The following is a 144179-nucleotide window of genomic DNA, read 5'->3' as shown; positions in this document are numbered from 1 at the left end:
GGGCAAGGAGGCTGAATAAAGCCAGCAGGCTGAGGAGTGAGATACAGGAAGGCAGGTAAGTGAGAGCCAAAAAACCATATCCAGCATCATGGTAAAGGTTCAAAACCAGATTCCTCCCTGGGGGACCTCCATGCATAGCCCAAGGACTCAGCTGCTCACTTCTGCCCCTTGGGAGCATGGCTAGAAATAAAGGAAGTGCCATTTTTTAAGAAGCTGATCTGGCTATTGAGTGGAACTTAGAAGATTTCATTATGTTTTGTCCCAGTAACTATGAAGTATCTGTCTGTATTTATGAGAGCTGCCAAATGTCTGTCTTCTACATTTGTGCTGAAAATCTGTGTGGCCAGACAGACACTGTAGTATGAGCCTGAATAGAGAGTAATAAAAATTTAGAAAAGGATAGTCTTTGGGAATAGAAAATAATCAAAATGGTTTTGGTTTTGTTTTCTAGTAGAGAAAAGACCATTGCTTCTGTTTAGTTGTCCTTGGAAGTCTGCATACATGAGGGTTGCAGATCTTAACATAACTACCAAAGTTATCTGAAGCTTACAGCGTTGAATTTTATAGGTTGGTATATATAATACAAAATCTATCCACTGCTAACCACAGTAACAATTTACATGCATCGATACAGAGGGGTGAAGTACATTTTGTATAAACGCATAGAAATGGTCACCTGGGACCTCTGAGACAGAATAGTTTTTTGTCGCAGTGCTTCTACCAGAGCCATCAACAATCTTGACGGTTCTAATTTCCCACTGAAATTGAAACGTTTCGTGGGAATAGATTAATTACTGCTAATAATCTTGACAGACTGCTGTCAAAATAACTTGTTTTGTTTTATATGGAATATAGAATGCAAGTCAAAACGAATCACTGGTGCTTGAAACAACGTACTTTAGAGTCTTAAATTGAATGCTCTCAATTCTTCACTAAAATGTGTTCTTAGCAAAAAGCCTGGAATTTCTCACACGGAAAATGGTTCCCAATCCATTCCAGCTCATAGTTTTCTTTCCTCTTTAGCTTATATTTTAACCAAATATATCCAAAGTATATACAAGAAAACTTAAAGTGGTGATTATTGATGTTTGTAAAATCCCTATATGAATGTACTATTGGCTCTAGATTTAAAGCTTTAAAATATATTGGGTATTTTAATTAATGCTGAGGATCAATATAATACGTTTGTTGCATTTTGGGGAAAAAGAACTTCATCCTTTTCTTGGAGGCCCTACCTAGAAATGTGCTATGCCTAAGATGCTGAGAAAGGCTTTAATTCTGCTTATCAGATACATCGAATTCTAACCCCGTCATTTTTCTCTAGGAAACGATACTATGACAGACCTTCTTAAATGTGTTACTGACTACTTTATCAGGAAAATGTAACCTGTTGTGTCACAGGACCCCAGCACAGCTGTAGCTCCCTGCTGTATTGCAAGAGGATTCATGGGATCTGAAAGCAAAACAAATGAGGTCTCCTTTTTTTGTGCAGTGTCATGTTTATTTCATAACAATATAGGTGCAGGGGAGTGGTGCAACTAATACGGGAAGAGGAGAGGAAGAATGGTAAAATCTAATAATGGATGGGAATGTGTGTGTAACATGCTGTAAAACAGCTCAAGACCTACATCCACAGTCACGCTGTGTCTAGGTCTTCTCGGGCAAATGCTGGCAGTTCGATGCACAGGCATGTCTGGGCAGCACTGGCTTGCAAATCCAGCTTTTAAAAGTTTGGTTGAAGTGAAATGCTGATGAATGCTGGTTCATGCTCACTTCACTGTTTTAGAAATTTCCTCTCCTGTTAGACTCTTGGGATAAATATTCCCCTGGACTGAGCAGCCCTGCTCAGTGCTAAATTTCAGTAAAGACCTGGAAGTGTAATATGGGGGTCTGTCTGTCGGAATCTCCTATGCTTTACATTAAAAGGTATTTCACATTTTGCAACAGTGCATGTGCTATACAGACATGAACAAATACTGGATTTTTTTAAAGAGAGAAAGTGAAAAACAAATGCTTTGGTTCATTGAATTGAGTCAAAGTCCATAGAAGAACATTGTTTATTCCCCTGGGCTGAGGACGAGGCATTTTGTGATGATTTGCCTTAGGCTTCTGAACAAGAACTGTAGAAACACCTGGCTCTTACTTTTTTTTTAATCTCCATGAGAAATAAGAATTATTTATGGCAGTATTTAATTGTAACTATAAACAAGATTTATTCAGCACCTTTACAGCCATTTGCCTTTTTTAGACGTGCTTTATATGCTATCTTTGCATCTGTAAATATCCCAATCTGTTTCTGTGAACAGTGTAGCTCACATAGCGCAAGACTTCTCATAAGGGCAGCCAAAGAAGCCAAGCTAGTATCTGTGCAAATATATTTAAAATATCACTGTGGCTCATACAGGAGATGGACAATCATGACAGAGCAGGTGTTTTATCAACATCTTGCCTGATATTTAGCATGCAGGCAAATGCATCCAAACTGGCTTTCCTGCTGGCATTAAATGGCTGAAGGAGCTATTTTGGACCACTTTTACAAACACTCTGAAACTCTATGTACTGTACTAAGGATTACTAGGGCTAGTTGTTGTAATCATAGAAGCCATTATTTACATTGATTTTACCAGTTTCACGTCATTGCTTTACAGCTTTATTAGCTTCCTACTTTTCTGTGTTGTTTTCTATAGATGTAATGAGCATTGTGGTTTTCTTGGTTAGTGCGAGTTTAAATTATTCTAGCAGAAAACTTCATATGTAAAGAAAAATTAAGTGTAGGAGCATAATTTGTGGGATGTAGCCTGTCAACTAAGTCAAGTTACAAGGTGAGATGTAAGGAATTTGCTGCATGTGAAGTGCAAGGAGGAAATGTTCTAAAATCCACCCTTCAAGGCAACTATCATGTGTGTTTTCTGCACATACATATTGTAAGACAGTATTTTAGAGACCAATGTAACAGGGAATGTAATCAACATTCCCTGCAAAATTAAGATGTGAACACCTCTATTAACAGGGGAGAAAACATGGTGCCAATTTTCTGTTTGAGGACTAGAGATGCCGTATTGAAATATATCAAATAATTAATATCTGTATTTTTAATCTCCTGATGTCTCCAAGTCCTCCTATAGCACTCCAACTTAAAGCAGAAAAACTCATTTATTTTTCTAATTGAAATAAACAGCACTTGTCATTATAGACAGAATGTGCTGCCAGAAAGTTTTTAGCTGGAGCATTTGCTACTCTTTCAAGCAAACTTTAGTTTCATGATGCAGTCAGGAGGTAGTTGAAGGTGCCAGGCAGCTAAGTGATTACAAGCTTATGGCAGACCTATCTGTAAAGCCCATTGAACTGAAAAACACACTTCTGGTGGGGAGGGAGGAAGAGGAGAAGGAAGGAAGGAAGGAAAAAAGTGCTGTGGGGTCAAGAAGTGGCACTCTTCCTGTCAGCTGCAGTAAATCCATATCTTGGCACTTGGAAGGGGTGTAAGGGGCTGCTCGTTTTATTTGGGAATCTCAGCAATTGTTCTGAACAGCAAAAAAACTCTGTGTCTGAGGCTGCTGAAAGCAACAGTTTGTCCAACCTTCAGTTCAAGTAATTGAAGGGGGATTTTTCCCCTCAGTCTTTTCCCTTGGTATTTTAAGAAAACATAATGTCACTCCAGTCTTCAAAAAAGGCAAGAAGGAAGATCCAGCAAACTACAGACCAGTCAGCCTCACCTCCATCCCTGGAAAAATGATGGAGCGGCTCATTCTGGAGGTCATCTCTAAGCACATGGAAGAGAAGAATGTTATCAGGAGTAGTCAGCATGGATTTACCAAGGGGAAATCATGCTTGACTAACCTGATAGTGTTCTATGATGTCGTGACTGAATGGGTAGATGCAGGGAGACCAGTGGGTGTAGTCTACCTTGACCTTAGCAAGGCGTTTGACACAGTTCCCCATGACATCCTCGTGAGCAAACTCAGGAAGTGTGAGGTAGAAGAACAGACAGTGAGATGGATTAAGAACTGGCTACACAATAGAGCCCAAAGAGTGGTAATCAATGGTGCCAAGTCCAGCTGGAGACCTGTAACTAGTGGAGTCCCCCAAGGATCAGCGCTGGGTCCAGTCCAGCCTTGATGAAGGGACAGAATGTCTTCTCAGCAAGTTTGCTGATGATACGAAGCTGGGAGGTTTGGCCAATACACCTGAAGGCTGTGCGGCCGTTCAGCGTAATTTGGACAGACTGGAGAGGTGGGCAAAGAGGAACCTAATGAGGTTCAACAAGAATAAGTGCAGAGTCCTGCACCTGGGAAGGAGTAATAAAATGCACCAGTACAGGTTAGGAGGCAATCTGCTAGAGATCAGCTCCGTGGAGAAGGACCTTGGAGTCCTGGCGGACAACAAGTTATCCATGGGACAGCAATGTGCCCTTGTGGCCAAGAAGGCCAATGGTATCCTGGGGTGCATTAAGAAGAGTGTGTCCAGCAGATCGAGGGAGGTCCTCCTCCCCCTCTGCTCTACCCTGGTGAGACCTCACCTGGAGTATTGCATTCAGTTCTGGGCTCCCCAGTTCAAGAGGGACAGAGATCTACTGGAGAGAGACCAACGGAGGGCTACAAGGATGATTAAGGGACTGGAATACCTGCCTTATGAGAAAAGGTTGAGAGACCTGGGGCTTTTTAGTTTGGAGAAGAGAAGACTGAGAGGGGATCTGATTAATGTGTATAAATATATGAGGGCTGGGTGTCAAGAGGAAAGGGGCAACCTCTTTTCACTTGTGCCCTGCGATAGGACAAGGGGCAATGGATGCAAGCTAGAGCACAGGAAGTTCAACCTCAACATGAGGAAGAGCTTCTTTACCGTAAAGGTTACAGAGCACTGGAACAGGCTCCCCAGAGAGGTTGTGGAGTCTCCTTCTCTGGAGACTTTCAAGACCCGTCTGGATGCATTCCTGTGTAACCTGCCCTACATTAGTCCTGCTCTGGCAGGGGGGTTGGACTCGATGATCTCCAGAGGTCCCTTCCAGCCCCTAACATTCTATGATTCTATGATAATATTTGTACATAAATGCTTTCAAAGGATTTGGGGAGTTTGCCAAGATCTGCTTTCCTTTCTTATTTGGTAAAAAAATAGAACCCTAGATATGATGAGCTTTCCTCCCATTTTTAGCACGTCCTTAAGCCTCAAACTATTTTCTAGTACAAGAACTAGAAGCCAGCAAATGAAGCCTGTGGGAGATGCGATTAAAACAAGGAAAAGGAAGTAGTTTTTCGCACAGCAGGCGACAGACATGTAGCTGCTTGCCAAAGCAAGCTGTGGATGCAAAAGTTTTTTATATGGATTCAGGAGATTTGACTCAGGAAATGCCCTGAACTGAAAATACTTGAAGGCTGGAAAAGGAAATAACCTTTTTTTTTTAAGGCACGTACTTGCCTTTTTTGTTCTTTTCTCTGGTTATTCACATATTGCTTCTGCTGCAGACAGGATCCTGAGCTAGGCAGCCCCTGGGTCTGAGCCTGCACAACTCTTCTGCTGTTCTCACTGGATTTCACACTTCGCACTGTTAGTGTTTCCATGGCTTTTATGGAAACAGAATAACACCCCAGAGGTAGCTGCATATCAGCATTTGCTGATGTAATCCCTGTGAGACGAAAGGAGCTCTATAAGTAAAGTCGTGTTCTAACCTAGTACTTTTGATGAGACAGTGAAATGATTTAGAGACCAACAAATGTGAGTAACTCTCAGTTAGCAGTTTTCTTGCAGCTATCCACACTTCAGGCAAACAAGTGTGGTTCTCTATAGCTAATAAAATTCCCACTGAAGTAATAATTGAAACTGATGACTCTTACCTGGAAAGCTCTGTGTGGACAAGAAAAGGTGTTCATTCTCCAGACACAAACAAAGAGCCATTAAACCTGGCAGAGTTGGGGAAGAAACACAAACAGTTTGGACAGAGAGGGATTCTGCAGTGCTGGGTAATGCATCTCCTTTCTAACTCCTTGGCAGTATTTTAAGTGCCTCCATGTGCTCCTTCACTCCCAACTGATTCTTCCAGTGTCAGCAAGTACTGGTCATGAGGTGGAGGCAGAACCTGCTGTCCCAGAGAAGGAAAGACACTTTACTTTTTCTCCCCCTTTGACTTGCAGCCTGGCTTCATACCAGGAAGGCACTCACTCTGTTGTTCAGGACAATTCCAGAGGAATTTGACAGCCCTATAAGGAATTACAACACTGCTCGCAGCCCAGCAGGACCAAGTCTGCAATACTATGCTCCCATCTGTGGTTGTTTCCCACTCATGCAAACAGGTGTCAAAGAAGTATTTTTGTCTTAAATCTCTTTGATTAATTGCATGTGCCATATACAGATAAAATGAGTTAATGATTAAATGTAGCCTGGCCTTGCTTTCCTGTCTTTTGCGTATAAATAGGGAGGAATGCAAGCAAACAAAAAAATAGGAGTTGTTCCATCATCTTGAGGGTACATTGTGGCCAAAAAGTACCTGGGCTCCCCTTTGACCACCATCTGCTCTGGACTTGAGTTCTCGGTGATATTTAATCAACGAGTGTGTTTGTCTGTCAGAGAACTAGCAAACTTTCTGCATAAACTGCTTTTCCATGAAGCAGCATACGCACTATGTTGCCCCTGCCAGTGGAAGCCACACAGAGCGTAACAGAAAAAACCAGGGGAATACATCATGGTGTGGGTGGACAGGCAGGAGGGTTGCTTGTTTTTATCATCTGTCTCTCTTAAAGCACTGGTCATGGAGGAGGACCAAATCCTGCTCTCTCCAAAGGAGGAGGTGGGACTTATGGCCTGTCCCTGTTGCTTCCCTGGCATGGAAGGATGCACCCTGAGGAGATATTGGGATCTCCAATGTTAATCACTAGCTAAAAGGTTGAATACTGTGCATTAAAATAGAAAGCAGAATAGAGATATATTTAAAACAGTGCACAGAAAGAGTATGAGTGCTGGAAGAGAAGCAGTTCAAAAAGGAAATAACACTTGGAAACTCTTCTGGAGACTGATGCATGGGGAATATCTCACTTAATGCATCACAGGAAAGCTCTAACACAGGAGGAGGGGTGGGAACCCATCCCCAAACCAGCAAAAAGGTGAATTGTCTTGCTCTGTGTTTAAACGCTAAGAGGAAATTAGTATAATGTTTCCCCATCTGTTCCGCTGGGATTGGACTTCTTCAAAATGCTTCTCTTGCTTAGTGGGCAGAAAAATGCCAGGAAACATTTAATATTAACAAGTCTGCTGTACCAAACTGTTCTTAGCCTAGACATAGATGCATTACTTTTAACAGTGCTCTTACCTATGCTTTTGTTATTTAACACTTTTAATTCTTGCAGAAATCTCAGCTGTGGGAAAGACAGGCCAGTAAGGAGAGGTGGTGGAGTTGCTCTTTATGTGAGTGAGCAACTAGAATGTATTGAGTTCTATCCAGGGGCGGATCAGGAGTGAGTTGAGAGTTTGTGGGTGCGAATTAAGGGGCAGGCTGGCAGGGGTGATACTGTTGTGGGTGTCTATTACAGGCCACCGGATTAGGACGAGGAGGTTGATGAGGCCAACTAGGAGAGGAGCGTTGCTGGATCTTATTCTCACTAACAAGGAGGGTCTGGTTGAAGCTGTGAAGGTTGAGGGCAGCCTTGGTTGTAGTGACCATGAGATGGTAGACTTCAGGATCTCATGTGGCAGGAACAGAATAGCTAGCAGAATCACAACCCTGGACTTCAGGAGGGCCAACTTTGGCCTTTTCAAGCAATTGCTAGGGGAAATCCCATGGGACAGGGTACTAGAAGGTAAGGGGGCCCAAGATAGTTGGTTAGCATTCAAGGACTGCTTCTTCCGAGCTCAAGATCAGAGCATCCCAACAGGTGGTAGGAAGTCAAGAAAGGGTACCAGGAGACCTGCATGGTTAAACAGGGAACTGCTGGGCAAACTCAAGTGGAAGAAGAGGGTGTACAGATCATGGAAGGAGGGGCTGGCCACTTGGGAGGAATATGAGTCTGTTGTCAGAGGATGTAGGGAGGCAACTAGGAAAGCTAAGGCCTCCATGGAATTAAACCTTGCAAGAGAGGTCAAGGACAACAGAAAGGGCTTCTTCAAATACATTGCAGGTAAAACCAACACTAGAGGCAATGTAGGCCCACTGATGAATGAGGTGGGTACCCTGGAGACAGAGGATAAAAAGAAGGCGGAGTTACTGAATGCCTTCTTTGCCTCTGTGTATACTGTTGGAGGCTGTCCTGAGGAGCCCCAGACCCCTGAGGCCCCAGAGGAAGTCAGGATAGAGGAGGAATCTGTCTTGGTTGATGAGGGCTGGGTCAGGGGCCAATTAAGCAATCTGGATGTCCATAAATCCATGGGCCCTGATGGGATGCACCCGCAGGTGCTGAGGGAGCTGGCAGAAGTCATTGCTAGGCCACTCTCCATCATCTTTGCTAAGTCGTGGGCAACGGGAGAGGTGCCTGAGGATTGAAGGAAAGCAAATGTCACTCCAATCTTCAAAAAGGGCAAGAAGGAGGACCCGGGTAACTATAGACCAGTCAGTCTCACGTCCATCCCCAGAAAACTAATGGAACAACTTGTCCTTAGTTCTGTCTTTAGGCATATCAAGGATAAGAGGATCATTAGGGGCAGTCAACATGGCTTCACCAAGGGGAAGTCATGCTTAACCAACTTGATAGCCTTTTATGAGGACATAACCCGGTGGATAGATGATGGTAAAGCTGTGGATGTGGTCTATCTTGATTTCAGTAAAGCGTTTGACACAGTCTCCCACAGCATCCTCGCAGCTAAACTGAGGAAGTGTGGTCTGGATGATCGGGTAGTGAGGTGGATTGTGAACTGGCTGAAGGAAAGAAGCCAGAGAGTGGTGGTCAATGGGGCAGAGTCCAGTTGGAGGCCTGTATCTAGTGGAGTCCCTCAAGGGTCGGTACTGGGACCAGTACTATTCAATATATTCATTAATGACTTGGATGAGGGAATAGAGTGCACTGTCAGCAAGTTCGCTGATGACACAAAACAGGGAGGAATGGCTGACACACCAGAAGGCTGTGCTGCCATTCAGAGAGACCTGGACAGGCTGGAGAGTTGGGCGGGAAGAAATTTAATGAAATATAACAAGGGCAAGTGTAGAGTCCTGCATCTGGGCAAGAACAACCCCATGTACCAGTATAAGTTGGGGATGGACCTGCTGGAGAGCAGCGTAGGGGAAAGGGACCTGGGGGTCCTAGTGGACAGCAGGATGACCATGAGCCAGCAATGTGCCCTTGTGGCCAAGAAGGCCAATGGCATCCTGGGGTGTATTAGAAGGGGTGTGGTCAGCAGGTCAAGAGAGGTTCTCCTCCCCCTCTACTCTGCCCTGGTGAGGCCGCATCTGGAGTATTGTGTCCAGTTCTGGGCCCCTCAGTTCAAGAAGGACAGGGAACTGCTAGAGAGAGTTCAGCACAGAGCCATGAAGATGATTAAGGGAGTGGAACATCTCCCTTATGAGGAGAGGCTGAGGGAGCTGGGTCTCTTTTCTTGGAGAAGACTGAGGGCTGACCTCATTAATGTTTATAAATATGTAAAGGGCAAGTGTCATGAGAATGGAGCCAGGCTCTTCTCAGTGACATCCCTTGACAGGACAAGGGGCAACAGGTGCAAGCTGGAACACAGGAGGTTCCACTTAAATATGAGGAAAAACTTCTTTACGGTGAGGGTGACCGAACACTGGAACAGGCTGCCCAGAGAGGTTGTGGAGTCTCCTTCTCTGGAGACATTCAAAACCCGCCTGGACGCGTTCCTGTGTGACATGATCTAGGTAATCCTGCTCCGGCAGGGGGATTGGACTAGATGATCTTTCGAGGTCCCTTCCAATCCCTAACGTTCTGTGATTATGTGATTCTGTGATTGGATTCTGTTGCCCTTCACGCTGTAGGAACAGCCACACCAAAAGATTTCTGTAACAGATCTGTGGTCTGGAGAGAGGGACAGAAAATAAGAATTGCAAAGTCATAAGAGCACAGATTGTGTATGGGCATGTTCTGATGACTTTATGGGAATACGAGAAAAATATCTGTGTTTTCTTATTTTGTCAGGGTCATGACACAGCCCTTTAATCAGGGACTAGCAAATTAATGAACTGCTGAATCTTGGCCCATATGTCTTTCGTTTCTTGTCTCTGATACAAGGAGGCAGAAATCTTGATCCAACAATGTGAATATGCTCTTCAGCATGTGCTACAGCTGTTGCAGGAGAGGCTACTTCCTACCGGTGAGCAGTGGTATGTCCTCCTGTTGTTGCAGAATCTCTGCCAGAAATTAGCTCGTTAGCTCATATGTCTCTCTCAGGAATAATAAGAAACAAAAGCTGTGGGGCCAGTAGGAATGTGGGTCAAGAAATCCTGCCTTCTTTAGTACGTGAGGGCAATTTCGTACTTGCTGTTAGGCTGACTAAATGCAAAAGGCTAGTTTTTGGAAGGCCACCCAGTCATGTAAAGTTGTCTGATTTTGCTTTTATATTTCAACACTAGTTTTTCTTTGGTAAGGGTTCATTTGCTGTTTTCAAACAGTACCTATACTTCAAATGCATCAGTGATTTGAGTAACTTACTTGAAAAATACCATAACATTTATCAAATTCATGATATATTAGTGTTGCAATTTGATGCATTCAGTTATGGCTGGGAAGAAATTGAATACCTCCTATGTTATTAGTTGTAATAGCCTAGACTCTTGGCATAAAAAGAAAAATTAAGTTCCAAACCGTCTTTACATGCTTCACCAGTTGGTCCGCCTTTGATACTGTTACTGATTTTATTCCTAGAGGCTTGATTGTTTTTTCCTTAAGACTCAGGGAGGGGGATTTGTTATCTGTAACTGTTTTTGAAGTTAAAATGTTGGACAGACCTCATTACATCAGCAGAAAGAGATGAGAGTTATTTTAAAGGGTACACCAAAAATTATGCTTTTTTAATTGAGTGATGTAGTTATGTATGTATGTTCTCAGGGAAGTGGTCATCCACTGTCTTGGTGCCATCCAATGAAACTTGATGTAAAATTCAGGCTCAGTTCTCAGCTACCTTAGAGCAAAGCGCCGATTCTCATGTGTTTTAAGTCCTGCCTAGGCCTGGCAGCTGAGAGCACTGCACTCAGTGAGCAGACAGGGGAGACTGGGAAGGCTCTTCCATCTTAGTGGGAACCAGTGAAGTATATGGGTTCTCACAAAAAGATGTGATAAAATGCAATGTGTCCATAACGGCGAAGTGGGGAGGTACCCAGGACCAGCACATCCCAAGAACACCTGTGGGCATGGACACAGTTGTGAGCAAAGAGGACTGGTTCCTGAACAGCCGTCCCTGCTTCTTGTCTGACGGTAGTATGCCTTTGTGTCTAGCAGTGTTTAGCTCAAATAACTACCCCTATTACCATGAGGATTTGTATGCTTGAACTCTGTCAGCTCTGCAAGCTTAAATACTTCAACATGTTCAGGGTTAGAGCAATACTCTGCTGTGCTCTGTTAGTGACAGGGCAGTGTTTGTTTACCAGTGGGTTGTTGGTTACTGTCTATCATCAGTGAAATTTAACGCATTTTCTCCATACAGCAACTTTTGTGTGCTGCTTCGTTTGCATTAAGCATTGCAGACAGCCATGAAATGACCTTTTTTAATTGAAAAGGAGCCATTTGCTAGTCAAGTTCAATAAACCTAAGCTGGCACAAACATCTGCTCTGATGATAGTAATGAGAATTTTACAAATTCAACAGTAAAGTTATCCCAGTGCTTTTTTCCTCTTGGTTATAAAACACATGCATTCAGGCATTTGCTAGCAGAGAGAAGCATGAGGAGCTGGAGCAGATCTGTTCGTGCTCAAACTGGGGCATCAAAACAGAGACAACAATTTCTGAAATACAGCTGGTGTCACCAGGCAGGTGATTGAAATTGGCTTCAGTGTTGTAGCAAGTAAAGATGTACGCCCAGCTCACCACAGCAATCATAGGTGTTTCTGACCTGGTAGACCTTAAAGCATGTGATTTAGGGTGTTCCTAAATTAGCATCAAAAGACTTTAAATGCCCAAATACTATTGATCTTGATTAAGCAAACAACAATTAGATTTCCAGTATGTTTCAGCCCTGATTTCAATGTTTTCTAGACAAATGGCAATATATAGCAGCTGAGTATCTGTCTCTTCATATTGTTCTGCAGTAACACAGATGTTTATTGCAGGGCTATTCTGCAATCAAATGCTCTTAGAGCTGACCATGCTTTATAATGCTATTTAAATTAATTACAGCTGAACTGGTCAAGGCCAATATTATTTCTTGGGAAGTAGCTGACTCATTGAGTCTTTCTTTAGATGAAGAGGAGGAAAAAAATACAAATCTGCTCTGCAAGTAAACATTTATTTGAGCTTGAATGTTGGGGTATAAGTCTTGTGTATGGGTTATGTCATAAACACAGTGACTTTGTATCACTGATCAGATAGGCATGGGTACTTACCAAGTAAAACTTCTTCAGGTGAGAAATGCTCCTGTGAGGGGGATCGGCTGTAAGGATGAATAGCTTGTATATAAAAACAGACTTTCAATACAGCTGGACTGTTTGGCTCTATCCTACTTCAGAAATTGTGTGCAGTCTCCTAGGGAGCACAAACCCAAGAAATATTATCCTACACCATACCATTCTTTGGAAAAATTGTTGGAGGAAACATGATTTTGCCAGACAAGGTATTTCTGTACTTAAATGTTCTAGGTTTTCATGGACTTACTGCTTATGACTTTTAGGAATTTATTTATCTAAAGAAGCTTTCTCCCCTTTATCTTGACTTAATTGTGTGATATAAACTCAGTGAAGAGAAGCTCTCTCTGTTTTACCATGAAATAAACTTACTCAGTTCAGTTCTATATTTTTATCAAAGACTGGAATTGGTAAACAAATGTAGGCAGCTTCCAAGCATTTTCTATTTCTGATTATCTAACAGGTAATAATTAACTGAGGTGGAAAAACACCACTAAGAGGGAGATACTTTAGGCCATGAAGATATGTCCTTATAACAAGTAGTGCTGGCACAGATGTAAAAGAGTATTTGGAGTTTATATCGGAGATCTGGTCATTTCTGCTGTGTATATTTCAGTACTTTCTATTTGTTGAAGCTGCACAAAGTATGGAAAAATACTCTAGCTGTTGATTATTGCAATGTTGATGCTTATGAATCAGCAGTATATTTTTGTGCTGTGAGCTCACGTGGCAAAAAGACTGCCTGTAGTGAGCTCTGCAAGAGCTGAATTTGTGCTTCGTGGCTCTTGCAACTTGGTCGGGAATGTGGATGGAATTACAAAAGCGCGGTAATGCTGCACGCAGATGCTTTAGTGTGGAGATCTGGTTGTTAGAAGCCCGTGTAAGAAACAGCATTTTCTTGTCTAATATTGACTGGAAACACTGGAAAAGCAGCCCTTACCAGGAAGGTGAGGAATGTGCATACATCCTGTAGAGTGATGCTTTGCATCCCTGAGGCAGGAGAGAATTTTCAGGAAAAGCTGGCATGTCTTTATTTTTTGAAAAAAATGTACTTTCTTAAATTATATGACTTGGAAAACTCCAGTTATGAATATATGCAACACTTCAATGTGTATTTATAATTGCTTATCAGAGAAACATCTGTCTTTTAAGACATTCTCATTTTTCTATCTGTGGACATTATTAAGTGGCACCTTACAGAGTCTGATGGTGACTCCAGAAGCTTGCTTTGAATGCCCTCACAGTCAGGGCTCTTGCAGGTTTCAACCTTCTGTTACCTCCCCACCAGTGTGGGAGGATCAAGAAGAATTTGTCCTCACTGCACCTGGTGGTGCAGAAATACAGACTGGAGGTGGCTTTTGCCTTGTGCAGGTTGCTAGTTGAATAGAGAGGATAGATGCAGGGCAAGAAGACGAAGGAGAATGTATAGCCAACTGGTGAGAAAATGAGAATGGGTATTTGGTATCTGTGTGAGATTTTCTGGCACTTGAGTTACAGTGGGCTACACAGAAGGATGGGGCAGGAATGGGAGTAAAGAAAACAGGAAGAGGAGGATGATAAATAGCTGAAGACAGGCAAGAAGGCTGACTTGAGGGAGGGTGAAACAGATTTGGAGAGGCTGGAACAAACAGGGAGAGGTTCAGTCAAAACTACTTTCTTACAGGTATTCTCGGATATCTTCCTGGTTATGTTTTTTTGTGCAGAAGGTGAGTTGGCTTTGCTCCCTGTTTGGTCGATGGTGTCTCATGCTCCCATGCATCCCCAGGTGCAGACCCTGTCCTGTCCCTTCTCCAGTGTAGCAGCACTTGTTTAACTGCCCGTTGTAGTGACACAACTGGTTACACTTTCTAGCTGCAAAATTGTAACTGCGAATTAAGGTCCCATTTAAAAAAAAAAAGGTATATGAGAGTCTGTCACTTTAATACATTTAAGTGTTACTTAAAATTCTCATCACAAATTAATCCATTGCAGGAGATGTTCAAAAAAGCCTTCAGCTCTGTATATCTTCTGTAGCTTGATTTTTTGTTTTGTTTTAATAGTCAGTCTGCAGTGAAAACCTGCCCAATCCAGATAGCCATTCTTTGGCTATCTTCTTAGGAATAGATCCTTATAAACATAGGTTTTTTTGCCGAAGTTTTCTGATTTCTTCATTTAAAAATCCAAATTGACTAATTATTTCCTCAGCTATCAGAGCGAAATTTCAGCATTAAATGTTGACTTTGTTGGAGCTTAACCCAATATTACTAGCTCAAGAAATAAGTTATTCATTTATCTTTGCAGTTTCATTTGGGATATAAATGTAAAATAGGTTGTCAGGTTTTGGGTTTTTTTTGATTGTAAAATATTTGTCTCTGATGAATCAAAAATACACTTTTGTAATACTGTACTTGTCTCAAAGGGTTTGAAATTATACACTGAGGTCAGATTTCAGTACTTAGCAAAACTTCCATTTCATAATCTGTGAACATCAGTGGTGTTTCTCTTTGAACAGAGCTGCAACTTAAACATACTTAGTCATTTGCCTTCTAGTCCTTTTATGCCAAATAGGGTAACTGAAATTCTTCCTTTCTTCTTTAGTCTGAAAATATTTTCATTAAAACAAATGTCTGCTCTGTTGAGGTTTTTGTTATCGCAAACATATTTGGAGGTACTGATTTGATGATGATAAGCATCGCCAATTACAATCTTAATCTTACAATCTAATGTCCTTAATAAGCATAAGTAGTGTTATCTGTGTTGATGTTTAGGAGACTCTATTTCCTCCCTGTGAGAGGATAAATTTTTTTTTTCCAAATTCAGATGTGGTTGGAAAGAGAATGTGAGCACGGAGCTATGTGGGGCCCTACAAGTTGTTTTGATACATAGCATCCTTGTCCCTGACTTATTCCCCTTTTCTTTTTGGCCTAATTGCCTTACACTTTGCGTAACTAAATGGCATTTAGATTCTGACCTGTTTCTCAGGGTCTTCACAATGGTCTAAGTCATTGCAGAAGGTAAGAAACCATAGAAATAACATCTTACGGTTCACAGTCATTTTCTGCATGAAGTTTCTGTGTGAACTACTCAGTCAACAAGAAGGAGAATGCTCTACCAAACACACGGGGAAGCCACTTCATCCAAAATACATGTGCACACACATAAAGGAAGCCAAGCATACATGTGGGAGGAAAACAAACTTTATCCCTGGTGGAAACAACAGATGAAATGTTTTTGTAGGCAAATGGGACTTAGGATGGCCATGTACTTTTTAACTACCTCAGAAGGACCTTGGGAGCTTTAATGCCTGGAAAGAAACAGAAAGGTGTGATATATAAAATGTTAATGACAAAAGGGGAGCAGGTGTTTTTTCTCTCTTGGTAATTCATAATTAATGTTTTCAAGGCTGAAGTAGGTAGGGGGTTTTGCTTGGTTTTTTTCTCTCTTTATAACTTGGGGAATTTTAGACCATGGTAAACCATGGGTTTTCCATTCCAGTGAACAAGCTGTTCTGGGCTCTCAAGCTGTAGCTTTTAGCCCATTAGATTGAATCCTGCTGGAGTGACGGATGCTGCAGCCACCACTCAGTGTTGGCAGTCTGGTGTGTCTCCATGCTTAATTAGTCAGTGAAATCAGCTTGAAAGGCAGCAGTTGCCTTCACAGAAGCACTGAGAGAGGTTAGTAGTCATGTGTTGGGTTTTTTTATGCAGTAAATGTTTGGCTCCCAGGGGATGACACTTGGCTGGAGCCTGAAGCAAAGGAGGTGGAAGAAAGAGTGAGCATTAAGCCAAGAGGTGTGGGAAATGCCTTGCAGTAAAGAGCAAACAGGATCTGATTCTGTTGGCACAAGCCTACTAACCATAGGGCAGTATTTCAAGAGCATATAGGAGCTGGGCAAATTGAACTCTGGCCTTGTTTTCTGAGCAGCTGAGTGCCTGCCTTTCCTCAGCATACAAAGTAGCTATGGGATAGCAGTGTAATTACATAAGATAACAATTTAAAATATTCTCAGTACAGCTCCTGGGCCAGACACCAACTCTTGCTGGTGGTTGGGCTACATGGGGAATGGATTCAAATCATGCACCATTTAGAGTAGGCTGTATCCCATGCCCACCTAGTTCTTGGCTGTTTTTCAGGAAAGACTGGTCTGTCCCAGTCTCTGTAAGCTGAATATCAGCTCTGATGACGAGAAGCTATGGGAACAGTTTGCTCTCTTTGCAGATAAGGCAAACTGTGTTCTGGGCTGCATTAGAAGGAACATACCCAAGCAGACCAGGGGAGGTGTTTATCCCCACCTACCTGGCACTGGTGAGACAGCACCCGCAGTGCTGGATCCCATTCTAAAGGAGGTGATTCCTCACTAGATGCCTCTGGCTGTGACTGCAGGCTCTCTGCTTTGCAGTGGGCATTGTTGCTTGCACTGGGCTGGAGAAACATGAGATTGTTTTGCAGGTTATGTAAAGGGCTCTGTTTCCTGGCTAGCTGTTGTTTTTTTGATCTTCCTTCCTTACCTGTTTTCATTTCAAGTGTTCCATACAGACTTTCAGCTAGATCCCCAGGGCTCAAGCTCAGATGGTGCAAACTGTTGCACTTTTGTTTTGTCTAAAAAATAATTTAAAAAAAAGACTTCCTGGGTCCAGACCCTGTGTGGCATCATTGCTGGTAGATACTATGTGGCAGAAGGCACATCTTAAGCGTAAGCATGGCAACAGATATAACAAATGCACTAATTAAAGCAACTCTTCAGTGATGTCTCTCTAAATTGCACTCTCGGGTAACTGACTCTTTATTGTTGTTATACTTTCTCCATAGCGTCTCCTCAAATAGAGGACTTCATTCTGCATACGTTTTTCAAGAAGAATGGTTCTTTTGTGGATTGGCAGACATTAAATTAGAAACAGTTTTGGTCCGTGTTCTAATAGAAAATCACCTATTACTAACAGTCCACTAAGGTGCCTGGAGTTTATAAACCCACTGGGCAGGGAGAAACATTTGGGAAGCAGCAAATGGAAGGGAAGGCAGTTACAGTTTCCTAAATGAAAGGACTTAAGAGATGCCTACAAGGAGAGTGGGAGAAGCACTGGATGATGCAAGGAGATGAGCATTACTAGCTGGACATCCTCTACTCAGCAGAAATGCCTGCTACCCATGTCTGAACACATCGCTCCTTTTCTTTCATTCCGCGTTGTCCTAGGTGTGCATTCTGTTCTGTTGGATATGAAAACACCGTATCCGATATTTTTGTGCTGCTGTATTTTGGGTTTTGTTGTCTCTCTCTTTTTCTTTTTTTTCTTTTTTTTTTTTTTTAAGCTTAATGATATCTAAAGGTGTTTAAACTGGGTTTAAACTTGATATGAGTCTGAATTGGTAGCAGTAAGAGTCAAACCAAGAGTATAAAGCTCAGGAACCAGGAAACTCAGGAGCTATTCTTATTTTGGTAAAGTTCAGGTCTAATTGTAGTGATTCAGGTGATATAATTACCTCCAGTACCATGACCAGATCCATAGTGGAACATCTAAGAAGTAGTACTGAGTGCCTATAGACTAAATGACTGCTTAGCATTGGGATGTTTTCCTTTTCAGAAAGACTTTTGTCTCTTATTTTCCATGGGCTTATGCTGGTGAGGTGAGGAGCATCCTCAGTCTTCATTGACCTCACCAGGAGTTTGGGATGCTTAGCAGCTGTTGGACTGGTCTCCAACTGTGACAGACTATCTTCATCAACCAGACCTTGACTACTTTGTATGGTAGTTCTGGAGCAGTCAGTAACTTACACTGCAGTTAGGCTTGAGAAGCTTTGGAGATTGAGAAACACATATGCTCAAGTCCAGGTCTGTCCTTATGTAAGTGAGAAAAGCAGTTGCCTTCAGCTTCATGTGTAGTTATGAGAGATGTATAGCTCAAGGGCCAACACAATCCACCTAAGAACTATCCGCCAACTCAGATCCCTTGAGCTACATAAACATAGGCGGGAGGAATCCAGGTTGAGGCTAATAATCCTGAAGCAGCACTGTTGTGTTTATTGACCTACCATCTGTATCTTCCTACTGCTATTATACAAATATCGACTGTGTGAAGTAGGGATTACTGCTTTCCTTCTGATATCCCATAGCCCAACTCACTGGCAACATCACCCGAGTGAAGCTTGCCTGTATGCCGTTGTGAGGGGCTCTGAAGAGACAAGTGGATTATGACAGAACTAACAAAGCTTCTGTCTCTTGGTTTCTTTATCTTGATCCTGTCAGGTATTTTATCAGGTCCTTAAACCAGCTAAGTATTCCTGACATGGTGCTAGTCCCAACTGTCCTTTTCCAACAGGGTTTTGCTACATTGCAAGCATACTTCAGCTGCTTGCTTTCTTCAAACAGTTAACAGTCATGTTATTAAGAACAAGGTGCTGAAACATTAAGCAAAAAACCTCTTTAGCTAAGGCAAGCTCCTAAATCTCTTCAGGACTTGAAGGCAATTTTACTAATTTATACTAGAAACATTCAAGTGAAGACAGACAACCTAACACCTTATGCCAGAAAGTATCTGAATAACACACATACGTGAAAGCACCTGAAAGCCTGTATAGTACAGCACACTGTTTTAAAACAAGAAAGATGGCTTGTGGCAATGCTAGACTTGAGCTAAGAAAAGCTGTGAAACTGGTGCAGACAACAAAAGATGATCAGGCAGTAGACTTCCTTGAACATGTGCCTCATAAGGGCAACTGGAAATGACAGCTATAAAGCCATGCTGTTCTGTGGCAGGCTTGAGTAAATTTTGTTTGCTTCTAATGCAAAAGATGGCCTTCTCATGGTTATAAAGGTTAACACAGGCACTACACATTGAATCAAGAAGACAACTGCTAACAGAGAAACAGCAAAATTATCCAGAGGAACAAGGGGGGACAACAATTCCTTTAGAGGATATTTGATAGCGTGAGCCCTTGTACAGGGAACAGGGACAGCCTGCAGACAAACACCAGGTTTACAAACAGACCTTGGAGACTGCAAAATTGTAAGTTTCCAGCACTTGAGTTCTAGCTGAATGAGCTCCTGGAGAAAACTAGTCCGTATCTCATATGCCCAAAACTAGCTGTGTAACGTTCATTGCTCCCAGTAGGAGCTGCCTGAAAGTAAGGCTTTGCACTAAAACTAGCTCTTTCATATCTCTTGCACAAATTTGACTCATAATCTTATGGTTTGTACATGGACGTTAGAGACCACAGCCTGTCAGTGTTGTCACCCTTTGTCAGTGCTAACCTTTTAAGCACAAATAAAAATCCTCAATGTAAAGAACTTGTCTTTCCTGCAAAACTCTTCAGGCCTGGCTTGCCTGTGTCTTGGAGGGGTTCACAGGAACAGTTCTCTCCTCCCTCAGATCTAATAATAATTTTCTCAATATACAATGATTTTTTCAAACCTGTGTGTTATAGTATTCTTTAGTTTTGTTCTGTGAGTCATTTTCAGGATGATAAACAAAAGCCTACCGGTGAAATTGGGAAAAAAAAAAAAAAAAAAAAGCTTGGCTTTTGGATTTCAGATTATGAAGAGAAAACAAACACAAAGCTCTCAATAATTGGAAATAATATGATTTCCTAGTTGGAGTTCACGTTTCTTTTACTGTAAGGTGTAGTTAAGAACCATAAGAACGTTTAACGGGGGAGGATGCAGAAATTTCTGGGGGGCAGCTACACCTTAGTGTGCTCAAAGATAAAAAAATTCCACTTTGTTGCCTTCAGAATGACGGACAATTCTTCAGTAACACCAGCTGTCAGAACGGCCTCTAAAAGGGGACAAATATCGCCATCTTGAGGTTACTGTTCTGTATGGTGACTGAGACAAGGTAATACGAGAAGTATTCAGCTACAACTAATTAAGAATAAAATATCTTAAGTTCTGCTTGAAAGGCTCTGATGGAACACAAAAATAAAGTTACGGCGATAGAGAAAACTTGATTTTTTCCTTAGCTGTAGCCTTTTCTTCTAAAGAAAAAAACATTGATGCATAGCATTTGTCAGGCTCTCAGAATCCTATTAAAATAGTAACTGTTCTTTTGTTAAATAAAAGGAAAAAAGTCCAAGTGATATTTTAAACATATTTCTCTATTTTAAGACAGCCTAACTACCGTTTGTGCCTTCATATAAAAATTCTGCATTCGTTTTTACAGGTATAACACCACAGTAGATTCAAGCTCTTAGTAATTGTTAACGTTTAATTGTGTTTTGACTGTACAAGTTGATTCTCTTTTGAGAATTGTACCTGTGTGTAAATTCTACCATGCTAAGAGCCACAAACAAAAAAGACTTGTTACGATTCTACTTTTTATCACTCTGACACTGATCTATTATATATGTAGGGATTGTTTGCTGAAGGTGTAAGCTGAGGGGACAGAGGAATGTAACCTGAAATGTATACCTATTCCTAATTCTTAAGGTTATTGAATTAAATGATCAAAGTTCTAGCTGGACAAATTGAAAACAAATGTTGAATTTTAGCCCTTAAAATGCTTATAATTTCAGCACGACGTATGTGGGGGTTGAAGTCCAACAGAATTTCACAATGCTTCAAAGGCAGACTTTTAGTCCTTACTTCCAGACAAAAAGAAATTATCATCTGGGAGCAATTTTATAACTCTTTCTTACATTCTTGACCTGGTCACTGGCTTTCTGATTAACTTTGAACCCGTTGCTGAGTGCCCGTGTTCTCGCTTCTTTTCCCATAAAAGAGATGATTTGCTACCTGAACTGCATAAATGCAATCAAATCCACAGATAACGCTGAATACTCTCAGAAAATTGCTTTGCTGTGTAGATACCGATAAGGGTAACTGGCAGGACGTTCAGAGCAGTTGGGGAAGGCAGGTGTATTATGTTGCTCTGTGCTGGTTCTCTGAGAGGCTTCGCTGCAGGTCTCTGAATGAGGAATAAGTGACGACCACACACCTCACACTGCTGTGCTAGCGAGTGCTGCTTGTGTTAGTTACACCATGGTATCTTACTTTTAGAGGAATTCTCTATTTCTGTAGTTATGGCTGTGTGCATACTTCGTACTGTGTTTACGGTTTTCTTTTTTATGGGCTAAACTACAAAAATAGTATCTTGGCTTTGAGACAGAGTCTATGGGAAAGAATTTGTGGAAATATGGAAACTGTAGTGGATTTTACAATGAAAATTTTACAAGAAAAATGGCTTTTCTCCTTCCCTCTGTTCTGTATCCCTCAGACTTGTACATGTTAACTACAGTGATTTTATTTATTTTTTAATGGGGAATGGATTTCTTCAATATCTCATTTAGTACCTCCATTTCTGTTTAAAAGAACAAAAATATAGGGCAAAGGTAGTGCTCAAACAGAAGCTTCTATTTAGAAGCTGATTTCTAAATTTCAGGAGTCCTGATTTCTAAAGGTTTAGGGTTGTTTCAGGTCACGGTAGAGGTCTGACGAGTCCACTAATTTTTCTGACAGCAGGCAGTAGAAGATGCAAAGGGAACAGTGTGAGAAACAGCCAAGAATATTTCACCATCCATTTTTTCACTCAGATTATCAAGGCTGATATTAAAAGAGCAATGTGGACATATTCATCTATTTATCTATATTCACATACACAGGACTTTGTTGTGGGGTTAAAGAAATAACTCGGCCATGCCAAGAATCAACCTTCTGGCATGTAATTCAAAGAAAAACAGTTTTTACTGGATAGAGGCATTAGCACAAACGGCTGCTATCAGATATGCTAGTGAAGGGTAGAAAATACGCATCCTCGTTACTGGAACCGTGACAAACCAAGGGGAGGAGGTAATAACCCTTTAAAATGGGATCAAGCCTAACATGAGAAAGAGGCAAACCATTTATCTGACACCTTTCCTCTGCCACTGCTGGACATGTGCTAGCCCTGGCCCCCAGAATGTACTGAATGGCAGGTGACCATAAATGTGAATATCCATCTTCCAAAAGAGCAGTGCTGGCTGTGCTGTGGCACGGAGTGGTTCTGGAGTGCACTGGAAATTGCCCATGGTCCATGGTGGAGCTGTTGTTATTTCAAAGTATATGATGTGAGTGCCTGGAAACAGAACGGAGCCACTTCTGAGTGAGAGATATGTCTTTTGAGCTTGTTACTCCAGATATGATGAAGACACTGTGACTATTTGTCTTAGAAGACACACAGCTAAGATTAGAGCCACATCTGTGCAGATGGGACTCAGTTTTCCCTTCTAGTCCGCCCTTTTGCTCCTAGAAATCAGATTGAAGCAGAACTGGTCATGGGAATGAAATAACAGAAATCTCTTGTCATTTGTAAAAAAATAAACTAAATGGATCTAGCCCTTTGGTTACTCCCATGTTCCTGCTTTCTTTCCTGTCAGGGGGAATTGTGAGCCCATAACTGTTCTTGGACTGTGCTCTCTAGATGGCAAATACTGTGATTTAGTGTTACACAGCAGTATTGGCGGGTCTGAGAATTTACACATTGACAGTAAGGATTTTCAAAAAAACTGAGTTTAAAAATTAGTTTAGATACTTTATTTTGTTCCAAGACTTTGAACATTTCAGAGGTCACAGTTTTCAAGCTTTCCTCCATGAAAGGCAGAATGCCTTTATAGGAAAGTGTATCTTCTCAACCAGAAGCCCTTCTTTAAGAAAAAATTTTAAGTAACCTAAGAATCTGGATAAATATGTTGTTGTCCATACTTGTGGCTTTTATGAGCTTCCTCTTTACCCTTTAAAGGAAATGACGCATACTCCTCACTAATCAGACCAACACTGCTCTAGTTAAAGCTGACTCTGCTCTTGGATGTGTTTCCATGTTCTTGGTTCCCCTGGTCAGCATGAAGACTGTGGGATCTTAAGGGACTGCACCGAGGATCAGAGGTTTGGCTTAAGTCTGCAGTCTGTGTCAGACTTCCTTGGCCAAGTCCTTTAAACGCTTTGTCTGGGCTCAGTGGGGAACAACGATGATGCACTAATGGTGCCCTGAGCAAAACTTCATTAAAGGCTAATGAGGTTTTTCTATACTGTGGTAGCAGAAGGCATGTTAGTACCTCAGCTGCTTCTGCCTTGGTCTGAGACTCGTGTTCCTGACTTCTCGTAAAGCAGGTAGTGCTAAGCTCTACCTTTGTATTTGAAAAGATTTCTAGTGTGAGGGCATTTTCCTCCTGATGGAAGATAGATGGAAATACAGCTTGCTTACAAAAGCGGGAAACTGTCCTCATGAGAGCATCGGCTGTGCAACAAGGGTAGGAGGGGAGGAAGAGAGCCGAGTGTGCGGTGCTCATTGATACTCATTCCAAGACACTGGTTTTGCATTTTTTCTTTTTCTTGCCAAATTATAGATCAAAGTACAGGCCTGAATGTGCATGTTAGCAAAAAGCACTCAGATAACTTCTACTTAATTATGTTACAGCCCGTTATTGCATTAAGACATAATTGTCGATTTCATTAGAGTTAATTGTTGCAATTTTAATGTCACTATCAAAGTGAAGTATCCTAGCTATAAGAAGCAGCACATCATCTTCTATTGTGTAATGGCCCACGTGTTGCTACATGCCCGAGATCAAGACTTGGCTGTCTTTCTGAAAGACAGATTTGATTTTAACAACAAACGGTTGGGTTTGGCGCAGCAATGATGGGGTGATACTCCGAGTCTCTTTAGGCAGGAGATCAGAATGGCTCTCCAGGGCTAACATCACTGATTGTGGCAAAGCTTAGATACCTGTGGTTCTTTTTTTACTGCATTTTTGAGGGAAGCCACTTAGCTGCACTAATGTGGTATTAAGCAGTTATGCAAGCAGCTCCTAGATCTTTTCATGGATATTGAATTTCCTTGGTTTTGTGTTCCCAGAGGATGCATTGGGGCCACTTTGCTTTTGGATGGTACTTCATGTGAGCGGGAGGTAGACTCTCTGAAGTAAATGTCTTACACCAACAGCAGTCTCTGGCTCATTGTGTGGAATATGCAGTGGTTTGCTGCTTTGGGTCAGCATGGGGTTTTGAACCGTTAAAAAAACCCCAACATAGTAGAAATGAATGCATGTGTAATTTAGGCAGGTCAGTTTATTTTATTATATTGTATAATCTTATAATTATTTTTAGCATTGTTGACTCTCCACAAAAGACAGAATAACCTAGATGCTATCTTTGTTAGTCTAATGTACTACTACTTTAGCTTCTTTACTGGGAGGGGAAAAGATGATAAATATGATTTAGGAGGTACTTAAAATTGTATAGCAAAGCTGCTCTTAGGGAAGGCTGTGATAAGACAGTCACTTAAGGCTAAAATCAGCTTTTATCTCAATAAAGGCCAGGGTTTGCTCTTATAATGGCTTTTAGTGTCCATTTCCTTCTCAACTAGGCAGAGAGGGAATAGAGAGCAACTGGAAAATCCTTTTCTGAATTGAAAGAATTAGCAGATGTTACTGGGAAGATGTAACTCGTTTTGTGGCTGATTATTTCTTTCCTTTTTGACTGCTTTGGGCACTCATTGCTAAGGTGTTTGCACTTCAGTGAGGCAGAGCTTCTGTGAGAGGGAGGGGAGCGCGCTGCATGGTGGCATCCCATAATGGAGGAGCTCACAGGCTTTAACGGGCACCAAGCCAGTGAGTTCTCCTGCAACGCGATTTGTTTCTCTAGGAATTTCAGTTCTTACACTCTATTGAAGCCTGTAGGGCCCGCGGGTGGCACTGAACCGGTGCTCGCTGCTGCGGAGAACGACTGCGCGGGCACCTCAGTGAAGCGGCGGCCGCTGAGAGCGGGCTCCGGGGCTGCCCCGGCTGGAAGGCACCGCCGCGGGGCCCGGCTCCAGCGCCAGCCGCGGCTCGTACCCCGCGGCCCCGGCAGCAGTACGGCGGGTACCGGCAGCAGCGGGAGCGGCCGCCCGCGCGCCGCGTTGCCACGGGAACGCCGCGCCGCCGCGCTGTTGCCATGGGAACGGGAAGCTGCAGCGCCCCCGGGCGGCGCGGCCCGGCCTCGCCATACGGGCCCGGGGTCCCCCCGCGGGCCGGCCGGGGCGAGGGGGCTCCCTGGGAGCGGGGCTGGGCCGGCGGAGGGCTGCTGCGGGGCGGGGGTGCCCGGCCGGGCACTGCCCGCCTCCCCGCGGGTTTGTGGCAGACGCGGCCGCCCCCTGCCGCCCCTCCGGTGCCGTGCGCACCCCGCCGGCAGCTCCCTCCTTCACGGCGGGGGAAAAGCAGCTGATAAAACGTGAAGTGAGCTCTGTCTGGCTTCCTCCGGCCGGCTTAGCCAGGAGGGAGAGGGAAGAACAGGCACCGTGAACTAGTCGGCTTTGAAGCGGGCGGGCACCAGCTGTGCCATGGTGTCACCCCCCCATAACGCTTTAGATGCACGGTGGGCGTGAGGGGTTTGTGTTCAGAGGCAGCAGCAGCACAGCAAGGCTCGCCTCACGCTCACCCACCGCTGCTCCCCGGGGCAGCTTCGAGTAACGCAGTGAACGGATCTCACAGATCCGAGGCTTGGTTCACACGGTGCTCCTCGTTCAAAGTGTTTCTGGCTGTAACTCAACCAAAGGTCAAGCTGCTGTCTCTGGTCAGTGCCAGCTCTGCTTGCTCTTCGCGAGTGGCATCTACAGGCTTGAGAGCTGGGCCTGTGCGAACCGCATGAAGTTCAACAAGGCCAAGTGCAAGGTCCTGCACATGGGTTGGGGCAATCCCAAGCACAAATACAGGCCGGTCGGAGAATGGATTGAGAGCAGCTCTCAGGAGAAGGACTTGGGGGTGATGGTTGATGAGAAGCTCAACATGAGTTGACAGTGTGCGCTTGCACCCCAGAAAGCCAACCGTATCCTGGGCTGCGTCAAAAACAGCATGGCCAGCAGGTCAAGAGAGGTGATTCTGCCCATCTGCTCCACTCTCATGAGACCCCACCTGGAGTACTGCATCCAGCTCTGGGACCCCAGCATAAGAAGGATATGGAGCTGTTGGAACGAGTCCGGAGGAGGGCCACGAAGATGATGAGAGGGCTGGAGCACCTCTCCTATGAAGACAGGCTGAGAGAATTGGGATTGTTCAGCCTGGAGAAGAGAAGGCTCTGGGGAGACCTTATAGCAGCCTTCCAGTACCTGAAAGGGGCCTACAGGAAAGTGGGAGAGGGACTTTTTACAAGGGCATGTAGTGATAGGACGAGGGGGAATGGTTTTAAACTGAAAGAGGGTAGATTTAGATTAGATATTAGGAAGACATTCTTTCCTGTGAGGATGGTGAGACACTGGAACAGGTTGCCCAGAGAAGTTGTGGATGCCCCCTCCCTGGCAGTGTTCAAGGCCAGATCAGATGGGGCTTTGAGCAACATGCTGTAGTGGAAAGGTGTCCCTGCCTGTGGCAGGAGGGTTGGAACTAGATGACCTTTAAGGTCCCTTCCAACCCAAACCATGCTATGATCCTATGTACGCCCACACAGAGATACAGTTTCCTACAGCCTTGGCTACCAGGTCTGTGCTGTAAGAGCCATGCAGTGGCCAGCAGCAGACGCACAGGGAAGGCAGCATCACTTAACCCAGGCAGTGAAGGCTTGTATTTTGCAGTCCAGAAGTCTTAGGTTACCCAGGCTGTTAGTGATGGATTGTTCTATTATTGCTTACAGCAGTGGATAACTGGGAGTAAAACCTTGTTACACTAGGCACAGTCTTTTCTTGAAATAACTAAAGACAAGAGCTAAAAGTAGGGAAAGAAATACAGTATTGCCAACAAAATGCAGCTCCTGTGGTATGGGATACCACTGGCTAACTAGCGAGCCTTGCAGATCCTTCCTGCAGGCCTGGGTTCTTGCTGCATTGCTTGCTTCAAATGAAACCAAGTGCCAGACCAAGGGGTTTTTTTTATGGCATTCCCTTGTCAAAAGGCTGAATTAAGACAGCACTGTTTGGCAGAGGCAGGGAAGTAACCTTTCAGATGGAGTCCTGGCTTGTAGCCAGCCGAACTCCTGATGTCTGTGTACAGCCCCAGGCTTCAGCATGGCGGAGCAGAGAGGTTGTGTCTTGAGCCCTGGCAGGTTATCTCAGGAGGACAGTGCTAGTTACAGGGGGACAAAGCTGCCTCCCTTTGGGAAGTCAGGAAGTCTGTAAGTGCCTTCCAGATCAGGAAGTGGCAGTGGAGTAACAAATCACCTCTGTAATTGGCAGCAACTGTCATCATCCCAATCAGCCCTGACCTAACCATCTGTACGTTTTGCAGCACCTATTTGCATTCTGTGGTTTCCTTCAGTCGAGATGTCATTCATTGCTGAGACCGTTCTGCCTGAAGCGCGACGCCCGGGGATACCAGTGCAAGAAGGAAAATGACATTTTGAGAAGGATGTAATTTCTTTTTCAACACTGCAAAACATCCACCCATCTGTCACAAACGTATATCTTCTTCCCTGGCACCCCAGCATCTCTGTATCAGTCACACACGGAGTATAGCTCATCACACGGGAATTTATCAAGTTAATGTTATCAATCATATGCCAGTTCGCATTACTTAAAGTGCCAGAACCACCTTCTTTTCACCCCTTACCATCAGGTTTGGGCTTTTATTTTAAGCTTATCCTAGAGAAAAGAGCTGGAGAAAACACAAGTGAGGAGATAGTGCTGAAGTAATGTCTGTACCCTGAAGGAAATCTGCTGTCAAATCACAGCATCAGAGGTGGAACTTAAAGCCACACATAGCTGGCTGCTCCTTTCTGTTTGAAACTCAGCCCGGTACCTTTTGTCTATATTAGAAGATGCTGCTCCTTTACAAGAGGACACGTGACTTGCCTGATGAGCTGTCACACTAATAGCAAATCAAATATGCTGTTGATTCTGGAAATCATGTTTGGCCTAGTAAAACACTAGTTGTGGTGTTACTTAACATCTTGGGGTCTGATCTATGTTTTTCAGTGTCACCCTGTGCCCTTTAGAAACAGTAGTTTGAAAAGCATTCAGTTAACCGTGGGTGAAACATGCTTTGTGGCTGTAATGAAGTGTCAGGTGCACGGTAATTAATAACATGCTGCAAAGTTCTTGCTGTGTAAAAATACAGTATCAGGTGTGCCTATATTACCAGACATACTTTCATTTCAGATTGACTTGAAATTTTGGTTCATTAAGCTGGCAGCAACTCTCAACAACTATAATAAGGAGAAAACATTGATCAGTAGCCTCAGAAACTGCAGGCATGTTTACAAGAAACTCTGATTTGGGTCTATGAACAGGATCTGGCTGTCAATTCTAGGTTTATTTTTAAATGTTTGTTTACTTATTACTGCTGTATTGATCTTTTATAAAACTCAAAGAAGTCCAAGTCACAATAGTGCATCAAGCCATGTTAGAAAATGAACATTAGAGCATCATTAAGTACATTTGAGTCTGAAACAGAGTAAAGTCTAGAGAAAAGCTGGTCTAATTTAACATAGAATATTATACATTTTGTATATAAATTTGTATTTGTAAAGTTACCCGGAGCAATTCATTGTTTTGCTATTTAAGAATAACTTTATTTAAAAAGATATGAAGAATACATGGTGCACATACTCTTAGTATAAAGAAGATTAGACAATTTGCTGTTTTGTCTGTGAGTTATTTAATTTGCTCAGATGTTTCTACCAATGTCTTCCATCCAACCTCTTATTGTCACCTTCAGAAATACCTCATTCTTTGAGAAAAGAATTTTATTTACTTTATCAGACATTTATATAAGTTTCTTGGACATGTGTGCCACTGCTGAGTTAGAAATCAACCGTAACAACACTGGAGAAAATCAGTTCTCCTTGTGTCTCACTCAGTCACCTTGAATGCCAGCTTCTAGAAATGAGATAGCATTTGTCATTCTGAGAGTGCTGCTATTTTGTCAGTGAGATAAGATGAAAACTGGGATTAGTAAAGCACGCACATGGCTTATCAGGCAGTTTGGTGGATGCATTTTAGGTTTGGAGGACTATGAAAGATGGGATCAAATCAGAAACTTTTATGCTTAAGCCTTTGCAAACTTGGAATTTTTTGAAGCATCTGTATTTATCTGTAAAAAAAGGCACCTGAACTTTATCTAACCACACCCTGAGAAAACTGAAACGTCACCCCTCAATGGAGAATTGATTGACACAGGGAGCACTTTTCCAGTCACCGGTGGCAAAAATGCTTTAAATTTAATAATTTTAAATGAAGCTGTTTATTTATTTGACTACAGAAGATGGAGGCCCCTGCTGTAGGCTGCTGGCCAGAAGGTGTGCATGTGGGAAGGAGTGCAGAACACGAAAGGTATAGTAGCAAATACTGAACAGAGAAGTCAACCTGCGTGTATTGCTCCATGTGCCAGCGATTGTCTGTCAAGGGTGATGTGTGCTTACTAAGCAGGCCTATAAGGTGGCTCCAAAGGCCCTAGGAAATTGCCTTTTTTTTTTCTTGCCCCCCTTATCAGCTTTTTATCTCCTCATCACATGGAGGGACTCAGTTCCTGCTACTATAGCCCCTGAGGGGTCCCTTCCACAGGGCAAGGAAGAGGCAATGCTACCCTGATGGTATGTCCGTATGATACAGTGCTGAGGCTCCCACTGATCACCAAAAGAACTAACTTAGATATGAGCATACAAGATAATAGTGTTCATGGCTTTGCTGCCTGGACTCATTTGCCCTGATGAGTATCAGAGTGTGTAAGTCTGGAGGAGCCTGTGGCACAGGACCGATACCGTTTTGGCAGCTCATGTGCCTAAGTGCCCTGGAATCATACTGAGTTTGCCTGTGATTTGTGACTAAGGAAATTTTGCAGATGAATAAAGAATAAAACAGATACACATCTAAATTTCTTTTGTTCCTAGTTTGCTGACATTAAACTTTTGAAAAGGGGAAGTTTTCTTGCCTTTCTCTGTAATCAGTATTGTGACAGCCAAGGAATTCTGCAACTCTTGCTCCTTTCCATGGGGCACCACCATCAGCCTCTACCATCTCTTGGTTGGCTCAGGATACAACAGGCTCACTTCTGTTTTCCTTTTTGCAGCCTGCTAGTTCAGTGACCCATGAGTATGACTATGTCTGATTGCTTCTAACAGTAAAGGTTCTCCACCTATCGCGAAGCTGTAAGCTTTGCTTCTCCTTCAGAGCACTGCTTTTCTTCTAGTCACCCATTAGGTCTCCACACTGGAAGACAGGCAAAAGAGAGATTCAGCCCTATTCTTCTGAGAAGAGAGGATTTTCCCCATGCCTCACAGATGTGAAAGAGATGTATAAACAGAAGACAGAGATTTTTCTTGCTCCTGTAGAATAAATTCCGCTGGCTGAAAAAATAATTGCTTTTATCTCTGAAAACCTCTTCCAGCTAGACCAGCAGGGGACACGGAGACTGGCCAGAAAATTCATACTGGATTGCCTAGAGATTTATTACTGGGATGGTCGTCCAGCTGGGCTGAAGGCATGGGCAGGCTGGGTTGGGGCTAACCAATATGTGGGATCAGTGGGAGTGCCCTGCGGTTCATGCAGTGCTACCTCCAAATGTGTGGTCAGCTCACAGTGTGATGAGTGTTGAACTATTTCAACCCATAAGCCCAATCTCTTTTTAGTCATAACTGCAGATTTAAAACTAAGGGTGAATTATCAGATCGGTGCTGTAGCCAGAGAACAGTTATCAGCTGTTTGTAATTCAAAGCCTCTCTCTGCCTTAAATCTCTTCTTAGAGAAAAACCCCAAACCAAAACAAACAAAAAAACCCCACCCCAAAACCCCCCGATCATTTTATCTCCAGTATTGTAATCAGCATAGCTGACTTATGGCCAGAATGTGAAAACAGCGTGCTCAGAATTTGCTACTTCTTTTGTAGTAATAGGTGTGTTAGCAAACTGTCAGTCAAATACTATCTGTTTCAAAGAAAAGTGTGATGACAGCTTTTCTGCAATGGAAACTCCATTATCCATCACCTGAATATGCTACCTAAACAATGCAATGTCCTTCAAATGTCCTGAATACTTTTATATGTCTTGTCTATTTTTAGCTGCTTTGAAAATGTTTTACTTTTGACTAAATAATTACAAAAAAATTCTAGTAATCTCTGCTAGCAAAATATACTTAGTTTTAACTTGGAGAATAGGATGCAGCACTTGTACCACCTGAGAATGTCTTTAAAGATACAGCAAATGCTTTATGTCAGGTTATTGAGTGCACCATTTAATGAACTGTCTGAGGGAAAAACAGCAAGATTGATTGCAGGGGCTGATGTTAGGTAAGTAAGTACATGTCAGCTGGAAAGCTGATGGTTTGGGCGGAGCGGTTAGATGTCTAGAACTGTTACAAGGGTCTAGAGTGGAAATACGTAGAAAATGCTGGTTGTTATAAAAAACCCCAAACAGGAAAGGAGGGAGGAGGCTGGTGCAGGGAAAGGACATGGTGAAAGGATGTAACTGGGTGAGTTCCCATGCTCTCATCACTAAGCCTGCACTCCAGGCAGGAGCAGACACGTAGCAGGGCAGGGGGGACACCAGACCATCTTGGTCATTAACCCACTTTATTTTTGGCACTGGACTGGTGGAATTGGCTCTCCCACCCTCTCTTAGGCTAGATGAAGATGGACTATCATGGCTGCCAACCACAGTGTCAAGGTTCAGGAATTTCGTTTTGAACCTTTTTGTAGCATCCTCAGAACGGAGCTGGTGCTGTGCTGCATGCTGAGAGAGGGCATGGGCTAGCAGGCAGGATCCCTGCAACAGGGTGTGCAAGGGCCATCCCAAAATGTTACACTAGCAAACTCTTAGACCTCAAGCCAGGGCCAAAGGACAGTCCACAGAAGAATATACTGGGTTATACAGTATATTCTGTAGCGGGTCTTGACTTCTTGAGGAGGCAAGTGGAGAAGTCAGTCCATCATCTCGTTGTCCTGCAGTGTCCAAATGGACCAAGGAGTTTTGGTATTCTGAAAGGGTGATATAGGAGGAAATGGCCCTCTGTTCATGACCCAGACACAATTAATGCCTAGCTATGGATAAAGAGTTGTTACAAATAAACCTGAATCCTGATGTCTGGTCCTGTTTGATGCAATAAGCTTGCAGTTGTAGGATTTAAATAACTCTGAAGGCTGATCACATGGCTTCCTCTGATTTCCCTGATTTCACTTGGTCTGGAAGTAAAATGCAAATCATCTTTCGAACAAGCTGTGTGTTTTAGTTCCCTCATGTTTATCCAGAAGCAGCTAAAGAATGTTTTTGAATAGAAATAAGTTTTTAGTTTGGATTTTGGAGGAAGGACAGACTTCCTCTGAGAACTTTAATTTACTCCTGCTTAAGCAACTTGCTGGCTACTCCAAATGCTAAATGTACAACTTAATAATGACAGCTCTCAGATAAGTACTGAAGGAATGTTTTAAAAGTCCTAATTTAATTTAACAATGAACAATCTATGATTAAGTGTTAAAAGAAATTCATCTGAAGCTCCAAATGAGATGGAGCCAGTGAGGGTACGTGAGACAGGAAAGCTGCCAAGACAGAAGGAATCCCTAACAGTAAAAAAGGAGTGTGTGAAAAGAGATTCAGCCAGGCTAGAAAAGGGAAGGTGTATCATGGGAATAAAGAGCTTTATATGTTGATTCAGAAAGCGGTATGTGAGAAGGAAGGCAGAAGCTCTCTAAAGACAGTCTGCAACTGAAAGAACTGTGCCAGAGAGATAAGCGAGTCACAAGGATCAAGTTGAATGTGGTTATTAAGAAGTATCAGTAAAGAAGTTGATTTGGCTAATGCCAGTTCAAATGTGATAATTAAAGTTAATGGGAAGGATAATATGACCAGGAAAGAGAAAGGAGGTGAATGAGATGAAATTTATATAGCCCTATTTCCATTCAGGTTCAAATCATGTTTCTGAATCTGTTGCCCATGTTGCATAAACTGCAAAACAGTGAAGATTTATTCATTCTCTCAGTTATTTAGTCTTGTTACCAGTGGCTTGAAAAGACTTTAAAAGTCAGAAAATACAGATTAAACTATCTTATTCAACATTGTCTGGATTCAAAAGATCTATTCCTGTTCAGTTTCTGTGCATCTCTCCCAAGTTGTCCCTATTTTTTCAAGCGTATTAAGGATTGTTTTCTAGAAATACTTTGCATTGGTTCTGGTGACAGCTCTTAGCATTTTCTCAAACATGACCTTAACTAAGTAATCCCAAAGCAATCTTAAATATAAATACACCAGGTGGAAATGTTTTTATTCAAAGAAGTGAGGTAAATGCATTAGCCTCCTATGAAATACCATACTGCGGGTTCTTCTTTTAAATCTTCTATTGAACGTCTCATTTAAATTTCTTCTCCTGCTGCCTGTATTTTTGTTACCTAAGTATTTGGTATTTACCATAGCAAGCAGTTGTGCTGGTGCTAAGAAGGCAGAATTGCATGGCCCAGGGGTATGAATGTGTGACTGCTCATGTTGAGCCTCGGTGTCCAGCCTCTACCTCTGCTCCGCTCCCCACGCGTGCCATGGCCAGCCCAGCTCTCAGCACAGCCTAGGGCAGCCAGTGTGCGCGGTGCTAAGGGAGCCTCTGAGGTCTAGCCACGTCCTGGGTGATTTGGGCCACATCCTTTGCCCTTGCCCGTCAGGCTCAGTGGCCAGAGGCAGTGGAGAAGGCAAGGCTCTCCTCTGATGGGGTCAGGCTGCCTCCACAACATCTGAGGTTTCAGATGGCACCAAGGCCACCAGAGCTTTTAGCATACAGCTAACGTGTTTTCTCTCTTCTTGCTGTATGCCTAACATACAACTGGCAGTTCCATCAATGCCAGTTAACTAATTGCAAATGAACTTGTTTTACCTTAGACAGTGGCAAATTCTGTGCCTGGACACTCCACAGAGTTTTGCCCCAAGACAAGTTATTATATATGTGAGTAGAAACCAGCTGTAAACACTAGTCTAGGCATAGATGCTACAGTGATGGATAACGTGGTGGATAGATGATGAAAACCTAAACATGTTTAAACACCATAACTTAGGTTTAAACACTGTAGTCAGTTTGAGCAGAGCCACGTTAAGAGTTCCTTTAGTCCATTCTAACAATGAAGAAAATTCAGAGAGATTTGATTGTGCTAGTTTAGAAATGCAAAGTGGTTAAAAGCAGTTAGGGATATAGCTGAATTTTTGTATGCTGGGTTGCAAACTGTGTAGGTTACAGCACCGGGAGGGAAAATCCGTATCTGGGACATTCTACTACACAGTACTCGAGAAAATCAAGCTGTGTAGTTTCTATAATTTTCTGCATCTAAGAATATAACACAAAATGGTGCTGCATTGCAGATCAGAAAAAAATGTAATTTTTTTTTTACTTAATTTATATAACTTCAAGCAACATCTGATAATGTAGCTTCTAGATGTGGGATGGTAGGACAATAATAGGAATCTGGAGTGGAAATTATTCTTTCTGATTTGGTGGTTTTTTCCCCTATAGATTACAGAAAAAGAAATGTGAATTACGTACTAATTGACTATTCTTGTATTTTATTTTTGAGTTTCATTCTTGCATGTAATTGTTTGAACAGACAAACTGTAATTCTCATGCTGAAAATTGTAGTTGTGCAGAGAATTATAGCGCTTAGTTTGTCTTCAAGAATATCCAAAATTACAGATCAGTGTCAACTGAATTATAACCAAAGGATGTAGACACTTATTTTCACTGTTGTAAATTGGGAAAATTAGCATCCTGAAGAAAAATTTAATTACTTAATCTATGGAGAAATGTTTAAAAGAGAGTATGTGAGGAAAACCCCAGAAAGTTTCTGACGAGACACAAATCACAAACTCATCATTATAAACCAGTAATAGCCAGTAGCACTATGTGTGAATGAAAGCAAAAATACCTTACGAAAGCTCGTGTCTGGTGTTTCAAGATGCCTCATGTTGTTTTCTTTCTTTTAGTATGCTATTTCCAAAACATCTAATCCTTTGGAGTGAAAGCCATACTTTAGTTGATATCCATTTTTTTTTAAATATTGTATGTTTATGAAAATATTCAGTATTATCTGTGGCCAGTGACACTTACTGTAAGATTGTCTAGATGAGGCTCTTGCCACTTTAAACTGAAAGAGCATGAGAACAGCTTGGCAAAGTGATTGCTGATTTATGTATGCATGTCAGCACTTCACAAGTACTAAAATACAGCATTTGCTTATTTGCATGATGATGCCTGAGCTGAAAGACACCAATTTAACTACCACTGGTTTATTGGCTCTTGGATTGTGCTTCTAGATATATTTTATAAATGTGAAATAGTTTTATTAGTCTGGTGCTTTTTTTTTATTCGCAGACACCAGTATATGGAAATTAATATGATTGTTTTCTTCAGTATTTTACATTATTGTGTGCACGAACATTGCCCGAAATACCATACATCTGAATTTTGCAGTTGTCCTTGGCAAATGGAGAATGACATGGCTCATCTTTGTGTCTAAATCTGTGCCCTTAACTAGCAGCCCTGCTGTTCACAGTCAGAACTGCAAAGGCCACTACGGCCAGCTGCGGAGGTACCTTGTCACAGATGACTCAGAAACGTAGGGTGAGGTTTTGTTGCTTGTTTGCTTGTTACAAAACCTCGGAATATTCCTGATAAGGAGGTGATTTTGCTGAAGAAAGCAGAGCCCTCTGCAGCGCTTGTGTAGCATGGAGGTCAGGCACAAAATGCAAGGGAGTTGCTGTTTGCTGCTTTTCCAGGAGAAGCCTCAAGACTGGAAGTACTGTGTTGATTTCACTCAAGGCACCAAAAATGCTTTTGTCTATTTGGCATCCAGCCTGTTTTTTTTTCTGCTGCGCCACCTGATGGTGCTTCATCAGGCGAAGGGCTGAGCTGAAAGGATGTGAAGGATGTGCAATTAAAATATTCTACAGAAGTATTTATTCATTGGGCTTAAACCAAGACAGAGATTTAAAAAGAAATACCATCCAGGAGCTGGAGCGTTGCAAGAGCTGGTATGCCTTTCCATCTGAGGGAAACGGCAGCATCATGGTTGCCAAAATAGTCCGAATTTCAAACTCCAGAGTTCTGTTGAGTGAATCACGTGTTTAAAGGCTTTAAAAAATGTATGATAGAAGAAACTCTTCTGGGTATTCCTTATTTAGAGCTAATTAGGCTATCTTGACCTGCAAGGAAATTAGACTAAGTGTTGCTGGGAACAGAGAAAGTATTTTTATTTCGGATTTTGTCTGGAGGGACAGTTTTTGCATAGCACCCTTCTGTAACATTGATCTTGTTGCATATATTATTTTTATTATGCATGTATCATTTTGATTTACTAATTAGATTGCTGTAGCTCTAGAAGGTAATCAGGCCACTTGATTATTCAGTTTTCATAGTTGCAATAGAGCTTGGGAGGAGGAAACAAAACCTGCAAGCAACCCTTAAATCTTCTGTGCAATACACTTCTTCTTTTACTCCTATTCCTCTTTGCAGTCTGGCAGTGATAAATGGGGAGCGCAGAAATTAATGAAACTGGATATTTTTGAAAGCTTGTTAGTCTCTAAACCACCCATCTGGATTGCTTAGTGTGGCAAAAATAGAAAATACTGAGCTTAAACTAGACAGGTTTTAAAACTGGAATCTTTGTACAGGCCAATGAAAAACATTAGAGTGCGTGCAACGGAGAAATGTTTGCTGAAGCATTTGTAAAAAATGATTCAAACATTAATACACTACTAACAATGTTGAAGACTTTGTAAACACACATTTGTAGTGATTCATTCCCATAATTAGTTGACTCATTTTTAAAATATGAAATCAATAACTTTTGGTTTTTTGGCTTGGGGTAACAAGTGAAAGCATTTAGGTTTTTGTTTTGGGTGGGGTTTGGTTTTTTTTCTGTTTGTTTTTTATAAATGACAGTGAGGTAGGAGTTCTTATGCTTGATTTACATCAAGTAACTGTTTTTAAGCAGAGACAATTAAGTATTTTTCTAATGCTAGTGCAAGCAGCAGAAACTCATAATGAGTTTTTCACAGGAAATTAACAGACCAGGAATGAAATTCTTGGCTCTGTGAAATAAGCAGTAATATTTCCATGGGTTTCAGGGACGTACTCCCTGTGAGCTGCTGAGTGATTTCAAAATACTGAATAGGTTTCAGAACACTATGGCTGTCTTCAGATGCAACTTTTGAACAAAGACATGGCTGACAGTTTGACTAAATACCCAGATTTATCTTTCTTCTCCACAGGCCTGTAGTGAGCATACTAACAAAACCAAGTAAAGGCCCAGTGAGTACGACAGCTAACGCCATCTAAGCACAACCAACAGCTTGTCACACTGCTCCCTTCCTCTCTGTAAGCTCAGGACCCAGAAGCCTAATGGCTCAGCAGTGTCAGACTGAGTCAAATCAACTGCAAATGACGGGCTGTTATTTATTTAGGGCCACTCTTGGCATACTGTTAATTTACATGTTCTACTACTTAAGGATTTGCTCTTCAGTGGAAAGCATTAGAACACTAAGGGAAGATTTTGTATTCCTTCTTGAAACATGTTGAGCATTTTGAATAAAAGAGTAATTATAGTTGTTATAGTCAGCAGAACAATGTGAAGTAGTTTTACTTAGAATGATATGCAAGCACTTGTCAGCTTGCTATTCACAGGAACCTTTTAAAATGCCACAGTAGTTACTTTCTAAATGCGTAAATATTAAGTCACTGGAACACAATTAAAACAATGATATTCAGGGAAAGATATTCTTGCGTTTGGATTTTGACCACAGAATCCATTGCAGAAAATCTATGTGTTTCTAGAAAAGTACTAAAATAATATTCCATGCAAGTTAGATCTCTTGCTTAAATGAAATTGATATTTAAAAAAAATCCGACACCAATCACCTCCTCCAGTCTTGGTATAATACTGTAGTGTCCGTAGTATTTAACAATAACACATTTAAAAATGTAGGTAAAGGAGAAAAGAAAATTCTTATGGTAATACATCAATTACTGTCATTACCACAATGTGTAGGAAAAGCTATATTTCGCTCCAGTGATTTGGGGGTTCTCTGTTTGCAGGAGCTTACTATCTTGCAAAGGATCTCTGCACCATACTGAGTCAGCACTGGGAAGCACCAGGGTACAGAGCCATTTTGAATGCAATGTGCTAAATAGTTACCCTGGTTCTAAAATACTTAAATACCAAAATCGCATACCTGGCATTGCTGAACCTCTTTTTAGCAAGTCAGATATTTGTAGATGACACTATCCATCTGGTCATTGCTGAAAGCATATACTATGGGAGGCCAAATTTTTAATTCCTGTTACACTTGTGTAAATCTGGCAAAAGTTTATTGATTTCAGTAGGCTTCCTGGTGAGATTTTTTTCTTGTATAACAGGGCAAAATTTGGGTTACGTTCTCATTTCCAGGAACAGTGCTCCTGTGGACTTCTGCACTGTTCCATGCTGGCTGCAATAAAGGCACCGCACAGCTCAGATAACTGCGTCCCGAAAGCAGAAGTGCTCCTTGACATTTGAGCTCCAGCTCATAGGGTTTTTACTGCCTTTCTCCTCTCCAGTTTCTGCAGGCTGACTACAAACATTCATTAGGCTGCTGTATTATAAAAATAGACTAGTTACTAGGACACCAATAAGTCACTTTAATTTAGAAACAATACCCGGGTTTTTTCATTGGTGATTTTGGGGGGAGTGGATAAGTTTATGATGAAGACCCCGGGGCTGATTTGATAGAGTCTCAGCTGGGCTTTCAGCTCAGTCCCTTGTGAAATTGGGTATGTAAGAAAAGCTGCTGTGATCCTTTTTCTGTGAAACATGCACTAGGTCTTTGACTCTTAAGAGAATCTTTGCCAAAACCCACTACCTTTGGATGTAACCTTGCCAAAACCACCCTGTTCTTAAACAGCTACGTGACATCATACATAGTCTTCACTCCAGTGAAAAAGGAAAATATGTAGTCCAAACATCCAGACACCTTTGAGCAGACTGTCAAGGCGTTGACAGCTCTGTGTCCGGAAGGAATATACCCTGAAAATAGCTTACAACTGAATTTCCTTCAGTGGCTGGCACTATTATTGTAGGTGGTACAGTGTTGTTTTTATCTTGATTGGTGGTGCAAACTTGATGGTATGTGTTTGTGTATAGATGTAAGAGTACTTTCTGAGGGACAGTATAGTCTGTGGGTCACTGTGGGTAGCTCGGATAGGATTGCCTGCAGGTGTTAAAAATTATTTCTTAAATCATATAAAGACCAATCAATGTTGACTGTAGGAATAAAGAGGTTCTTTGTGAAACATGTTGGAAAACTGAAGATTGTCTTCACGCTAGAGAGCCTACAGCAAATTACCTGACACTCAGGCTGTTACCTAAGAGTCTGAAGCAAGGCACTATGTTTAAAAATACTAGTCATGATATTAGGGACCTAATCTTCTACAGAAAAAGCTCAAGGATCTTTGCTGTTGACTGAATAAGTGAGTGAAAAACCATGCTGTTTGAGGTTTATGCTCATGGTTTTTCCTCTATTAATTAAAGAGCTACTTCACACTTTATGATAATTTTCACAAAATTGCCTGAAACCCAGCTTTAACAATTTAAATAAACATTACTTAGTTTTAGTTTGTGTCTTTTTGGTTTCTGCAGAAATGGTGGGACTGATGGGAAAGGATATGAGAGCTCATTGACCAAAAGAAATGGAAAAATTGGCTGTGCAAGCAAGAAAATTATATATGAAAGAACAAAGCAAGGTCAGCTTATCACAAGGTCAGAGAGGTTCTCTTTGAGGGATTTGTTTGACAATGATGTAAAGAATACTGAAAACTAAGTGTAGACAGTATGTACAACACAGCAATTTCTTACATCGAGACTGAAACCTGTGGTGTTTTTACCTTGGGTGAGGGTTTTTTGGTTAATTGAATTTTTTTGTTTGGTTCACTGGGACAGTATCTTTCGACATGGCAAAAGTTGACTGTGTTACACAAAGCAGCAGATGTGGCAGGGCATTGGGAGTTATCAACTCCTTGTAGAAAAACAAGGAAGATGTATACTTTTAAACTGCATCTTATATTATAAGGGACAGCTATATGGGGGCCACAGTACAGCAAATGTTTCTGGCTCTGAAAAGTACGTGAAAGAACTCTTCACCCCACCATTTAAATTTTTTTTTAAATGGAGAATGAAATGGACAGTCCCACAGGTATGGTCTACGACTGCATTTAGGGACAAGAAATGTATCCTCCCACCTACTATTCACTCAGTGGTAGATTTATGCAGTGACATACTCCTCCTGATCATAGTAATTGCTTCGAAAAATATGTTGCATTTAATGCATTGCTTTTTTGTCTCAGGAGACAGAATATAATAAAACTCAAGATTTAAAAAGAATATGCCTTAGTATCTAGCCCACAGGCAGCCCCTTGAGGTCTAGTTTCAGCAGAGGCTTTCAGCAGAGGCTTTCAATACCTGGAACATCAGTCAGGGCAGGAATGAACCCAGAGCAAAACATAAGTAAATGGGGACTGCCTGAAATATTCAGGGTGCAGTTAGGAAAACGGTATCAATGCTGAAGTCTGTGGCATTGGCATCTCTCCCTTCCCTTCCTTCCTCCCTCTCTTTCATGATTTTTGTTACTATGTCTCCAGTTTGGGACACGGAATTTTTAAAAAAGAATTAAAAACTCGATTAAGTGTATTCATGCTTCATTTGAGTTATTCCTTTAAACAGAAGGTTGCACTTGATTTTCTTTATGTTATTATTATGCATGATAATTTTTTCTTCTCTAGCCTGTGGGAAGCTGTGCTACCCCTACAAACCTGTCTGAAAGTGGTGTTAGCTCTTTAGGGCCGTGAGAAGTAAATTTGTAAGGCCCTGAATAAAGAGGAAATAGTCTGGCTTTGAAGATGACCTTCCACACTGTATCTTTACCACCAAGCTCCTCTTCCATTTGGTCTGAAGTGATAGTACTGTAATTCGGCCAGAATACAGCTGGTGAATTTATTACCTGTCCTAGCTGTGGATACGAGGCACAGCATGGCGACGGGCTCTCAAGTCTCTGAACTGAAGCAACAGCTTATGAAGGAGGCAAAAATTCTTCCCTCTGAGCTTGTATGGGCATTCCTCTCTGTTTGTAATGTGTGTAGTATTGTTTCTCCTGCATATTTACAGATTGTCTTAGTGTGTTACATAAAGGCTGGGTTACATAAAGCGCTGGGCATCACATTAATAGCGGCAGAGACCAACATGGTCCTTGATGAACAAAATGGACAAAATAAGGATTAAAAATTTGCTCAAGGTCAGTGTCAGCCAGTGGCTCAGCCAAGAGAATAATCCAGGTGTCCTGATGCACGGTGTGGTGCCTTTCCACCAGGCTGTGACATCGCTGCTGTGCAGATAATGCAGTAAAAAAAAAATGAAAGGGAAAAAAAGGATGACATGTCATCTGGACTGCGAGCCACGTCCTTTTCAGTGTTAAACGAATAGTAAAATCCTGTAACAATGCAGTAAGACAGTTGCCCATGATGTAGGTGTTTGTGTTATGGCTGGTACTTTTAAAATACACCATAGAGAGGGCCATGCAGAATCATCTTGAAGCTTATGTTAATTTTTAATGTCAAGTGCATTTTTTTATCTGTTACAATTCAGTGTGTATTTACTGATCTTGTTTGCCATACTTTCTCAAAGATGTAAGAATTATCAGAATACCTGCTGCTGTTGTACAGCTTTTACCACAATTTTGCCATGGGGTCACACTGCCACAACATTTCTGGATGATATTCTAGAATCTTAATAAGAACACAGTCTTTCTTCCACGTCTTTAAAGAAAACAAAATTAAACAAAAGAGTCTTTATAGTAGTGGTAACATTCAGCCTTCATTTTCTAGGGCTATATTCCCATCAACCTGTCACCCATCGATTTGAGCAGACACAGGAGTTCTGCTTTGCTTTTTATTGGGAGGATTTGTTTGGGATTACGTAAGCCAGGCAAAGGTGTCTAAAAATGATACTGTGGCAGCCAAGTCATCTGAGGATGTCTCTCTTTTTTATCATGTGTTTGTTGCAAAGAGACATGTGAAGCCACGTTGCAGGTGTCCCTTATAGTTGTGAGGTTCAAAACCCTGTGTCCTGAAATAGTCTGACTCACCTCTATCTTCAACGCTTGCCCTTGTGACCATAGGATTTTATTATTTTAATGTCCTCCTAACACAGCTGCCAGCAATTCTTCTTCAGAGCTCCTCATTTTTTCAAAATGCAGCTGTCTGCTTCCTTGCTGAAGTCATCAACTATGCCTGTTTTGCTATTATGCTGACAGATTGCCTTTAAGTTGTCCCTTCATTTTTTGCAGACCTTAATGGATATGCTACTTGTCTTTGTTTTTCTCTGAGCCTCATACTTTGAGATTTGCATTCCAGCAACATCAGAACAGTAAAGATACTAAAGCTGTATTTTATGGTGGAAAAGCTGTGTTTTGTCTCCTGTTGCTTCCAGGAAATTAATTTCCCTTCAACAACGATCTTGGTGTACTCTCTCTGCTCTCTGCCTTACACTCTCTTTTCCATCTTTTGACATTGAAGATTGCCACATAATGTCCTGTTGAATGCACATAAAGTTTAAACAAAAAACTTGTGTTTTGTTCACACCCTAAGCATTTGACAGAGAGGAGTTTTAAAAATACAGTCATTAAATTTCATAATGGCAGTGTAAGCTGGAATAGTCCTTCAGGACAAGAGCATGGGGTAACCAGTACTGTTGGTTCAGAAGATGGGGCCATGAGAATCAACTTTGACTTGAGTTTCCAAGAGGCAATGTCCAAATGTGATAATAGATGCAGACGTTAGCCTGGGGACTTGCTGAATTCTGGAAACGTTTTGTTCTGAGAAAGATTTGAGGTAATTTTAGAACACGTAGCGCTTCAGGACAAGCAAAGTACTTCCATAGTATTTTGGTTTATTGATTGGGCAACAGTCTGAGGCCTGGTTTAAAGAGGAATCTGAAATTTCTTACCTCAGATAGGGCAGGAAATAATTCTGATTCAATTAATATTATCCTTGAATGTCCAGTAGATGAACAGATGACAGGCACAGTCATTGTAGCCTTTTAAGTTTTCACACCATGTAAGTGAATAACAGAAGTGCCCACTGCCTTTCATGCTTCCTTTGTTTCCTGAGTTCAGTTCAGTTCCGGCAGACTTTTGCTGAAGCTTGGAAGTACCTCAGGCTCCTTAGTACCTAGACTGTGTCAGCATGAAAAGCATATGAATGTAGTAAAGCATTTGAATAGGCTTGAATTCCAAGTTTAAAACAGGAATGCTGAATGCTAAATTTGGCAGCCTTTGGGAATTTGGAGGTAAAGCCCTGAACTGAATTGCCTTTGGGGAGGTTGGCATCCTCATATGGGTTTGACTAAAACCCATCAGTCTAATGGCTGCTAGATCCCCATGTCCTGCAGAGCAGGAGCCTAGTTCACTCCGAATTAAAATTCTGCCTTTAATCTGAGTGAGGATTGGCCAGAACAATTTTCTTAGTTCCCTTCTGCACTTTCTTAGTGTCTGTGCTACGTGTCTGTTTCATTTACTCACACTGGGTCTGTTCAGAAGCGGAGCAGGTGGGTGGCAATCTTGGGAGCCCAGACATGCATTTTGTATGTAAATGTTTCCAAGTGAGCAGAATTGTTTCTTGCTTTATAGTTCTACTGCAGGAGTCCCTCCACCCAATTTTCTTTTTAGGAAGAGGAGGAACAAACTGCTTGATGCACAAGTGAAAGATACTTGATTTGGTGGTGAAACCATGCTCATCAAGAGGACCAGACTAGATTGAGAGACTGACTATACTTTGAACCTGTTACCTGTTTCTTAGAGCCGTGAGTAACCTCCTGAGAGGCAACATATTTACAAAAGTGGCTCTCCATCTTTTTGCCACAAGCACAGACTTGCTGAAAATAGAATCCTAAAAGAGGAAAAGTGAGAGACAGTGATTGCAACTGCTCAGAGCCACCTCATGCCGTACATGAAAAGTATAAAACTGAAACGTATGCTCAGCTGCTGGTACCAGCTGTTACATTCATTATAATAATTGCCACCATTAGTGTGCTATTAATATTTCTCTTACAAACTTGTAAGAGAAATCAAATAAAAATGCAAAGTCTGTTTCATCTGCAACCATTTGGGTTCTTTGTGGGTCAAGTCACACAAGCAACAATTTCTAGCAATGCTGTTGTCCTTTAAGGAAACAGTTCTCAGGAGAAGCTTTGTTTTTCTGAGTTACTTGTGAAATTTCCATTTTGTGCTAGAGGAGAAACACAGCATGTAAATTTGGGAGGACATAGGTATAGTTGCTACAGAATCTGCTTGCCTGTTGCAGCAAAAGTCTAACACCTTGCAACAAGCAGCAGGAAGCTTTCTGGGCCTGTTTAGCCTTTGGTGTAGCTTTGTACAACTTGGAGACCCTGGAGTTGACAGCGAATGCAGCCTTTTACCAAATGGGCTGCACATGACTAGGTGGCTTAGCCCCTGGATTGGAGGCAGAATGCTAAACCACCCTCAGATGCTGGCATTGGTGTGAATTTGAGGTAACGTCATTCTGACAATTGCAAGGTGCTCCTATATTAGCTCTTCATCACCAACATTGTCCTAGAACAGCTTTATTGTGGGCCAGGATTTGGCCCTATAATGTCTTTTTTTTTCTTCCTTATCCCCTACTTTTTCCATTTCTTTGGGGAAATTCTCATCTATGAAAGTGCTGTTGAGTCAGCATCTTTCAGCTCAACAGTGCCAACACTGTTCACAACAAGTAGCTTGAAAAAATGTTTTAATTTCAATTTTCTTTTTCACATACACTATTAGAATGGAGAATGTTGCTGATCTAAACAACACTTATTCATCCGAATGATGAATACTGTAGCTGAGAAAAGACTAGTTAATTTATCTCGTTCATCTCACAAGAAAATGCAAAGTACTGGAAAAAATTGCTATATCGATGGTTTGTGGTCTGATCCACTTTCAACTGTTATGGAAAAAATGATTAATCAAAAGTATATTAGTGGTAAAAGTTAATTATTTAGTGACCAGTAAATGACTCAAGACCATATTAGTACTGTTGTCTGCAATAGGATTAATATGCTAATGCTGCATAAATACAGCTATAATGTGTACAGCTTTCATGATGACTTGTGCACACAGTCACTGCTGCATACTGAATACTTTCACTGAAAGAAGCTGGACTTCTTATAAGCTCAACATTACTGCTTGCATCTGCAGCACTTTGAGAATCTTGTGAGGTGCAGCCTAAAGTCTCAGCACTTGTGATTTCCTAAGCCTGTCCATTTACAGGGAAATACTTCCACCACTCCCTGTTGTAGGGAAAATGTGAAAACCAGAATCCTAAAGTTAAATTTCAAGAGGCAGCTCAAAATAGCCTCAATGTATTTGGGAACAGTATGATTTTTTTAAAGCCAGTTCTGCACGTTGGAGAAGCGTGGCATGATTTCTGGATGCATGGGATCCTCAGTGCAGGTGCCATTTTCACAGGGCCTCCCAAACTCTTCTGAAAAAGGTAACCACCTCTGTATGATAGTCCACTCAGCCACCTGCAGGCCTAAAGCCTTGAAAAGTCTGTGGCTAAACACAGCGGTGAGATGGGATGGGCTTCTGCCTCAAGAGGTGGGAGGGCAGGCTAAATATTCTCTTGCTTCCCCCACATGCCTTCATAGAAATGCATGGAAAGTTGCAGGTGTGCCCCAAAGGACAGTTTCACCACACTCCCTCCAAACGCTTTGTCTGACTTCACGGAGAGCGGTGGGAGAAGGAGAGAAATTCGCTGTGTCTGAGGGGATGTGCTGCAGTTCTACTCAAAGCATTAAGAAGCAGTCAGTGTATTTTTTTTTTTTTACTTGCTAAGATGGTTGGTGCCTGCTTAAACGGCAGCTCCTTGCAAAAGGAGGAGCTGTTTCCTCCTGCACTGGTGTCCATCCTTTATCTAGCAGTACTGCGGGCAGAGCTACTGTCTTGCTGAAGCATGTGAAAGCACCATTCTCACACTCTCTGCACACCCTTCTCCTCGCTGCCCGGAGGGCGAAGGATAGGAAAGCTGGTTCTGGGAGTTACCTTCTTCATTATTCTGGATTTCCCCTTCATCCTCATCTAGTGTCAGCTTGTTCATGCTCCAGGCTCAGTGAGAGGGAACTTGTTTGCCCATCAGATTACCTGACTCTCACACAAATTTCACGTGTCCTCAGAAGCAGAGGAAGGCTGTACTCTCAAAGTGAACTCTAGTCCAGGACCAGCAAAGACCTGACTATAAAGTTTGTTCCAGCCAAAAACGCATCGCTTCAAGGAGAGGCAAAATATAAAATTTGATAGCTTTGGAATGAAAGAGCAGTTTATTCCAGAAGTGTCATATATAGCACTGATTGAAGCAGCAGGGTTTGAGGGAGACCCTGGTTAAGTTTTAGCAGCTCATCATTAATACTGCATCTGTCATGTTTTATGATGATTTACGTAGTATTACAGAAATAATGGACCAAGCTCTCAGCTGACATAAATCTTCATCGCTCACTCCAATTCAGTGAAGTTCTGCTAGTTCCTTTGGAAATTTGGAGTTTGATTTGCAGTTCTTATTGTTACACACAATATTTTTCCCTGCTTCCGCGGGGTTTGCAGTATATATTTCAAGTAACATACACATCCATCTGAACGTGGAGCTTTCTCTGCAGATTAATAACATGAAGTTGATCTCACAAAAGGAAAAGTACCTGACCTCACATTAGTAATGCAATTAAAAACACTGAAGAGGTCTTGCTATGGTATTAACTCTTAGCATTGCAGCTCTCTCAGCAAAATGTAATTTGATGTTTATGCTGCCACAGCAAATTCAATTCTATTAATTCCCAAGTTGCATCCCTTGCATGTGAGAATACTCATCAATTTGTCTTTATGAGTTCTGTTTCCTACTAATATCTATGCACAGGGTCTTATGATCTGAGAGACACTGAACCAATCTGTTCATTAGCAAAACGGTATTTGATGTGACCTCTGTTTCACTTCTGTCACTATCTTTTCATCCAACTTCTTCCTACAGCTCGTAGAACTGAGCTGGGAATGTGGAACTCAATTTTCAAGGCTCTCTGCTGCTGAAATGTGAGGGGACAGAGACACAGCCAGAGAGCCACCATTTGGTCTCCCTGGGGGGCAGGAGCCTGCCTTGGCAGAGCAAACTACTTTCCTGGAGGGGTCTGGAGAAAAAAGGGCTATGGGCTGCTGTCCTGGCCGGGCTACGGAAACTGAAGTTTTGGATATCATTTTGACTGGGAGTAAAACGGGGAAAAATTCAGTAACATTCACAAATTTGGCCTAAAGAAGAAACCTGAACATGTAGTGGTGTGACCTGACAGCTATTCTTTCAAATTGATCATGCAGGTCTTAAATCCAAAGCCTGTGTGCTGGCAATCTTAGACAAAGAAATTTAAAAGCTTTGGGTTTGAAATCTGATTTAAATTTAAATCATAATTGATTTTTTTTCTCATTTTGATTTTTATGAACAGATGGACTATAGCTAGCAGTTGCCCTTGAGGAGCCTTTAAAAATGTAGTTCTGTGAAGTGTTTCCCTGAAGATTGATACAGCTGCTATTTCTTCAGGTATCTCTGAATCATCCTCAATTACTGTATGTCCTCGTAAAATAATTATAGGTTTTATCCAGGAACTGAGCCCGGCTCTATATTTTTCATAAAACACTTACGCAGAGTTGGTTAGCAAAAGAGATGATTTTACCCAACCAAGTTTTCAACTATTTAGCTTTGAACTTTTATTCTCTTATTCAATGTTTTGCTACCATGCAGCAGCTATATACCCTTTGGAACTGAAACAGAAAGATTTTGGCTGCTCTATCCATCTCTTTACACTTACTAATTTGTCTGCCAGAGTAAATCACAGAGAGAAAGAACTTAGGAGAGTTATTAGTTCAGATGAAGCTATTCAGACTTAACCAATAAATTACATGATCACCCCGGAAAGGTGATGGAACAACTTGTTCTCGTGGCTTGGTCTCTAGGCACATCAAGGATAGGGGGATCATTAGGGGCACTCAGCATGGCTTCACCAATGGGAAGTCATGCTCAACCGACTTGATAGCCTTTTATGAGGATGTTACCCGGTAGATAGATGATGGTAAAGCTGTGGATGTGGTCTATCTCGATTTCAGTAAAGCGTTTGACACGGTCTCCCACAGCATCCTCGCAGCTAAACTGGGGAAGTGTGGTCTGGATGATCGGGTAGTGAGGTGGATTGTGAACTGGCTGAAGGAAAGAAGCCAGAGAGTGGTGGTCAATGGGACAGAGTCCAGTTGGAGGTCTGTGTCTAGCGGAGTCCCACAAGGGTCGGTTCTGGGACCAGTTCTATTCAATATATTCATTAATGACTTGGATGAGGGAATAGAGTGCACTGTCAGCAAGTTCGCTGATGACACAAAACTGGGAGGAGTGGCTGACGCGCCGGAAGGCTGCGCAGCCATTCAGAGGACCTGGACAGGCTGGAGAGTTGGGCGGGGAGAAATTTAATGAAATATAACAAGGCAAGTGTAGAGTCCTGCATCTGGGCCAAGAACAACCCCATGTACCAGTACAAGTTGGGGGCAGAGCTGTTGGAGACCAGCATAGGGGAAAGGGACCTGGGGGGTCCTAGTGGACAACAGGATGACCATGAGCCAGCAGTGTGCCCTTGTGGCCAAGAAGGCCAATGGCATCCTGGGGTGTATTAGAAGGGGTGTGGTTAGCAGGTCAAGAGAGGTTCTCCTCCCCCTCTACTCTGCCCTGGTGAGGCCGCATCTGGAGTATTGTGTCCAGTTCTGGGCGCCTCAGTTCAAGAAGGACAGGGAACTGCTAGAGAGAGTCCAGCGCAGAGCCACGAAGATGATTAAGGGAGTGGAACATCTCCCTTATGAGGAGAGGCTGAGGGAGCTGGGTCTCTTTAGCTTGGAGAAGAGGAGACTGAGGGGTGACCTCATTAATGTTTATAAATATGTAAAGGGCAAGTGTCAAGAGGATGGAGCCAGGCTCTTCTCAGTGACATCCCTTGACAGGACAAGGGGCAATGGGTGCAAGCTGGAACACAGGAGGTTCCACTTAAATTTGAGGAAAAACTCTTTACAGTGAGGGTGACTGAACACTGGAACAGGCTGCCCAGAGAGGTTGTGGAGTCTCCTTCTCTGGAGACATTCAAAACCCGCTCTGGACGCGTTCCTGTGTGATATGGTCTAGGCAATCCTGCCCCGGCAGGGGGATTGGACTAGATGATCTTTCGAGGTCCCTTCCAATCCCTAACATTCTGTGATTCTGTGATTCTGTGATTCTGTGATCTTGCCCTGGAACATCTCTGCTTGTGCAAAAGACAGTCTGCTCCTTCTCTTTCCCTGTGTATGTATAATGAAGAAATAATTTGTAGAAAAAGATCAGTTTTAAATGCAAGATGAGAATGGACTGAATGAAAGTATGTGGCATTAGCTCTGGATGACAGGGTGATGGAGGCTGGGTGGTAGCCACATGGAACTGTCATCTGATGACACAAATACAATTTACAAGAGTTCATTTAGTCCTTGCCCCTCTGTATCTCCAGATACATCTTCTATGATGTCTCGGCCAATGATAGGTATGTTGCAATAAGGGGGTCAGTAGGTGAAACCACTGAGACAGCCAACTGCCCAGGCAAGGACAGCTCCTCACACATTAAGGTTGCAGGTCTCTTCCTTCAGGTACCTAAGACATCTGGGGTAGGAAACATTTTGTAAAGGCAAGTTTTTGTTCCCTCTGAACCTTTCATTTTTGCTGCCATTAAAGACATCTTTTGCTCATGGCAGAGATCAGGCTAAAGTACCAATCTTTCTTCTGGAGAAATGTGAGGAACTGGGGAGTCATATAGCTTCCATGTGTCTTTATATAATGGCACAGAAGGGGATTGTTCTTCTTTTAAGATGAGTTAGCAAAGTTAGATTATCAGAAGTGTTGTCAGTAAAATAGATTTTCAACTCTGTAGAAGTTATATCTCCATCTTTGTTTTCTGTATTATTTTGATGCACACAAGCTGTAATTTATATGCACTGCTATGGAGGATTGCATGCATTAATCTTTCGCCTGGAGGAACTGTCAGCATGTATGTCACTGAAATGAAGTATGGAAGGAGTCTAAGCCCTAGCTTGTCTTCAGTCCAACGTGCTCAGTGGCTGCTGCTGGAGTTTTGCAAGGCTTCTTAATAGAAGTTGCCACTTCCAACTGGATGTGTTCTGGAATAACCTCTGAACTCTGGTGTTTCCAGTGCTGGTAAACTACATAACAGTCAGCAGCCTGGCTGTTCTTTCGGGATATGATTAAAACCATTGCATTCCCTTTGGTTTAATGAAGTAAGTTTCATTCTTCCACCTCAGAGTGTACAGTCTGTTGTAAGTTGATGTAACTGACTCTCATTTAGAGCATAAAACTTTGGATTAGACCTCTGTGCTCCATTTTCTTAAACTTCTCTGCTCAATATGTTTATTTTGAGGCAGTGAGAGAAATTCCTCAGGCCCATGAGGACTGACTGGTTAAGTAAAAAATGTTCCTGTGATGGGGAACAGGAAGTTTGTACCTCAAGACTGAATGCTCAGTAGGCACTTCAGTGACCTGGCCGTCTTAAAAACCCTACAGATTTTAACTTACTTAAATTACGATGGCTTAAAAGTTCAGCTTAGTGTAAACTGATTTAGATTTTTTTTCCCATGTTTGCTTTTGTTTTTTTTTTGGCAGAGCTCTTCATCCAGATAATGGCACTGGTAGGGCAGACAAATACATCTGGGGGCTGTCCTCCATCACACTTTGACTGCCTTGCGTGTTTACACTGTAAACATCGCTTAAGGAAAGGGTGATCTACGGATGAAGTGACTTGTTCAAAATCAGGTAATCAATCAGGCCCTGGACTGAGAACCTCATTCAGCTGAAATTCAGTCTCATGTGGTCTTGTTAAATTGCAGTTTCCTAGTTTGCTGCCTCTTTTGATGCTTTGCTTGATGCCCAGAGTTCTCTTGTTCTTCAGGGGCTACAGGTGTTCATAACACTACCTTTGTTCATGAAATATTTTATTTTAAATAAAGGGATGATTGATTGCTTCAGTGATGCAGCTGATCACAAGATAGGAAAACGTAACTCGAGCATCTCTGGAAATAAATTTATGGTGCTGAAAACCTGGCATTTTTCAAGACATACATCTTAATTTAGTTCTGCTCTTGAGATTGCAATTGGGACAGAGGCGCATCTCCCCTTGTACCTGCTTAGAATTCATTTCATGTCAGTGGGAAATGATAATAATTTATATGCAGTGACACAAATCATTGATTGGTAGGTGTGAAAAGAGCCCAGAGTCTCCATTTTATGTTTGGTCAATGTGTGCCTGTGTCATGTAAGCAGGCAGGACTACTCATACTACTTGATATTTTTTACAACTGCTATACTGAAGGAGGAAAGTAGACTTATCTCAGGGGAGGGGCAATATACACAGAGGCACCCTCTGTTTTACTGCCACCCTAAAGTCTCTCCAGTGGACAGTGAAGTTTTGTTAAACAGGATGCCAATATGAAAACCTAAATATTTTCAAATATTCTCTTCTGATTTACAGTTAAGTCAAAGGTTTCATTTTAAAGGAAATTATATTCACTTATTCTTCCAAATATTTGAATTAATGAACAATTTTCTCTAAATATCTAGAGTTAGATTTAATCGCAAGTAATTAAAAATTTTATCAAGGAAAGCTGGTACTTACTGATATTAGGAGACCATGGTATAATACATCTTGAGGCTGGCTAGTATAATTGCATTTTCCTCCTGCCAGGAATCCCTACCTTGATCATATTAGGCTGACCATAGAATAAGTGTGCGTAAATACTTCCACCAGTTCCAATGGACTCCTGGAAATGTCTGTTTATTGCCAATTATTTCCTTCCAGCACATAATTTGCATCTGAGTCACAGACTGCCCTACAATATCTTATCTCAATGTAATAATACATTTAGGTCTGTTGAAGTGTCTGTGCACAAAGTGAGTAGTAAAGGGAAAAACAAGAACTCTTCAACTAGTATTTGACAGCTAGGGCAAACAGCAGGGAAACACATAAGCTCCAAGAACCACGCTCTGTGAGGCTAGGTACTTGCAGTAGAAGTTAGCACCACAATATATTTTTCTACAGAGCGATTTGTTTTTTAAAAGCTGATCTGAAGTCAAGTCTGCCATTCAGAAATATGCAGTATGTTTCCTTTCAAGTGTTGCTCATTTACTGTATGGCTGCATGTTTTTGTGCAACAAAATTCATTGCCCACCAAGTGGTAAGAAGTTGGCAAATAGAAAAAAAAGTATCGATACCCACCATCTGCTTCTGTACCACTTCAGGTGCTGCATACCTTTGTGTATTTCATCTGTGACCCACTTCTAATTGACCGACTTACTCCAATATCCTATTACAATATGTGGTATTTTTGGAGGCTTTTCATTGTTGTAGCGTTGTTTAGTTTTTTCTCCCAGCCTGCTGATATATGGACCTTTTGTGTGTAGTTTCTCTGACAGTATTTACTCTATTAACTCCAACTTTGTCTTCTAGACCTGAGTCTCCTCCCTCTGTCTTTTTGTCTCCTTTTCCACATCAATTTCCCTATTACCCCTTAGTGAACTTTTTCAGTGTTTTCTGGACTGGCTGTGTTTTTTCTGTTTTCTCCTTGATTTAATTTCCTTCACCAAGCCTTGGTTTTGCTTTGACATTTCTGTATAAAGGAAGGGTCTTATTGTTAACTGGGTCTGCTTGAGAGTTAAATTGGAAAACATGCCCGAGAGGCACAGAAGGGAATTTCTCTAGGTCTTTTGAGTCAGTGTGTCTCAACACATCTCTCTCATACTACAGTACAATACAGCACTGGTTGTAAACGGACTGTTACATTACCACCTTCCTAATGTAAGGGAAGACAGCATAGACAAGGGACAATAAATAGCACATGTCAGAATGAGGAAACTGCTCAGCAGTTCCTGAGGAAAAGGCGGTGCTTTTGGCAGAGTGGGTTCTCAAGGGCGTTGTTACAGTTAGAACCGCCTGAGAGGGAGCAGAGTCACACAGCAGGTCGAGCAGCAAAAACTCTGTGCCAATATCCAGCGCACACAATTGCCTTGTTATAGCTGCTAGACATACAACATGTATGTATATTATATGTGTATAGAACATATCTAAACATACTAGTACTCTTTGGGAAAAGGGCTATCAGTGGTTTTGGAACAGACTTTTAGAAAATATGTTGGGTTTTTTTTTTTAATCTCCACTCCCATTTTGCAATACCCTCTTCCCTCCAGCTCTCTTCTACTTCTTCCCCGTCTCAGGTTTCCTTCTTGCTTATCTTCCAGTCAAAGTGTGCTGACCCTCAGAGATTAACTGTGCTGTCCAGGGGCAGGTGGGGCAATACTGCAGAGACAGTAAAAATCCCTTCCTGAAGACCTGAACCTCGATCTTTCCTGAAGAATCTTAATAGATTCTTTAAATTCAAGAAAATGAGACAGAGCTGTGAAAGGAAGAAAGGTAAACTGAGACACTGCCACATCGTTTATGCAGGAATGGGAACGATGGGTGGTACCAGCAGCAAGTCAGTAACAGACTCTGACATCCTGAGTTGTCTCATGCCCTTTACTTCTTTTCCTCTCCCCAGACCTCTCACTAAACCCAGGCCTGTGACTACGCTTCCACAAAAATTTTTTTTTTTAAGTGAATGCATCGTATCTTTTACCAATTTAGATATCTGCTTGGTTTCACATTCTCCCTAGCATGAAGGAATGTTGTGTTGATCTCAGTCTCCTTTTGATTTAGTCATGAAGAATACATTTTGTGTGAATCTGGAATTATCCCTGCTCTCAGTTTGTCTTTCTAACTTGCTGTTCCTGAAGGGTGGGGGGGTTGAAAGAAGTGATTAGAATTGTATTACCAATGTTATGATCCAGACCTGAATAACTGTGTGTTTCGCACATGAAAGAACCTGGCACATTGAACCCAGCTGACCATGCAACTGGAAGGACAGAGGGGAAAATGTAGTATCAATGAGAGTAAGGTGCAGGAGGGTTTGGCTTAGAAGAAGAGCATGGGAACTGCATCGATAAGGAGGTGTGAAGAAATCCCAAGGACTCAAAGTAGCAATTCTTGACTTGGATATTAGAGAGAAGACCATCCAGATATCTCTACCTACAGTAATTTAGGAGAAGTAGATGTGTCTGAAAAGGGTCTAAGAGGCCAAAAAAGAAGATTGGTTTATGCAAAGCAAAAGAAGAAAAAGAAGATAGATTTCATACAGTCATCTCCCTGTACAAAAATCTGCACAGGCTTAGAAAATTTTGTATCCATGTAATTTTCATACAGTATTTACTATAGAGATGTAAACTAATTGATTTATTTTCCTTTGTTTTTAATTCTTATCCCAAAATTAAAGAAATGTTGCTTTACCTTATCTCTGCCATGCAAGAAGTCTCTCTGAAGAATTTAATTTTTTAAGTGGAAGTCTTATTTTAATGTATCCTTTGTGTTTTCTTTACAGTGCTCTTTGAAGTTATATGTTTTGCTTAGTAATTAATTGGTGCTTAAATACTTATTATTTTATGTCTAGAAGGGAAATTTTAAAAGCTTATCTTCCTGTCTGGCTGCCAGGAAATATATTTTGCAAACAATACTTCCTCCAACTTTTTTTTTTTTTTACAGAAAAATAACAAACAAAACTGCTTTGATTTGTACTTTCTGGTGAGGGGGCTCTGCTCAAACCACTGATGAAGTTAAGGAGGAAAATGTGCTCATGGTGTGCCAGATGCAGCTGATGATACTGTTCTCACAGAAGAACTGTTAATTAATTCAGCATTGGGTTCTCTCCCTCTGAATTAAAAGTGTTGCACTGAGGGCTGCAGCACAACAGGGTCTGGCGTGATGCAGGTGCCCTCCCCTCTGAGGTGGTGGGACCTCACCTGCTTTGTACCAGACCCTTCAGGTGTTGCCTCTCAGAGGGGCTGGCAAAGGCACAGTCAGATAGGACCACCTGGAGTGCCTGGGGGGCCTCTGCAAGTGGGTACAGGAGGGCTCTGCCAAGGGTGGGCGTGAAGAGCTGGTGGGAAGGTGTGCTGGAGGAGGGTGCTGGGCTGCACAGGGGCTGCACGATGAGCCCACAGAGACCCCCAGACTGTAGGCAGGGAGTGCCCAGGTGCCCACATGGGGAGCTACCTCTTCACCAGTCAAAAGGAAACTGTCCTGGCATTCTTCAGTGGAAGCTAAGAGCTGCCCAGCAAGTATCTCTTAAACTCTGACAGCCAAATCACTGAGAACCTGGTAAACAGTGAACTAAAACATTTTGTAAGAATATGCTAAAACATTACAAAAAAAGTCTCTTTAGGCTGGACTAGGTTATTGAACAGTGTCTCACATTTAGCTTCTGTCAAATGATTTGGCCACAGCTTCAGTAATCTATTGAGGGAAAGTGAAAAAATGGTGTGGTAAAATCAATAACATTGATAGCTCTTGCAAACAGAAACTCTAAGCCAGCTGTTTAAGTTAATTTATTTGAAATTATTATCACTTGCATTAGATTGTAATTCAGGGAAACACTGAGTAAGCAATGTGCTCTCATCCTGTCCTTGTACTGGCAAATACGGAGGACTCAGAAAGCGCTTGGCATGTGATACCCAGAATATAATTTGTATGCACTGTAAATGGATGTTTCAGTGAAGATCAACTATCCAATTCCTGCCTTATCCAGAGACTTTCTATATAGCTGTAGGCAAACTAAATAATCTAGCTCTTGCCCCAGTTTATCATCTCTAATGTGAATGCGGCATTTTATTGAATTACAAAGATGATGTAAAGCAGTCATATTATGAATAGTGTCATATATTGGTCAGAAGTGCAAATGATTGAAGTAAGTCAAGCTAATAAGTTGCATAAATTCTCAATGAAAATCATGTGTTTCCATTGCAAGCTCAAATATATTTAACCCATTGTACTGAAAAGAGAGCATCAAAATAATATATAAATACTCCTGCTCCTTTTGCAAAGTTTTACTAGCTAGACCACTTTAAAGCAAGCACATGAAAATAATAAGTCGATACTATTTAACCTTAAATATCTTCTGAAGACTTTGAAGTCTGTAGAATGTTTTCTAGTTATAAAAATGCTCAGTAATTCTAAAGCTAGTTTCCTATTTTTCTAGCTGCTTTGACTCCAAACAAAACTATTCAAAACTTTTTTCCTTGCACAGTGAACTCAACCTTTTAATTTGATTGCAACTCTGTGCTAAAGTGTAACGGAACGTTAATTCTTTCAAAACCTGTGGCTCATTTTTTTCCTAAATAAACTGACTTCTCTGAGTAATCATGTTTGATGGAAGAAGAAATCTAGAGGGTATAAAATGAGAAGGTCATTATTGTGATGTTCCAAACACCTATGGTAAAGCATTTCTGGTTCTACTTAAAAGTTCTGCTGGGAGTATTTCAATTTTCTGGCTCATTGTCAGGTGAAGTTAATGGCTTTTAAGGGCAGATAAGTCATGTCTGAGTTTGAAACATCTGTGAGTTGGAAACGTCTCTGAGATTAGACAGAATTTTGTTTGTTTTTTTGTTTAGCTCCCCAATAGCTAAGCATGAACATTTAAAACTATACCCTCAGCTGGGGCAGACAGTTTTGGATCTATAATTTCAATGGAATTTTTTTGACTTACGTTAACTGGAAGTAATGCCTATGCATGGTTTTACAGAACAGTTATGAAGGATTTACTTAGCTTCAGATTAATCCTGAGGTTTTGCAGTATTAAGTACAGTTGCCTACTCACCATGCTGCAAAGGAAAGACTATTAAAATATGAAGAAACAGTTTGGAGTTTATTCTTTCAGCAGGCTAAGACATGCTACTGTTTGCTAAAAGCCTACCAGAATTTCAGCATGGTTCTCCCAGTCTGAGTTGGAAGAGCCTGGTTTTGTCCTGAAAGGACACCTCAGGGTCCTCTGGACTTGCTATGAGGACAAAGGGAGATACAATACGTTCCCCTCTTGCTGGTCGAGTGCAAAATGATTCATCTTAGCTCAGGGGAACAAAAGGAGTAACAGGCACAAATTGAAATACAGGAAATTCCATTTAGATGTAAGACAACACCTTTTGACTGTGAGGCTGGTCAAACAGCAGCATGGGCTGCCCAGAGAAGTTGCAGAGTCTCCATTCTTGGAGATAATAAAAACTTGCTTGAACAAAGCCCTGAGAAACCTGCTGTAGTTGGTGTGGCTCTAGGCAGAGGGGTTGGACAAGACGATCTCCAGAGGTGCCATCCACTGCCATCCATCCTGTGATTCTGGGAAAAAAAAACAGAGCCAGAGCTGAAAACTACCCCTGATTTTTAGAAGGGAAAACCAAGCAAAAAGCGGCTTATAATTTTCATGGGCAGCAAAGTGGCATTCACTTTACAATGAATTTAGACTCGTTTTACAGGAGAAAGACATGTACTTTGGGGAGGGGTGTCTTTCTGAAAATATATCTTTTTGATTTGGTATTGTAACTGCCTTGAGTGACATGTAAATAGTGTGAATGGTTCAGAAAAGTTCAAAAAGCCTCAGTGCAAGAGATGAGAGCAAAACTACTGCGTAAAACTTGGTTTAATAGTAACCTTCAAAGGGAAAATAAACCTTTAAAAGAAAACCTATGTGAAATATCCTGAAATGGGATAGGATTATCGAATTTTGTATTTAAGCACTATCATAGGAAGATTCGTCCTTCACGAACAATCATTTTAGGTATCAGGGTGGAGGAATAATGTTAGAGGGCAGTAAAAAGGGGAGTCTGAAGGGAACAGCAGAATCTGTTTCTAGTGGTCCCACTGGATTTAGATGATTGTTCAATGGGACAGCAATTCCAAAGATGACAGGAGCTCTAATTATGATTATACTAGTTCCTTACTCAAGTTTCAGTGACTTTCTGTACAGCACTCATGTAGGTTAGTCTGTCTATGTGCAAGAGACTTTGTTTTCACTTTAGTAACAGGGTTTATTACTTACAGTGGAGAATCAGAGCATTGGATATATCCAGTGCAAGATTTTGAGAGAGATGCTGTGTTGTTACAGGATCTGTTATCAGACTGAACAAAAAAACGTATTTAGCAGGTGTTGAAAGCAGGCCAACAGCGGCAAATACCAGGGCAGTGGTGTACAAGGTTTGATTTCTAGTGCTGGCAAAGTGAGCTGAACAACTTTTACTCCTCAAAAGATGATGTTTTCTCATACTTACTTATTTTATAGGAATATGTAGATGCAGGTATCAGCTTGATATTAATTGTCAAAAACCTGGTAATAGGATCTTGGTGGAGCTAGGCAAGTTCAAACTGAAGTGACTAAAGTGAAAAATCACTCTGGGTGGCGAGGGAACCCTATTCTGTTATTGCAGAATAGATTTTATTTCAGTGTGTTACAGATCGGTATTTACGCTTCACAGGCTCACAATAAAGAAACAGAAATGTACTTATGGGAATGAGAATAGATGAAATACAGTAAGGAAAAGTCAGCTTTCATGGAGAGATGGAAAGGATCAACCATGTTAAGGCTGCAATAAATCTTTCATATACCAATTTGTCTCCTTACCAGAGTTTCATCTCCAAACTGCTCACCTTTACTACAAAATTATAGTTGAAATTGGGTTATCAAAAATAATGACTTTTTTTCTTACTAGGGAAAAGAGATTTAACCTGGGCTTCTTTCTGTTCAAAGCACAAGGACAGTGAACTTGGCATAAGCCTCATCCAAAGCCCAGAACAATAAGCAGAATTATCTCTGTCATGTTTTTGGTATGACTGAAGTCATTATGGCTAAAATCACCATTGAGGGCTTCGATTTTATTTGCTTTTTGTGAGCATTTTCTTCTTTTTGGTTCATGGAAGTTTTAACGCCCTTGCTGTCATCCCTGGAGTTTATTCTGCATTTGTTTCAACACATGCCAGAACTCACTGCTTGGGAAGAAATCCACTGAACTTGCTGAATTTCAGCTCATTATACAAAACCTCAGCTTTTGCATCTGGTCCTGGTTAGTTGCACAGTTTGATTTTTAAACAAACAAACAAACAAACAAAATATCCTAGATACACTCACAACTGATCTGAGCTTTATGCAGAAAAGTTCATGAACTTTGTCAGGAACTCTAGGTTTGTAATGAATGCAGATCAGTTTTAATTGGCATGGTTTTACTGCAAACAAGATAGCTTGATTTTAGATACATTAGAATGGAAAAATCTAAACACAACCACTTCTGTAGTTATGCCAGTGCAAACACATCCCTATTCCTTGTCATTTGGAGCTTAAAATTAGAAATGTCCAAGGCAATAAAGGAAAACCCAGAATCCTTACACGTTTATGCCAAATCTGTCCCATTTGTGCTATTATAAGATTTAAAATACCAGATAGAAGTGTTTTCTGCACTGTGCTTGAGCTGGTCCAGAGACAACAAAGTGTCAGCTTTTCCCCTTTTAAAAGACCTAAAAAGTAAAGAACATATTAGTCTCTCAGATGTCTTATGAACAGGTTAGGAACTGTGAGTTAGGACGTGTGTTACACCACAGGATAAAACCAGGATGGATCTGCAAATAAGAAAATCCATGGTGTTCATTGGTATATTTTTTCTTTTTCTAAAATCAGCCTTCTTTCAGGTCAGCTAAAAAAGGCAAATGAAACGGGAATTTAATTCAATACATATCCTGAGCCTACTATAGCAGTTATGAGGTGTAGAAAACCTTGTAAGTAACACAACATGCAGAGCTTTCTATCTGTAGCACACAAGCTCTGAACAGGGCCGTGCGCACCAGCACAGAAGCAACAGTGGTTCTAGAAAAAGGGACAACAGGAATATAGACAGATACGAACCTCTCTATAAAAGATACCCTGTGCACTTTTCCAAATACATATACTACTTGATTTTTTTTTTCATGTGCTAAATGATAAGAACTTAATTCCCCCATCATGGCAGAATTAGACTTTTAAAAGTTATTAATCTGTACATTTAGGAAAGAGTTTACATCGGTTTCTTATTTTGCTGCTTGCTTAGGTTCTCCCAACTCCCTTTCAACAGAGTCCTCCTGCTTTGATGTCTTGCTCTCTACCCAGATTGCCAGAAGGCTTTCAGTTGCAAATGCAGGTGTTTTCAACGGTTAGATATAGTTGTGTTGTATTATTCATCACCTCAATCAAAAAATGTATTAGTAGGACACTTATTTTCCGTAGAGGACAAAATAGGAATAATTGGAAAGGTAGCACACTGTACATAGAGGAAGATGGTACTCAGTGAGACATATTTGGCAGCAGAGGAGCTAGGTTTGCACCTACGTTGCTGCTTTCCATTTGTTTCATATCCATTGTTGAACCTTTCTAACAGATTATCTTGCTTAATCAGGCTGATATCTGAAACTAATAAGGCATAGCTTTTGAGAAGGAAAATTCTCTTTACAGATAGCACCTAGAAATCATCATAGCACGTCAGGGTTATTCGTTACGTGCTGGTATTTTTTTCTCAGTTTTTGTTGTAGTAGTGCTTGGGGAAACTGGCACTGCAAAAGCCAGGTCTTCCCTGAGCTGCTGAAAATTATTAGAAATGTCAGTGAACGGATCTGCACTTCAAGGGCAATCTTGAGGCTTGTTACACAGCAAAAGGAACACCTTGGTCATCCTTTGGGCAAGGATTTCTCGTTAACTCTTGCCCTGTCATTCAGAATTAGCTTTGTGTGCCACGTAGACAAAGCAGGGTGACATCCGTAGGAGACTGGTGAGTCGAGATCTTGCTTGGAGTTAGAGATGTGCAGTAACCCTGCTCTTAATGCTGCCAGCTGTGGAGGGCTGGTATTCACCTCTCTGCTCAGCTCACCCGCTACAGAAATGGGAGCAGAGCATTGTCAGGGAGAAAGAACCGAAGCTGGAGAGCGAGGAAGTATAAAAGCAAGTGACCCAAGGAGGAGGGAGAAATCAGGGTGGGGAGGATGAGGAAGAGGTTGGGGGCATAAGTAAACCCTACAAAAGCAGATAAAATATCAGATAATTGTTTTTCCCTTGTCCCCACACAATTTTCCTGATCTTTTTTCTCCTCTGTGTCAGCTCTCCCCAGATGGACATTATGCTCTGTGCACTCCCATCTTCCAGGACACCCTGACAGTCTCCCGTTTCGAACATCTAGTAACCCTGTATGCTTTGTATTTGTTAACACAAACATGGTCTTGGGCTGTTAAAATGACAGTAAAGCACTTCCTTATTTCATACCACTCAAAGGTTCAGAGGGATCTTTTTGATGTGTGTGTATTAGCTCATCTATCAGACTTTACACTTATGGCTTTTTGAAAATAGATATTCTAATCATCAGTCTTGAGAGCTTTTGAGTCTGAAGACATGAAACTCTTCTAGTTTTCATCTTTCCTTTCTTCTTTTCTACAGACACCTCAGTAAATGGGCACGCTGAAAAAGCATGCGGCTTAGTACTGGGAGATGGGATCTCTTTCCTGCAGCTGCCTCCTCACGCTAATAACACTGCCAGGTGGTGGTGAAGCCCGTGGCTTCACAGTTCCAGATTGTGCCTGACTGGAACTGAGGTTTGTTAAGTCCAGTGCCTGATGCTGGACAAGAAAACAGCAAATTATCTTATCCACATGGATGTGAGATAATTCTTCCTTGAAGGCAGATCTCATATCAACTTCTGGAAGATGTTTAGATTTCCATTTCTGGCTTTAAAACAAAGTAGCCTCTCAAAAATTCATGACAGTGAACAGTATAGTAACATTTCTGTTATCTGTTCAGCATGCCATCTTCTGTTGATTCTTGCTGGCTTCCTGGCCCCAGACATGTTCTTTGGTAGTGAACTCTACCATATAGTTACGTTGTATGAAAAAGTATCTCCTTCAATCTGTTTTTAATTTCACAGAATCACAGAATCACAGAATGTTAGGGATTGGAAGGGACCTCGAAAGATCATCTAGTCCAATCTCCCTGCCGGAGCAGGATTACCTAGACCCTATCACACAGGAACGCGTCCAGGCGGGTTTTGAATGTCTCCAGAGAAGGAGACTCCACAACCTCTCTGGGCAGCCTGTTCCAGTGTTTGGTCACCCTCACCGTAAAGAAGTTTTTCCTCATATTTTCCTCATATTTTCCTCATATTTATGTGGAACCTCCTGTGTTCCAGCTTGCATCCATTGCCCCTTGTCCTGTCAAGGGATGTCACTGAGAAGAGCCTGGCTCCATCCTCATGACACTTGCCTTTTACATATTTATAAACATTAATGAGGTCACCCCTCCGGCTCCTCTTCTCTAAGCTAAAGAGACCCAGCTCTTTAAAATTTAAAATCTTTTTATAATTTTTATAATTTTTAGATTTAAAATCTTTTTATAATTTGCTAAATTATAATACTGCCTCAGGAGAATGAAAGTGCTTTTTCTACTGTTCGGCTCTACTATTTCTAGACACTTTTAAACTCCCTGTCTCTATTTTCTTAGGCAAACTTTTTTTTCACTCTCTGCTCAGATGTGCACCTTTCCACAGCCTTAATCATTCATCTTTCCTTCTAATTCTCCAGCACCTTGCAATGGGATAACCCGTACTCTACCCTTCTTCCACTGAGTTCCCACCATCAAGCAGAAGACCAACGTTGCAATTTGGGGATGGCTTAGCAAGGTCAGAGCTTCACATCTTTGTCACTTTGGTACCTCTCTCCATCTTAGCATTTCCAGGGTACAGTGGGTGCCACACTTAACTCTTTGATGGTTTATTCCACAATGCCTGTTCTGTGCGAAAATGTGACTTCAGCTAACTCCTATCAGTCTTTTCTTTAAATCTCTCCTCCACACACAGTACAGCTGTTACCTATGACAGAATTTCTGAGATATTAGGGGCCAGACTGCCATTACTCAAAGCAAATAGGGATTATAGGTTTCATTAATCCCCGTCTTTCACAAATTCCTTCTTCCGTCAGATAACGTTTTTTCCATGAAGTCAGGAACAGTTTCTGTAAGCGTATAGTCTGACACAAAGGGGAGGAGGAGAGATTTACATAGTCAAGAGTTAAATGGGTTTACTTCTTCTGTGACTGCAGAGCTGAAGCAGAGCTGGCCTTGCTGGGATGAGTGGTGGTGGCCTGTAACACACCTGTGTACCAAAAGCCAGGCTCCTCAGGGAGCCGTAACCACGCTCTGCTCCCAGCCAGCCTTAGCCTTCCGCCGTACTTTCCCCAGGAGAGCTGCTGGCATTCGCGGCCATGCCAGGGCCAGCAGACGTGGGCTGTGGCCACCATGGCCCACCGGGGCTGTGTCACCGCGAGGTGCCAGCTTTTACTAACAGACCCCAGGCCGTGGCTCCTCCGCCATTTCAGGTCGAGCTGCTGAAATGTACAGATTTTGCCGGTGGCTCTGGGCTGAGAGGAGTCCAAGCGCGGGCTAAGCTCGCCTCGCACCTCTCCCGCGCCGCAGCTGGCTGTGAGGGCTGCCCGGCCGCTACCCGCCGCGGGGGCGGCGCCAGACACGCCGAGCCGAGCCCAGCCCAGCCGAGCCGAGCCGAGCCGAGCCGAGCCGAGCCGAACCTGGCCCCCACCGGCCCGCACATGCCCAGTGGCGGGGCGGGCGCCGGCCGTGAGTCAGTGGCGGCGCGGCTGACGGGGCAGGGGCGGGCCCGGCGCGGAAGGCGGCTCGGCTCGCCTCGCCTCGCCCGGGCGATGCCTCAGCGCGGCGGCGGCAACGGAGGGGCGGGCGGGTAGCGGCAGCGGGGACGCGGCGCTGCTGCCCTGCCTTTCCCTGCCCGCCGCTGGCCTTTCCTCCGCCCCCTCCCGCGCCCCCCTCCCCCGCCCCGGTGTCCGGCTCAGCCGCCGCTCCGGGCAGGGAGGAAGGGCTGGGAGCCGCCTCCCGCTGCCCCCCGCCGCCCCCCTCCCCATGCAGCCTGGCCCGCCGCTGGGAGCCCTCCCCGGGGGGATGTTTCTGCGGCCGCTGCCGGGATAACCGGCGCGCCGTCCGCCCCCGCCCCGGACGGAGGATGCTGCCCGCGCCGTGGCGGGTTCCGACTCGGGCAGCAGCGGCCGCGTCCCCCTCCTCGGCTTCGGGCAGCGTCGCCGGGGAGAGATGACTTCAAGGCACCAGGCGGACTGGATCCCTTACAGGTAGGGGGGACCCCGCCGTGGCGCGGCGGGTAGAGCGGTGCGGGCGCGGGGCGCGGCCGGAGGGACCGGGGCTGTTCCTGGGCTGGAGCCGCTGCCCCTCGGCGGGCTTGGGGGGTCGCCGCCGGAACGCGGAATGCCGGACCCTGCCCGGGGCGCGGCGGGGAGGCGACGGGTCCCGCCTGGGGGAGCGGGTCGCGGGCCAGCCCCATGCCCGCTGGCTGGCGGCCACTCTTGGAGGGGGACCTCGGTCCCGCCTCCCAGCTTCGGGCCGGTCCCGCTCCGCGAAGTTCAGGGACTGGTCTCGGGAAGAGCTGTCAGGCCCACGGCGGACGGGAGCGCCGGTGGAGGAGCCGCGCTCGCTCCGCAGCGGGAGAGCTTTCCTGCCTGCCTCCGCCCCAGGGCCCCTCCGGCGGGCCGGGCGGGAGCAGGCGCAGCGCTGCGCCGTCGGTGGCGGCCGCCGTCCCTTGGCCGCGGGTACCCCAGCCCCGCCGGGCGCTGGCGGGCGCCCGCTGCCCCTTCCGCCGGTGCCGGCGAGAGCGGGGCGGGGGGTGGCGGGCCGGGCAGCGCGCGGGCGCGGCCGCCGCTTCCTCGCGGAGCGGCCGCGGCCGGTGGTGCCGCCATGGCGAGGAGCGGGATCGCCATGGCAGCGCCCGGCGGACGGCTGCCATTGGCTCCGCCGTTGCCATAAGCTACGGGAGCCGCCGCGCGGTGGCCGCTGCCCGGGAGCCCCGTGCGTCAGCGGGGCGGCGGGCAGCGGCGGGGCTCAGCGCTGCCGGCCCCGGCCCGGGGTGTGCGGAGCCCCCGCTGGCCCTGCGCGTGGGGCCGCGCTGCCCTCCTTCGCCTTGCAGTGCCGGGGCGGGCTCGGCGGTGCCCTTCCCGTGCCTGCCCCGAGCGCCCGGTTCGGGAGCGGGGAGCCTTAGCTGGTGGGATGGAGTAGTTTGTTTCTGAGTTGCTGGTAGAGGAGAGGGCGAGGCGAAGGAGGTTCAGCTCCGGGCGGGATGGGCTGGGCTGGGCTGTGGAACAATAATATAGCCGTTTCCGAATCTGCTGTTCGGAGTGCTGTTAACGTTACGGGGTTTGTTAGTTTTCATTAAAGTCTCTTTTCAAACTGAATTATTGCAGAAAGAAAGCACCGTATTCACAAAAGGTCTTCTGGATAAGACAGCAAAGCATGTTTGTTTCATTCATTTGATCGTAAATAAAACAAGGTAGATACAGTAACGTAAACTTTTTTTTGTAGAGAATCATGAAACTAAAAATATTTACAGAGTGCATTTTGAAACAGACAGCCGTTGAAGCAGGTCAGTTGTAGTTTGCCCCATTCTAAATGACAATATTTATAGCAACCGTATGCCGCAATGAGTGCAACATAAACACAAATAAATCACTCCTTAATACAGAGAAAAAAAATAAAATGATGGATGCACAAGTGGAAGTCTGCTGTTTTAATCTGTGCATGTGATAGTTCTAATCAATTGAAGAATCAGAAAGAAAGAAAACGGATTACAATGAACCTGAAAATATCACCACTCTCTCTCCAGTAGCTCTTTCAGACCATATGTTTTGAAAAAGATGTAAGGAGTTGGCAATAAGGCTTCAAAAATGACTAGCGGATGCATTCTGATGCAATTTGAAGCTTTGTAATGAAGGCAAAAATACCAGCAGAACAGCTGTTCGTGGCTCTTCCCAGCAGCAGAGGACTGTTTCTCTGTTCTCCACTGCACACAAGGCTCTGCAGAAGCCAATGCCAAAAGTTTGCTGAGGGGTTTTGTAGCAGTGGCCTTGAAGAAGGAAATAAAACCTCTCTTCTATTTCTGCTCAGTGCAGTTCAGAGAAGCAAAGAGAGACAAAGCAGTAGAACTTCAGAGAAACACAGATCTGATGATACTCTGTCTTTTCTGATGTAATAATAATACAATATTATTCTTGAATGATAACCACATGTTTATGGCCTGAAAGTGCTGAGGACTCCTGCTCTGAAGTGTCTTTGTTTAGGCTTCTAACATAGAGTTCTCTCAAGAAGTTGACTTATTTTTCAGTCTTCAGAGCTAATTCCTAAGTTAGAGGTACATCATTGTAAATCTTATTGAACTTGCTCATTTAAAGCATCCTCCAGGATCCCCTAAATGTACTTACCCAGGAAACAATAGTTTCTGAATGCATATGTGACTGAGATTACACATGAAAACACTGTAAATTAGGTCAAAGTACCATTTCATCCGAGTGAAATACAGAAGGAGAGGGAGAGGCCTGATGTGCACCCCTTGGAGCAGTTCATCTTCTCTCCAGGAACAAAATGCCCCACGCTTATCTGCTCTGATGCTTCAGATTCTTGTTTACTGTAGCGAGTTCAATGGTTGCTGACTCTCAAAGCTTGGAGGCCTGTTGCCTGCCTTCTTTATGGCCAGGGTGGCATGTGACAGCCAACAATGTTACCGCTGCTGATCTGGGGGACAGAGCACAGGCTGTTTGGCATGCTGAAGTCTGTGAAGACGTATGTGACATAGCCTGAGCCTCACTGATTGATGTGCAGTGTGGTAGAAAATGCTGCAAGCCCTACTCTGAGCTTGGCAAAGCTGTTTCAACTTTGGCACGGACTTTAAAATCGTAGCATGACTGCTAAACCTACATTGTTCCTTCTAGCAATTGAACGTACGTGCAGCTATATACCTGAATTAATTGAAGCAGAGAAGTGGTTTCTTCTTTAGTAAAACGTCATATTTTTCCTTACGAGTGAAAGGAGCCAGAGGGAATCGGTTAAGCAATCCACCTGCATGTCCAAAACTCACAAAACAGATTATACTTCCCCTTTTAAGATGCTGAGAACATTTTGGGTGAGTTAAACAAAAAATAGTAGTCAATTCTTTCAGTGTCAGTGCTAGCTTTTTCATGCTGAGGTGGATAAAAGATTCATATTATTTGTGGGTTTGCAATTTTGGCATTTTGCCCTTAATGTCTTTTCTTCTTCTCTTACGTATTCTGCTTTTGAAACACTAATAGTAGTACGATGAGGGGATTTGAGTTCGCTAATGTTATGAAATACAATTGAGAAATTATTTTTTAAAAGTAAATATATTGCATTTATTTTCATGAAACTGTTTCATAGATAGAAATTCAAGCATACGATTAAGCACTTATATGAAACTACACACCAGCTACAAGGAGCTAGGAATTCTTTAAATTGGACCTATTTTTAACAATGTTTCTGTCCTTTATTATAATGAAGCAAAATAGTTTAGACTCAAGTAAAAAATCAGTTGCAGTTCATGTAGCTGCTCCCAGTCCAAAAGGTGGTTCCTGATGGCAGCTAAGAGTAAGATGAAGCTTCTTGAGGAATTATGTTCTCAAGCACAGTAGCATTTTGCTTTGGTATCCTTCAGCAGTTTCCAGTAGAACATACAAAGCAGAAGTATCTGGGAATCATTATAGATTCACAGGAGTTAGGGTTTTTTGTTCAAAAATATGTTTTGGTTTCATATCTTTTTCCTGAACTCATTTTTAATTTATAGAACTTCCGAAATCAACATATTCATTTTTATTTTATGCTGGTGTGTCTTGAAGAAGCGAACACATTGCTCGTACTATGTAACTGTAGTTAAATGAAACTGTTGCTAGCTGAGATAAAAGTATCAATACACTCAGTCTCAGTAAGGTCCTAGTCCTATTATTATTATTATTATTTGTTCTTATACTTTCACTTGCTTCTTTAACAATAAATCTTAATACTATAACTTAAAAAGCAGCATTTACAAAACCATCTAACCTGTTTAATGAGAAATATATAAACATTGTCAGCCGAAAAGCGCGCTCCACACAGCAATAAATTTGCCGCAAGTCCCCAGCGTTCTCTGTAGAGCGTCTGTGTAATTCTACTGAGACTTGGTTTGTGCGGATAAACCTGCCATAGCCCAAGGGGAACCCGTGAACTGTGCCACGGGGGTCTGGCACTTTGCGCGGAGGGCACTGTAGAAAGCAGATTACACAGCATGCGTTTGCAGTGGCATAATACGGCTTGATATGTACGTGATGGTGGTAATAACATACATTATTTTGTTTTTGACAGTTTTTATTATGCTCAGTTTTTTGTAGCTTTTATGAATTTGCTCTGAAGTTTTAAGGCTGTGCTTAGGTATTGCAGCTATAAACAGTCACTAGTTATTTATTTGCAAAGTGAAGGATTACTGTTGGATGAAAATTGTGGAGCACAGCTGTGTTGTAAATTTATGAATCACGGCAATTAGAGCAGATAAGAAGATTTCTGAAAGTGTGATGTGTAAACAAGTCCTGGAACAGGAATGGGCTTGAAGGCCAAGGGTGTCCCACGCTCGTTTCTATGCATTTATTTGAGGTATTGGGATGTTGTCTACTCTTAAGCCTCGTCATTCTAAAGGCAGCAGTGCAGGCAGAGTGCTCACCCCACTGCAAGGTGCAGTTTGTGCCCGAGTGCATTGCAGTGCAGGCGAGCTCGCTCTCAGCTGCCTGCTGTGGGCAAAGGCATTGGTAATTTATGAGAGCGCTGCTTTTTCTAAGGAAAAGGGTACAAAGAGTGTGTGTCTCCTCTAAATTAGGCTGTCTTATCTCAGGTCATTGCAATGTATAAAATTAACCTAGTCGTGTGCTTTTAAAATGTTTAAGTCAGAGCTCTGCTTAATGGGGGTCTGTGCTCTTATGTAGGGTGTTTCTGCTGTAGTGCATAGAGACTCTAGCTGAGATCAAAGTCCTGTTTTACCCCGCATCAGTGTTAGGGAGCTGTACAAGCACATCGTCAGAGGCAATTGCTACCCTGAAGCTGATAGCCTAAATCAACCAGGCAGAAAAGAGAGGCGAGGAAAATAAAGTATCACTTCAGTTTTACTAGTGAGGGAAATAGAGACCTGTGGAAGTTGCAGGGAATTGGCTTAAATGGAAATGGGACAAGGCTCAAGGGAGATCAGCCGCAGAGCTGGGAGTGAAACCTGGTCGTCCTGTGCTTTGCAGTGTGCCAAAGCCGGATTTAAGTAAGGGGGTGAAGGGGCTTTGCCACCTCTTGCAGGGTCCGCTTTGAGCCTTGTAACAGATAAGCAGCTGCACCAGCTGCCCTAGAGTTTTGTCACCCCCAACCACCTTTGCAGTATCAACATCCAGATCTGAGACTAAAACCCATTTCATAATAGGCCAGTGGGTTTCTGGTAGCGACAATGACTTGCGGGTTTCTGGCAGCGACAATCTGAGTGATTGCCTTCTGTGCTAGATTTGGATCACAGCTGGAAAGTGGATATGAAACATTATGTCTCCTCTTGCAGTTCCCCGAGTCGGACGGTTTTGACTCTTGTGCCTGAGGGTTTTTGGACTTTCCTTAAAGCGGCATCCATTTAGGCATGCAAGCAGCAGCTTTTGTGGAAGGTGGTACTTTTTATTAGTAACTGAAAATTGCCATTCTAGAGAGCTGGATTCTTTTCACACTTACTCTTTGTTCCACTTCCCCTCACACTAATGAGTTATTTTTGAATTAATGCTTCTCTGTTCCTTCTCTTTATGTCTCAACAGATTTCTTTGCTGCTTGTCCCTGCATCTTGCTCTCCTTGCCTCTTTTTTTTCCTTTTCTTCTCTTCCCCACTTTGAGATTATTAATGAAAATAGAATTCTGTCGTGCCAGCTATATGGTGCCTGCAGAATATACCCTTGTCTGTATATGTTTGCTATTTAATTTGTATTTTATTGTTTGTAACTTCTGAATAACTCCATCCCAACTTCTCATTGTATTACTTAAGTAGTTAGTACTGTGTGCAATTTTCTAAAGCTGAAATTATTTATTTTACAGGTTATCAAGAATTAATTTCAGTACTTGCACCAGATTATTCAAAGATTATTACTTTAAGCATGGATGTTAAAATCAGTGTTTATTTTATATCTCACTTATTGCTGAAGCTTTTGTTACTGTAGTATATGAAGGGCAGTAACTGGGATTAGGAGATGCCCTTCTTGGTGATAGTCTGTGTCACTCAAATGCAGGGTGATGGGGAACAGAAGAACTGTTCTCTCTCAGTTCTGCAATCTCTTTTATCATGATGTAGTGGCAGGACGGTGCCAGCGAGTTCTGAGGACTCTCAGCTGAGAATATAACACCTCTCTGGGCTCTGTTAGTGTTTGAGTCATGCTAATAGTATGCAGGTATACAGCAAGACAGTCTTCAGTCTGAAGAACTTTCAGTTTAGAAGATAGATACAAAAGAAGTGCACAAAATACAAGCGAAAAGGTCAGGGTGATTGTTGGCATACTTCTTTTTGCTTTTGTTCTTGTTACAGACATATGATCATCAGCTTCTTTTGACTATCCTGTTCTTAAGAAAATGGTAAGTAAGGGAATAGTGACTTAAATAGATAAGGAAATGTGCTCCCAGAGAAGGGTGTATAGAGTGTGCAAAGGTAACTATGGGAGAAGGTGGAACGACTGGAGTAATTATTTTGGAACAGGATGAGTACACGTGATACAAGATGAAACCTTTTTTTTTGCTGACATGGTTGTTTTACACCAGCTTGTTTTATCTAATACTTGATGGTAATGTAGCTTTTTTGCTTTATACGTGTTCAATAACCATGAATGTATTGCGGATCATCTACTGAATAATTTTAGTTTATGTCTAAATTGTGTAGCTTTGTGACATTTAGGAAGGTTTTTAAATGCTCACTTTGCTCTGTAAATAAATTAATTACTAGATGTATCTGTATTTTCTTCTTTTACATTAATAAGAAGCTGAAATATATCTTTACTTTCCATTTCCGTGATTACAGCAGAAGTAGCTTTCATACTTTTGGATTGCTAATAAGTTGGGAGATTACAGATTTATCTATTATTTATCCTTAAAGGGAAAAAATGACCCAGTTTAAAACACTTCCTTTGGGGAAATGCAGTAGGGCCTTATGCAGCAGAGGGTAGTAACTGCTTCTGCCAGTGCAGGAACTTTGCAGATCTCGGATGCTAATTCTGTGCAGTCAGACTGTTATCCTTGCACCGGGAGGTGGGGATGCTGTGGAGTCTAACACCACCCTCTGCCTTACATGTTGTTGTGTGGTTGCTTGCAGGAAGCAGTCACGAAGAGATGCCACAAGAACCTTTCTGTTGACTTAAAAGGGAATTGGATTGATTCCATGACCTTCTCTGAGCTCGTGTTTTAGCTGAGCAAATAATGGCAAGCGGTCTATAATACATTAATATTAATGTACGAGCGCACTTTGTGAGTGACATACTTATCTTGCTCTCTGACAACACAAGTGCCCGAGTCGTTCTTTCATTAAGTTGAGTTTTACCTTGAGTTCTCAGATGTTTCCCAAAATTAAGTCTTGAATTGCAGATTTCAGTGGAAACCCCATGGTTCCTGTTGAGGTGCATGTTAATACAAGTCTGTGAATATTATAATTCGTAATTAATATAACTCATTTGACACAAGTAATGAAACCACAGCATGAAGTTTTTAATGGTAATTTTAATTGTAATCACAGTTCTAACTACCTGCAGGTGAGAAATTAAAAGATGAAGAAGTTCCTTGATTAACTTCAAATTATGACTAAGTTGGAAATTGTATCTGCAAGTGAAATACAGATATGTCAGTATTTGATCCATGTTTAGGGAAGGGATCAAAACAAGTCTGTCTTTCAAATTTGGTGTCAGTGTGAAAGCAAAATGAGTAAAGTTAAAGGCTAGGTATTTCCGTTAGTGGTACCTGTGCCACAGCAAGAAGCGTAAGGAAAATTGGTCTCTGTTTTCTCCAGAGCAGGTTATTGCTAACCGATACTCCTGCAGCAGCATTTTCACTTGTCTGCAGTAACAAAAAAACTCCAAACATAGCATCATGTTGCAATTCTTACTTCTGAAAATTTGAGGAAATTATTGGATGTATTGTAGAAATTAAAGAATAGGTAACTTGTCTGGACAAAGACTAGCTGCTCAGGTCAGGCTGAGTGGCCACTGAGAGACTAAGACGCTTACTGTACCTTGGAATGCATCGCACTATTTTTGGCAGATATAAGTCCCAAGACTCAAGCCAGAAATGTGATTTTCCATTAAACAATCTTTTGCAGACCTAGGGATTGCATGAACTCTTGTATGCCTATGTAAAACTTTAGGTTAGTTTTACGGGTAAATAAGGCATCTTTTGGGACACTGCATCTGTAGAGCTACATTAAAGAACATTAAAGATGTCTCCATACACCAGTGAGTCAGACCTTGATAACCGATTCTTCCAGGTTGCGAATTTTAAATCGCTTCACTGGCTGTTGCTGCAGGTTTAAAAAGTAGGTCCAAGGTTTTAGAGAAAGTTTTTGTTCTTGCCCTAGAATAACACTAGCTTTGTTTTATTGCCTGTCCTTAAGGCAGAGCTCAGGTGCCTCTGCATATTGCCTGTCGTTAAATCCATGCAATGGTGGAGACACGGAGAACCCTGAAGCTTTGCTTGGTGTTGAATTGGTTAAATTCTTTCTTCTGTATTTGATCTCTGTGGTATGTCCATGCTGCATACTGCAGTGCAGTGGAGAGACACTTGGGCGAGCTGCATATGAGCTAACACAGACACTGAAAGCTGTACAACAACATCGAAAATGCAGAAGTGATTTACTCCTTTGAGGAGCAATGCAGTTCAGTCTGTGAAGAGCTAGGGACTACCATAGTTAAATTGTTTCCAGTATATGTGTTAGCTTGTTTACAGCTAGCTGGGTATCTATCATAGCACGGTTGACAATGTGAATGTAACTTTTAAATTAAAATTCATTATTTGGTCTAAACTAAGAGTGTTACTTTTTGGCTTTTAAGAGCACTAGCCACCTATGAGCGTCCTAATCTAGGCTCTGGCTTTTCAGAATACTAGGATAATTCTTCTTGGATATGCCAGTTATATTAATTATAGAATACTATATTAATACCCAGAGAAACTGGGCCATCACATCAATGCAAAAAGATCATGACACTGCTAGAAGTTTGAGGCACCCTGGAAGATGCCTTTTAAATGTTATCTACTTCAAATAATGATTTAGTGTAGTTTTCTGGCACTATTGATGCAGCTTGAAAAATTGTTAATTACTTCCTTGGGGCTTGAATATCACTCACAGATTTTAAAGATCAAGAAAAACCAGCACAGGAGAAATTTAAATGAAATGAAAGGTTCTCCCTTCCTTCCGTCACTTTTTCCTTCCTGTTTTGATTCTCAGGCACCTTCTGTTATTTATTCGTTTAATGCTATATGCTTGAGGCTTTGCAAGACAGAGGTTGTTCTGAGTAGTATTGGAAGGAAAAAAAGTTTCCCAATCCTGTGCACCCTGTGTCAGAATGATTTCCAGATTATTTTATTGGAAAAAATGTGAAATTACATTTGTGTAGCCTGGGAAGTGGGATATGCAAGTTCAACTGTTCAAGTTTCTGCCCTGTGTGTTGTATTCCTTAGGAAGGTATTTCTAATATCTCAAGTGAGTGCCTGGACTTTCAGGTTATTTGTTGGTGTGGGCTTGGCCTGTTTCCCCCACCCCCCTGAAATTTTATCCTGAAACTCTGGAGGTCACTGAGTTTGCAAGATTTGGATTTGATAAATTGATATTCTTTTACAAAGTCTTCTGGCAAAAGAATCCAGTGAACTCTAGACTTGGTATGAAAGATTTTAGGGCTTAGAAAATGAATTTTGCTAACAAATTATAATTTCTGAGAACTATAATTTTATTGAAGTGGTACCAAATAATATAAGTCATAACAAAAATTGAAGGAGACAGTAAAGGCAACTAGGAACTCGTTGGAAATGACTGTCAAGTTGCTGGACTTTCAGTTTATTGATTGTTGCATTCCATTAAAATATAAAGATTTTGAAACAGAAGATTTAAGAACGTCCATGGAATAGCTGTATTTTAGCATTAGGCTGGTATAGGCCTTTCAAAGGACGGAACGTAATGCTACATAGGGAGCCTTGAAGAGTCTATGTCTGGATTTTCAAGAGTTCTCAGGGTCACTCTCATTCTCTGCTCACGTTATTTCCTAATCATGAGCCTATTTGAAAATGTGAAGCTTCTGTTGAAAATACTTAATGTGGTGAAGAGAGAAGGGAGGAGAATGACTATTGTGCTGCCTAGTCAAAATGACAAACAGCATATAACATGTTGCAGTTTTTATGTGTTCTTTGGCAAGAACAACTCATTCTCATCTGAAAAAGCTTATTCTGAAGAAAAATGTAAGATACATTAGAGGCATAGAAGTTTTCACTGCATTGCATGATGAATTGTAAATATGCCCAACTGACAGTGCAAGGAGTCCTCAAAGTAACTCTCTGTGCATTGGCATGAAAATTCAGCCCAAAGGGTTTTAGCTTACAGCCAGCTCTGCAATATTGCATTTACTATGGACTTAGTCATTTAACATGACTGCCTATTGCAGTAAATAGTAAATAGAAAGATGGTGTTCTGTATGACTTTGCTTTTCACTTTGCACATGATGACTTCTGTCTTGTTGCTAATTTTTCATCAAAATGGCTATGATATTGTTTCTGTATTTTTTATTTTCACTCCGTTAGGATAGGTCTGTAACTAACAATGATTGATTCACTATTAATAATTCCCTAAGTTACTTTGTGAAATGGAAGGCATTTGTTTTGTTTTTACATCACAAAATGCCTACCTCTGTATTCTAATGATACTCAATACTTAAGGAAACTTATTCAACTTCTTTCTGTGGTTCTTTCTCTTTTTATGGGAGTCCTCTGTATCTGGAAATTTGATCTGTAGCGCTCTGTCAAATGGCTGATGTTGGTTTTGGGAAGAATAGTGTATGTGTTGCTGGGAGAGTACCCGGACATAACATGGGTTGAGTTAGATTTGTCAGTAAGTCAATGGCAGTATTTCCTTATAATCTTCCAGCTCTTCTTAAATTAAATCTTTTAATAATCATAAAGCACATAAATATTTGATCAGGATTTCAGGACTGTGCTCCCATCCAGGAACTGTCATCAAAAGTCTTTCTAAAGTAGATTTCAGATTCAAGCAGAGGTCCTTCTGTCAGCACATGGGAGCAGGGGAGAGCAGATGTGGCTTACCAAGCCACTTTCAATCGTTTATCAGAAGTCCTGGCTAACTGAGGAGGTCCCGGTTGACTGGAAGTTAGCAAATGTGATGCCCATCTACAAGAAGGGCCGCAAGGAGGATCTGGGGAGCTATGGGCCTATCAGTCTGACCTCAGTGCCGGGGAAAGTTGTGGAGCAGATCATCTTGAGTGCCACCACACCGCACGTACAGGACAACCAGGCGCTCAGGCCCAGTCAGCATGGGTTTATGAAAGGCAGGTCCTGCTTGACTAACCTGATCTCCTTCTGTGACAAGGTGACCTACTTAGTGGATGAGAGAAAGACTTGACACCGTTTCCCACAGCATTCTCCTGGAGAAACTGGCTGCTCATGGCTTGGATGAGTATATTCTTTGCTGGGTAAAAAAACTGGTTGGATGGCCGGGCCCAAAGAGTTGTGGAGAGTGGAGTTAAATCCACTTGGTGGCCGGTCGCAAGTGGTGCTCCCCAGGGCTCAGTATTGGGGCCAGTTCTCTTTGATAAATTTATCAACGATCTGGATGAGAGGATCGAGTGCATCCTCAGTGAGTTCACAGATGACATCAAGTTGGGTGGGAGTGTTGATCTGCTTGAGGGTAGGAAGGCTCTGCAGAGGGATCTGGACAGCCTGGATTGATGGGCCGAGACCAACTGTATGAAGTTCAACAAGGCTGAGTGCCGGGTTCTTCACTTGGGGCACAGCAATCCCATGCACTGCTACAGGCTTGGGGAAGAGTGGCTGGAAAGCTGCCTGGCAGAAAAGGACCCAGGGGTGTTGATCAATGGCTGGCTGAATATGAGCCAGCAGTGTGCCCAGGTGGCCAAGGCGGCCAACAGCATCCTGGCTTGTATCAGAAATAGTGTGGCCAGCAGGACAATGGAAGTGATCATCCCCCTGTACTCGGCACTGCTAAGGCTGCACCTCGAATACTGTGTCCAGTTTTGGGCGCCTCACTACAAGAAAGACATTGAGGTGCTGGAGAGAGACCAAAGAAAGGCAACGAAGCTGGTGAAGGGTCTAGAGCACAAGTCTTATGAGGAGCGGCTGAGGAAACTTAGGTTATTTAGTCTAGAGAAAAGGAGGCTCAGGGGAGACTTTATCGCTCTCTGCAACTCCCTGAAAGGAAGTTGTAGTGAGTTGGGTGTCAGTCTCTTCTCCCAAGTTACAAGCGATAGGATGAGAGGAAACAGCATCAAGTTGTACCAGGGGAGGTTTAGATTGGGTATCAGGAACAATTTCTTGACTGAAAGGGTTTTCAGGCATTGAAACAGGCTGCCCAGGAAAGTGGTGGAGTCACCATCCCTGGAGGTATTTAAAAGACATGTAGATTTGGTGCTTAGGGACATGGTTCAGTGGTGGACTTGGCAGTGGTGGGTTAACGGTTGGACTTGATGGTCTTAAAGGTCCTTTTCAATTTAAATAAAAAAAAAAAGTGTTCCCTGGGGAGCAGCATGGTTTGCAGGCACGCACGGCTTCAGCCGCGTGGGCGAGCAGTCCCTGATCGCCGCTGTGGTCAGTGTTGTGAGGCTGGCAGTCCAGAGAAGCACGTTGCGTGCTCCCAGTTCGCTGCAAAGGTAAGAGCATGTGCACTGGTATCTGTACTATCCCACGATGGTAAACACTTTTAAAGGGTCACGTAGAGGAAGCTGTTGCCGTCTTATGCATTTCTAGCTTGCTTGTGCCAGTGGCTTTCTTTACATAATTCCCAGGCTGAACTCCTCCTCATCCTGTTCCAGTTTTGTCTGGGTCCTGGAAGAGCAAGGAAACAGAGCCCTCTGAATCTGGCAGAGTGAAGCTGAATGACGTTCAGTGGGTGATCCTGCAGGCTGAAATGGCTTACCTTGTAGCCTTGTATCCTACAATAAACACAAACTCAAGGGTTGTGTGTTGAAATATTAGAGCTATGAAAAATGTGCAAATAACAGTGATCACATGCTACATCAATTAGACATTTTGTGCAGTGGGCAATTAGTATTAAATAAAGAAACCAGAAGATACACAGTCATATGTATTTATCTGAGAGGAGTAGTAAAACCTCTGCTGGTGTGTGAGTGTTGATTAGACCTGAAGGGGGGTCTTATTTTCACTCTTTTTTAGTGATCCAGTAGCTACAATGATACTTTCTGCCTTACTCAATGCATTTGGAAATATGTTCCCACAGTGCCAGAAGTGGTTTAATTACATGTGATATGGTTAAAAGGAGTCTGCAGCTTTGCCTGATAGAGCTTCCTCTCTCTGAGAGTACGTGTGCTCGCTTATTATTCCTACTGTTGCCTCCTTTTGCGGGCACGCACGGGGTGATTCATGGTGTGGCCATGGCTCAAGAACTCAGCAGGACCTGTCCCTCAGTGGCCTGGATGCACCTTGACATGGTGCAGTAGTGCACTGCCCATCTTGTGTCTCACCCTCACATGCTGCGCTTTGTGTGGAGCTCTGGGAGCTGTTGGAAAGGCAGAGGCGTATTGCCCCTGTGTTACAGGTGGGGACACTGCGCATAGAGCAGAAGCGTGGCTTTTCCAGGATAAAAACTCAGTAGCGAGATCAGGGAAGGATTTATATTTGCTTTGTCTTCCACTTCCATCCTTATCACCTCTAAACCAGATTATCTTTTTTGTTTCTTTTGTATTTCTGTTTGTCTGTTTATAAGAAATCCAAATTAAGATAATAAGAACTATGCATATGTAGACAAGTAAAAATGAACCCAGTAAACTTTCTTCACAATGTATTGGGGTTGGAAGGGATATTCTGCATATACCTGTAAGAAGTGACCCTAGGATCAGTACAACTTTTGAAGCCAGAATTCCTGTAGCCGTCATTCGTAATGTTTCCGTATGTGAATTCTCATTAATAATACTATTGAGCTGGGTCTGAAACCTTCCTCTCCACAGAGAGGCTATTTAAGGTCTTTGCCTCTACCCAGCACCACCTTCATCATGGCATCTGTTGGTCTTAGAAAGATTTACCCCTTTTTAATTTCAGTTGAAATTAATCAACTGAAGAAAAAAAAAAAATACAGACATTATGAACGCATAAGTCTTCTTTAAGAAACCAGGCAAAACCCCCTCATTATACAGATGCTGAATAGTCAGTGAAGGAATTTGAAGTTTGAGTGCTCTTGTTAATTTTTATTACAGAACCCCTGTGAATGAGAATTTGTCTTGAAACTTCCAGAGATACACTAGTTCGCTGCTTTCTGTCTTGTATTCTTATACAAAATGTAGCATTAACATACATGTTTTGTGTGAGACAGAGAAGAAAACGTAAATACTTCTCTGACAAAGACCTATGTTTTGAATTTAATGTTACTTGCATGGTATGATTTGCTTCCTGTTCTAGAAAATCAGCAACCAGTATGGTAATCACACATTTCAATTTGCATTTTACTCACATTTTAATTGAAAATGTTTCATAGGAGGGAGCTAGGAGGCTTAGAAGTGTGTCTACTGACAAGGCTGTATGTAGTGCCTCAGTCCCCAGGGGAGATTGCTTTTGCTATAATTGTTGCTAACAGGCATTCTAGCAGGTGAAGTGGAATGATTAAAATGGCAACTTCAGCCACATATTAAAAAAATATGAAAAGGATGGTGAAAAGGCCTTTCCTGTAATGGTTTGCTACTGATGTCATAGCACATGAACAGCTCTTTGTTCAATAAAGCCCCTTTACATCTTATTCTTCCAGCCTTCGCTTTACAAGTTAAACACAAGCTTAAGACAGCCTCCTGGCAAATAGATTTATATGTTTTACTCTGTGCTTTCTGTATCCACAAGAAGTGCTGATAAACTTTTCTGTACTGTTTGTCAACACAATCTTTCTTTAGCAGTTAATCTGATCTGCTTCAGCTGTGATCTGTTTAGTTACACAAAACCAAAGATGGTTTATCGCTAGACTTTTTTAAAAGACACACTGGAGCAAATTAAATTACACTTGTTTTCTTTGTTGAAAAATGGAAAGCACAAAATCCAAGACCTGTAGTATCTTGAATTACCTCAGGACCTGTTTCTGTCAGGCTTAAACAAATCTGCTACAAAGGGCGTGGCTGTCATCAGTGATACCTCTCCAGAGCTGCGCCGGTTTTGAAATTAGAAATGGAGGTGGTTTTATACAGACTTTTTTATTTTATTAAAACATTTGGCATGGGAAACAATTTGCACTTTTTCTGAATACATTGAAAGTGACATTTACAAAACTCTAAATTCTGGCTATTCTTTCTATCTTGAAGCTATTTTGTAAACACATAGGAAACAGTATTTCTCACAATGTAATTAGAGTATTGAAGATTCGTTTAAGCTCCACAGGTTGAAATTCAGTGTAGGACTATCATTCTTCTTTCCTTCAAAAAATAAAGAAGGGCATAAGAAACAAAAAACCCAAACCCAGTGATACCCAATCTTCTGTACATCTGAATTACGTTTTCAAAAGGAGAGTTTGTCTATTCTATGCAGTAAGTAAAGAGTCAATAGATTTTTTTCCTGTGTTATTTCTGGTCAATGAACTTATCTTTGTCTCTGTGGTTCATAATATGCCTGAATCTTAGAGAAAAGAGAAGAAAAAGACGAGGGAAACAATTTTTGTCTTAAGTGGTAAATGAACTGCAGTGTTCTCAGTATCTGTATTTAGCATGAAAACAGCCATTAGAATTGCAGATTTTGCTATCCATTTTGTTTTGAGGAACTGACAAATGTACATTTTGCAATCCTTATAGTTATAATTTGATTCTAGAGAACTGTAATTTCTACCAGTGTCTAGAAATATATCATTTGAGCTTAATTTTTCAGTACACTCTATGCAGGGATTAATGACACACCCTTAGTGAGAATTACACTGCTTAATTCCTTGGATATCATGCTGGTATTGTATCGTTTATCTATTTTGAGAGGTCAAATTATACTGAAAAATCTGTAGTAGTATATGACTGGCAAAGAATGCCTATGGTTTTGTATGATAGCTCTTCTTTGGTTTTAAAACATGGTACTCTATTTGCTTAGCAATTGTCACATTGGTGAAAGAGAAAAATAATGCTTAACTCGGGTAAGAACAGTTTAAAAACCAGTAGACTGGATAAATGCTGAAATTCTTTTTTGATCTAATGCCTTTGGATATTTTGTTACAGTTACAGATGACAGCTGCTTGCCAATTTAAGAAAAAAAAAGCCTAAAGTTGGCACACCTTTTTAAATCTAATTATCTTATATATGCTTTATTTTGAAGAAAAGCTTACTCTTTTTGCATGTAAAATGTTTGTGCAAATCCTAGGAGTTTTCCAAACAATCAGAAAAAGCATCTTAACTCTGTTTGTATTTTTTTTCCTCCTTCTTGGTTACTGTTTGATGGAACTGGTGAATATTTGACAAGCAGTTTAGAAAACAAAGATAAAATTAATGATTTGTTATCAGCCGTTTCATTTGGTGTTCAGCATTTCTCATACTATAAGTTTTTATTTTGCAAATACTTAGCCACTTGAATGATCCACTGGCTAAATGGCAATATTGATGTCCAGCAATAGCAAGTTGTATTAACCTGTTCAGGATCAGAACCCTAAAAATTAGGTGGTGTGAATGTATCAGACCTTATTTTCAGTTTTCTTCAAATGTAGTGAAAATGGTGTTCTAGAGTCTGAAATCTCTTGCATGGGGGACCAGTGGAGACTCTCATACAGTATCACACGGGCTGTTCATGTGAAGATGTTTTCGAGCCTAGAACAGTAATTTGGAAAAGATAGTTGCAGTTAGAAATATGAATTAGTTAGGTCACAATAATTAGCTCTTAATTTTCCAGTAATGTGATAACTGTGTCAAATATAAGCTGTATACTGGAGAGGAGATTTTCAGCTGGAAATCCAAAGCTTTTTAGGGGCACCAAAGGGAGCCTGTGTGCTGTCTGACTCCTCTGCCGCAGCCTTTCCCACAGGTCTCATTTCTTGCTGGCAGCACACGTCCTTGCATGTCTCATACATATTGTAGAGCAACATTTTATGTCTTGAAATGAAGCATTGTTGTATCAATATACTGCCCAATGCTGAAAGTATCTAACACTTGAGTCATACCAGTTAATGATGATAGTTTTCCAAACTGTATTAAAAAAAAGTAGTAGTTTTCCAGATTTTCTCTCCCAGTTTTTTTTTTTTATATATACATGTATCTGTGTATATATAGTTAAATATGAGGAAATAATGGCTTGTCCAGTTATCTGCTGTGAGAGGTCAAGCTGGGCAGAGCAGATAATGTATTACTTTTATCAAGTCATCACACGTCTTAGTAGTTAAATGCTTTTTGGTATTTTTCCATTTATATATCACTATAGCAAGGCATTTCACATAGCTCTTTGTAGCTCCACACAGTATATTATAAAGTGTTTAGAGAACAATCCAGAGTAACTCTTAGACTAAATGATAATTTCACTGGAGGCAGTTTGAGAGAACCAGACGAAGAGAACTTGAAAATCTTCATCAGTTAGAGGGCACGTTGCTGGGGTATTTTGGGTTTCTTATTCACTGGAATATTAGTGGCATATACTGTATATGGAACAACAACCCCAGTGTTGTTCCATAGGTGTAAAAATCCCGAGGTGTATCCCCCTCTCTGTATTGTATATGCTCTGCCTTCTGTAGTTTCCCTTAATTTTCAGTTTGCGATGTACATTTGCTTTCCGGTCCTGCCCTTGTGAACGAAGCATTTTTCACGTGTGCTGCATTGCCATGAGATTCTGATTGAATATTTGATTAAAGACTTTGTGCCTTAACATATTAGCTTGATAGTTGATTTGAACTTAAAACTTTATACATCAGGTGGATTTGTGTGTTTTCACGATTCGTATCAGGACAGATCATTCTACGTGCTGGACTCTTTCTTACATCAGGAAAGACTGCTGCAACCCTGGAAACAAAAGCTTTGTGTCAGGAAGTATCAGAAATGGAGTCAAAAGATCACAGGGTAGATTTCCATTACCTGTTGGAGTTTTCTGAGTGGACAGGTATTGTTTTGGATTTTATTTTTGTGACAGAATTTTGATAATAGAAGAAGGAGACTTAAATAGCTGAAATCTTCCTGTTGTGTGGCACAGGAAGAGCCCAGGCTTGTTTTTACTTCCTAATATAATTTCCTCCAGTACACTTACTTAGGTAAAAGGTGCCTCATGATTGTCAAATGTAACAAAAATGGTCACAGAGTAGTCAAGAAGTAGTATAGTGGGGACTCTGATAATTCGTAATGAAGATGCAAATAAAAATATTCCAATAAAAAATATTTGATCTACTTTAAATTTGACTAATTTATTTGAAATACTTAAAGCTGATATGCTAAACTAGGTATATAAATTCAAATCGGTGAGCACAGTTAATATTTATGAAAATCATGGATGATTAAAATTTATGCAATGTACGTATCTTGGTATGCAACAAGAAGAGGTATGTTGCATAACAATGTTGAGACTGTTATTTGATGTGACACTTGCAAGTATTTATAATGTAGTAAATGCATTTTACTATTTTTTTGCCAATTTGAAACACAAAAATGCATGCCAGCATATCTGGGGTTAAATAAAGTATGGTCAGAATACAGAAATATGGTATAATGGCACAAGTTAAGTTTTTTTCCTAACATGTCAAAAAGTAGTATTTGTTCCTTTTCTTAATATGTCCTATGACAGGAGATTCTATACAGTATTATTTGTTATTGTGTTTTTCCCTCCTCCTGTTTATTTTCTCTCTACAATTGTTTTCACTAGAGAAAGCTGGAAACTGACACAGGCTGAAATTTGCATGTAGTAGTTCAGCTTCCTTGGCTGGTAATTACACACAGATGGGGAGAAAATCTCTTAACGTAACAAAAAGGAAAAAAAAGTTGATATGAGAGATAGGGATTTGATGGATGGACTGTTTGGTGGATGAGGAATTGGCTGGATGGTCACATCCAGAGGGTAGTGGTCAACGGCTCAGTGTCCAGATGGGGATCAATGACGAGTGGTGTCCCTTGGGGGTCCATATTGGGACCAGTGCTGTTTAATATCTTCATCAATGACATAGACAGTGGGAACCTCATGAGGTTCAACAAGGCCAAGTGCAAGGTCCTGCGTCTGGATCAGGGCAACCCCCAGTATCAAGACAGGCTGGGGGATGAAGGGATTGAGAGCAGCCCTGCAGAGAAGGACTTGGGCGTATGGTGGATGAAAAGTTGGACATGAGCCAGCAACGTGTGCTCACAGCACAGAAGGCCAACTGTATCCTGGGCTGCATCAAAAGCAGTGTGGCCAGCAGGTTGAGGGAGGTGATTCTGTCCCTCTGCTCTGGTGAGATCCCACCTGGAGTACTGCATCCAGCTCTGGAGTCCTCAGCACAGGAAAGACATGAACCTGTTAGAGCGGGTCCAGAGGAGGGCCACAAGAATGATCAGAGGGGTGGAACACCTCTCCTATGAAGACAGGCTGAGAGAGTTGGTGTCGTTCAGCCTGGAGAAGAGAAGGCTCTGGGGAGACCTGATTGCAGCCTTTCACTACTTAAAGGGGGCTTCTAAGAAAGATGGGGACAAACTTCTTAGTAGGTCCTGTAGTGACAGGACAAGGGGTAATGGTTTTAAACTGAAAGAGGGTAGATTCAGACTAGTTAGAAGGAAGAAATATTTTACGATGAGGGTGGTGAAACACTGGAACAGGTTGCCCAGAGAGCTGATAGATGCCGATGCTGGAAAGAAACGTTCTATAATAACACGTACATTTTTCTTCCACTCATAGAGAACAATCTATAATGGAGATAATTTTACCAACTGTATGCTAGAGCTGTCACACTTTGCTTGACAGTAGTCCAGCTTCTGTTGCCTCCTTTCCAAGGCTGCCTTCTTCCAACACAGCGCCTGGGCTGAATAGTGTCTTTGAAAGGGAGTTACTTGCCATGAAGAAAGGACAAAGGTATATCTGATGTCTGATGGCTGAAGTGTGGAACGTGATTTCTTAATAATCTTAAACACTGAGAAAAAATCTAATGAGGGACAGAGACTTTGTTGGCTGCAGTTTCGAACAGTTTCCTATAATACTATAATATTAATATAATAATAATATAATAATATCACCTGTTTATTTTGCATACTAACAGTGCTGGAGTGGGGAGAGCTTTCATCAGAATTTGCTGATTTATTGCCTTAAAATGATTAATGGAGAAAGCTTAATCCTAGAAAAATTTTATTGGGCAAAATTCCTTTGGGAATTTCTTTAGTTGCTTACCCACCTAGCACCTCAGCAGCCTCCACAATACATTACCCATCTTGTGTGCTTCTCACTCAGTGCTCTGTAGCTGCCAGTGCTTGTGGGGCCTTCCATGTTGCTGATTTTGGCAGTCAGGCAGGTGCACAGGCATAGGATTAGACATCCCAGGGCTGCCAGGGGCTCAGTTCTGTAGGTGTTTTATCTGTTCTACAGAAAATCTGAATGCTTTTGGTTTTCTTTCTGATTTAGGGCAGATATGAATTTCAGGATGTCAGATTTCAAAATCTGGAGCTTATCAATGTAGTGGAATGATTTTTCTTTGGCCAGCCCTGCCATCGGCAGGAGTCTGTTGTGGTGATCTGCCACAGCCTTGTTGGGTAGAGACCCCTCTAGTTCTCCAAGGAGCAGAATTCTTGAGTGGAGGCCAAGAACATAGGATGGGCTCACAGGTCTCATTGATTCAATGTCTGCTGTGCTGAGAAGCCTTCATGTATGAATGTTAGTCCTTAAGTGGTTTCCTAAATACTGGGTCATGTACCCTAAAGGAATCATTCACTGTGCAGTACCATCCAGATGGCCACCATGTTTGCTTTGGCTGTAAACTCCCAAAAGAATGATTGACTTAGGTAATTAGAGGGACCAGCTTTCACAGGACAGTCATTAATACTCTCGTCGTGAGTAAAGCTCCCATGTTGGTTATCTGCCACTGCTTCTCAGTAGCTGTTTGCTTCACAGCTGCAGAGAACTCTCTGACCATGTTGTAAAGTTTTGCTGCCACTTTCTAAATCTTGAGAGTGGATTCCACTTACGCAACCTTTGGTTGCACACAGAAGCAAAGGAAAGAGATTGGCTTACTTCTGAAATGGAGAATAATGCTTTTCAGGTTGTTTACTCACAAGATCGTCTTTTCAGAGGGAACTGATAAATTAGAAAAGATGAAATGTGTAAGTTCTTTTGAAATTATCTTTGAATACTGTAGACATTACCATGTTTTACAAAGGAGAGAACACCTCTGTCTCGTTTAAAAAAAAAAAGGGGGAGGGGAAGTCACCATCCCAACCTTATTATTACTATTGCTTTCTAAGATTGTATTAATACCTGGAAGACTCCATGAGAAAAAGAGTCTCTTTTGTGCAGGCATTGTATGTGCATATTGTGAAAACAATTCTCCGTCTCCAGGAGTTTATCATTAAAAATCCCAACCTGAAAGGGTTTATACACATGCATCTTTTTATGCCATGTGAAATTAGGGGGAACATTTTCGTGAGACTGAATTATCATTGTTCAGGATCAGGGCCCAAGTATGCAGATCAGACTGTATGGAACACCTCATCTGCATAGAGTGCTGTAAGAAATGATGACTTAGTTTTCATTATTGGGTACAAAATCTAGGCCAAATGGTGTTTGTTACTTTTGCCAGCCTTCAATATCTTACCGATCTTGAAATCCATATCATCTACTCAGGCACCAGGATCTGACAAACTCATTTTTCCACTGAAAATGTTGTCCAGGATTGTCAGAATTTGCTACTTACATAGAAGGTAACTACAGAGATGAACTGAAACCAAAATGAAAAATCTGCTTTCTTCAGTTCCAGCAAAAATACTAGGTTGGATTGTAAAGATAGTATGTGTGCGGGGAAAAGTGACAAAATATTTTGTTTCAGGGTTAGTATTTATCATGAAATGATGTCTTCCCTTAGAAACTGTATGCTATAGAAACTGTAAAACCACCTGTAAAAAGGAAAAAGGAGCTTCGCTGTTTCACTTCACTAACATCTATCAGAGTTGTAATTCTTACTATATTTTTTGTCAGTTTTGATTGTTAAAGCATCTTAAGGGAGACTAGGTAGTCACTTTCACCTTCACATTTTCAATGAATTGATAGCTTAATTTTACTATTCCTTTAAAAATCCAATAAATACAACTGTATCTTTTTCCTATCCTGTCCTAAACATGTAGGTAGGCAGTGGGATCTGTTAATAAGTTGCTGCATTAGTGAATTACCTCAGATGTCATCTGTTTCAGCAGCAGCCGCCTATTTGTTCTACATATTTGTGCCTGTGTTTCTGTGCCCACTGCAGGGAAAAGCCTTGCTGAACACTTGCAGCATTGACCCTATCGTTTGGATCAGTGTTTTGTTTGTCAAACACTTCACAATAATACTATTATTTTAAAGGCCAGCATTGTTTTTAGGTTAGTTACTGTACCTGTAGTGCTTCATTCTTACATCATGAAGGTATTTCTAAGGGGTATTAAGACTTGTTAATCTCATTTTACAGGTGCCTTGGAAGGTTATACTGTTTGATGTAAAAATAGGTCCAGTGTGCTGCCAACTGGACAAAACCATGTTGCATAGAACACACATATAAGAGAGGGAGGGAAAGGAACCAGAAGTCATCTTACACAGGTTTTCTCTTGATCGCAGTGGTTCACAATCTTTTCCATATCAGAATCGCAGAGGTCTGTTCAGTGACATCTTTTACCAGTGCAGCAGTACTGGAATGGAAGAGTCATCGTGGTTCTCTGAGGTCAAGGCGGAGAACTTTTGTTCTGGACTGTATGTGTAAGTGCAGTCTCCTTATCCAGACAATACTGATCCCTAGTTTCTGCTCATTTAGTTTACTGTTTGTTGTGGTCAGATGCTTTGTACATTAATGGGTTGGTTTAGTTTGTGCTTTTACTGTTTTAATGATTGAGATTGGTTGAAGTTTGGTACTGAAAGAGAAATCAGACTGACTGTTAGGGCTGGATCTTTCTTGTGGCTGGCAGCGATGCGTTTTCAATGAATGCACTTCCTGAAAGTCATGTCATTTGTCATCTGGATCCATCTGCATTGCAGGTGGTGTACCTCCAGGTCAGGGTTTGTTTTTTTTTTCCTTCCCAATTTGCTCCTATTCAGGCGCTTCTCATCCATCTACTTTAAATATAATTTTAGTGTAGCTCACATAATACACAAAGGTTATTGTGTGTTTGTACTCCATGATTCATGTTTATTACATTCACCTCTTTTGGGACATAGATTTTCTTTCTAACATTGCATTCAGAGTTTGTGTGTGTTGAGGGAGGGCAAGAAATAGCCCAGCCATCCACTCTTCCCTTAGGTGTTATTTTCATTACCTGCAATTTACTGCAGTGTGCTATCTTATTCACCTTTGTGTAATTGCAGAGAATGACTCTGTACAAATATTAGTTCAACTGATCTTTCCAGGGCAATAGTGGCAGCCCTGTAGTTCGGGTTATTTAAAACATGCAATGTGCTTTAGGGAATAGGTTTGCTTTTCCTCGCATTAGATCTTTTCCTGGCTTCTTACCATCCTCACTGAAAGCTGTCAGCCTAGAATTTCAGATCCTAACTGTAGTTTCTTTTTCCCAGTGACTTCAGTTTTGTTCTTGGAAGGTGAATAGCAGTTTTCTGATTGAACTCAAAGCTGGATCTCATTAAATCAAAGCATATCTACAGTATCTGTAGAGCTCCTGTTGTTTCCTTCAGCACTGAGAGTCTGTTGGGCTGTTTGCCCTTGGCCAGTGCTTGTTTTTATATATATACATATATATATATATATATATCTCCTGTAATACACCCATCTTCCAATATATTTTTACCTAACTCTGATGATTATTTTTTAAAAAAACTTATTTTGAGTGAAACATTTAGAAGACTTGATTTCTACAGTTTCTGCGGGTTTCACATACCCCTGAAGTTGTAACAATTGGAGATCTGTTTTGATGAACTGTGCTAATTAAAACAGAACAAAAATACAATTGTGTGACATGCTGAGGATTTGGCTGGAGTTTAGTTTAACAATTATCTATGTGGAATTAAGAAACAAACTATGAATGTGTGTTCCTGTTGTTACATTTTCTTCCGGTTAATCTGTTTGTGTAATCTGCCATGTAGCTCAGCTGGGACACTGATGTTAGTTCTGTGTGACATCCAAAGCAAGGACACTATTCACAGAATCTGGAAAGGACTTCTGGAGTCTGGAAGGGACCTCTGGAGTTCTCCAGTCCAATGTCCTGCTTGCAGCACGGTCAGCTACGAGGTCAGACCAAGCTGCTCAGGGCTTTTTTCATTTGGGTCTTGAAAACACCAAATATGGAGACTGCACAACCTTTCTGGGCTGCCTGGTATTAGAAGGCTGTGATTAGATCTCTCCAAAGCTCTCTCTTTTTCCAGGCTGAACAAGACCAGCTCCCTCAACCTCTCCTCACAGGACAAGTGCTCCAGCTCCCAGACCTCCTTAGTTACCCTCTTTTGGGCTTGTTCAACATCTTTCTTGTACCAGGGGGCTCAAAACTGGATGCAGTTTTCTATATGGGGTCTCACAAGTGCAGAGAAAGGAAGGACGTTGGTTAGTCACTTCCCTTGATCTAATGGCCATGCTCCTGTCAATACAGCACAGGATGCTGCTGGCTGCCTTTGCTGCCAGGGCACACTGCTGGCTTATATCCAGCTCGCTGTCCACCAAAAACACAGGTCCTGTTTGGCCGGATGGTCCCCAGCCTGTATCGTTGCAGGGGAGTCTTCCTTCCCAGGTGCAGGGCTTTGTGTTTGTCCTTGTTAAACTCCGTAAGACTCCTGTTGAATGTTCCTCCAGCCTGTCAGGGTCCCTCTGGACGGCAGCTCCACCCTCAAGTATATTGACTGGTCCCCCCAGCTTGTTGTCATCTCTGCAAATGTGACAAGGATGCACCCAGTTGTCTCCTCCAGGTCGTTGATAAAGATGTTCTCTCTTGCCCAGATGCAAATACTTATATGACTGAGGAGCGACGGAAGAGAAGAATACTAACAAATGTGTGTTCTGCATTGACTTACTGGAAAAATATAGAGTGCTAAAAAGTTTTTTGTTGTTCTTTATAAGTCTCCAAAACAGTTTTGTTGGACGGACATGATGAGTGTCACAGATCTTAATGTACAATGGATATTTAGGTAAACTTTACTGAAGCAAATAGGACCAACAATTCAGGAAGGTCTCATTTATTTACTGATATTCAAACTAGTTTGCCAGCCAGGATTTGAAAAGAAAATAAAGCATTTGGTTCTGTAATTATTTGTGCAACTACAAATTTCATCTCTGCTTTCAGCCATCTGCCCTGCAGGCATTACTTTTAGTGCCATTTGGATCACTGGCACACTGTGTGATCCTCTGCATCCTCTTGTATTTTGTGGCTGACTTGGTGCTGCTAATTCTGATACAAATATCTGTGTTCATACTCCTGCCTTTTTTTCCCTATCCTTTTGCTTTCTCCCTTTTAGTCTTTTTAAGGGTCTTCAGAAGAGCTGTGCAGGCAGGGGAAGCAATGCTGTGTTCCTGGACAGTCATGCTTTTATTTACTGGGTGAGATTCACAGTGGAACAATTTTATTCCTCTGAAGCTTCGCATGAAGAAATGCAGTCTTCATTTCTGCAGCAGTTGCGGTGTCGGTGCTTTACTGGTCAGTTCAGTGGTAACTGATAGGTGTACCAGGAATGGTCGTCTGTTGCCCTCTCTGCCGTGTGAGTATGGCATGGGAGAAATCCAAGAGCTTCGGCTGCTGCTGCTGTTGGCAGTAGAAGGACAAACTAAGATTGAATGTCCTTGGGCTGCTCCTCAATGAAGAAGATCACCAGACTTTTGCTTGCTTAGGTGGCCCAGGAAAGAATTTACTCATTTTGCCATAAAAACAGTAACTGCAGGTTTTACTCTAAATCAGATGACTGAGCAACTGCCTTGGGGTCAGAAAACCTTGATGATTCCTAGCATGAGGGAAGCCCTCGCAGTCTTTCAGAGTGATTTGTTTCATTTACAAGTCTTTGATTAGGGAGTGTGTCTGATATAATAATGTTCTCCCAAGAGGCTTCTGGTGAACTCAGCATATGGCGTACATGGGGGTGTCGACCTTATTTTATGTGGGGATTTGCAGGTGTTGGGACTTTATAGAGATTGCTGGCTTCACTGGTTAGGAATTCACTGAATTTCACTTCTTTGAAGAACCTAACTGTGTGCCATTCCCTCTGGAGCATGCCTTCAGCCCACAGGTCCCTGACCCTGTTAATGGGCTTTTACAGTAGCATTTCATCAGTGCTGCTGGAAAGCTTGTTCCTAAAGGCTTAACAGTAGCATTATCCAGAGCAGTTGGGTTTTATGGAACTGCAGAGACTTTATGGAAGTACAGAGATTATAGAGAAGTGTAACTGGGTGAATATGACAGATGGCATCCAATCAGCCAAGTGCTCTCTCTTTGCAGGCATTTTATTTCATACGTTTTTAGAGACTTTGTAATCTTCAAATGGTGCATTACACCCATTCTTGTCCTTTTGAGTCAGCCTTGTTCTAAAAGATCCCATAACCTGCTTCTCTTAGCACAGCAACATACCAGCTTTCTTCACAGCAACAGTGCATGGAAAAGATCTGAGTGATCTTGAAGATTAGTCTGATATGGTGTATTTTTTTCTCTTTCTGTCTGGTTTGATCATCTGTTGTTTCTGAATTGCAGTTGACAATATGGCAGAAGAAACTCGAGATGAAAATATCTCCTCTAATTTTCCATTGCTTCTGGTTTAGTGTTGTAAATAGGAGTAACATTTTCTTATCCAATTCCTCATCTTTTTATAATCACAGAATCAACCAGGTTGGAAGAGACCTCTGGGATCATCGAGTCCAACCGTTGCCCTGACACCACCATGTCAACTAGACCACGGCACTAAGTACCGTGTCCAGTCTTTTCTTAAACACCTCCAGAGATGGTGACTCCACCACCTCCCTGGGCAGCCCGTTCCAATGTCTAATGACCCTTTCTGAAAAGAAATTCTTCCTAATGTCCAACCTGAACCTCCCCTGGCGAAGCTTGAGGCTGTGTCCTCTTGTCCCATTGCTAGTTGCCCGGGAGAAGAGGCTGACTCCCACTTCACTACAACCTCCCTTCAGGTAGTTGTAGACTGCAATAGGGTCACCTCTGAGCCTCCTCTTCTCCAGGCTAAACAACCCCAGCTCCCTCAGCCGTTCCTCGTAGGTCAGACCCTCCAGACCCTTCACCAGCTTGGTCACCCTCCTCTGGACTCGCTCTAACAGCTCAACATCTTTCTTGAAGCGCGGGGCCCAGAACTAGACACAGTATTCAAGGTGCGGCCTCACCAGTGCCGAGTACAGAGCGACGATCACTTCCCTAGACCGGCTGGCTACACTATTCCTAATAGAGGCCAGGATACCATTGGCCTTCTTGGCCACCTGGGCACACTGATTCCTTCTTCTGGAATTTCCTAACTCTAAATTTAATTACATATCTCTAAACCTGTAATATGAATACTTTTCCTTTTTATAATGCCCTCTAATATGTACAAAGCTGTCTGCATAGAGCCAAACTTACCCCAGCTTCAACCAGTCTGTGGGGTTCAAATATTCAGGTCTGCCATTTCAACTAATGGAGAAATTGTTATGAAATAGTTATTGTGCAATGCTATTGTGCAGTGCTAGTGTGCAGCAAGAAAAATGTGAAGGCTCAGGTTTAATTCTCAGTTTACTAGGAAAACAAGTTCAACCCTTCTGTCACATTTCTCTCCCACTGTCTTTAGCCCACTGTTTGTTTCAGGAATTTTCCCTGACTATGTACATTAATTTTGCTTGTGCAAAGGTCCCTGATTTCATGTAGAGTGTTTGGGTGATGCTGTTAGTAATGTATTATCATGAAGTAGAAGAAAGAGAAGATGCAAGGGTGACACTTTTAAACAGTGTATGAAAGTTTAGTGATAGTTTATGTCTTTGCTTGTTTGACCAGGAATACTTCCCACTGCAATTAGTGCTGGTCTGCAGAGCTGCGATAGATGTGATTTTTGGACCTTTGTCCTGGTAAAAAAGGTATTGTCATGGAAAATGTTCCTTTATGAAGCAGTGTCAGGAAGGCAAAAAAATGTTGCCTCGTTTGTCAGGCAGAAACAACAGAGCTGCTTTACTGTGTCGGACTTTTTATTTTAAAAAAATTAAATAAAATCAGTGACTACATGCATCTTGCACATTCTAACTGAAAACATTACTTCTTAGTTATTTTTTCTTCCAGTGGCTTACTGAAATGTGAGCAGTTTGCATGTTCAAAAAGTAAAGGTGAAGTACTTGCTGTGAAATGTGTTGTTATATGAATAAAGGCTTTTCCGATTTTACTTAAATCAAAATCAGTCCATGTGGAATTACAGTAAAACATAACAAGATTCTGATTTACAGAAGCTCCTGCCTTCATCTCAGAAGTAAATTGTGGAACTTCATGTAATCATGAAGCTTCATCCTTAAAACCCGATTGGTCGTGGGTTTCTCTCTAAATTATTTTTAAGGGATACAGATTATGAAGAGCTTAGAACAGTAAAATTCTTGCTTATATTTTTGTCTACATTATGATATGCAGCAGTATAGAAAGCCTGGTTATTTTTGTGTAAATTGAATTTAATGTTGAAACTGCCTCTGTAAAATAGATTTTGTGTCTTAAAAAGGTGGTATGAAAAGTAATACTTGGACAAAAAATGTTCATTTAATGTATTTCCCTTTAGAAAGTAGGAGGTAGGGATATTTGAATCAAATGCCATGTTTAAAATGTGAAAATATGCTATCTAAATTTAATACTTAAGTCTCTGTGAGCCTTGGTCCAGGCAGCTAATATGAATCTTTAAGACAAATAGCTATGGGCTTGACTTCTTAAGCCCATCATCCAGTAAAAGCTCTAATGCGTGGGTTGCTTGAGTTATGTATATATGGATGGGTCTTCCCTGGAGAAAATATGTACAAGCTCTGATTTGATAACTGAATTTGGACTAGACTATTACTGCAAACCTGAAGTGCTGTTTACAATATTATATATAGTGTAAAATTGCTTTTTGTTTTAAATGGGGTCAAAGCCATAGCCAAGATGCCAGGTGGATACATGATACTTGATCAAACAGGAGTAAAAATGAACCTTGCTTGGATCTTCAGGATGCTTTAGCATGCTCAGCAGATTGCTAATATGTATGCATTCTCTTCAGTAATTCAATTTTCATGAATTATGAAGTTATATTACTTTCTTAAGACTGACTGAGTTTCATGCTACTGCAGGGATTTTCTAGCATCACATCAAACATGTAGGCAGAATTGTTCCAACAGCCTTGCTCTCTGATTATTCCTGTAGTGGTCCTGCCATGGTAGAGCCATAGTTTTTCCACTGTACTGGGCCTTTAGTCTCTGACCATCCCAGTTATTTGGACCACTGAGCAACAAAACCATGGCCACATCTGAAACTGGGCAGGATAGGCTGGGTCCTCACCATGTGCACAGCTCTTCCAGAGGAAAGAGCAATTGATTTCTGGTCTTTTCAAAGACCAGGAGGGGCAAAGGCTGCCCTTTTGCTATGGAAAGAAAGCTCATTTTATTTATTTATTTATCCATCCATTTATTTCTTTATTTCTTAAAAACCTGATGTCCCATAATGGCAAATCTTGGGAGTCACCCAGTCTCAGGAGAGTTCTTCTGTTGAAAATCAGGGAGTGTGAAATACTGGCTGCTAATCAGCGACTCCAAGGTACACTAGTCCTGTAGAAAATATTAGCAAAGTACACAGTCTCGAACTAGAGTGCTCTGCTATTCTAGCAATAGAATATATAGGCCAAATTGGATCCTCTTTTATTTGGACTTGCATAATGATTATTTAGGCATCAAGAAAGGACAGAACTGCAGCTTTTCACTGATACTGGCATTGAGTAACTCTTAAAATAGACAGAGTTGGTGGTAATGAGATTACTTTTAAGACCTTTTTTACACCGTGGAGTGTTCAAAAGAGTGGTGTATCTGTCTGGTGGGAGTAAGGCATTCTAGTCCAAGGCGAGTAACCTGGAGGGGGCGAGAATTATTGAAATAACTGTACTCTGCTGAACCTCGGTATCTTTGAAGAAAAATGGAGTTCAATTGTAGCTGTTTAGTGTTATGGCTTAAATAATGCAAGGCTTGTAGTTAATGCATATTTACAAAAGCATTGTGGAAAGCAACCCAGAACTTTATAAAATATGAAGTGAGAGAATGAAGGACCTGCAAGTTCCAGACGAGCTTGTCAGCTGGTTTTCAAGGCATGCTGCTTTTGGTGTCAGCTTTGATTGCATGTATTCAGAGGCTTTAAAAACAATGTCTTGCAGTAGAAGAGCAATGTGGAGAGGTGTTTTAGCGTTACAGCATCCACAGTTTTTGGATGGAGGTTCATTTTTTTGGCAGTCCTTTGGTGTGTCTGATAGTTCCTTTGCCCTCATGGAATGCTGAATCAATGCAAATCACACCCTTCCTCTGACGTGTTTGCTGTGGTGTTACTTAAACTGCCATGTTTACTGTGGTAAGGTTGGGCATAGAGAGACCTGAGGGAGCTGTGCTTATTTACCTGAACGTGAGTTTAGCTTGTTGTGGCTTCCAAGGGGGTCACAGTTAAGGTTGAGAACCCAACCGAGGACATTTCCCTGCTCCCTTGTTCTGGGCAGTGTGTTATGCCAGGATACGGTGTGATGGGAAAGTAGAGGAAGCTAGAGTCATCCGGAGTGCTTAGACACCTTGTTGTGATACAGAATTTAGAATTCTAGCCAATCCAGCGTAATACTGAAAACCATTATATTCACATAAAGATAGTTACTGAACTGACGGTTTGTGGGAATGTCTGAGATGTGTATATATAGCTCATTCAACATATCTAAGGGAGTCAGCATCATCTGATTTATAAAGCAGAAGATGAGAAGAGATCGGCATTTTCTCCTTAGCTCTGCAAATGACTGGTGGAGTGGAGCAATATTGGCTCTTGACCTCTTTGGGTATTACAGCTGTATATGCATTGCTGCCTCTGCAGTTCTTATGGTCTGTTTGAGCATCATTACATGGTTTTGACTTTTTTCAAGCATTGTCTTAAATGAGAAGGATTTGTTCAGGCCATTAAGCTTGAAACTTTATACTTTTACTCAATTGTTTGGCCAAAGATACCTGTTTGGGTAGTTTTACTTTCTAGCAGGGCAGCTAATATGTATTGCAGTTGTAGTGAAGCACTCTTGAAAAAAACCTGATATTGTATACCATGGAGGAATGTGTATCTTCTTTCTATAACTTGCTTCTGTAATTTATCAAATAAAGAATGCTTGGTGTAATGCACAACATTTTTGTGAGTGTGAGGGTTTTTTCTTTAATTTTTTTTGTGGACCTTAAGTAATGCATTACCTCTACAAGAGACTCTGTAATTTCATACCCGAGGTACTTGTACAGCATGGCTTCATTCTGTGGAACATCAGCCTTTTGGAACATATAACCTGAGGATAAATTGTAAAAGGCTGATGCTACCAATAATGAGTAATTATAGGTCTTTGATAATGCTGGCATTGGAAAGCTGGCATTCTGTATGCCTTTATTAGCTGTCCTATCTAAGTCTACTGTAATGTTATTGTCTTCTAAAGAGTATGTATTAATACATGGGAAGTCACATTTTTTATGAAATTTCCATTGCAATAAAATTTGGGTGTATGTAGGTCAGAATCCAGGTTGGTTTGTCCTGGATTTTTTCTTTTTTTCTTTTTGATTGTTAAGAGTGATTATAAAAAAGGGGCTAATCTTTTATAAAGATCTGTTGTAAGAGAAAATGAATTCTACTTATAAGAGGCTATTTTTTTTGTTCTATAGACCTATTTTCTGTGTAGGTGATATATCACAGTTCAAAAGATTTAATTATCTATGTTCAATGTTTAACCATAATGCTCTTACGATAGAGACCTTTGTTCTCCAGAAAACTAAAATGTAGTCAGTAATTTGATAAAATACCTCACAAAAATAATTTTCTGATTTCAATGCCATTAGTTTTTAACATCTAATTGATGAAAATGATTGGGCAGGAGCTGATCTCCCAAATAGCAACAATTAGTGGAAAGAAATACGGCAGTGCACAATTCCATTTGTCTTGCCAGTCTCTAAAAGTTGAAGTGCATGGCAATCAGTGTGACTTTTCAAATATTCAGGAATAAATTCTGTTTTCAGTGTGCAAAAGATTAGACAGTTAATTTTCCTAATGCAATTTTAAATACTGCCGAGTTGCTGTATACATTGACATTTTTGCATTAGAAGACAGTGGAGAAGAAAACAAGCTATAGACTGTGGATTTTGCATTTCTTTGTGAACTGGCTGAATATATATTTTTAATGAAGTTTATGTGAAGCAGAGTTTTTCCGTTGTTCACGGACTGCATTTAAATTCTCTTGAGCCAACTTTTGCAGGTTAGGGCAGGCAAACTTCCATGGAAGATAGTGGGAGTTTTATATGGATAACTTTTGCAAGTTTGCTCCAGTGATTGCTGATAGGTGTTGTTCTGAATTACAAATTTGTTCCAATTACATACTCCTTGTCTTTGCAGTGTTCTGGATGATGAAGGGAGCAGCCTGCGTCAGCAGAAACTTGACAGGCAGGTAAGATTTTGGAGGGGGACGTACTTGCTCTCTGAAGTCTGGATCTTGGAGTAGCGAAATCACTGACATGTATCTGGTAATTGATAGAAAATTGCAACCTTGGATTAAGGAATGCAAAAGAGAGTTCTGTGGAGGTTACAGCTTACTTAGAAGTCTAACTTCCATTAAAATTTTTCTTATGATTGTGGTTTGAGTCATTCTCATTTCCACTGCCTTGGACTTGTTTTAAGCTGACTTAGTGTGTTTGTTACCCCTTTGATGGACCAGAAAGGATAAGAGGTTCTGGCAGACATGTGAGCCAACAGAGGTTTACCACAAAGTTCCTACATATTTTCCTTTTTGTTCCATGGATTTAGCCCTTGTGGCTGTAAACTAGTGGCACTATGTGCTGTGTTGCCTATTTTGCTACTGTATGCCTATATGACTTGTGCAAGGAAGTGATTCAGAATCTCTCCCATGGAATCTCAGGGAATTTTGCCATCAAGTTTTAATGGGGTTTGAGGTTTCCACTTTTCCTTTGATTTTTCTGTGGTCCCCTTTTCACAAAACTTTGTTACATTTATAGTTAAACCTTGAGTTTAATGTTATGTTTTTCTATACATTTCTTTTCCCATTGTTTTATCAGCTTTCATGTCTACCAGCATCTCATTTTCAAATTCAAATACTTTCTATTTAAGCCATAATCCTATACTAGATTCTGATAATTTTGAAGTAATGTTGAGGTGTTCCACACAACTTATGGAGCTGAAAGAGTCCACTCTCTATTCTTGTTCTTCAGTTTTAGTCCATCTCCTTTCTAAAGGCAAAAAATCACTGTACAGGAGCAGGGAAATGGTAAGGTAACGGATAAGTAGAATTACTAGTTCAGTTCTCTGAGTCTGTGGAAGAGGGCTCCAAGAGAGAGGTGCCTACAGTGCCATTGGATGCTGAAGGTTTTGGTTTTCAGCAGGTCTAGCTGAGAAATTCAAGTGTTTAATTAAAGTTCATCTTGTATAGTTGTTAAATTAGGCTCATGTCCAGCATTATCACCTGATTGTCATTTACAGAAACTTAAATTGGCATCTCTGCCTCATGCCCTTGCTTACTCTCCCATTGCTTCACAGACAGTACTCTCACGCTGTTGTTTTCCCAAGGGTTATTTCCAAGCAAGCTCTGACAGCTGGTAGACTGCTCATAAAGATGTATTTTAATTATTTGCTGTTTTCAGCAGAAGGTGTTTTAGCAGTGGGTTGGTTGTGGTTTTTTGGAAAGATCTCCTATAACCCGATATCCCAATATTCGACTTGCCAAATGCTGCCACTGGAAAACTGGAGGTGTAAAGATATCCATTGTTTTTCATCATAGATTGCTACTGTTTCAAGCCCAGTAACAGATGCTTTTCTTTGTATTTTCCTCAGCGAGCATTGCTAGAACAGAAGCAGAAAAAAAAGCGCCAGGAGCCATTAATGGTTCAGTCCAACGTGGACAGTCGCACAAGAACACGCAGAATGAAACATTCGGAAGAACAAGCACCATTGGTTGAATCGTATCTTAATAGCAACAGCAGCACCATATATCACGGTATATGAATATGATCTATTGCATGTATATTTACTGCGAGTCATAGTATGATGCCCTCCATGTTAAATTTATGCTAATGAGAACAAAGGTTGTTGTTTTGGATTTTTTAGTAAATAATTGATAGCCTTCACTTGTGTTTGGGGGTAGAAACACGAGAATTTGCAATGCTAGCCTAGCAGGAGGGAGCGAGGTAACTACCTGCCATTTCATGCTGTGGGGAAGAGAGGGTGGCTTGTCCCTTCTGCCATGAATATTTAAGTGTCTTCAGCCTTGGTTCATACTCTGTGTATTCCTCCGTACAGAATTCTGCTTAAGCCTGACAGCGGTAATGATAAATTTGAAACCTGTTAACTAATTTCAGCTAAGTTTGAATACAATTATTTCAAAGATACTGTGTTTCTGCAAGGTTCATTGAAATACGTGAGTAGGTAGAGAAGAACATTTCCAACTTATACAATGTGGTCTACGCTTTCTTCTTAAAGATTACAGAATCCACGAGGGACAGAGACACTTCAGGTATCACATCCATAGGGAAAAAATTATAATGCCATTTCTGTATTCTTAGACTTCAAAGGAGTTAATCATCAGAAATAAATCCTAAGGAAACCAGTCATTACTCAGTTCTGTGCTCATATGGCCCGTACTTGTTGGACCCCTAATGAGAGTAGGTGGATACTTTTCCTCAGGATTTCTAACAGGGAAGCTTGGGTAACCTTTGTTCAATATTGTGTCTCTTGTAGATCTCATTCCACATTGCTACCACCGAGAACAGTAATTTTCAAATTTTCTTGTTTTGCAGACCATTAAGTCAAATTTGATTAATAAGGGATTTGTAAGCCTCAATAGCAAAAGGCTTCCTTCCCCGGGTATTTATGGGTATGTGCTCCACAGAATTAGTACAAGGAAAACAAAAGAGTAGAGGACATGAGCTGAAATCTACTGGGAATGCAGTTGGCTATTTCCAGTTTGGGATGCTGCTAGGTGGCAGAGTACTTAAGGTTTAATGTCTAAAACCCAAAACCTGATATGCCTTTGTGAATCTACCTCTGGCAAAAAAACCCCAAACCATCCAGTATCCTAGTCTTAAACAAACAAAACCTTAATGCATCATTCAATTCAGACCTCTTACCAAGTATACTGCGTGTGCTATACTTTTTGTCTGCCCTATCGTTTCATTTTCAGTTGGTGGTCACATCTTTCAACAGGGTGACAGCAGGTATTTACTGGACTAACTAATCATGCTGTGAGAAGTGCAAGTTTCAGAGTCTCTACCCCCGATTTGCAACTGATGGAATTTTTAGGTGTGGTTAAAGCTACAGGAAATTGCATTGATTAAATGTTAAGGCTTCATTAATAATGGACCTTTTTTATTTTGCATCTGCAAGCAGATAGGCTACCATAAGTGATTTCAGATGGAGAATTACTTTTTCTCTTAGTATTATTTTAATTATGTTTTTCTAATAAACATTAAAAGCATTAGTAATATTTCTCTCTTTTTACTGTCTTGTTCTCAGGGTCTAGGAAGATGATTTTAAAGACGAAACTAAATTTCTTTCCAGTCTGGCCTAAGAATTTGATTTAGCATAGAATTTTAATTTGGGTGTTTTTTTATTTTTTAATCAGAGAAAACAGAATTTTTCTCTCTTTCCTCTTTGACTCAATAGCTTATCAACGGTACAGAACTGTTCTAAGAAATAGTATCTTATGGTACAGGGGTGCCATTGTATACTAAACCTTCTGTATTGTCAGTTGAACAAGGTTTTAATTTTCACGGATCAGAGAAACATGTTATCGTTGCATTAATGATGGAAAATTTCATATCTGCACTAACTGAGCTAAATTTTGCAACAGTTTGCCCCAGAGTGGACTTTCTGACTTAAGTGAGATAAACTGTGCTCTTAAGGTAAAAGTCGCCCTTCCTGTAATGTTATATCACACCATTTACTGGAATACTTACTAGCTTGTTCTCTTTAAATCAGTTTGTTCTGAGTTTGTCTCTCAAACCCCTTCAAGATTTCACAAGGTTTCAGAGAAGCAAAAGAATATAGTAATGTTTCTTGTATTCAACCCAGAGTTTGTTAATCCCTGGGGACAGCTGTCCTTGTAATAAACTGTGCAGTTAGCAAAAGCCAGCTTCCGAGAATTTAATTACCTAGTAAAGTGTTTTATTGCCTTGTAAAATCCTTTGTTAGGAACGTTGCTTTTGAAAACACGGTAAGAACTACAGAAGTGTCTCCTTTTTTGGTGTGGTCCTCTCTGGGAATGTGCCTAGCATTTTAGGTTACACTGTTTGCATGGTATGTAGTTAGGTTTTGATGGCCATTTTTAACTATGGTATTCAGCTTCAGGGTTGGCACTTTTTTCCCCTTCAATGAAAACATTTGTATGTGGGAGTATCGGATGCATGAGACAGCTGGGCTGTTTCTAAAGAACTATTCTGCTCTTTTCCGTTCATTTGTTTCTGTTATGGGCATGCTGATTTTAAGTTAAGAATGACTCTTTGATGGGAGTTGACGGTCTACTGAATGAACTACATTGCTTGGATAAGCGTGTTTGTGAAATCAATTCCTGTACTGCAAATGCTACAAAAAGAACACTTCTTTCCACCTGTCATCCTCCTCTGCTCTCTTTTTTTTTTCTCCTTGTACTAATTCTGTGTAGCACAAAAGTACTTGTTGATTTCAACAAATAATTGGATGCCTGTGTGGAGATATCTCTATGGTACTTTGAGCAAAGTAGGTCAGCGATAACATCTCAGCAATTCTGAGATGTTAGGCTTTCTGCACTGGGAAATTTGCTTTCATACACTGTCATAGCTTATTCTGATGCAGTTATCTGTGCTGCAGTGGTTCCCTGATGGGCAACTCTGCTCTGGAATAAAAACTCATTTCATTCCAGAATAATTATCAGAGCGTGGAGGAAAAAGCTAAAGTCACTTTTGTTCTAGAATAGAACATTGGCCTGGTAAGCTATTTGTAGGTACGTGTAGTGGAACAGCATATTTTGCTAGCTAAGCTGATCCTAAATTCTTCCACATAAAGGAGCCCTTGGCTGCTTTTGAACCTCAGCAGGGAGTTGCAGGGTGATTGCTGCTAGTCCTCTGGCTGCAGGTGTATTTCACTTCATCTAGCTTGGAGCCAAAGGGAAAGGCAAATAAATCTTAAAATGCAATAGGATGAAGGGATATTAATTAAGGGCTGTGACTGAGCTCAGCTGGGGCAGCTCACAAAGGGGATAATACAGATGTGGCTATCCTACACTTGTGTTGCTCAGGATTGAGGATGCTGGGACCAGTTTATTTCAGCATGAAACTGAGCAGGTACAGGGCTCTTCTGAGTTTCTTTTTTGTTAGTTTAATAAATAATGGAATGGCTCTGCTGAAAGCCTGTCTCCACAGAGTAAGGAGGAAGCATTGCCAGGATCACCATACTTTTTCCTAGGTACCCTCAAAGCACTGGGGTGACTTGGTAGGATGAAATGGTATCTCTGTTCCCTACCAAGTGTTACTAGCAATTCTTCTGGGTGCCGAGAAGCTTTTAAGGAGGTGGGTGCCCTTCCACTGAGGAAGTGGCTCTGCAGAATTCACCATGCATAAGTCTCCAGACAGATCATTTCTTAGTTCCTGACAATGTTTCACCTACAGGGTAAAAGTTTTCAGATCCTATAGCTTGTAAATGATGTGCACGTAGTATACCTTTTAAAAACCTTTTGATTGTTGGCATAATGCCTAATTAACTAATAACAACAAAAGTATTTGAGTTATCTGCAGGAACTGACATGAATTAGGTTGAACAGGCCAACCCGAGATAAAATGAATCCTTGGCACTTCTCGTCCATGAGTGGTTAGTTTTGAGTTTGAGTACTTGCCAGTGGTAACGCAGTGCTTTCCTGTCAGCATCTGTAGATCAGGTAGGACCAAGTGTGCAGGAAACTGCTTTTGTTACTTGGAAAGGATTATAGAGATATATTTCATGGGAACTGAACCTCTTGTTTTATAATCTGTGCATCTAGGCACATAGGCACAGTGGTAGAAGTAGTTTCATGGCAGCATTACTAAATAAGTCCAGGACAAAGCTGAGTATATGGAGGTAACAAAAAGTGTTCATTTAAATGATGACTGTAGTGCAGTGTCCTTTTTTTTTCTTCTTTTTTTCTTTTCTTGCCCCCCCGCCCCTGAGATGGAGGTATTAATATAGTTTAGGGACTACACTTGTATGTTAGACCCTAAATTATCTGCCTGCCATTTCAAGCAATAGGTATCCTTCCATTAATTTCCATGATGTTTGGCTCCAGTTTTTACTATTACAAATAATGCCCCTCTCTCTTGCAGTACCAAATACAACTTCGTCGCTATTTCATCGTTAGAAATAGCAAAATAAGAACCAATAACAACATTTTGTATTGCTATGAAGTTTGCGTTGTATATAAAAGACAACAAAGTCATTTATTCCCTGGAACAAATTTAATCCTTCTGTGTAGGAGAGATTGCTTGGAAATTGCTTTGTCTTCTCTTTCTTGTGTTCTTACTTATTTTTGATTCAATGTCCTTCATAAGGACATACTACTACATACTTGTTTAAAGTTTTTATTAAATTTTGCTTGCCATTCTGTAATGCCTCATAGTCACATCTGCTGGTTTGTTTTCATGTATCTCTACACCACTTCTTTTGTGAAGTTTGTTGAAAACCTGAACAAACATTTTAGCCTGATATGACATTGCAAAATTCTGCTGTAAGTACAGTTCTTTTCAATCTGGATTGCAATTACATGCTGAGCATTCCTGAAGCCAAGTAGCATGTAGAGATACACTAGTTACTGCAACAATTTAATTACATTATTTAATTACATTTAATGCAAATGATGAAAGCCCATTTTTACAGAGAAGACTAATTTTACTTCTGTGAAAATGATGAATTTCCATTGGGGAGCGATTTTTCTTTTCACAGCACTGAGGAAGGCAGTGATTTGAATGAGTGCCAAATATGCTTTCGTTAATATTACCATACTTTGCAGCTGTGGCTTTTTTTTTTTTTTTTTTAGAAATTAAAAATGTTTTCAATTAGATACTCTCAGTAATTTTCATGGCAACTTCCAATTTAGAGATTTAGATTAGCCATGTGTAAAAAGGCAAAATTACTTTCTTACTTTCCTTCTTTGACATTTGGCAGCACATCTAGATGTAACGGTTGTGTGGTGTGTTGAATAGACTTCTGATGACAAGTCATAGCTCTGGATTGTTGAATTGAACGTGTCATTCTGCTTCTTTACCATGAATGATGAGAGAGAGTTTTCTGATGACTATCAAGCTGTCAGCTTTATAAGATGACATCAGTTAACCATTCATTTTGAAAACCATATATTTGCATGTTCATCAAAACAGTGTCTCGCCATCCCTCTTTACCACTGACCTTGAAATGAGAAGGTGTTAGTTTACTTTTTGAAGACAGCAAGGAATGTTCTGTGCACAAGACTATTAATACTGAGAGATCAGGCAGCACTCCAAGTATCGTGTGGGCAAAATGCTTAACTTCCAATAAGCGTCTATTCTGAAATCTCCCTTTCAGCCACAGTATCTTCACCTTCACCCTTTAAAGCATCTTTTTGATTTATCAGTAATCCTTACTGCACTAGTACATTTCCAAAATAAACAAACTAACCCGGCAGCAACGATCAGAGTGCAGCGGGCAGCAAGTGGTTTAGAGGTCTGTCTGTGGTTCTTGGTACTGAAAGATTTGAGAAGGAAGTTTAGAGGTAATTGCTCACAACTGCTTGAAAAACTCCCTTCTCTTTGCTTTAAAGTTCCACTTGAAGTATATTTACTTTCAGTTACCACTTCACAACTAGCCATTATGTTGTGTCCTCTGACAATTTTGGTGTTGGGGAGCAGCAGGGGCTGGGAGGTGAGGGTGACCCCAGCCCTCACAGATGGGGCACCATCCCACAGGCTCCAAACATGGTGGGCAGAGCCGGCCACTGCTAATGGGATCCTCAGCAGTCTCAGACATGGCAAGCGATGAATCGGGGCCGGAGCCCTCCAGGGTGCCGGTCAGGGTGGAAGGGAGATGGGGCCAGGAGACAAGGCTGCAGTGTGCATACGAGGGGTCCATCGAGCAGATGAGCTACCTACAGCGTGGTGCCAGGGTCCTCACAGCTGGGAAGCCCCATACAGCATAGCCCTGGGCTGAGCTGAAACAGAGCCCGTGGCCTGTGGGCAGGGTATGGGTAGAAGCCTCTAGGGAGGCTTGTCAGGGCAATTAAAGCCTACTCAGGACCCTCAGGATCCTGATACACAATCATCCTGCCCTCAGGACCCCGATACACAAAACAATTACGTAATTTCTTTTGTCCTTAATCTTCCTGGCATAGGTTTTTCATGGATATTTTTAGCTTTCCTTATTAGTTGTCTGCTTTCCCAGAGAGTCTAATTCATTGCCATTAACTCTCCGTTTCACATGCTCCCTTTTTCTTTCCCCCTCCCGAGGGGTAGACATTAGATATCTGGGGGTTAAGAAGAATCTTTTGTTTAATTCCTTCCTTTGTTCTTTCTGAGGAAATCTCCTATAGCAATGAGCTTTTGATAATGTCCTCCAGCAGCACCAGGTTCTCATGTACACTTGTGTGTTTTTTCTCAGCCTGTTCACATTCAGTTTCACTTACAAGTATTTTCACCTTTGTAAAATCAGCCTGATCAACACACCAGTGTTAGATAACGTAAACTGCAAGGAGCTATAGGGAATTTGCGGGCAATATAATTTTTGGGGAATCTGGAATCTGACTAAGTTACTAGTTGCAAGGGTAATGCCTTTGATTATAAGCATTTTGAAGCAGAAATCAAATCTTTGTATGTGATTAAATGGTACCTAACATACCAGAGTCCTTCCGCTAATTCAGACCCTTGTATTTAACTAATTTTATTGTCTATACAAAACTAATAAAAAAAATTAATTTCATTGGAAAATAGACTGGGTTTGCCCATCTTCAGTATGTTTCTGATAGAATCCAGTGTCTTTTACATGGTTGTAGAAATGCTCGACCAGTTCAGAATCTAACTTGATCAAATAAAGTAATAATGAACGACAGCCCAAATAAGCAGGAAGATGCACTAAGGCTAGAACTTTACAGAGTAAAATAGCAAGGCATTGTCATAGTGAAACACAAGAGCATCTCAGGCAACAGTGAGAAGAGGACAACCAATTTGCATTGATCTGTTAAGGTACGCCCTGACTGAACTGTAGTTTATCTTTCTTGGCATGATACTCTTTCTGGATTTCACTTCTACTGTTGAGGATGTTGGTGAATAGAATTAATATTTGCCTTATGCAGTTGAGCTAATGATTTGCATCACATACCTCATCATCTGGTTCAGCCTCTTCCTACTTAACATGTTTTCCAGACAGACTGCACAAATTTTTAATGTATCCATTTAAAAAAATCTTTTTGTGATTTTTCACTCACTTAATTCTTCACAAAATGTACTGATTGGAACCACTTTTTTTTTAGCACATGGTATTTTTATGTGATAGGGATTGCTAAGTTATGATTCATAGATTTTTTTTTTTTTGTTTCTTCCTCTAAGATCATAAGAATGTGCAAGCACTCATATAAAGAAAAAGTCATGCAAATGGAAAAAAAAATCTGCTTTTTCATTGCATGCTACTTGGAAACTAATTTCCTGTGTGAACATGAAGGCCAGATGGAAGAACATGCTTTTCATTTTCATTCACTGAGATATGTGTGGATAACTATCTTTCCATATTTTTTTCAATTCTATGTTGTCTGCATCACAGATTATTCACTTACTTACAAATCGCATCCTTTTGTTTGATGGTGCATTGTAGCTTTATCCCTGTAACATGCAGTGTTGTCCAACGCAGAACTGGTTCATGGGAAAGGCTGCTTCTTCCCACTTTTAGCAGTTAGACCATTGGTGGTGCAAGGCAAAGCCAGGACACTGCCCTTCTCTGCTTTAATACAAGTCCTTCCACACTCACCTTGTACTGTTAGTAGACTCTTTGTTTGTTGTTCCTCTTTTTTTTTCAGCTCAGATCCTGAATTAATATTGCAATCTGTGTGCTTTTCTGTCTCCCCAAAAGTATTTTTTTGTATTACAGTATTGAGGTTAGTAGTCAACACTTAATTTAATGAACATGGATGAATAACACTAAAATTATTGATGTAATGAACATGGATGAATAACACTAAAATTAAAATAATGTCATTGTTTTATTAGAAAGCTTGCCATTTGTCTCAAAACTATTTCTTACAATTTATGAATCCAAATAAGAATGAAACACCAGATCTGAGAGTCCAGCATTATCTGTTTGGAGTTCACCACAACACATGCTCCTCCATTTTTGTCTTGTCTAAATGCAAATTCTAGTAGAAACAAATAGTTCTAATAGAAAAGGAAAATCTGTGGGTTTTTTTTAAGTGAAGATTTTAATAATTTGGGGTGGGGCATGTGGAGTATCAGGCTAGATTTTGAAATGTAGTCTCCTATTGGTTAAGATAACTATCAATAGGGATTTTTAAAGTTGCCTAAATTTCTTTTTGGATTGAAATTAATGCATTTTTGAGTGACAGTCTTTGAAACTCCATCCCTGTATAGCTGCATTTAAGGCTCTTCATTTACTTGTCCTGTGGCACTGCTATCGTTGTTAACTTTTTAACGTCCAACTAAGGACCTAACCATATTGTCATATCAGTGAATATTACCTAGGGAGGCCAGTTTATCTCATTTTCCTTATTCAGGCTTTCTTGTGGGGAACCGTAAATTGTTTTATGGGGCTATCTAGAGTCTGCGGAGAAGTCAGGTTAGAGTTTGCCTCAAGGTTCCTATCCTGTTGAAAACTGAAATTCTTGTCAGACTGTTACTTAGTGATCCAAAGATGTAGTAGAGGGGAGGACATTTGATCCTCTGATGACGTGTTTGAGGATGACCATTGCCTCTATGAATTGCTCAATTATCCCTTCATCTCCACAAAGACAGACTAGAAGGAGTGCTGATTCAATAACGCTAATGACAGAACACTTTTTTTTTTTTTTACTTTGCTCCACATCTAAATCTGTTGGATCCACTGAGCAAGGTAGGTCCTCAGATCTCTCTCTGTGGGTCAGCAGGCTTCAGAAGATAGCCCATTGCCCACTCTGCAAGGATCAAAGTCTTGACTGGCCCTGGTGACAGGACTTGACTGCTGTGCTGCTCCTACCACACTTCAATGGGCAGCACTTACACATGAGGTATTTGGGGAGGTTAGTGCTTACAGTCAGGAGAAGACCTGTGCTTACTCCATGTTTAACTGCAAGTGTGTAGCCAAGTCCCCTGGAACTCAGTGCTGTCCTGAGCTGAATTTGTACAGTCAGTAGAAAAACTACATAATTTCTTTGATATCTGGAGTCACAAGAGAAAACATTAGTGAGCGGATGAGTCTTAGCCAAGGTCTGCTATTTGCTGAATAGTTAATAGCTAAGAAGAAGATGGTGGGGTTTTGTGGTAGAGATGGTATTTTGGGATTTGATTTGGATTTATTTTAGAGGTAGTGCTTTAAATATAATGTCAAAGCTCCAAAAAGCATCCTTTAGAAACAGGAAATTCTGTGCCAGTTCCTTTCGTGAACCCAGCTGCAGTATCTGCACATTTATGGTTTAAATCTTATTTGCAGCCTCCATCACTTATGTCTGAAAATCCTGTTTACTATAGGCAGAAGTGATGGTATATGCTCAAAATGCCTACTGGACTGAAATCTTGTTCTCTGCCTTATAGAGTAAAGCAACAGAAATATTTCCTCCTCTGTCCTTTATATCACTGTACTTACAATCAGATATCTCTTGCTGAAAGTTAGGAGACAAAAGTAATTCAAAAAGCTTCAGGCTTTTACTTGTTAGATCAAAGGATGGCTGACAAGATAGTGAAGATAAGTCTTTAACTTTTCAATTAACAATGTCAGAATGTTTCATCCTTTGCTGATTAATTGTTGCTTTGGACCAAGTAAATGAAGCTTCATCTGATTGAATGAATATGACCATATTTAAAAGGATTTAGAGAACTGTCTGATCATTTAATGTAGGTCATTTGTAAAGTACTGAATTTAATTATAATGTGAATTATCATCTTTAAAACAATGAAAAGAACACACCCTAGTTTTTAAAGAGAGACTGAGCTACAAATATAGGACAGATTGCTGGGTTGGCAAATCACACCTATTTAAAGACTGTGGAGCGGAGACTCTTTGGTTCCCTGCTTAGTCTTTGGCTGCCATGCCCATGGAAATAGGACCCACTGTACTGCCTTTTTTGTGCCATTTTCACTGGCATCCTGTGCACGTCACTTCTTTGGTTATGTCTTACTTCTAGTGCTCCTTTACACTCAGCAAAGGGACTGCAATCTTGTGATTAGTGTATGATAAAGACAGGAATGAGGAGTTGGGCAGTGACAAGCTGTTTCTTTGGGCTTTTAGTCACTACTCTGCTAAGTTAATGTATATTCTCTATAAAACTTGAAATCTTCCTCTGTGTAATGAGAAAAGGAGCATGTGTTCATTGAGCGCCTCAGGTGCTCATTGTGTTGTGAATGTTACGCTGTTCATAAGAGATTGCTGTGCTGGGGAGGGTAGCTCTGGGTTTGTAAGCTACAGTCTACATGGACACGGCTAAATCCGTTTCATCTTACTCCTCTGAGAATCTCCTTGGTATTTCTATTGCTGTTCATGTGCTTGAAGGATTTGGTGAACAGGAAAGTTGCCTCAAAGGGAGAATTTCCCCCTTCAAAGAGAGCTTACTGGCAGTCCGCACATCACTGAGCATCATTTGGTCTTTTGGGGATTTATGAAGTTTGTTGGGATATTTTTAAAGTAATTTTATGGGCAAGCAGTTCTTTCCAGTAAGGTTCCTTAGTGGATTTTTTTATCCTTTTAAAGAAAGCACTTTAATATTAGGAAAAAGAGATGGTGGGAGGCCCCAAGTGCCAGGGTGTGATATTCCTCTGAGATAAACCACAGTCACCATGTGAAGCCAGTGGGGCTCAGCAATTAACAGTGACAAGCAGCTGGCACCAAAATCTCTTAGTGCCCACCTACAGGTTGTTCTGTTTGGGGTGTGAAGTTTGATGATTTCTTTATGTATTTCACAAAGGTAATTGCTTTTATGCCTTTGTAAACTCAATATTATTTTAGTTCAAGGCTTGGCCTGGCCAGAAGAAAGAGTTATTGTGTGTGTTGCTTTCACAGATTCAAATATTGACCTCAAAGTGTGTCATGCTTTTAGAAAATGATAAAGCCTCTTTTTACTTTGAGAACAAATAACATTGCATGAATTATGCTGACATTCATAGTTTATGCCATGCATATTATGTTGAGACTTCTAAGGAATTAATTAATTTGTGTATGTTACAAAGTAGGAGGAGTTTTCAATTTCAGCTTGGGTATAGTTTCACCGTAAAATGCATGGCCATTCTACTCATCATACTGTGTTATATACAATTGTGCAAGATGTGTTTTGAAAATAACCTTCCGATGATTCCTTGTTTATGGGGTTAGGATGCAGCTTTAAGCATAGGCGCTACAAAGTCTAAATAAAATTTTTCTTCCTTCATGCTGCCACTGTTGATGATTGGTCTGGCAGAGCTTTACTGTGAGGAAAAGTGCTTCCTACAATAGCTCAGCAGCACATTAATATTCTGATGTCACTTTTGGCCTGAAAATTAGGAGCTGATATATTATTGGAAGGAGGAAAAGAGTTAGGGAATACGTCCCAGCTAACCTATCACTTTCAGGTTTTTACTGTAGCTTTGCAAATTCTGGTTTATTTGATTCTCCTCTCTGCATGAATTGTCTGAAATACCAAACAAACTCTGCTATGACTGCTTACTCTTTTATGCCTTCACAGAGTTCTCAATTCATTCTCTCTTCTCTCTCTTTCTCTCTGTTTCTCTCGTCTCTCTCTCTCTGTTTTTCTTTTTTGGTGGGGTACCCTGAATCTCTCAAGCAGTGCAGGAGGCCGAACAGGAAGATGTAAAGGTGGTAGTGGATGCCCAAGCTCCGAAGCCAACTAAAAAAGCCAAGGCGAGCTGTCAGACTGGCAGCACCAGAAAGGAGAAAAAAGGGAAACACAAAGGTTAGCTGCATGCGGCTGAATGTAAGATGTTGAATTGACTGCAAAATACTTCTTTTTTTTGTTTGTTTGTTTTTATTTATTTGAATTTCTGAGAATTGCCTAAAAGTAGTTTCTTGACATTTTTATGAGATTGGAAAATGTGGGTGACTTGGTCCTGTCTTGGCATATACAACGTGGGAGTGAAGGAGGGATAAAATTTGTAAACTGGATCTTTTCCAAAGGAGCGTGTTTGTTCAAATTGTAGAGGAGGGAAAAAAGTACTGATGGAAAGATGCTGGTGTTTTCCTGCAGTGCTAAAGAAATGAGAACCATCTTAGACCAGTGTGGGTTTTTAGACTATCTGCATGTAATGTAGTTTGGAGAAAAGGCCTTAAATTGCAGTCGTTTCTGTCCAGACTCTTACTGAGATTTAAACTGTACAAATGAGAGGTTAAATGGGCATTTTGAAAATCAATTCAACAAAACTGTGATAACATCCTCAAAGGGGCTCTTCAAGTTGTTACTGCAGTGTTACTCTATCCCACCTGGTTGACATATCACAGAATCACAGAATGGTTTGGGTTGGAAGGGACCTTAAAGATCATCTAGTTCCAACCCCTCTGCCATGGGCAGGGACACCTTCCACTAGACTGGGTTGCTCAAAGCCTCAATGGAGCACTTGCTTTACAGAGGCCACATCTTGGAGCTCTCCCAGTTGGAGAGGACAGAGCTGAAGGGAAATTTATTTGTGGTTTCTGAGTTATTGTGAAGGCCACAGATAAGGTAAATGCAGAGGTGGTATTCACCAAATCCTGCAATGCTAGAGCCAAGAATCATTTGATGGGATTAGGAGAGGAGATGGGAGGTGTTTGTATGAAAAGATTTTCTGCAATGACTTTGGGTAAGATTAGGTAGACAAAAAAAAATACACTATTGATAATGACAAAAGGGTAGGTAGAAGTGACATTGCCATTATTAGATTTACTATTTGGGCTATAGAGAATAGATAGAAGAAGAACATGAGCTGCTTTAGTGGTATGCAAATTTTATGTATATATGCACACACACAAAAAGAGATTTTTGTACCAGAACATACAGTTTCTTTTTATTTGATGGTGAATGACTAATGAAATTAATAAATACCTCTCCAATAATTCACAGTTCTTGGATAAGGCCACTGTAACACTATCCTGCCTGGAATGTACTGTGTTCCTGTCTTGTGTACGTCCAACAGTCTCTCCATTATTGCTTAAGTAAGAAAATAGTGTGTATCCTTGACAAATCTATTTAAAGATAGCAATGACTAATAAGGGTAATTATTGAGGTCAGAGTATTGGGGCTTAACTATAGGGATTTTGCAGGACGTGAGCCTACCTTATCAAAATTCTTTACACCATATTCCTGCTTAATTGTTGAGACTGAATCTACAGCTTCTCTATGTCTGTAGTCCCTCTGGCTGCAAAGGAAGCCCTAGGGTAGGACAGGCTTTAGAGTCTGGCCCTGAGGTAAATACTTTATTCGATATTTGAAAAAAAGATGGTGTGTGTCAATACCCAGGCTTAAAATAATAAGTAAAAGTCAACGGTGAAATTAACTGAATGTAAAAATTGTTAGCAAAATAATGGAACAGAAAGTTAATATTTCTGAATTTAGCATAAAAAGTAATGCCACTCCAGCATAGTGATACAGATGCCAAATTTTATTTTGAAGTACATCTTGCTGAAGAGTAAAAATTCTTTTACTAGTTTAAAAGAAAACCTGTCTTAGGCTATAACTGAGCATTGTGCGGGGTAATACTCAAATCACAGTTACTGCATGACCTCGAGGCTCTGTTCCATCTCATATAATGCCTGTTTTGCCTTTATGGGGTGTCTGTGTCTGTACTGTGTTCAGAACTTAAAATAATGGTGCCAATCAGTTACAGAAGGTTTGATTTGGCCTGCTGGGGCTGAATTTGCTGGATAGTTCTCTTCGAACTTACCTGCTAGATGGAGGCAAGCTACTTCATGAGCAGTGTGTGCCTCTGTGAAGAAGCTGCACAGTTTTTATTATCTCAGAGCAGGTGACCCCTGGTATTTTTGTCACATACCAATAATATTTTTATTCATTTTCTGAAAAAATCCCCAAACAGGCAAACGTTGGAATATTTTAATAGGAGCAAGTTGTGTCAGTAAAAGTAATGTCACTTTATGTAGACTGAGAACTTTTGCATGCTGATACTGCTGTACGTGTTGGAAATGAATATTGTTAGCTATAGAAACCTCTGCTGCTGCTGCAATTCTTATTGCTCATCCTGCTGTGCTATGTATGCCCTTCCCTTCAGCATTTGCCCATCAGTTGCATCTTATGTATATGTTTCCATAGAGTGGAGGTGTTACAGTCATCAATTACACTAAAGAAAATTTTGAGTACCTCCTCTCCTGGAGTTTATGTTGATGATTAGTAACAAATCTCAAGTAACGAATATCCCTGTCAGTTAAAGTATGTTCAGAGCGTACACGTAGCATCTTCTCATCCAGCTCATCTAGTTTTTCCACACACTGGTATTTAACTATTCATGCATGTATAATTTCACCCTTGGAATTATATCGAGTTTACCTTTGATAGTATTGTAAACTTGGAGTGTTTGTAGGGGGTTATAACTGGATTTCCAGTCTTGAATCCTTATCGAAGCTGCAAATTATTTTGTTACTGGATGAAAAAGTAAAACCTAATGCAACTTAAAAATTCCGGAGGGATTTTACTGATCAATCCACCATAGATATAGCTAATTTGTGTTACTTAGGAATGAAGAAGATGCAAGAGGTAGCAGAACCCTGTTGTGGAACTTGGATCAGTTTTTCAGTTACTCTTAAGAGTAAACATGAGTCTTAAGAAAAGATTTTATAATAATGTTGAATGGATTTGCTGATAACTTCATATCTAACTGATGGAAATGGATGAAGGTTAAATGGCTTTATACCGTTTTGCGGCACAAGAGATTTTGTTGGAGGAAGTTCATTGGTAATTAGACCAAATCTTGGAAGTTTTAGATTCTGCTTTTACCTTTGCAATTGCTTCAGGTTTTGTCTCTGCTCTGACTACTCTGAGTGTAACCTTTGTATGTCCTGTAAACAAGCAGGATGCACTTTACATGCTAAAATAGCATTTTGAAGGCTTCTGTTAATATTTAGCTCTAGTGAGCATTACCTTTCTAAGCATAGCCGAGCTCTTTGTGCTTTAAGAAAAAAAAAAAAGAACCTTTAGACCAGATCCTATGAATAATAAGCCAATTCAGAGCAAAAATCGTTGAATTATACATGAATTGCTCTTGAAGCTGTAGTGTAATGATTGTAATCTGGTCTTAGATGTGTAATGCTTTTTTAAGTGGCTTGAAGAATGATGAAACTATGATCAGAACAATGTGCTAAAGACAAACGCGAGGGAAATATTAGGTTTAATGAGGTTACACTGACATAAGGCAAGAAAAGGAGGTAGCTAATTGCTTATGTAGAGCTGATTTTCCTCTCAAGTTAGGGGTCAGTGCATTTTGTAATTCAGTGATGGGTAGTATGGTATTTAGCATTTTTTTCTAAATCTGTGATTACTACTGGTATTTCATTCTTAATGACGATATCCAGTATACACTGTGCCTATTTTTAAAAAGAAACATCATTTTTGTGGGACAGTAAATTGATGATGTTTTGTAGTAGCTTAGCTCATTAAACTGGTATTTCTGAAAGCTTTGGTCTCCCAGTTTATTGTTTGACATAATATTCAGTATTGGAAAAAAAAAACAAAATGTAACAAATAAATATGTAAAATGGTTGTGGATCAAATTCTGGCTGGATTTTTGATGCTAGTAAGGGGTGATTAAGGATATTAGTGAACCTTCTGTACAATATTGCTAGATGGTTCAACAGAAAAATAATGTAAACAAGTGAAAATAGTTGCAGCAGAAACCAATGAAAAGTATGCACCCTGTGTGGTATTACAGAGCATCTTTAGATGTCAAATACCTTGATGATTTTTTAAAAATTGAGATGCCTGAAAGTCTTACAGGTACATAGTGGTGTGGGGTTTTTTGTTTGGTTGGGCTTTTTCCATTCCCCCAATATAGTTTTGTGAAGAAATCAGTAAATACACCTGATAAAAGTGCTTTTTTGGCTATGTGCAATGAATGGGTGTCGTGATTTAACCTGTCAGCCACTAAGCACCACACAGCTGCTTGCTCACTCCCCCCTAGTGGGATGGGGGAGAGAACTGGAAGAGTAAAAGTGAGAAAACTCTTGGGTTGAGATAAAGACAGTTTAAATAGGTAAAGCAAAAGCCACGTGCACAAGCAAAGCAAAGCAAAACAAGGGATTCATTCACTACTTCCCATCGGCAGGCAGGTGTGCAGCCATCTCCAGGGAAGCAGGGCTCCATCACATGTAACGGTTACTTGGTAAGACAAACACCATCACTCCAAACATCCCCCTGTTCCGCCTTCCTCTCCCAGCTTTATATGCTGAGCATGACTCCACATGGTCTGGGATACCCCTTTGGTCAGTTGGGGTCAGCTGTCCTGGCTGCGTCACCTCCCAACTTCTTGTGCATCCCCAGCCTACTCGCTGGTGGGGTGGTGTGAGAAGCAGAAAACGCCTTGATGCTGTGTAAGTACTGCTCAGCAATAACAAAAACATCCCTGTATTATCAATGCTGTTTCCAGCACAAATCCAAAACACAGCCCCATACCAGCTACTATGAAGAAAATTAACTCTACCTTAGCCAAAACCAGCACAATGGGGCAAAAACAAATCAGGAAGATAAAATGGAACCTTTAAAAAAAACCCAGAAAACCGTGCAAAATCAGGAGTTAAATCAACGAGAAATCTGATATGAAAATTTAGGAATCATTCCATGAAAAGTTGGTTTTGGTTTGTTTTTTTTTTGTTGTTGTTGTTAGTTTGGTTTTTGGTTTGTTTTTTTACCTAGCACACTTGCACATATAGCGTGTAAGTACATCCTAGGAAAACCCTGCTCTGAACTGCGCTGGTTCCCTCACTGCCATGGGCAATGTAAATGAAGATTTTTGTCACTGAAATGGGGAATCTGGATGTGTTTAAAATGTTCAAATAAACAATACCTTCCCACAATTTTTCTTTTATGTTGTACATTAAATGTTTATAGTATGTTGGGTATTCCTTGCTGTCTTTATGAGAGTCAGAAAGCAAACGAGCAGCTCTGACACACAGCACTTTTTCTGCCAGGCTGGCTAGTTCATTTTTTGATTTGGTTTGCTCCTTCCATGTTTCTTTTCTCTCTTTCACGCCTGTCTGTCTGTTTTGATTTGTGCATCCTGTCCCATTTTTATATGTAACAAGCAACTACAGTAATGCTGTCTGACTAAGAAAGCAGCACCATTTGTTGGGTAAGAAGTATCATTTCTCACCGTAACACTTCCTTTCTCACGGGTGGAGGGAAGTTCACGGAGAGGAGATTTATCTCGGCTTCCCTGTGCATTACAGAGAAAGGGCAGAAGAAACAATAAGTGAGTCTCCACCAAGAAAAGTCCTGTTTTCCAGATCTGACAACGCTTTCAGGCTGTGCTTTGGCAACACATGAACTGATTGTGAAGAAGTTATTTTGGCCTCCTCAGGATAGAGATTTATGCAAGTACAGTTCCTGCTACAGTTTTCTAGATTTCATCAAGGTAAGCGTAGAGCTTGGTGCTCAAGCACTTGCTTTTAGTGACCTGATCTGGTGTTAGCAATAGTTCTTCTTTTGGTGGAAGTTTGGACTAAATCACCTCCAGAGGTCCTTTCCTAGAAACATTTCTATTTGCACCCTTTCCCTATAAACAAAACCCTTTGTGATTTTGCAGTTGCTTGAACCCATATCAGTGGATGCACAGCCCCTGTGAGGATAGGCATATACTGGCCTTACAAAATATTGACAGCTATAATATACTTAAGGTTATTCAGTCCTAAAAAATAGACCAAAAAAAAAATGCTTTCCCTCCCTTTAAACAGTCTACTTTTTCAGTAATTTCCTTTTGAGGAGAGTTTCACCCAGCAGAGAAATATAGAGAAAGATATATACACATATATATAAAAAATCTTTTTTTTTTTTTCAAGGCAATGGAGTTCTAAATTTCCAGAAGATGTAATTTCAGGATATTTCATTCTAGCCATTTTCTTAGAGCCTCCTAAGCAATCATTCTGAGAAAGAACCTTTTTCATTTATTGATTTGTGCAGTACTACTTTCTTGTACCACTGTTCTGGAAGTAAACGTTATTGTACTTAGTGGTCACACTTCTTAATAAATGCAGATTTCAAAAATATAATCAACTGTTGTTTTGTCTTTTTAACTTAAAATGTAGATCACTTGAGACAATAAAAGCAGAAGCAGGGTTTGCTTTAAGCCATGTTCTTTAAAGGACGGAAATTGTATTTGTTCAGGTGTCAGTCTAATAAGAACAGGTTTCTCTGAGGATAGACTCTCTGTCCTTGCCCTCGGAGTAGGAAGGGTTATGCTGCCATCCCTAAGTTGGAGGAAGAGCTTCTCTGTGGTGTTCATGAAGAGCAATTTGCAATTGCAGCATCGCTGCTGGCCGCAGCCTTGTGAGTGTTATCCATGTGGAAATGACTTCTGTGTCAGGCTGGTGGCTTATCTGACCTGGTATCTTTCCTTTGAAGGCACATTAAAAAAAAAATATGGAGAAAATTTTCTAGTATGCCTGCATTTGCTGTCAGCATGTTTGTAGAGGAAGGACATACTTGTTGTAGAACCTTTGTTGTATGTAACTGAGGTCAGAAAACATGGCTTGAGATTTTCTGTTCCAGAGACGTCCTGCTTGACCTCGGTCAGCTCTTCAGATCTGATCTGCAGAGGGCTTAAGCATATTCTTAAAACTTAGTCTGTGAGCAATATGCCTGATTTGATATGTTGAATTTGTGTCTTAAATGCTTTATAAAATGAGACCAAAAATTTTTGTATCCTGCAGTTGGTAAAGTGGGGACAGAAATACTTGTTTTCTATGCTATGTTCCTTTCCTGATATGTCATCTCTTTTACCATTGAGTCGCTGAGCTCAATTAGTTCTCTTTGATGTATGATACTTTTCTTTTTAGTTTCTTAGTTTGCAAATATCCTATGAAGAAATTCTTAATCTATTATAAGAGCTGTTTTCAAATTATTTAGAAATCTGTCTTTATCTGGTGTCCTAGGTGCAGTAAAGACCCTCTGTAAATAATCAGTTAATCATTTTCTCCTGTACTTAACAAGTTCATGTACAAGAACCAAGAGGAAATAACATTTGCTGAAAGACTTTTCACAGCAAAATGTTTGCATGTATAAATACATGCTGAGAGGAACACGATGTGTATAAATACAATTAGATTCTTTTCCCACAAGATCCCAATTACTGAGGATTCGTGTAGTATATAGCCAACTACTTAAATAATGGTCTGGAGAGCTGACTCACTATGCTTATGCCTGTAATTTGCTGCTGGGTAGTTTGTCACATATTTAATCTGTAACTAATTTTTTCAGGACTACCATTGTGCATCGTGCACTATTGTCTGATAGCAAAACCTTTCCTCATGTTTGGTCTCATGCTCATCTATAAGTGGTGGCAACATATATCAGCTGCCTCTCTGAACTTTCCCTGGTCATACATAGCTTGGTAGTACATAGTCTTTTCCTTCCGTTTGACCTCCTCCCTTCCCATCCCCTAAAAATTTTTAAGACTTTTTTTATTATCTCTTGAGCAATGAAATAATCAAAATTGTGGTTCTGGCCTATCCTCTTTAATTTTCTTATTCTGCTGTAATACTATAGTGTTATTAGACTGTGATCACTTTGAGAATTTCTCTGATGGGGTGTCTGGAAATACTTCATTTCTGTCCAGATTTGAGAGGAAGTTCTGCTCAGGCCTATTCTGTTACAGATTCTGGGTTTAGACAGGACTATTCAACAGACATCTAAGCCTTCTGTTCAGCATGACTATACCCTTAGTTTCCCACTTGCAAATAGGGTTAGGAAGTGTATTTCTTTTCTGCAAAATAATTTTGAAGGTTGTGAAGCTGAAATACAAATGCATGAGGCTGAAATGGATACCCAGAACTGCACTTGTAATGCTTTATTAGTGCTGTTGTGGGGGGAAGAAAAAAACAAAAGCAAAACAACCTCTAGATCTGTAAGGCCAAGGAGGAGGGATATACTTCAGGATCTATAGCCTCCATCCTGTGTAGTCGGTACTTGCTTAGTTTGTAAGAAATAAATTTGATAACTACATCTGGTAGAACTGAGATGGCTCATCTATATTCATTTTAGCATCTATCTATAGGACATATCAAAATGGTTGGAAACTGTTCAGCAGAAAGCTGCTGAGGATGTAGGATAGAGGAATGTATGTCTGGTGTCCCTCCCATAAAGAGATTTCCTTTAATTGCTGGATTGGCACAATAAAACGAGGTCTCGTCTTCATATCCTCAAAATGTCATTACTAAATCCATCTTTTAGAAGCTGAAGTTTTTCAAACAGGCATAATATTGTATCATAAAATGCACGAAACCTTAGATTTGTTTCTCATATGTCAAAAACACTAAGCAAAATTTTGCCACTTTATTCCATTCCCAAGGCTTTCAGTAGCAATTCTTTTTATCTTTAGAAATCTTTATTTATCTTTATAAATTCTTTATTTATCCCATACCTTTTTCTCTCCCCCCTCATTCCCGACTTGGATCTTGTGGGGGTTTTGTGTAGATAGTTAACATTTTGTGTATTTAAAGCAAAAGAAAAAAACAATCCTATCTAAAAATCTTATACCTGAGATCAAAGTTAGGTGCATGTCTACCTAATGTATTTTGAATTTCTTATAATTTAGATTAATTGAGGTTATAAAAACATGCTATGTGGTAGTTTAGATTACCAGCTTTTAAGAGCATGGTACTGTCTATTTATAAATATTGTCTAGTAGATTTTAGGTGCTAACAGAACACAGGCATTGATAGATAGTTTATAGGATGGAAATACCAGTGAATGCCAATTTTCTCTTGCATTTTTTTCGTTAGTTCTTTGTTTTCATTTCTGGTACCTCTGGGTTTCCTCTGAGACATGACCACGTCAAAGTTTACCAAAGGGCTTTAATAAAGGGACTGGTATTGCAGGGGTTGTTTCAATCTTCCTCTTTCTTCCCTGCCCTCCTTCACAGTTGCCTCTCAAAAATTCCCTTTTCTTCTTAGCAAGTATTCAAGGACATCTCCATCGTTTTTTTTTTTTTTTTTCTACCTGATTTTTGGGAAAAGCTGTAGAAAACGCTAACTGTAGCAATAAAGCCTTTGGTTTTGGCACAGCCCGCTCAGCTTCTTTGCCTCTTTTGACCCTGTCCTTAAACTGGGAAACTATAGACGTGAATGGTTTGTTTTATTGCACAGTGAACCATCCTTCTAGTAAGTGGGTAGAAAGGAGTCAGTGAGGCAAAGAAAGTGAGAACATAGGGAGAGATCCACCTCGAGTATCACAATTACATAAGCTTGGCAGTGTTTTCAGACATTAGGTAGGTGTTGGTAAAGCTGCCTTTTGAACTATGACTTACAAAGATAAACTTATATCCCATTACATAGAAAAAAATATGTATGTGTGCTTGTATTTAATACCATTTTACACATGCATATATAGCTACAAAGATGCCTGCACATGCACAAATATTAAATAGTTAATGCTGCATTTGCCATGAACCGTCTACAATATTCTAATGCAGCGGAGGTTATTTTTTTTTTTCTCTCTGTCTGGCTACATCTTCCATTCCCTTAAATGGGGTCACCAGTGGAACCATTCATAGTGCTTAATAACCCATTCTACCAGTGATGCACTCTTCAGAATACTGAAATTGATTTTTCTTCTCTAGAAGTGTGACCTGCTGATGTAGCCTTTGTCCTAATGCCTAATAATACGTGATGTTCCCGACAGCACGGGGTGTGAGCGCAGATGTTCTGCAGGCATCAGAAAAAAGCAGCCTCGGTGCGATGCCTAATGCTGTCAAAGGCCCTTCATTTGCTGCAGATCAATGTCTGCTTTGAAGTAGAATAGTTAAGTTGTTTTGTTCCTTTTGAAATGGATTCTCAAAATTAGGACTGTATTGTCCAAAGCTTAGTAAGGGGCTAGATAGATATGCATGAGGTATGAGCATTTTATTAAATTCATGGATACTTAACACTTTTGAAATTCAGAGCATTAAGGTAAGAACCTTACTTTAGGCAGCCACTTTAATGATGACGGTTAATATGGTTAAAGCTGTTAAAAATACCACGGTGGATCTGAGCAGCTACCTGCCTGTTCTAGAGCACCTCTGCTGTAGTGCTTATCCTGAGATAACTTTTAAGAAAAACGCTATTCTGTTCACTGCCATATTATACCCGCAACATAGGAGATTATACTGTTCATTCTGCATCACTCAGAGCTCCTGTTTGAAGTTGTCATCATACCAAGATGAGAGGAACATTTCTGTGGACTTTATTTAATCCTTCAAGGCTAGATGGACAGATTGTTTATTTGTTGTTAGTTGTACGGTAAATAAATCAGAATTTATGGGGTTGGTGCAGAAATTGCCAGATTAAGGGTCTGTGTGATGCAGATGAGTCAGTAATTCCTTGTGATCTTGAACTCTGTGAATTTAATACTTCTGCAGTGTCGGACTGCGTCTTGTTAGGTAGTTGCACAGCCTGTGCTGTTCCTGTTCCTGAGGGTATGCACCGCTCTCTTTTTCTACTTACGCTTCCTATCGCAGCGGCAGTGACAGCAAGTATGGCAAAGTACAGTTAAGCGTGCTAAATGTATAATCCAGTTGTCTTTTAATGCAAGTTGACAGCTGCTGCCAGAGCGGGTTGAAATGGTATTCGTGGAGACTTCTGCTACAGATCACCGTCTGAAAAAATCCCAGTCCCTACAGCTCTTTCTTACAGCATTTATTCAGCTCTGTTTTTTGTGAGGAGCACCATATTCTTTTACTCAACTAGCCTTTTGTAACGCTTGCTAATTCTCCACAGTGTTGCTTGCTTATTAACAAAAATTTCAGAACAGCAACAGTATACAGGCTTATGTTATTTACTATATCTGTACCTGATAATATTACCGTTTTTATTGGTGCAAAAGTGCATTTTTATGTAGCTGATTTAGTAATATATACCTGCACTAAGTCTTAATGAAGAGCTGAAGTACGTTTGCAATCTGATGTTTTACCTTGCTGTCCTGAAGAAAAAAATGAAGTTAGCTTGTGATAAGAACACCCTTCACCCCACCCCACCCCATGCTGCATTTTTGTTTTTCTGTCTTCAGAGGCAATTTGCAGCCATAAGGAGGTAAATAGTTTCTTTCTGGCTGTCATCAGAAGCCACAGAATCACAGCATGGCTGAGGCTGGAAGACACCTCTGGGAACTGTCTAGTCCCACACCCCTGCTCAGAGCAGGTTGCCCAGGACTGTGCCCAGTTGGGGCTTGAGCATCTCAGAGGATGGAGGTTCCAGGGAACATGTATTATTTTCTTTATAGTTTCACTCTGATGTTTTAACTGTATAGCAATTTATTAACTCAGTAGGATTATTTAGGCTGGTTAACCCGCTGCTCTTCCTGTTGTAGACACTGCTAGATCTCCTTGTGAACTTTGCAGGTTTCTGAAACTTTGAAGCACCATTTCATAATAATAGTCTTGTTTATTAGGGGACATGGCATTATCTGGGACTCGGGCTTCTCTGTTTCTGGACCAGTTTTGTATCCTTGTGAAAGCTGCATCTGTTTTCTTTGTCGGTCCTCCCCAATGAATTTCTTTTCTGTTTAGTTTTCGGTGTTTCTGGTGCATGGATGGGTGTGCTTTGCGGGTGAGGAAGGCAACAGTGAAATCCTGATCACCTCTTGGAGATTCTCTAATGCAGTGTGTGGGAAGTCAGATGTTTGCCTTGGAGGCTAGTTTAGTCTTGTTTAAGTCTAGAAATACTACTGAATGTGAACCTCTGATCTTTAATTCTTACAAAGATGCTTTTTGTGAGTGAGCAATTCTCTTTTCAGTAACTTCTTGACACAAAGACAAATAATGTTTTTGCTGTTGTCTGACAGGGATTGATGGCCCAGCTGCTTTTCAAGATGATGTTCAGAAAGGAAGTCAAGTGCAGATTCTCACTGTTGGACAGTCTAGCCACGATGAAGATGATGGAGAGAAAACGTCTAGTGGCCAACAACAGCAAAGCAAGCAAGATCTTAGAACAGCAATGCAGAAAAAAGGTAAGTAGCCAAAGCTGCCTTCATGTTCTCATTGCTTGCTTCACGTTGACTCCTTTTCCTATTCTCATTCTCAGCCTTAGCCTAAGCAGAGATTGTTACTCTGTGTTTCTTCTCCTCAGAGCCTATTAGGCTCTGTTCTGTTACCTCCAAAAAAAATAATGTTCTCTGTCATCCCAAGGTATAAGAGCTCTCCAGGCTCTCAGGGATGTGGCTTTCCCATCTGCAGTGCAGTGCCACTCTTCAGGTACCAGGCAGATGCTAATGCTCATATCCATCTGTTCACATTTTTATATTATACAACTCTGAAATCACTTACTTGAGGGTTAAAAAAAGAGTATGGAATAACAACATTCAAACTAGAATATTAATTTTAGTTGTGTTATCAGTTAAACGTTGTTTTCACAAGGGGTGTTTATGCTTGCAGAGGTGAAAATTACAGCACTGTGTGTTTTGCAGCATTTCCCATGCATAGTGCTCAAATGTTCTGGAATATTTTTTTTCAAGAGGCATGCATGATTTGGGAGATTGTGTACGTACACATTCATGCATCTGTCTCTTCCTTCCTGCACTGTTGTTATCTCTCATTAGAAGTTAACTGTAGGAAGGAAAAAAAAAATCCTAAAATCCTCACAAAGCTTTTTCTGAAGGCATTTGCTTTGGAGTTGTTCTTCTTCAGTATACAGCTTTTGAAGCAAAGATGGCTCAAGCCAAGAATGCTCTGATGCTTTAAGAATAAACTCTTTGTGTATAAAGAGCAAAATGTAAGTGCAAACTTGACTCATCTAGAATAGACTATTCATACCTAAATGCCTGCCTCTTGTCTGCAGGGCAGTTCTCACTAAGATTCATTTTTTTCTGGGATGTTACTCTGCAGATGTGAACAACTTCAACTGAAATGGGCAGATTTTCTCCAAGTGTGGTATTTCCTGGGCATTTGAGTCAGAGGGATGCTGGCATGACTAACAAGTTCTGATCTGTGCGGTGATTGTGTTGCCTTAGACCATGGCTCAGAATATTTAATCGTCAGGCACACTACTTGCTAAAGCTGATTGACTTAAAAGCTATCAACAGACTTCTCAAATTAGGTCAGAGCACTCAGATTTTTACTCTAGGGAACATTTCTATTTTTGATGTTTTTTTCAAGGTTAAGATATATTTTTAGTCTCCCCAATCTTTTTGTTTATTTTTTAATAGAAGCAGTGGGTGGTTTTTTTTTTTGTTTTGATTTGTTTTTGTTTTGCTTAGTTGCTTCATATTCTTAAATATATGATATGACCTTTTTTTATGCAGGTCTGAGTATACTCCTGATACTGATCAGAACAGACACCGCTAAGAGTGGACCACTAGTATGCTTCAAGTCTGGGGCGGGGGGTGGTTAATGGGAATGCTGAGGTTTACTTATTAACAACAGAGCTATGCTCTGTGAGACACAAAGAAAGGTATTAATACAAGACTGCAACTAGCAGCATCTCCATCAAATATTCTTACTATGCGTGTATGGTTTGCCATTTGCTATCAGCAGAGGAGGCTTGTTAGAAACTTTTGAGTATCCCAGTGTTCTTAGGAAACTTTATGTATAGCTAAGGCTTTTTGTGTGGATTCCCACTGCTGCTTCGCTGCTTGTGGCATGTCCTTACTGGCATGTCCCCATTGATTTGAAAAGCGTTTAGAATTGCTGTCTCCCATCAGTCCTTCTCTCGCACAGAACAGAGAGAGCACAGAGATAAATGCTCACGGGCCTAATGGGAAAGGCTGAGTCCCGTCAGATTTGTGTAGCCCTGTTTTGTGCCCATTCTGCTCTTTGATACTAACTTTGTGGAGAGAAGCCCCTCCCAGCATGTGTCTCCGCTTCCCCTGCGAGTGGAGTTCTGTTACAAGATAAGAGGTTATAGGCTACCTGAGTGTGAAAAGAATACGCCGTTTGCAAGAAAATGCCAAATGTTTTATTTGATTTCTCCATCTGTTGGAAATTGCCATACTAGAATAATTTTCTTCCTGCAGGAAATATTTGTCCTTTTGATTTCAGAAATCTTAATATGTAGAGTTCCTCTCTGGCAAATGAGTCACTAGGACAGAGACAGACTTCCATAAGTTTTGACACTGAATAACTAACATTTAGTCTTCACATATATGGGTTTCCTATATGTCTCTGTAAAGACTTGGAATGAGCAGTTTGGTCTTGGTTCTTCTTTGCCACCTGAAGTTACAACTGTTTTGAGATTTAGGGAAGGAATAGATTTGATTTCTGGGTTCAAAAACAAAACAGGAGCGCTCTGAAGCATTCTTCCCAACGGGTCATGAGTGCAGACTTTTCTAAGGCTGGCACAGAATTTCTGCCACCAAAATATTGGTGGTGAAATAGTGAGCATGAATGTAGAAATAAACTGATTCTGTCTGTGCGTATGCAAGTATGGCTTTATTGCAGAGCTGCCAGCTGAGGAGATGGGCTGTCTCTGTTACCCATGCATAGCTGGCTAGAAGGTGGTTGTCATTATTAAGAAATAATGCTCGTGATTCGTGAGTGTGTGATTAATAATGAGTAAGTTCTACAGGCTTTGAAAATATCTGTTGACCTGTGAACTCAGGCCTCCCTTGCATAACCAGATCCTACTGAAACTTTTTGCTGTCGTGCTGTGTGGTGTGTGTCCACATTGGGGGAACTGAAGAAGTGGATAACGAGACCATTCATGGTGCAGCTGAATGAAATACAAGCATTGCATATGCTTCTATTATACTGTTAAACACTCATTCTTACTGCTCTGGTGTTGTTTCATTATCCAGTGTGCATTTGGTGTCAAAAGCTATTTTAAAGGGATATACGTTGAAGTTATTGGAAGCAGCAATAACGTAACAAGTATTTAAGTGCCTTTTTGGTGTCTTTTCTTTTTCTCATTCCATTCCAAAATTTGAACTGAAGAAAACCATTACTGATACTATTTCTAATGTGTATATTTCTGCACATTAGTTTGGTTCAGTCTCTGCTTGTTGCAGACCAAGCTCATATTCCAAAAGACTAAGCTACATGAAAGTCTCTATGCGTATCCCTCAAAGTCCCAGAAGAACAGTTTAGAGACCCTGAGAAGGGTGATGAGGATGCACTGGGCACAGGGATTTAGGTAGAATTTAGACCATCTGAATATGAGTTTGAATACTTTTTTCAATGTTATTGAACAAGTATTTGTGTAGAATCTGTCTATATCACTTGTGTTGATCAGTTTTATTTTTTTTATGTGTTAGAACTCAAAAGTAGGCCAAAACCTACCATGCAGAGAACGTTGTGCACAGAAGGGTTTGTGGCACAACCATTCAGCATGTATGATGTTTTCTGAAGCTTCAGCTCTGTGATCTGGGGCTTTTTGACTTTATTCGAAGTACTAAAAAAGAAGCTGACAGCAGATATAAGCAGGTAGAAGTTGAATTTGGTTGTGCAGAAAGATAAAATGTCCAAAACTGAGAATTCTGGCAGCAGCATTATGGCCCCATCCAGTAAGCCTCTAGCCTGTGCAGAGTCCTGTTGGCAAGTCAGGCTTGTTCACTCAATTAAGGGTTTGCAGAATCAAGCCCGTGGATTTTTTCCTTTCCCAGATCCCCATGCAAATACATCCTGGTCCTCTTCCACCTCCCAATCCAGTCTTGTCGCCCTGGATCATGTTCCTGGTAAGTACAGAAGGAAAAAGTTAATTATGCCCATGCTGCTTGGCTCTGGAGATCCTTGCATTTCATTTATCCGTCTGCATTGGACTTACCAATAGTGGAAATTCTGGACCAAGTGTTTTCTTTTATTTTTTTTTTAGGAAAAAAATATTGCATAATTAGCCTCTAATATGTGGAAGAGTTTGAACCTGAGTACAGGGTGCTTCATCTGCATGATACTCCTTGAAAAACTAGGCCTGGCAAATGTCCTACTGATGATGCTTTCTGCTGCTAAGTTCTATTTGATGTTCAAAGTTGTGTTTCCCTTTGAAATGTGTGAGGTTTTGAATTCTTGTAAAGTCAAATTTTTTAAGTGCTGTAAAGCAGTTCCTTTGTCCTGGGCTGATACTGTTTCTTACATGAAATAAATATGCATGAGAACATTTCCTTGATGTGAATGTTTCTTCTCAGTCTAAGATCTGCTCTTCATCAGATCACATAGGAACAGTTAAAAGTGTGCTGTAGAAGGGCTTGTGTTTTAATTGATAAGGTTTCCAAATGGCTGTGATAGGTTGTCCATGCAACTCCAATTTCAGGTTTGAGATTTTGTTTTGTGTTTGAAGTACTTGATTGGATTAAGAAGATCTGAATTTAATTCCTAACTGGATGTTGCTCCTGTATCACTTGGTAACTCAGTCCTCTCTGTGGAATGGAAACCATGATATTTCCTTTCTCATTTGCTGAAAAGTTTTGGCTTCTCAGGGCAGGTACTGTCTCACCCACATATTTGTACACTGCCTCACACAGTGAACCCCCCTCACACACACACCCTCTCTCACCTGTGAGCCTAAGGGTGCAAAAGTATAATAAGTGATACTTTATGGCAAGTATGGACAGCTTCAATGTATTAGTATTTCATATAAATGCACGGCTTTCTCCTCAGGCATTTCAAGCAGCATGAATTTTGATGAGGAAGAGGATGAGGAAGATGAAGACAGCTCCAGTTCTTCACAGTTAAACAGTAACACCCGGCCTGGTTCTGCCACGAGCAAGAAATCCAATAAGGTAAGGGGTGAGTGCCGAAGAAGGAGCATGCAGGCTGCCATGTACTGCGTGATTTCAGCGTGCAGTCAGGGTAGGCCTGGCTTTCTTGTTTTGTTTTTAATGTCCACCAGAGTATCTCCAAGGTGATTTACTGTGATAGCTCTCAGGGTTCACAGGAGCAAGCAATGAAAATAATGACTTGGAGAAAAGAATAGCAAATATTGTCTGAATTTGAATGAAGAGAAAGGTAAACAGTAAATATTTACCTTTCTGCCTCTTGAAGGTGCTCAGAAAGATCTTTTGTTTCTATTGCCTTTTTCTGAGCATTTTCCCACCCTGTTCTTGCTGCTACCATCCGAACATAAAATAAGACTTTGGCTTGTTCAAATGCTCTAAATCACAAGCTCTTGCTAAACCGGTTGTTAGTGCCCCACTCTTTTATATACTGCACTGACTTCTCATCTCTGTTATATCTCTATCTAGCTTTATCTATCTGTCCCCATCCCATTTCTTCCTTTCATCAAAGACCATCACTGTCCTTGGGTATGGCCTTTCTGAAAAAAAGAAGTGTGGTGAGATGGGAAAGTGTGAGCCAGGGTTTGCTTTGTAACATTACAGCACTCTGCCTGCGCAGCCATCCTGTTCTGCTTTGCCAGGTGTGTCTGCATGCTGAGCATTAGCGGCGCAGAGAACTGCTCCTGGCGCCTTTGGTAGCCAAGAACTTGACTGATTATATGGGGAGAGATCCTTAGCTTGATAAGCTGCCTTCAAGACTGCTGAGGAATCGGAACAGGGAACGCAATATGTCCCTTGTATTTATTTTTTTAAAGTGCAGCTTCCATCAAATGTAATTCCTTTGTACTTATAACCTTGTAAATCAAAGTTGAGGAAACCTGAGTTTTGCTTACTGTTTTAGGAAGCGGCCTCAGCCCCCAGTCCTTCCACAAATGAGCCTCTCATAGATGTCGACGACCTCGAGGAATTTGCCGTAAGACCTGCTCCACAGGGTGTCACCATCAAATGCAGAATCACAAGAGACAAGAAGGGAATGGACCGAGGGATGTACCCTACTTATTACCTCCACTTGGAAAGGGAGCATGGTAAAAAGGTCATAAAATAACTTGAATGACATACCAGTTGCATCTGAATATAAAAAAAATTATTAAAAGTCTGAAGAAGTCTTATCAAGAAAATATAATCTTTTCTTTTAAATATATTTTCACTTTCACTGAGATCTGTCCTACAGTCTTCCAAAAGCAAAACAATAGTATCACTTTGTTCTGCTGCCTTTCTTCACATGTCTAATCTTTGGCCTTAAATAATCCATGCATGGCACCTTTATGTGACAGTCAGCAGTTGGGGCTCTCTGCATTCTGTAGCCTGAAAAGCATCTATTTTCAATTCAACTGGAAGAGCCAGAGCAACTTAAAATGAAACCTTTAACAAAATAGATTGAATTTAATTATGAAAACCATAAATAATGGACTGAGTGGTTGAGAAGTCACTTTCCCTTTCCAGATTCTTATCTGGTTTTGCTAAATCCCGGGAGACCTTCTGTTACTTTTCTAATGATGCTGGAAGACAGAAAAATTGCCTATGGTTTCCTTATATCAAAGCAGGAAGTGGTGTGTGCTAACCCCTTTGGCATTCTAGAATATGTTTTTTTGCACTGCTTAGGTGTTTCTGTTAGCTGGAAGGAAACGAAAGAAGAGTAAAACCTCTAATTACCTCATCTCCATAGACCCAACTGACCTGTCTCGGGGTGGAGAGAGTTTTATTGGAAAACTGAGGTAAACACTGATACATCTAAGAATTTTTTTGTATATAATTTGAAGTTCACTTTAAATTAAGAAGTGTGTAAGCCACTATGACTTCTTAATTAGAGGCTTGACTACATCGTGTGATAATGGTCTTAAAGTTCACCAGTAGCCAAGGCATGTTTTCAAAATGTCTCAAGTACTTACAAGATCACTTTTTATTAAAAGTCAGCAGGACTGAAGCTCTTAAATGCTTAAAAGCCAGATTCTCAAGGGTATATGAGCACACTTAATGGGATTTTCAGAAGTGCATGAGTAGATTGTGTCTATCCCCTGTTGATGTAAATACCTTGGAATGGAAGTTCTGTCTGTTAGACAAACTGAAAATCTCCTTGGTTTTGCCCATTTCTTAAGGTCCTAATTAATTATTTACAAGTAGCGGAATTCATTGAGAACCCCTTGTTTCTTTTCTGTCTGTCACCCCATCATACATTAGTCTGTTGTTGATACGTGGAGCCTCTCCACGTTTAGAGCCTCTCCATGTTTAGATCATCTGTGTCTAAGGAAAGGGACTGTGCTGCTAATTGCCGTTTGCCTGTGTGGATCTCGGAACTCCATGTGCTATTTATTGCAGTGCAAACACAGAATGAGGATAATGTGGTTTTAGTATGTTCTAAGTTATATTTTGCGCTCCTTGGTGTGATTTCCATTTAAATAGGAAAGACTAATCTTATTTATAACTTTATGAAAATCACTCTCTGTATTCTAATAGAGTTAGTGGTCAGGTAAGAAAGCAGACAGTTTTCTAGAGAGTAAGCTTATTTTAAAAACCAACCAACCAAACAAAATAACCCCACCTCAATGTTTCCTTATTGCTTTCTTGAATTTACTAGTTTGCAAGATGTCATGAGAAGTCTCCAGTGTAATGATAAGGGACCTTTAATATACTCTGCTGTACTGTACCTTTACATTTTTGTTATGGCCTTTAATCCAGGAGTTGCCATTTAGTTGGCATTAGAATTAACAACTATTTGTACTCGATATTATCTGTCTTTCCTTTGGGACTACAATGCAGTAAAGGATAGATGTCTCAGGCAGCATTACTCTCAAATGGTGATTGGATATTCCATTTTTTTTGATAGATCAAATCTTATGGGAACTAAGTTTACAGTTTATGACAATGGAGTAAATCCAATGAAAACAACGTCAAGCCTGGAGGCGAGTATCCTGCGTCAGGAGCTAGCTGCTATTTGTTATGTAAGTACTGCTCACAGGCAAAATATGCAAGAAAGGGCAGTTCAGTTTCTGAAATAGCACACTGAATTTTGTTCTCACTTATGATTATGTAAATCAGTATTCATACTACAGTGTAATCAAACAGCTGATCTTCCCTAGAGAAACCAGAAAATTCAGTGGAAAGCAGAGGTGAAAAATGTTGTGCACAAAACCAGGTTGCCCAGTTCTCACTTTTGGTCAGAAGGTGTTGGAGCTTTTACATAACCCTCTGGAAGGGGTAGGATGCTTCACAGCTTGTGGGCACCATCCAAGGGAGCCTCCTGAACTGGAAAGAGTTGTGCACATGGAATTACTGCACTACAGTATGATCATTTGTAATGGCCTTTTGGAGGAGGCCTCTCTGATCCAAAACACAGGTAGCTGGACAGCTAGGTCTGCAGCAGTGGCTGAGAGATGGGGATAAGAACTCTAAAACTCTGTTTTACCAGGAAAAAAGCCAAGCCAATCCCCCCAAAAATCCAACAATGAATTGAATGAGAGAAACCAGTGTCTTACAGGACAGTAAATAGCATTTGTCAGGGGCAATGCAGACAATCAAGGCTTGAAACACAGTTGCTGTTGTTTCGTGACTACTGATGACTAACTGTTTTGGTGAGAGTGTTCTTTCTGTCCAGAAAACTCTGGGCTCAAGAAACTCTTCCGGTCAAAATTGGTACATACACTGCTCCAGAAAGTTTTCTGTTTTCACAAATCAATAACTTTGAAGAAAAATACCCAAAACCGCTTTTCTGAAAAGTTGCTGCCCAGCTCTAATCAAGGATGCCTGGAGCTCTGTCAGAATAAGATCCAGCCATCCCAGCATATATCCTGTGCACACACAGAATGTGTTCCTGGAAGGCTGGCTTCAGGATGCAGGGAGCAATGTGTCTGGAAGCTTTTGGCACATGAAAAGGAAAGCAGAGAACCACCCTTTCTATGCAAAGTGCTAAGAGCACTGAGGGATGGCAGTATTAACTGCTAATGTGTTTTTTTCCTGCTGCTTAGGATGCAGTTTTTTCTGTGAACATAGTATAAATGGTGTGTTTGTTCACGTGTGCTATTATTCAGGCACATGGCCTACGGTTGCAGACAGACAGACAGACACACAAACACACACACACACACACACACACAGACATATCCCTGCATTCCTGTTGGATTTGAAACTCTCTGAGAATTTCATGAAATGCAGCTAACAGGATTTAACAAGAGAGTCCAGGATTTGATGTCAGTTTAGAGTTCGACTGAAGTTTCATTAGGAACCTAGGAGAACTTACATGTTTAACAAAGGTAATTTTACTGGTTTATATAGGAGGGCATTCCCTGTAGCCAAGCAACTATTCTTCTGGTGCAAACTGGAAATACAAGGAGAAAACAAAAAACAGTATTTAAAAAAGTTATATATTGAAAAATTTAGGCATTGCTTGTATAAGTCAACAACAATGGCATTTAGGCATTTGTATAAGTCAACAACAAGCTCAGTTGCAGTCAGCAGAGGTAATTGGAAGTGTGAGTGTTGGAAAGAACATAACCATGGCCGCTGTTTGGAGAATGTGGCTAAGATAAGCTGCTTATACATACCTATTTTGAGATCATCGGTTTAAAACTTGGACATTTGTATAAGAAAATGACTCGTTCCATTGATATTTTGATACTCATGGAGAAAGGCAGCAGGCTTGCAGGTGTGCTATGGCCAGAGGACAAAAAGAAATCAGAATGATATTTCATTAGTAACCAGGTTTGCTGAAGTGAGATGATTGTTCCTGGCTGGAGCAGAACCACAGCAAAGAATGCCAGAAAGAGCACTCCTGAAACACCCTTGTCCTAAAGTAACCTTTTAACTCCTGCCTTGCGATTTTTCCTGCAGCAAAAGCTACAATAAGCAATACTTAGGAAGCACCACTATGCCTATCAACAGTCTCTCAGCTCATCCGATCAAGTACCCATCTGGAGAGCAAGCTGTACCCGCTTCCACCAACTTACTGAGCCTGACCTGCTGAATCACTTCAGCAAGTCTAGTTTATACAGGCAGAAGCTGATGATGCATCTGTTGTCAACGGTGGGATAAACATGTTGAGAACTCTCATTGTGGAGCTCACCTTAGGGCATGTTGCAAGCAACAGGAATAAAGTTAGTGGAAGGACTGAGTTTTATCAGGTGCTGTTAACCATTTTTACTCTCCCTGCTGATGGCAGGTTAGCACATTAATAAACCTGCAGCAGCACCTAATGGCTGATTTCAGAATCGCTTGGCAAATTTATTGAGAAGCAGGGAGGTGTAACTGTACCATTTGTACCAGGATTTTCTGTGCTGGATTCCTTTATATCCATATCTCAGACTCCGTTTTTGTCAGATTCTGCAGATAGAATCTGCAGCTGATTCTGGGAGCTCAGCTGATACTCTGAGGTGTGACTCAGGTTTTAGTAGAGCAGTAAAACCACGTGTTTCTACTCAAGCCTCGGTCACTTGCATTGTGCTCCAGCGTAGTGGGTTCTGTGGTTTGGGCTTTCTATGGGATGATAGCTTCTACAGGCTGTATTAAGGACGGGGCACAGCTGTGTGAATCAAGTCCAGAAAGGGAAGTGGCTGAAAGAAAACTGGGGTAATTAAATCATGAATCTCCTGGGAGCTGCTGGGATATACACCTTGCTGCTTTTACCGTAGCAGCTATTGCCACCAGAGCAAACTGCTTACATATTTTTATGAAAGCGTGTAAGATTTTAAAGGCAACCCTGGGGAGAGGCTCTGTGTTCTTTCAGTCCAGTTTATTGTGACACATGCTCACAGGAGCAGCTCACTGGTTGGGCTAAGGCAGGGAGTGCAGCTTCTAAGCAATACTGGGATTCAAGTCATTGGCGTGCTGGTTGAGTCAGTAGAGCTCTGCCAGCTAACAACGCTTATTTTGAGTTCCTATGTAAACCAAGGCTGTCAATGGCATTAAAATGGTATGGAATCAGAATTTGGCCTATGCTCCCCTAAGAACGTCACTTGTAATCTTGTATTTACATACACAAAATAGTGGGGGAGGGAAATAAAAGAGAAGCAGGGAATGACATAAGGGGAATTAATTTTATTTGGATGCAGGTAGATTGGAAAGGTCTGCTCTTAATTAAAGCTCCTCTTTTGTCCCTGGTATTTTCCTCATATATTCCATGTTTGTAGAATTTCAATTCTGTACCTTGATTTTAGCACAAGGGTAGCATTTGCCAATAAAACGCTTGATATAATTGGTGATTGATGTAATGTGCAACTAGAAACCATTCCCTTATTATTTGGCAGAAGTGTTGATTTTAGTGTTTCTAAGTAAATCCAACGAATATAGTCCTGTTTTTTCAGTGATGATACTGCTTGTTGGGAGGGAAGTGATTCAGCACTATTATTTGATTTTACCTTGCACAATGTCTTCAACCAGTCAGCATCTAAATTAATTGTATATAGCATAACTGCAGCTTGGTGAGAAGAAGAGCTTGTAAGGCATTACAGAGAAGACCAAAATTGTCACTAGTTAGTGGAAAATAAGCATAAGCATGAATCTTTTCTTAGAAATTGTCCCCTGCTATGCTGAGTCTCTCCTGCTTATAAAATCTGCTGGCAGGCATTTTAATTTGAGTCTCGCCATGATGCAGAACCAAGTATACGCTTCCAACTGAACTGATAGCATTGGTTTAATCTGCCAAAGGCCATGACATAAATGATTCAGAAAAGAGGTAGAATCTTCCCATTTATGTATATAGTTATGAAGATATATGAATATACCTGGATTGCTTCAAGAGTATTCAGTAAAATAACTTACTGGAATTTTTCTTGCATGCATGAAAATCTTCAATGAGTTGTATAAAATCTCCAGGTGGTTTGCTGAAACAACAAGTTATTTCAAAGGTCTGATGGATGACAAAACTTCTGCACAAGTAAATTTTAGGCAGGTATTTTCAGATGTTTCCAGTGAGTTGAGATGTGTGCATTTTTGCTTGTAAAAGTAGAGATGTTTTTAAAAGTTTAATGTTCCTTAAAATCAGGACACTTTTGTTGAATATATAAAAGCAGAGACCTCTGAATGTCCCAGTGGTAGAGCCACACCAGCTGGAGCCTGGGGGTGTCCACTTCTTGGCATCTTGTGGTACGTTGCTGGGAATAGTGCCAATAGGAATTTCCTTGCTGAGATTCCTTATTGTGTGTCCACAGCCCTTCGCTTGAGAAAGGTAGAGGAGAAAAAATGCATGTGACCAAAAAAAAAAAAAAGTTGCACAAAGCACAAGGAGGTGGACTTTCAGAGATGTCACTGTTTCATTTACAGGAGTTAATGCTAATCAGGTTTTACTGAGCAGATTGGAAAATATCACCCTTTTTCAAAAGTAGACAATGAGTTACTGAAATACTTGGCCCTAGTTGCTTCTGTGGGGAAAAAAAAAAAAAAGCCTCAGATAAAAATAAGACTTCAGGCCTATTTAGATTTTAGTGGTTGTGTTTTGAGAGAATAGTGTAATACTGGAACGGTTTCTCAAAGCCTCATCCAACCTGTCCTTGAACACTGCCAGGGAGGGGGCAGCCACAACTTCTATGGGCAACCTGTGCCAGTGTCTCACCACCCTGACAGTAAAGAATTTCTTCCTAATATCTAATCTAAATCTACCCTCTTTCAGTTTAAAACCATTCCCCCTCATCCTGTCACTACATACCCTTGTAGAAAGTCCTTCTCCCACTTTCCTGTAGGCCCCCTTCAGGTACTGGAAGGCTGCTAGAAGGTCTCTCTGGAGCCTTCTCTTCTAGAGGCTGAACAACCAAAATCATGTTTAATGGAAGAACTTGTATTTTCCACAGATTTGTTTTTGCTGCCCATGTTATTTCCTCACTTTCCCTGTCTTCATAGCTGAAAAATTTGCATTCATGCTAATGTGTTTGTTTTTTATGATGCTCATCTCTAAGCATAACATATCTGAAGACTTTGAAAACCACAGCACTGCTAACAGATGCTCTTATTGGCAGCTTCTTCTTATTTGCTTTTGTGCTGGCTCTGGAATAAATGGAGTTGGTCCCATATATTTAATTTTGTCTCTCATCAAAATGTGTGACTTCATCTTATGATTTTTAAATTACAACTGCTTTATTTTGGGATCTAGCAAGTAGCCAAGCAATCTGGTTAGTTCATATCCTTTTTTTAACAAAGGGATTTTTTTTTTTAAATTGTATTAAGGTTGCTGGCAACCAATGCTAAGAGTGTTTTTGGAAACCTCTCTGTTTCCATTTTTCCTGTTGTCGAAGCTTCTAAGACAAAGCTAGAATGTTTGGCAGTGCCACTGAAGGTAGGAGTTTCAAGATGTTTTTTGAGTTGACTAACAAATAAGTTCCCTGGGCTGCCACTGTGTCTCTCTGTTGAAGACATTAACTTTAAGAATATAGAACATGATGAACTCTTTTCTAAACATTTTTAGGAAACAAATGTCTTGGGGTTTAAAGGACCTCGTAAAATGAGTGTGATCATACCAGGAATGAATATGGACCACGAAAGAGTTTCCATTAGACCACGAAATGTAAGTTATACCATCAGTCAATAAAAATTACTTGAATTCTTTTTCAGTTAGCGTTGTTTTTTTTGCATTTCTGAAGGTTTAGCCGTTAAAAAAAAACAGTATTTGAACAATTGCAGAAAAATGGGATGCGTGACTAGTTCTGTGACTCACTAAAGCACTACAAATAATAATGTATTTTGATAACAAAAGGTACAACTAACCTTTTCCAAGCTGTGGCAAGGACTCAAATGCACATTTGCATTAAGATACTCAGAGTTCTCTGTTTCATTCGATGATACTGTTTTGAGGGTTCAGGGTGACAGTTTAGTCTTTGGGCTAGGATTTATGAACGGGGTTTTTTGTGTGAATTTATTTTTTGTCTTGTGAGAGTGTTAAACTAAAGTGTGTATCTGTGGTGTGTGTAGGAACATGAGACACTTCTTGCAAGATGGCAGAACAAAAATACAGAGAGTGTCATTGAGCTGCATAACAAAACACCAGTCTGGAATGATGACACCCAGTCCTATGTTTTAAATTTCCATGGTCGAGTCACACAGGCCTCAGTGAAAAACTTCCAAATTATTCATGATAATGATCGTAAGTATAACTCACTCTCTGTAATGTGTAGAAACAGTACTGCATACACAGCCTGACAGTGATTCTGCCCTTCCTGTTGTTACCTGAGTGAGTTTAATTTAGTTATGTGGGTCCAATTTAATGCTGCTCTGCCTTGTGGCCATGACATTGATGCAAGTTGGGTGTTTAAATGCTCATGCTTGAGACAGGTGATTCTGCTATGTGCTATCTTCATTTTCTCCCTTGGCTGCATGGCTTGTGAACTGAGCAACAACTCAGCATCGTTTCTGCTCTCAGAGCTGTGGTACTTCCAGACAGCAGAACCGTGGGGCAGTATCACTCCGCTCATGCACTTGTATCACATAATCCTTCCTTGGTTTTTTTTTGTTCGCTTTGGTCCCCATACACTGCCCAGCTGGAGATGGTGGCAGTCAGACTGGTCCCACTGCACAACCACTTTGCCATTACTACTCTTCGTAGCATTAGCCCTACAGAACACCTGAAAATGTCGGGACTGCTTCTCACACCATCACTAGGACCTTACCAATGTGCTGCTTTCTGCCAGCAATGTGTAGCCTCCTTTTTTCTCTGGCTTACGTACAGTTGTTGGAGCAGGGATAAAGACAAGTGCTTGAGTGGAGTGATACTGCCCCACTTTACACTCCCTTTAGGCAGGCGTGGTCACTAGGTGCTGGAGCGCACTGGGCTACACGACTGCCATGCTTAGACTGCAGAAAATATTGGAAACTGGTGAAAGTGGCTGTGCCAGTCTCCGAGAGTGACACTGAGTTTGACGCATTGGTGTATGCATTTGCTGCATTTTATAAGGTGAAACAATTACACCTGCTTCTGTGATGAAACATGCAAACTGTGAATGAGGCTGAGATTTCCTCTTGCTGAAAAAGAATACAAAAGGGAAAAAAAGTTGAGGAACGATTTCTGAATATGATATAACAGAGAGACATGATAAGGTCTAGATCACAATTATGCCTTCTCTTCCCCCGTTATCCTCACTTGTCCACTTGCCTGAAGTTAAGTAGGAATAGGATTAATTCGTTCTTGGTACATGTGAAACTTGGCACTAGGTGTATATAAAAGGCTTGAACATTTTATACAGAGCAATTTTCTCTTTGTGTTCGAAAACAACACTTTTTATCTGTGTAATTTTTTTTGAAGACAGCAACAAGTCTTGCAATCCTTTATCACTCACTCAAGCTATCCTTGCTTCTCCCTCTGATAGCAGCACACCCACTTGCATGAATAAGTGTTATGAAGTTTGATGAGTGAGCATGTTTTGTTTGTTGAGCTGGGCCAGAGAATGATGTTGAATGCACACATATTTAGTAAGGCCTGCAAACAAAAATAATGCTTTGTCACTTTTTATGACCTCTCTTGCAGCTGACTATATAGTGATGCAGTTTGGCCGTGTGGCTGAGGACGTGTTCACCATGGACTACAACTACCCAATGTGCGCGCTACAAGCCTTTGCTATTGCCCTTTCAAGTTTTGACAGCAAGCTGGCTTGTGAGTAAAGGGGCATGGGTGAGCATCCTCTCAAAGGAAGCAGTTTGCCATGATTCCCAGTTCCTGCTGGTGTCACTTATGGGCCATACTAAACAGGTCAGGGAAAATGCAGTTGTGGAGGACCACTCTATTGCTGAAGAGAAAGTAAAAGAAATCTTCTAAAAATTAAGGACATTCAGGAAATAATATTTTCCTTTTTTTTTTCTGTCATATTTTTCTGGAAGTGGCATCAAGTTGACGTAAATAGAAGTTCTGTCACATGTCCTTGATCATGTTATGGAGGTGTGCCATGATGTACTGTACCGTGGCTCTAGTAGCACCATTATAACAGTGTCTTTTTTTAAATCCAGAAAGGGCGTTGCACGCTCAAAAAATTTCTTTTTACATTTAAGAATTATTCTGAGGCTGCAATCATACCTCAAGGTTGCATTCCTACATCAACTAATCAGAGCTCCACATCATCCAATGTAAAAGAAAGATCACAAAAAAGATGCACTTTTTTGAATTTGCAAGGATCTCATGTAGTATAAAGCCAAGTCTGAGGGTTGAAAACCTATACTGGACTGAACTTGATGCATTGCTATTGTATATGTAGAAGGGCATGATGAATTTTAATTGCAGTAGGAGGAAATGGAGAAGTAGAAAGCACAAAATAATGTTGCACAAGTCACTTGAATTCTAAGCTGTCATTATGTTTTAACATCTACATGCTTTTTAATTTGTTTCAAATGAAAATGTATTTGGAGTACAGAAAAGGAAAAGGAAAATGTCTAGATGCCAAGAAAGCATAACTTATGTTGAATTTGGCATGTTGCGTGTTGGGAATTTATATCCTTGTATTGCTGTGGTAATTCAAACACATATTTTGTATGAAGTGATATAAACAGTTGGATAAAGGTTCTCTGCAGAGAATCTTGTTATTTTGAACAGGCTGTGTAAAGCTGAGGAAGGTAAATGGAAATATTTTATTAAATCTGTCTGGCCTTTTGCGATTTTACAATTTGTTGATTGCATTTTTTGAACTTTCAGCAATGACCACTTTTCATATTTATTTCCCATTGTAAGAATGCTTGAAATCGATTGAATCTGTGTATGTTGTTCTCTGATGTAAGCGTGCCAGCTACTGAGCTAAATCCTTCTAGGCAAATCTAGTGTATGCTGCATACAAATGAGACACTGGCAGGACATAGAATAGTTTAAAATAGTGTGGATTTTTTGTTTCTTTTTTTTCTGATTTATCTGAAATATATAAACAAATACCATTTCAAAACACAAGCAAAGAGCAAGCCATTCTCTTCTCTTCTGACCATCTCAAAAGCCAAGAGCTGCAACTGAAAGCACACTGTAAAACACCTCTAAAAATGAGTCTTGCTGCCATTGTTCTGTACAATGTTATCCTAAACAGCACACAAAGTAATAGAATTTATATGTAGTTCACCAGAATGGTATTGAAATGTGAGAGAAGTGAAGAAGAAGTTGCATTTTATACTGTGTGTATTCAGATCCTCCTTTTTATAGACTCTTGGATTGCACAACCTAAGATTATGTAATGAGAAAATGAGATCAAATCTGCTTGTCTCATAGCTGTCAGTTCCTTTTTGACTATAGGGGACAGGCCATAAGGACAGGTTTGTGCCACTTGGACTGTATAATTTCAACTAATAAAAGAAACATGCTCTCTTCTTCACATTTGCCTTCAGGTCTCTTTCCCAGTATACAGACAAGGAAATTTCAGATAGGAGATGAAAATAAGTAATTGCCAGCATTTTTTCTAATCTTTTAAAAAATCTATGGGAAAAAATCTGCTGGCTTTGAACAGTGTTTTGTTGGTGGACTCAGCCTGTCAAATGTCATCTTTAAATAACAGGAGGCTCTGTAATTGTTTTCCAGTCTTTTTGCAAGAAGCCTTTCCACGCAATGGTATAAAATGGAAAGACACCTTTCGTTTGAGAGAAATGAGCAGTCAGTTCCCTCAATGAAGGATCAAAATGATGAGTCATGAGCTGCAGTGTGATACTTAGGCTTTGCACATGGATGCTTTGTTTTTCCCTGTAGTTGGTGGTTTCCTACCACTTTACATCCCCACATGTGATCTCACTTTGAATTTTAACAGAGAGGCTTAGGCCTTTGGTTACCTCATGTCAGTCTTTTAAAAACTAGCTCCAATGATAACCAGATTTTTTTGTTTGGACTACTGCAAAGACAGGGAGGAATTCCCACTGCTGGTATTTAGGTGTGAGGTGGATTTCAAGAACTCTGCAGCATGGGAATGGTTGAATCCACATGGCTTTAATTCTGTGGCTCATACGTTTTCTTTAAAGCCTGAGAAAGTGGCACCTGACATAGTTTTCTGCATCTGTGCACAGCACTGTATCAAAGGAACTAAGTGTCTTATGGTGCAAATACACAATCTGTTGGCTTTAGTAGTGGAGTTCGTTTAGAAAGGATTATTTTTAACACAGATCATAACAATGGTCTGACTTGCATCATGGCCCCACAGGGAACTGGCATAGAAAGGAAGTTCGTGTGCAGTGAACTCCTGCACAAGGGTGAGAATGAGGGGCTGGGGAAAGGCAGAGAGTTCAGCTTCTTGGGACAATTTTGCTGCCAGCACATTGTGTAACTTCACTCTCACTGCGTGTTCTTCCCAGCCAGGTATTTTTTTTAACTTGTAAGTATGCCAGGAGGAAAGTGGTGACTCAATTTCCCATCATCTTAACAGAATCGTACAGGGACATCAGCCAATGAGCTGACGAGGAAAAAGTTCCCTACCATAAACTGAGATCACTAGAGGGGGATGTTAACCTGGGACTAAAAGGAATGAGGAGCTCTCATTAAATCTGGTTCAGTTATAATAGGATTTGTGCCTAGTGGCCTTTGCCAAAACCCTAATTCCTCACTGTTGTTGAGCAAGGTACTGGGTTCTTTTGATTCACTTGACCATTGCCATCAGCTCCTGATGCAGTTGCTTTTAATTTAGCATCTATATAATTTCTGATGAACATCTATATAATTTTCTGACGAAGGTCACTGCTGCATGTCAATGCAAGGTGATATCACAGGTTTTCCAGCACATCTCCACGTTTTGTTTTCCTAACTTGGTAAAGTCGTAGCAGGTTCTGTCTTAACATACAGTCATACCTGAGATTACACAGTCCTCACAAAGTTAGATAGTCCTCCACACCAGCAATAAAACCTTGGCACCAGTATATATTTTCAGAGATACATGCATACTACAGTAACTGAGGAGTAGTTAGTGGCATACTTCCATCAGTAGTAGCTTCTGCAGGGCCTGCATGTCAATATGCAACAGGGCATAACCTTGTTTACTTAGTGTGACAAAGAACAGAATGGCACCGAGTTGTGTATTTCCTTCACATAGTCCTAGTGAGTGTTTGGATACAGTAGATTTGATGTTATTTAAAATCCTAATATTGATGATTTTTGCATCTGCTGTTGATTTTGGCAGAAAGTTGTAAACAATTTCCTTGCCTGAATTGCTTATAGGCAAATACTGCATGCTTTAATGAGAGTTCTTAATCTAACTCATCACTCTGTTTACATCAAACAGTTTCTTCCTGGCCCTTTATCTAATTTTCTTCATCTCTGATGTTCTGTTCCTTCTCATTCTCTTTGCAATCCCTTTATCTTTTCTTCAAGGATGTGCAACTCGAAAGTGTTTATTTTGACAATATTACTTGGTGATCTCTCCACAGATGAATGCCTTCGGTGCACATCCAGTGACACTCCTACAATAGAAGCCTTATCAGAGGGGTGAATGTGGCCCTTTGGCTTTTCAGTAAATTAACACATTAAAAGGTAGCAGATAAAACAGCTTGCCTAAAATATAATCAGAATTTTTCTCAGTAAACATTCAGTAACCAGAGTTTTGAAACCGCTGGTTGCAAATCAATGAGCAGAACTGTCCGCAAGCCTGGAGGCAGACTGTTAGACAGATTCCCTTTGTAGTGCTGCCTTCTTTCTCCTTTTTCAAAAGGTTGAAAGTGATTTTTGTGAGCTGAAATGTGTTTGTGCCCTAAAATAGTTTATTTTTTAGAAGCCAGACATCACTCCACTACTTTTGTAGGATAATATATGGCACATAAAATGGTAATGTCGTGGCCATTGTTACAAATTCTGATGCTAAGAAGTCTGTGCGGATGGTTTTGTAATAATTACTGGTCAAATCTCTCACTATTCAAGTTGCCTTACAATAGTGCTGGAGTTCCCAGCTGGCTGTCTTCATGAGGTACTAGAACTGAAGGAGCTTTGAGTGAAAAGGGCTCTGTAATAAAATCTGGTAGCTGCATGATCGAAAAATGTTAGTGTGGAGTCAAATGACACTACTGAGTTTTATCGATCATGGTGAACCAATGCCATCGATTTAAATTTTCTGGTGTTTTGCTCCCTTTTGATGACCAAAAGGAAGGACTTTCAACAAGCAGAGACATCAGTGAGGTCTCTAGAAGTAATAAGCGTTAGACCTACTTTTCTACCGATAAAAATCTTACCCCTACCTGAGTGCTGCCCATTAAAAAGAAGGAAATCAATCCAGTCCTTAGTATAGAAAATCACTCCCAGTTCTTGTATCTTATCTTTTTTACAAATTTTATTATTAGTTTACTAGTGATTTCACATAAGGATACAACAAGGGCTGGATGTCACATAGCAAATGAGTTCTTGCCCTGAAGAGATGATGACTCTAGACCAGTATCAGAGTATTTTGTCCTTGATTATTTCAGTAGGATAGGACAAGGGGTTGCCTAGTGGTTTTGGCAGAGAGAGTTTCTCCTGATGTGTGGCAGGTGTCAGAGGGGGAAGATTCTGGGTTTGATCCTATGGCATTCTAACTAGTTCCCCCATACTATCCCGTTGTTCTCCTAAAACATCATTTGCAAGATTTTTCCTGGTTTTAGAGAAGCATACGCTCACCAATAAAATATCTTTGCTTGGCAAATAAGGACAGCACATGTGACAAAACAGCAGTCACCTTTATTAGAATTATGGGCTGATGGCTCTCGGGTTTCTCAAAAGGCCTCATTTTGATTACTAGAAGAAAGTAGTTTTATACATATAAATCTTGCACTAGAATTAATCTAACTGTAGATGCAGGCTTCTCTTGTATGTCCTACTTAATGAAAATGGGTTTCTGTTGTTCTTCATGTATGAAATGTACCTTCCAGGGTTCTCCTCTGTAAGTGTTTGAAATTAATTACTAGATATTTTTCAGTTCTTTCTGTTACTCACCAAGGAACTAAGAAAGGATTTGCACAACTATCTTGATGTTTTGATATTTTGCTATGAACTATAGCTCAGTAGCTGATACTCACAAATGCCTGTATATTGGATGCAAATGCATTAAAACTTAATTTATATGTTGTATTTTATTTAACTGCCTAGAAATTTTAGATCCTTCTTTTTCAGTAAGGGTATTTTTATCCATACCTTCACTGAGAAGGCTTGAATTAACTGACTCTCTTGAAACTGTTTAATGGAACCAGTACACTGGTTTGCTAAATTGCTTTAGGAAGAGGACACCATTCAGAAAAATTATGCTTACGTTTTTGAGAAAAAGACCCCTTCCTATTCACTTTACAATTGGATTACTCAGTAACACTAAAAGCTTATCATGGTTTTATTTAAGTCTACAATGGCAGTTTGAAAATTACTCTGACAAAAGCTTGCTAGCATGTGAACTGGAATGGAGTCCTACTTGAGAGTCAGAATCTAGCAAGTACCAGTGAACACTCCTGCATCTATTCTGTGCTTAGGATGCAAAAAAAACCCTGAAGAGTCACAAATCTGTGTTAAAATCAGCCTAATCTTTTAGGCTGTCCAAC

The 144179-nt window shown here is 40.9% G+C and overlaps 1 protein-coding gene across 4 annotated transcripts; it reads left to right on the top strand.

Moving 5' to 3' along the window:
- The first annotated feature begins 64047 nt into the window (after positions 1 to 64047).
- On the top strand, positions 64048 to 139339 carry TUB (TUB bipartite transcription factor). Of its 4 annotated transcripts, XM_068398653.1 has the most exons (13): positions 64048 to 64480; positions 97082 to 97133; positions 98531 to 98693; positions 110679 to 110804; positions 122859 to 123023; positions 126609 to 126680; positions 127600 to 127721; positions 128617 to 128808; positions 129378 to 129490; positions 130600 to 130714; positions 136162 to 136260; positions 136665 to 136836; positions 138214 to 139339. In XM_068398653.1, exons 1-13 carry the CDS (start codon positions 64443 to 64445, stop codon positions 138345 to 138347), a joined length of 1563 nt encoding a protein of 520 aa, XP_068254754.1. In that variant the 5' UTR covers positions 64048 to 64442; the 3' UTR covers positions 138348 to 139339. The 4 variants fall into 4 exon arrangements, with proteins under 4 accessions (XP_068254754.1, XP_068254756.1, XP_068254755.1 ...); XM_068398655.1 differs by lacking the exon at positions 110679 to 110804; XM_068398654.1 differs by lacking the exon at positions 126609 to 126680.
- Positions 139340 to 144179: the final 4840 nt, after the last annotated feature.

The sequence above is a fragment of the Nyctibius grandis genome, chromosome 4, assembly GCF_013368605.1.
Source record: "Nyctibius grandis isolate bNycGra1 chromosome 4, bNycGra1.pri, whole genome shotgun sequence".
Classification (NCBI taxonomy): Eukaryota; Metazoa; Chordata; class Aves; order Nyctibiiformes; family Nyctibiidae; genus Nyctibius; species Nyctibius grandis.
This window is presented reverse-complemented; position numbering and strand designations above follow the sequence as displayed.

Coding starts and splice junctions, on each gene's coding strand:
- TUB (XM_068398653.1), top strand. CDS start 64,443: ATGACTTCAAGGCACCAGGCGGACTGGATCCCTTACAG. Junction 128,809..129,377: donor AAAGGGAGCATGGTAAAAAG/GTCATAAAATAA, acceptor TGCACTGCTTAG/GTGTTTCTGTTAGCTGGAAG. Junction 129,491..130,599: donor AGTTTTATTGGAAAACTGAG/GTAAACACTGAT, acceptor TTTTTTTGATAG/ATCAAATCTTATGGGAACTA.